The 120,334-nt window shown below is 42.3% G+C and overlaps 4 protein-coding genes across 7 annotated transcripts; 2 read left to right on the top strand and 2 right to left on the bottom strand.

The window, feature by feature from the left end:
* Nucleotides 1–4,473: 4,473 nt before the first annotated feature.
* Nucleotides 4,474–24,722, bottom strand: pnpt1 (polyribonucleotide nucleotidyltransferase 1). The gene is made up of 28 exons (XM_079472798.1): nucleotides 24,519–24,722; nucleotides 16,688–16,748; nucleotides 16,529–16,603; nucleotides 16,317–16,422; nucleotides 15,583–15,632; nucleotides 15,437–15,500; nucleotides 15,313–15,360; nucleotides 15,112–15,225; nucleotides 14,846–15,032; nucleotides 13,341–13,392; nucleotides 13,212–13,269; nucleotides 13,037–13,133; nucleotides 12,851–12,953; nucleotides 12,704–12,774; nucleotides 12,596–12,632; nucleotides 12,453–12,519; nucleotides 11,064–11,153; nucleotides 10,930–10,983; nucleotides 10,629–10,738; nucleotides 10,469–10,540; nucleotides 8,979–9,042; nucleotides 8,820–8,903; nucleotides 8,649–8,732; nucleotides 8,463–8,569; nucleotides 8,333–8,388; nucleotides 6,639–6,717; nucleotides 6,514–6,561; nucleotides 4,474–5,925 (listed from the first exon to the last, which is right to left on the bottom strand). The coding sequence occupies exons 1-28, from the start codon at nucleotides 24,596–24,598 to the stop codon at nucleotides 5,776–5,778; spliced, it is 2,268 nt and encodes a 755-aa protein (XP_079328924.1). The 5' UTR covers nucleotides 24,599–24,722; the 3' UTR covers nucleotides 4,474–5,775.
* Nucleotides 24,723–27,377: 2,655 nt separating this feature from the next.
* cfap36 (cilia and flagella associated protein 36) lies at nucleotides 27,378–53,568 on the top strand. 4 transcript variants are annotated; one of them, XM_079473848.1, is made up of 11 exons: nucleotides 27,422–27,664; nucleotides 29,705–29,769; nucleotides 41,561–41,659; nucleotides 43,059–43,173; nucleotides 43,471–43,558; nucleotides 44,989–45,103; nucleotides 45,195–45,261; nucleotides 46,148–46,257; nucleotides 47,455–47,592; nucleotides 52,636–52,729; nucleotides 53,036–53,124. In XM_079473848.1, exons 1-10 carry the CDS (start codon nucleotides 27,562–27,564, stop codon nucleotides 52,687–52,689), a joined length of 954 nt encoding a protein of 317 aa, XP_079329974.1. In that variant the 5' UTR covers nucleotides 27,422–27,561; the 3' UTR covers nucleotides 52,690–52,729; nucleotides 53,036–53,124. The 4 variants fall into 4 exon arrangements, with proteins under 4 accessions (XP_079329973.1, XP_079329975.1, XP_079329974.1 ...); XM_079473847.1 differs by lacking the exon at nucleotides 52,636–52,729 and having other exon boundaries at nucleotides 27,378–27,664; nucleotides 53,036–53,568; XM_079473849.1 differs by lacking the exons at nucleotides 41,561–41,659; nucleotides 52,636–52,729 and having other exon boundaries at nucleotides 27,378–27,664; nucleotides 53,036–53,568.
* A 4,482-nt stretch (nucleotides 53,569–58,050) lies between these two features.
* LOC306904141 (inactive phospholipase D5) lies at nucleotides 58,051–101,210 on the bottom strand. Its single transcript, XM_079473851.1, has 10 exons — nucleotides 101,183–101,210; nucleotides 88,765–88,901; nucleotides 73,741–73,918; nucleotides 73,481–73,589; nucleotides 69,793–69,920; nucleotides 68,850–69,047; nucleotides 62,864–63,000; nucleotides 61,029–61,197; nucleotides 58,831–58,921; nucleotides 58,051–58,709 (listed from the first exon to the last, which is right to left on the bottom strand). The coding sequence occupies exons 1-10, from the start codon at nucleotides 101,186–101,188 to the stop codon at nucleotides 58,459–58,461; spliced, it is 1,404 nt and encodes a 467-aa protein (XP_079329977.1). The 5' UTR covers nucleotides 101,189–101,210; the 3' UTR covers nucleotides 58,051–58,458.
* Nucleotides 101,211–112,107: 10,897 nt separating this feature from the next.
* Nucleotides 112,108–113,043, top strand: foxg1d (forkhead box G1d; the record flags this gene model as incomplete). Its single annotated transcript, XM_079473465.1, has 1 exon — nucleotides 112,108–113,043. The coding sequence occupies one exon, from the start codon at nucleotides 112,108–112,110 to the stop codon at nucleotides 113,041–113,043; it is 936 nt and encodes a 311-aa protein (XP_079329591.1).
* Between the last annotated feature and the right edge of the window lie 7,291 nt (nucleotides 113,044–120,334).

The following is a 120,334-nucleotide window of genomic DNA, read 5'->3' as shown; positions in this document are numbered from 1 at the left end:
TCACTGTCCTGCAGAGTTCAGCGCCAATAAGAATGAAACGATCAGTGTCTTTAGGCTTATTATAGGAAGTTGCAGGTTTGTGAATTTAATCAAGAATGGAGTTAAAGGGGTTAGAGTTGAGACCCCTGATCCATATCATCAGCTACTTAAACCGGCTGTGATATAAAAGTGTTGGGCAAGGAATAGTTTAAAGGGATATTTCACAATCCATCTGGTTTACGTCTATTTGACGTCTGCATTTAGGCAAGCCAAGTTTATTTGTATAGCACATTTCATACACAATGGTAATTCAAAGTGCTTTACATAGAAGAAATTAAAAATATCCATTTGATAGAACATTAAACTAAAATTAACCACTTAAAAATAAAATACAGTTTAGAATATAAAATAAAGTACAGCACAAACAGTCAGACGGTCAGAGGCACAGTTCACATTCATTAAATGCAAAGTTAAACAGATGTGTTTTGAGTCTGGATTTGAATGTGGCTACTGTAGGAGCACATCTGATCTCTTCTGGAAGCTGGTTTCAGCTGCAGCTCGCATAATAGCTAAATGCAGACTCTACTTGCTTGGAGAGAACCCTTGGTATTTCTAGCTGATGCGGTCCTAATGACCTGAGTGTTCTTTTGGGTCTGTATTCAATGAGCATATCTGCAATGTATTGAGGTCCTAGGCCATTGAACGATTTATATACCAGTAATAAAACTTTAAAATCTATCCTATATGTAACTGGTAGTCAGTGTAAAGACCTGAGGACTGGTGTGATATGATCATATTTTCTGGTTCTGCCGCAGCGTTCTGTATGAGCTGCATCTGTCTTATGGTCTTTTTGGGGAGGCAAGTTAGGAGTCCATTACAATAATCCACCCTGCTGGTGATGAAAGCATGCACTAGTTTCTCTAAGTCTTGACTGGAAACAAAGCATCTAATTCTTGCAATATTTTTCAGATGATAGTATGCTGATTTAGTTATTGCTTTGACATGACTACTGAAGCTAAGGTCTGACTCTAGAGACACACCGAGATTCCTGACTTGATTTTTTGTTGTTTGACCTTTAGAGTGAAGGTACGCGTTCACCTTGAGAACTTCATCTTTATTTCCAAACGCAATGACTTCAGTCTTGTCTTTGTTTAACTGAAGAAAGTTTTGGCACATCCAACTATTTATTTCATCAATGCATTTGAGCAGGGAGTCAATGGGGCTGTAATCGTTAGGCGATAGGGCTAAGTATATCTGTGTGTCGTCTGCATAGCTGTGGTAAGCAATTGGTTATTTCTCATTATTTGGCTCATTGGGAGCATGTACAGGTTGAATAGGAGAGGCGCAAGAATTGAGCCTTGAGGGACTCCGCATGTCTTGGATGTCCAGTCAGACTTATGGTCACCTATACTCACATAATAACCTCTCGCTTCTAGGTATGACCTGAACCATTTTAGGACTATCCCAGAAAGCCCCACCCAGTTTTCCAGCCTGTCTATAAGTATGTTGTGATCGACCGTGTCAAATGCAGCACTGAGGTCGAGTAGGACCAGCACGGATAATTTGCCTGCATCAGTACTTAAGCGAATGTCGTTTACTATCTTAATGAGCGCTGTCTCTGTGCTGTGATGTAAAAGTATCCGTTGGAGCTTAAGAATTTGTTCAGCTGGTTGAAGACAACTTTTTCAATGATCTTACCTATGAAGGGAAGATTTGAGATCGGTCTATAGTTGTTTAATATGGTCTTATCCAGATTGCTCTTTTTCAAGAGGGGTTTGACAACAGCAGTTTTCAGGGAGTTTGCCATCAATTTCTTCCAAAAATCAGACATTGTAACTACTTTCTCAGGTTGTGGTGTGATCTGTCTGACCCCAGCGCTACTCAAGGATGTGCTGATCACCTTTCTAATATTATTGATTTTATCAGAGAAGAAAGAAGCAAACTCACTGCACTTGCTGTCTGAGAGCATTTCACTGGGAATCTGGCTTGGGGGGTTTGTCAGTCTGTCTACAGTAGCGAAAAAGATTCCGGGTGTTGTTTAAGTTGCTGTTTATAATATTTGAGAAGAAAGTCTGCCTAGCTTTGCCTAGTTCCATATTGAAAGCATGGATGGTGTCTTTGTAGATGTTATAATGGACTACAAGTTTTGTCTTCCGCCACAAGCGCTCTGCTTTTCTGCATTGTCTTTTCATATTTTGCACCGCTGTTGAGTTTCTTCAAGGTGCTTTTTGTCTGCCACTCTTCCTGACTTTCACAGGAGCAATATCACCAATTACACTTTTAACCTTCGAGTTAAAAGAATCAAGGAGAGAATCAACAGAGTCAGCAGATATGCTTGGTGTTAAAGATATGGCCTTCATAAATAGTACACTAGTGTTCTCATTTAAGCATCTCTTCTTGACAGACACAGATCTAACTTCAATGGCAGGAGAGATCAATATATCAAAGAAAATACAGAAATGATCAGATAGTGCTACATCCTTAATAACAATAACCCTTACTGATAAGTAAATCTAGAGTGTGTCCACGATTGTGTGTGGGTCCATGTACATGGTCTAATGGTTAGAGCGTTGGGCTTGTGATCAGAAGGTTGCCGGTTCTAATTGTTGATAACAGTTCTGTTAAGTCCTCAGCAAAGGACGAAGAGTATTTTGGAGGCCTGTAAATAGTGATTAGTTAAATGCGAGGAGCACCTTTTAACACAATACCCAGATATTCAAAAGACGTGTTATTTCCAAATGATATTTGCTTACATTGATAGACATCTTTAAAAAGAGCAGCTACTCCCCACCTCTCCTAACTGATCTGCAGACACTCATAAAAGTAAAGTTAGGAGGAGATGCTTCATTGAGGACTGTTGCACTGCAGCTGTCTTCTAGCCAGGTTTCATTTAGAAACATCCAATCCAGGTTGTATGTGGTTATTAAGTCGTTGACTAGAAGTGATTTGTTTTTAAGTGAGCAGATGTTTAAAAGTGCTAACTTAACAGTCTTGCTTTTTGCCCCCACAGCAATCTTGGTTTGACGTGCAATGGGCACCAGATTAGTCTGGTTTGATCTACGACTATTGAAGGCCTTAGACGTTCTGTCGTGTGATAGCACAGCAATAGAAAAAGAAACAGGCACACTGGATTCCCGCTTGTTCTGTAAACATTTGAGAAAGTTACTACCATAGCGGGGACCCGACACATATCACTTAGAGCTGGTATCAGTTGTTTTTGGTTGACCTCGAGCAGATGGAGGAGGGTGTTGGCCGCTGGCGTTGTGGCAGAGGCCGAAGAGCTCTCACAGGAGGAGGGCGAAGGTGAGCTGGGTCCGCAGGCTTTGGTTTGCCGTGGGGCTTGACGTTTTTTGGTTGATATCTGGGGGCTTCCAGCAAGTTTGGTTCCAGCATACACCAGTTTTTCCATTTTCATCTGCAATACATAGTTGGCTTGTCTGCAATACGTCTGAAGGTCTGTAATAAGTCTGCTAAAGATCTGGAAACATCTGCTGTGTAAAGAAATCTTAGAAAGAGCAGCTTAACATCCATTCTACATCATACAGAAATCTTCTAGAGGTCTATATGACACCAGGCTGACACCTCTGAGAGCAAATGTCTGTAAGATGAGCCAAAGATGTATTGTAGATGTATGTGTGCTATCAGGCAATATATAAACATGTATTTTGAGGGTGCTGGTAATAAAACAATGTTGGTCCTCATTGACATCCACAATAGGAAAAAACCGATGTCAACGAGGAAATCTCTGTATGTGAAATATCTAAGGCTATTTTCGAATATCAATTAGTGGCTCATGTTTATAATATCTTATTAAATGACTGTTGCTAGCTGTAAAGACAGACATATGATGAGATGTGTTCACTTACAATGTATAATGAGTTTTCTATTCTGTAATTTCTGTGTTATGTTTTATTTCGCAGTCGGGGATTAGAAACAAATCTGATAGTAGGTTGTTGCTTTCAGGTGTTTGATGAAGGTTGAAGTCAGGACAGTGGGCCTCCAGGAGAATAATGTTGTTCACGATGCAATAGAAGAAACGGTTTTGTCTAAGTGGTTCCATAAAGAACTTTTAACATCATAAGAACCTTTTCTGTTTCACAAAAGGTTCTTTTTGGCCAAAACGGTTCTTCAGATTATAAAAAGGCAAGAAAGAGATGCTGGAACCAAAATGATCTCCAAGCCTGCTGCTCACAAGAACCGTCCTGCAGACTGCACACATGTTTCAGAACACCTGTCTGTAATAGTCAAGCAACCCCGAACACCAAAGCTGCTCTGGGAGAGACCACACCTGGCACTGCAGTGTTTGTGTGACTCCGTCATGTGGACTGGTTCAGGTTTGAGCTTGAACATGCCCCTGATTTACCACATCGGCTCATTACAGAACTGTGTGCAGTACCAACCCCTGAAAGGATCAAAACTGAATCAGTAAAAGAAAGGTTTCACACTAAATCAGAAGGATGAAGTTCACAGAATGAATATGATTTGCTCTCTTGTAAAGACCCCAGAATTCCTATTTCCTTTATATATGCTTCATAAAGTACATACACATTTAGAAAATCCACAAGTGGAAAAGGATCTATCTATTACCGAACCCGCTTCAAACTTTGTGGATTATTTTATAAAACCAATGGTTGGCAAACTTTCTTCTTACAGTCAAGATACAACTTATGTATCGACTATTATCAGAAGGAAGAATAATGCAGAGACTTCTAATTTGGTGGTAATAATGGTGTCTGACAATACAGCATCTTGCAAGTTTTACAGGGATTCTGTCAATTCAAGTTTCAAAACCATGTTATGTTGCCACATAATAAAGAGAATGAATGGCTAAAATGTATAAAACAAAGACCAAGTGTATCTGTTGTCACATCTGTTAAAACGGTGTCAGTTAATACGATTTTGTTTTTGAATCTGTAGCCTACGTCTTTTGAAGTGTCTTCATTCTTTATTGTACTGTAAGCGTGTACGAGACCATAACCTCAATCTGCTTGTGTGGCTGTTTTGATCAAGTTCTTCTTGAAAAGGGAGAAAATGTGCGTTTCACTTTACAAGATACTCTGTCCCAATTCACCTGGACATTTGTATAGAATAAAAACCCTGCAGCCATACATTGATTTGTTTTAGCTGACGGCACCTTTGATCTGTTTTATAACTGTTATATATCCTGCTTGTTCTTAACTTAAAGGGTAACTCCACCAAAGACAGAAATTCTGTCATGAATAACTGACCCTCAAGTCATTCCAAAACCTCTGTTCATCTTCAGAACACAAATGAAGATTCCTCCCTTTCACATCAGTCTCCAACACGAGTCCATGAGAGCAGGTGACACATACGTGTTGTGCTAACGTCTCCTGCATCTGCCCCCCGCACACATGCATCATGTGACTTTCTGGACACACAAAGACTATAAATTGTTGTATTTCCTTGCGCAATGCTCTACCAATCGATGTCTTCATCGATCAACCATGTGTTTCTTGCGCTACAATGAGCCTCGGTATGAATCCAGTCCATTGCCTCTTAAATAGATTTAATGAATGAATCCATCTCGCCTACCAATGCATCAGACTTCTCTCTATCTTACATGGTGTAAGTATCGGGATGAATGTCTCAGAGCGCCGTTCTTCTTGTGTTGAACGGCCAATAATAAAAAGTGGTCTACACATTTTCAACATATTGTCAGACGCAGTATTGCTTGTGTTGTTGTTGTAGTTATGAACACATGAAATGCAACGGTTTGTCATTATAAGAGCATTTATGATGAAATCTGCAGTCATGAGGTTGTGTGTAAGCAGGGCTTTAAGAGTCTGTGATGTGTTCATGAGATGCTCCTATAGAGATGCTGTGTCTGTCGCCGAGAGTCTTCACTACAGTCGCTGCTGGAGACTGAAGAACCTTACGAGACAATCGCATTCTACCGTCTGTTGGGTCTCGACCAAAATACTTCACCTGTACACACAATGGCACAACGTTAGTAATAAACATTCAGACATTATAAATATATTCATGAGACTCCCATCAGCATCTGGATTATTGAGGAATAATGAAAAACTACTTTCAACATCAAGCCCTGTGTTGACATCATCTAGTCAAGTCCGTTTCATTTTTAATCCTTGTATTCCAAAGAATCCTCACACTAACATTTATAACTAACAGCACCTTTATTTGCAAAGAACATAGTTCAACTGTGGTTACTATAGTAACGACATGTTTACACCCTGAAGGAAATGAAGCATGTTATCAGCTGGTCACAAGTCAACACATGCACGTTCCCTTAACTCTGGTCAAATAAAAACCCCCTTGAAAAAGAGATGTTACATCTCAAGGGGCTATCCTTGCAATACACTCAAATTCAAAAACCTGACGTTTCCTTGTGTAGCTAAAGGTGTTTGTGATGCTTTTCCATCACTAGTCTTCTATGATCTTTGACTGATGGCAGCGCTCGGCACATCACACAGTTTTCTCTTTCTAATCTACACGGTGACCCCACGGATGATCACATCACACTATAACATGTGCCTGTTTCGTGTTTTATACCTGGATCTGCTGTCCAACATCAAGTCCAAGAGCGCTGGGATGTTTAATCTGGAGAAACATGCAGAAGATTCTTCATTTACAAAAGCACTTTGGTTTCTTTCAGACTGCTCAGATTGTTTACTCACTCTTTTGTGGTCCAGCTGTGAGTTGTGTAAGAGTACAGCGCTCATGTTAGGATACAGCTTCACCATCACACCAATGTCTCTGAAAAACATCACAGAAGTACGTCTGTTCACCAGCTGCACAGTTACAGACACAATACTTTACAGAACTAGACATGTTTTATCATGAAATTGTATTCTGAGTGTAAATAAAACATGTCGATATGCTTTGGTAGTACATGTTCCTATTGTGCCCGATTCATCATTGTATGATGAAAAAACCTCTGAAATAACATCGACTCTGTTCTGCATTTTTGAACATTTTCAGATTGTTTATGGCCCCCAGAATGTAAAGATACATCAACACGTAAGAACAGAGTCCCTGCCTTTGAACAAATGTTTTTATTTTTGTCTAAATTGGAACCAGAACAAAGATGAAAACATGGACAGATTATTTGGACCTGCAGATGCTAGACTTTTTCAGATGATGTGTAACAGCACCCGTACTGTATAACGGTGAACGATTGTCTGATGTTTCTGTCAATGGTGAGGAAAGAACTAAAGCCACAGTTCACCCAAAATGAGAATTCATCATACATTCACTCTAACGTCACGACAAACCCGTCTGAGTTTCTTTCTTCTGCAGAACACAAAAGAAGATATAGTAAGGAACGTTAGGAATCAAACAACACTGAACTCCATTGGCTTCCATTATATACACACAAAACCATTTATTTGCACTCTTTACTAGGGCTGGGTACAAATATTGATTCTTCAGTTTTACTTGATCTCCAATTTAAAGAAACAATACAGATTATCCCCATAAAAAGTCAATCAAAGCCTTAGTGTGGGCTCTGCTATTAACCTGAATGTGCATTTCATTCATTTAGCTGAGACGAGGGGTTTCAGTTACCAGTCTGTATATTTATATATGAATTCCATGTCTGCAATACTAATATTTTTTATGAAATACTGATAACTAATCTATATTGAATCGGAATCTAGTCAAATTGAAACCATATAAATAAGAAAAGAATCGCCCACCCAGCCCTACTGTTCAGTCTCTTATTAAACCCTTCAAATGTGTGATCCGCAGTGGCGTTTACTTGAAATGAACTTTGAGCGTCCTGTTCATCTGCTGGCGATCAGGCTCCGGGGACAGCTGATCAAACTCAATTCACTTTATCTTGGGGAATGCTGTGGAATCTTATGCATTTTGAATGATATAAACCGACTTTTGTTTACTTCTCAGATTCTGACACAGATTTAGTATTGATCACAGTTCAGAAACTTTCAGTTTAGTTTGAATCAAATGTATATTTGTAGTGATGAATGTGATTTGTTAAATGACATGCAAATGTGATTGTCGTTTCAACTCCTATCCGGTTTTCTACATAGATTAAAGCTAGTTCAATAGTTTTCGGGCAAACAACATCTGAGGAATGTCTGCCCAAAGGCTACCGGGGATTTACCCAGAAACTTGTACCTGCTGCTTTCCTCTTGTACGCACAATAATGTGCTACAATACATCTAGAGGCGCTCGAGAAGACCGCTCGGCCTAATTCCAGTGGATGGATCCCGTCATACAGCAAGATCAGTTCCTCTTCCGCTCTCAGTAATGTCATTGTGATCAGTGTGATTGGACTACAGACATCAAAATGTTTCATTTACCTTTTAAGCTCAATAATACTTGGATAGTGATGTGCAGCGTACGGTACCTGATCTCTGTTATAGTGGCTGTGTATACGGCCCCAAACTCCAGCTGTTCTTCCTGCTACAAGTAAAAAAACAGCAGAATTACACGAGAACACAAAGTTAACATACAGCTGATGTGATGCTGAATATTACATCATCTTTGCAGATTTCTCCCATGAACTCCTGGGCTTCATTCATGGCGCTGGGAGTGGGTGCAAACAAAGAGAACGTCTCCTCATCCACTTGACTTATTGTGACTCCTGTCAAACATCACATAAGAATCATTGATTTCTCATTCAAAGTCAACAACACGTCCTTCAATAAGGTACACAACATCACCTGTTTGGGCCTGTAATTTGCGGAGATTATAACCACCTGGACCTACAAAGCGAGCTCTTCTAGACAAAGGTACTTTAACATTCTCTGTGGAAATGAATTTAGATGGAGATCAGAAAAACAGATTATCAGTGAAAACAGTTCTCTCAGCGGAGATCACGTCAACATACGCACCAACCACAGGCCCGTTCTCCTTTCTGGAGCTCCTCGCCTTACAGATAGTTTTATTCATGATGCCTAAAATCTCTTTTTTGGCCACTGAAAACAAAAACAGCATGTGACATAATAATGTCTAAAGTTCATTTACAATACACCGCAGCAGATGAGACGCACCTGTGGCCTGCTGTATCGCCTCCATGACGATCTTTAATGGAAGTCCTGGGATTTTTACATCAGCCTATTAAGCACACGCACGTCAAATACATATAAAGTCAAATACACACACACACACCAGGAGTCATTCATATTAAACACAGACATCAGGAGCAGTGTCGGATGCAGAACGTGTCAGGTGGGTGGGCCTGGATTAAGTGGAGGTGGGCCTGAATGGGTGTTCAGAAATCAAAGCAGTTGTCCCGAATCCAGCAGAGCTGTGTTTCCCGAAACCTTCTTAACGCGACGTCGTTCTTATGTTACACTGTATCTTATCGTATATGTGCACGTCATGTGTACATCACTATTGAATAAGAAAGGATAACAAGTCTATAAAAACATCCTCATACATGCAATTTCAACTATTTCCATTAAAGAAAACGTATTTAGGTTCATATATATGTTCAGTATTATAATATTGTTTTTTGATGTATTTAATCTATTTTGGTTATGAAAAGTGAACACTGAACAGCATTATAAGAGGCGCAATATGACATGCCAGACATGATTATGACCACTTCATAGGTCGGTTTAGAAAGACTTTCTTTAAAGTGAATTTCGTTTTGTATAAATTGTATCTTAATTTTAATCAAACAATTTCCTCGATTGAATAAATAAGAAGCAAACCAAGACTGTCGGGTGTGGATTGAAGTGCGTTGTCTTTCTGCCTTCTGTCTCAGTTATATAGTAGGCTTATAGAAAGTTATGATGACAGTTTTATTGTGGCTTAAAAGCAATATGCTATATTGTTTAAACACAATAAACGTGACGTGACTTATAGAGCTGGTATAAACATATCAAACAACATCACTGTGATCAGACCAGACGCTTTCTTTCTTTCTTTTCTTTTTACCCCGCTGTCATTACTGTTGTGTGTTATTGTTCTTGAGAGGAAAGCGCTCAACACATATTGAGGTTATAATGTGGTGTTATTCAAAATAAGTTTTCTTCTTGTCTAGTTCAGGGTGCTTGCAGGTAAAGTTCTCAAAGTGATCTGAAAGTTCTCAGAGCCAGCGGATGCTCCATTACGATCCACAGATCGGTCCTCCAAATAATTATTCATCTCAACATGAGTTTTTCTTTGAATAAGTGAGAGTAACTTGTTTGGCCGTACTAAAGAAAAATCAAGATACCATGAACACTACTAGCGAACGTTAGCCGTTGGTTGATAATAGTGCTGCTACGTTGATGTTGCATTGACCAATGAAAACACATCACCAACACATTTACATTTGAAATAGTTATCAGGCTTACTTATCATTTTACTGTTTTTAACATAACATGTTAGAGATAAAATACACCACATAAAGTAGTATCCATGTTTAACTATACAGAGCAGTATTTTATTTTTTATTTCTGATTGGGCGAGTCAGCTGTCAATGTGGGCGGGCCCAGGCCTGTTCAGGCCCGCCCACAGCTCCGCGCCTGATCAGGAGATCATTTCCTCTAACCTGAAGAGCTGTGATGCCTTTACTTGTTCCTGCCATTTTAAAATCCATGTCTCCGTTATAATCTTCTATTCCCTTGAATAATAAAAACATGACATGAATCAGAGATCAGCTGAACATGAATCAGAGATCAGGTCATCATGACAGATGCTGTTATATATACCAGAATGTCAGTCAGTAATCTGTAGTCTGTCATTTCAGATGTTTTCTCTGGACTGGATTTGGATATCAGGCCGATGGCGACTCCTGCAACAGCGGAGGTGATGGGAACGCCTGAAAGAAAAACACATTCATCAAACACTTTCAGCTCTTAGAGCTGTCATCTATACACACTCAGGAGTAATGATTGAATATGAAACATTCATCTAAAGGTACAAGGCTTAAAGAATAACACTGTGTGATGTTTGTGCTCGGACAGCTCTAGTCACGATGTACACAACCTGTAATGAAAGAGTTGTCAGTACCTGAATCCATGAGCGCTAAACTTCCACCACACACTGAAGCCATTGAGGACGATCCTGTCAAACACACACAACAGTCAGTGAGAAGAACTCAGAAAGCACATCACACGAGAGCGTTTAGCAGTGAAGTGTGCTACCATTGGACTCCAGCACCTCAGATGTGACACGGATGGTGAAGGGAAAGTCAGTAGGAATGACGGGTCTCAACGCTTTCTCTGCCAGAGCTCCTACAACCAAACACATGAGACTCATCACACTTCTGAATGCTGTTTATTGCTAAGAGGTCAATCTCAGGTTATAGTTAGGCGTGACACGTGTGACACATGCTCTGACGGTGTTGGGCAGTAACACGTTACTCTAGTTTCATAGTAATTCAGGGTAATTGAACTCTGAAAATAGTCATTTGACTTTAGTTCCAAGCCCATATAACTATAAGTTACAGCTGTGTTACATCGTGACGTTTTATCATTTATATTGTAAAAAGAGAAAATAGCTTTTTCAAAGTCATCGAACTGAAACCTGTTAGCGCCTGCGCGTAAAGTACCACCAAAGACAATCCATGGCAAGCCTGCCACCTAAAGCTAAAAACTCATAACGGCCAATGCCATCACCACGGCTTTAGTGGATTGGGCAGAATGCAGGCAAGGAGACTAGACGCTGTTATATGATTGGCTGAGGTGCCTCACGTGATCCGCGTTAGCCTTTATGCTCCAATTGTAAGTTTAACAGACCCATACGTGTCCCTATCATAAGACAATCTACCAGCGAAAACAAACTCAGCATGGAGAGAGAGAAACAAATGCTGGATATACAATCATTATTTTGAGTTTATTTCTGTCAAAGAAATTGTGTTGTCGGTCATGTGAGCTAAAGCCTCTCGAACAACACGAAAGGGCAGAACAGCAGTTTAAACTTCTCCAGACGGTGACGTGACCGGCACAGAGAGCAATGAGTCAACATGTCAGGCTGGTATTAATAACTTGTTGTGTTTTACTGTCAGACTAGATTTTGCTGCTCTAACGCTGTTATATTGATTATATGATACGAAGAAATCATCATAGAAATATGCAGAAGCACTAGTGAATATACACAAGTTATAAGAAACTAAGGAGAGACTTTACATTATGGAGCATGCAGGTTTAGAAATACTGCAGTTAATGTTTCATTATTATTATCATTTACGACAGGCTTCATCATGGAATAAGCAGAAAGAATTGATTAAAATAAGAAATGAAGATTAATTTAGTTTGTTGGGAGAAGTTTAGTCATGAAGAGTCCTAAAGAGGTTATTTAGTGTTTTGAGGGATGGGGGGGAAGTAATGTAACTAGTAATGTAACAAATTACTTTTCAAATGAAGTAATCAGAACAGTAACTTTTCAAAGGAGAAATCAGTCATTCCCAGAGTAACTTGCCCAACACTGTAAGCGGATATCCAATCACTACAGATTGAGTCAGTGTACTGAAAGGAGGGGTAACATGGATTGATGAGCACACAAAAGACACAACATCCATGCGAGATACTCACCGTGTCCGAGTTGACGTCTGTTAATTCCACCAATTTTCCCGATCTCATTGGTCGCATATGGAGGAAACTGAGAGATGTACCAAATTAAAGTCAATTCATTAATGTTGGCTTTAAAGATAAGCTTCAAAAAGCCGTTCACTCACTTCATAATGCAGCATGAAGTTCTTGTCTTTGATCCCACTGGAGAAGAGAAACATTAAACTCACGATGATCCGTTTCATATCTGCTCATTTATTCATGAAGGATTTTACCTGAGCGCTGTGGTTATCAGGTCTGTTTTCACACTGGACTCCACAGAATCGAATGTTACTGTACACAGCACCTGTACAAACACACACGGTTACACACACCCATCCGCTGGACCACTGCAGGAGCAGGACTGGACACCCGTCATTTACCTGCGTTTGACCCCTCTGAAAAAGAGCCGATCCGTGTAGAGGTTTGAAGACGTCCACCTCACAGGAGATGTTCCGCAACGCCGTCAGATCGCGGCCGTCACAGCTGTCAGGATGAGACGCGTGACATCAGTTCAGTATAACACACGTTATATACAGAGAAATCTGCGTACCAATGGTGCCCAGTACCGTCTGTATTCATTCAGCACCAGATTCCTGAAGATGTCTTTAGAGACGCTGCTAAAGGCCTCCGTCACCTCATACGCCTCGCGGTGCGGAAACTTCTCTAAAGAGATCACAGACACACATCACACATGAGATTCAGTCACATCGCACGTGTAGAGTAGAGTCGCCTCACACACACCTCTGACGTGTTCTTCTGTATCCAAACGGACTTTATTAATGGCTTCATCTCGGGATATCTGTGAAGCACAAGCAGTTCTAACATCACATGAGACAGAAACACAAACAGCGGCCATCGTGTTACGCTCACCTTATCATGTGTGAAGTCTGTGAAGACCGCATAGATCTGATCAGACGCCAATCTGAGGGATCAAGATATCAAGAAGAAGCTGAGGTCTTCTGATTCAGTGCTCCAGAGGTCAATATCACATCTCTTACTCAAATCTAAGGTGACACTTCTATTCAAAGCGAATGGAACTTTCTCCGCCCCTCACATATGGTGTTAAAAGAGGAGAGGTTCTGGAGAATGATTGGTGAAATGCAGCGCTCGTCAATGTCACTTTTTAGCCAGTCCTCCAATCACAGTGGAGGAGGGGCGGGACAAGTATCACACTCGCAAACCGCCTCGTCCTACCTGTACAGCCGTTCCTGGTCTAAATGGACTCTCACATGAATGAGTTTTAATTAAACAAATGCTTGGCCTGTTATAATAATGTTTCCTGCTTTATAAGAGATTTATTAAGTATACGCAGAATCATGAACATGCAAATGAGCCCCGCCTCCACTCAATCGTACTGCTGCTAAACTGAGAGCTGAGAGTTACAAACACCACATACAATATAAACAACATTAAAAACTGGATTTTCGTTTACATTCACTGACCAACTGTCATTTTTTACGATTGAAGAAGCTTCAGTATATGATTTTTTTAATGATAAAAATAGATGCAATGAGCGTACAGTCTCAGTGTTTCCATACCATTACCTCCAACAGCACCATTCATATTAATAATCAGCATGTAATGAGCATTTCATAAGAAATCATGTTTTAATGAGAGATTATTGTAGTATGAATGGCATTAAGGCTTCTTGTAAGTACTTCTGCTCATGATAAATTCATTTCACTCGTGACATTTTGTTGTCAGTAGTTTTTTAAATATTAAAATATGTCACTAGGACTTCGCTTTAGCAGCAGAGCCTACAACACATTTCCTCAGTTACCAGGCCTTCTATTATTCACACATACTGTGGGTATAGAATATGAAATAAATGGTCTGATAAAACATAAGATATATTTTTTTATAAACAGATTGGACTGGGCTCAACCGATTAAATATCATTTATTCAGAAAGTGTTGTCTGGACCTCCGGCACAAATATAGAGACCCCCTCCCAAAGCTGTAGACCTAGGAGAAACACTGCCTTCTGTTATTACAACATCAATAAAAAATACAAATAGTTGGAAAAGTAATGAAATCTATTATAATTCAAACATGTGTGTTATGATGATAGGATTGATTGATAGTATAGTAGTAGCGTTTCTGCGGTTCATATTCCTGAACTTTAGGGAGTCTTGATGAGAAAACGTGAAAAGTTAATTTGTTGTGTTTTCATGTTTGTTTCAGTTAAAAGCAAGATTTGCCATTTAAATGTATGTAACATCTAACATATATCATACGTTGTGTTATTTAAAAGAATGATATTTTTCGTTATAAAGCACTTCCAGTATATGCAATGACAGGAAACTCGCTGAAATGCCAAGCTCCGTCTGTGGCGACACGTTTCTGTTTGTAGATGTTTGAAATGAAGAGTCTTACTGTCGTGTGTATTCCAGCACGTCAGCTGAAGCAGTGAAGAGTTTGGCTGGTGTGCGTTTGGTCACTTTCAGTTCTTTTGCCATCTGTTGGATGGTCTGAATGATCTGCTGCGTGTGTTTGACCCCTAATTTCACCGCGTGGCAGAAATCCTGCTGAAGGACGTTCTCCGCCGCCGCCTCCAGCATCACTGGACAAACATGAACACCGGAGCATTAGAGGAGACCACGAACACAGGACTCGTGTAAACGCTGTCCACTTCCACTTACCCACTTGACTGGAGGCGGCACCCACCACCACCAGATTCAAAGAGCTGCCGTTCATCTCCGAGCGCGTCGGGTTAATGATGAACTCTCCTCCCGAGAGACCGACACGGACCGCGCCTGAAACACACGGAGCGTTTCAACTGTCACCCACAGAACTGTGCTGACTGACACACCTGTATGAACACACGCTGGCTGGGGACTCACCGATTGGTCCATTCCAGGGAATATCAGACAGAGCCAGAGCGGCAGATGCTGAGGGAGAATGAACAACCGTCAGAGGTGAACACAACAAGTGTGGTCTATAAAACACATGTCGTGTTGTCTGTACCTCCATTAACGGCCAGAACGTCAGGATCATTCACTCCATCAGCAGCTAATATATTACACAGCACCTTCATCACAAACACACACACAAAGACTGAATCCTGTTGCTCGATTATACATGACAGTAACAGTGTCATTTGACTTTCACACCTGTGTGTCATAGAAGTATCCGGCAGGAAACAGCGGCCTGATGGAGCGATCTGCACACAAACACACAATATAGTTGTTTTTATAAACCTTTCATTGCTGTATTACACATAAGAGAACTCAGACCAGAAATATCCCCACAATAACAGACCGATGCGCAACTAGTAAGTCATAAATTCACGATCGTCTCCAAATTTACTGCAACAACGGCACTCCAGTCTCACCTAAGAAGTCGGTAAGACACCTATGTAGACTTTGTTAAGAGCTAATAAACAGATTATTTCGTGGACACGACTCTCTTGACAAAGCTGAATTTACGGTAGTGTTGGAGGAGTTTTTGGCAATATACACAACTTTTATTCTAGTTTATTGATGAGGTACAGCAGCATTTCAAAAGAAATTCAAACCGAAATTTAGAGAAACTGTGTGCACCATCAACGCCTACACAAGAACCGAAGAAGCAACTTACAGTTTCCGAATGCAGCAGCCCTGCATGAACCTCGCATACTTTTAAAAAAGCAGCGTTTAGTCGGTTTTGATGACCGCTCATTGTCACTGATGTAAGCTTTTTAATTCGATCGGAGCATTTTGTTTTGTTTCCCATCAGACCGTTAAAGAACGCGACAAGCGCGTCTCCCGGAAATCCTCTGGAATTTAACCAATCAGACAACGACTTCGAACTCACTGAATTGTTTCCAGAATAGTGTACAATATGCTGAGAATAAGAGACCACTGACCGATGAGTCTGCTGGTGAGGATCTCAAAGTCTGTGGTGCCCAGCTCTCGTCTCAGGTAGTTGGTTGGGATTCGACCTGCGGCAGCAGCTTTCTGTCTGTAATCTACCTGATGATGTCACAAAGGTCAAAAACGCTCAGATAATGTCTGGAAACTGCAGTTTTATTAACAGTAGTATGATCGAAGTAGTGGTATATCTAGTGGCGTCACTCACCACAAGAGGCATGAAGTGAGAGACAGATGGTTTGGTTTTACTGACAGCTGTCACCATCACAGATGTTTCACCCAGCTACACATCACAGCCAAATTCAGTTAGCAACACAACAACAGTACAAGACAAAAGACATAATGAAAGCAGCAAAGAAGTATTCACCTTAACTACAGAACATCCATCAGCAAACCTGGCCAGCTTCCCTGTGGATATCTCCAGCCTCCTGCAAACAACACAGTGTGAGAAACAGAGTGAAAGAACACTGTATGAAACAGAGCGAGACACAGAGGGGGAAACAGAGTGGAAAAAAGGGTGAGAAACAGAGCAATAAAGTAAGCGACAGTGTGAGAAACAGAGCAACAAGGTAAGCGACAGTGTGAGAAACAGACCAAGAAGGTAAGCGACAGTGTGAGAAACAGAGCAACAAGGTAAGCGACAGTGTGAGAAACAGAGCAAGAAGGTAAGCGACAGTGTGAGAAACAGAGCAAGAAGGTAAGCGACAGTGTGAGAAACAGAGCAATAACAGTGTGAGAAAAAGAGCAAGAAAGCAAAAGTATGAGAAACAGAGCAAGAAAGTAACAGTATGAGAAACAGAGCAAGAAAGTAACAGTATGAGAAACAGAGCAATGACAGTGTGAGAAACAGAGCAAGAAGGTAAGCGACAGTGTGAGAAACAGAGCAAGAAGGTAAGCGACAGTGTGAGAAACAGAGCAATAACAGTGTGAGAAAAAGAGCAAGAAAGCAAAAGTATGAGAAACAGAGCAAGAAAGTAACAGTATGAGAAACAGAGCAAGAAAGTAACAGTGTGAGAAACAGAGCAATGACAGTGTGAGAAACAGAGCAAGAAGGTAAGCGACAGTGTGAGAAACAGAGCAACAAGGTAAGCGACAGTGTGAGAAACAGAGCAAGAAAGTAACAGTATGAGAAACAGAGCAATAACAGTGTGAGAAACAGAGCAATAACAGTGTGAGAAACAGAGCAAGAAGGTAAGCGACAGCGTGAGAAACAGAGCAAGAAGGTAAGCGGCAGCGTGAGAAACAGAGCAAGAAGGTAAGCGACAGTGTGAGAAACAGAGCAACAAGGTAAGCGACAGTGTGAGAAACAGAGCAAGAAGGTAAGCGACAGTGTGAGAAACAGAGCAAGAAAGCAACAGTGTGAGAAACAGAGCAATAACAGTGTGAGAAACAGAGCAATAACAGTGTGAGAAACAGAGCAAGAAAGCAACAGTGTGAGAAACAGAGCAATAACAGTGTGAGAAACAGAGCAAGAAAGTAACAGTGTGAGAAACAGAGCAAGAAAGTAACAGTGTGAGAAACAGAGCAAGAAGGTAACAGTGTGAGAAACAGAGCAAGAAAGTAACAGTATGAGAAACAGAGCAAGAAAGTAACAGTATGAGAAACAGAGCAATAACAGTGTGAGAAACAGAGCAATAACAGTGTGAGAAACAGAGCAATAACAGTGTGAGAAACAGAGCAATAACAGTGTGAGAAACAGAGCAATAACAGTGTGAGAAACAGAGCAAGAAAGCAACAGTGTGAGAAACAGAGCAATAACAGTGTGAGAAACAGAGCAAGAAAGTAACAGTGTGAGAAACAGAGCAAGAAAGTAACAGTGTGAGAAACAGAGCAAGAAGGTAACAGTGTGAGAAACAGAGCAAGAAAGCAACAGTATGAGAAACAGAGCAAGAAAGTAACAGTATGAGAAACAGAGCAATAACAGTGTGAGAAACAGAGCAATAACAGTGTGAGAAACAGAGCAAGAAAGTAAGCGACAGTGTGAGAAACAGAGCAAGAAAGTAAGCGACAGTGTGAGAAACAGAGCAATAACAGTGTGAGAAACAGAGCAATAACAGTGTGAGAAACAGAGCAATAACAGTGTGAGAAACAGAGCAATAACAGTGTGAGAAACAGAGCAATAACAGTGTGAGAAACAGAGCAAGAAAGTAAGCGACAGTGTGAGAAACAGAGCAAGAAAGTAAGCGACAGTATGAGAAACAGAGCAATAACAGTGTGAGAAACAGAGCAAGAAAGCAACAGTATGAGAAACAGAGCAAGAAAGTAACAGTATGAGAAACAGAGCAATAACAGTGTGAGAAACAGAGCAAGAAAGTAAGCGACAGTGTGAGAAACAGAGCAAGAAAGTAAGCGACAGTGTGAGAAACAGAGCAAGAAGGTAAGCGACAGTGTGAGAAACAGAGCAAGAAAGTAAGCGACAGTGTGAGAAACAGAGCAAGAAGGTAAGCGACAGTGTGAGAAACAGAGCAAGAAAGTAAGCGACAGTGTGAGAAACAGAGCAAGAAGGTAAACGACAGTGTGAGAAACAGAGCAATAACAGTGTGAGTAACAGAGCAAGAATCAAGTAACAGTGTGAGAAACAGAGCAAGAAAGTAACAGTGTGAGAAACAGAGCAAGAAAGCAACAGTGTGAGAAACAGAGCAAGAAGGTAAGCGACAGTGTGAGAAACAGAGCAAGAAAGCAAGCGACAGTGTGAGAAACAGAGCAACAAGGTAAGCAACAGTGTGAGAAACAGAGCAAGAAGGTAAGCGACAGTGTGAGAAACAGAGCAATAACAGTGTGAGAAACAGAGCAAGAAAGCAACAGTGTGAGAAACAGAGCAATAACAGTGTGAGAAACAGAGCAAGAAAGTAACAGTGTGAGAAACAGAGCAAGAAAGTAACAGTGTGAGAAACAGAGCAAGAAAGTAACAGTGTGAGAAACAGAGCAAGAAGGTAACAGTGTGAGAAACAGAGCAAGAAAGTAACAGTATGAGAAACAGAGCAATAACAGTGTGAGAAACAGAGCAATAACAGTGTGAGAAACAGAGCAAGAAAGCAACAGTGTGAGAAACAGAGCAATAACAGTGTGAGAAACAGAGCAAGAAAGTAACAGTGTGAGAAACAGAGCAAGAAAGTAACAGTGTGAGAAACAGAGCAAGAAAGTAACAGTGTGAGAAACAGAGCAAGAAGGTAACAGTGTGAGAAACAGAGCAAGAAAGTAACAGTATGAGAAACAGAGCATTAACAGTGTGAGAAACAGAGCAAGAAAGTAACAGTGTGAGAAACAGAGCAAGAAGGTAACAGTATGAGAAACAGAGCAAGAAAGTAACAGTGTGAGAAACAGAGCAAGAAAGCAACAGTGTGAGAAACAGAGCAAGAAAGTAACAGTGTGAGAAACAGAGCAAGCAAGTAACAGTGTGAGAAACAGAGCAAGAAAGTAACAGTGTGAGAAACAGAGCAAGAAAGTAACAGTATGAGAAACAGAGCATTAACAGTGTGAGAAACAGAGCAAGAAAGTAACAGTGTGAGAAAAAGAGCAAGAAAGTAACAGTGTGAGAAACAGAGCAAGAAAGTAACAGTGTGAGAAACAGAGCAAGAAAGTAACAGTGTGAGAAACAGAGCAATAACAGTGTGAGAAACAGAGCAAGAAAGTAACAGTGTGAGAAACAGAGCAAGAAAGCAACAGTGTGAGAAACAGAGCAAGAAAGCAACAGTGTGAGAAACAGAGCAAGAAAGTAACAGTGTGAGAAACAGAGCAATAACAGTGTGAGAAACAGAGCAAGAAAGCAACAGTATGAGAAACAGAGCAAGAAAGCAACAGTGTGAGAAAAAGAGCAATAACAGTGTGAGAAACAGAGCAAGAAAGCAACAGTGTGAGAAAAAGAGCAATAACAGTGTGAGAAACAGAGCAATAACAGTGTGAGAAACAGAGCAATAACAGTGTGGGAAACAGAGCAAGAAAGTAACAGTGTGAGAAACAGAGCAAGAAAGTAACAGTGTGAGAAACAGAGCAAGAAAGTAACAGTGTGAGAAACAGAGCAAGAATCAAGTAACAGTGTGAGAAACAGAGCAAGAATCAAGTAACAGTGTGAGAAACAGAGCAAGAATCAAGTAACAGTGTGAGAAACAGAGCAAGAAAGTAACAGTGTGAGAAACAGAGCAAGAAAATAACAGTGTGAGAAACAGAGCAATAACAGTGTGAGAAACAGAGCAAGAAAGTAACAGTGTGAGAAACAGAGCAAGAAAGCAACAGTATGAGAAACAGAGCAATAACAGTGTGAGAAACAGAGCAAGAAAGTAACAGTGTGAGAAACAGAGCAAGAAAGTAACAGTGTGAGAAACAGAGCAATAACAGTGTGAGAAACAGAGCAAGAATCAAGTAACAGTGTGAGAAACAGAGCAAGAATCAAGTAACAGTGTGAGAAACAGAGCAAGAAAGTAACAGTGTGAGAAACAGAGCAAGAAAATAACAGTGTGAGAAACAGAGCAATAACAGTGTGAGAAACAGAGCAAGAAAGTAACAGTGTGAGAAACAGAGCAAGAAAGCAACAGTATGAGAAACAGAGCAATAACAGTGTGAGAAACAGAGCAAGAAAGTAACAGTGTGAGAAACAGAGCAAGAAAGTAACAGTGTGAGAAACAGAGCAATAACAGTGTGAGAAACAGAGCAAGAAAGTAACAGTGTGAGAAACAGAGCAAGAAAGCAACAGTGTGAGAAACAGAGCAAGAAAGCAACAGTGTGAGAAACAGAGCAAGAAAGTAACAGTGTGAGAAACAGAGCAATAACAGTGTGAGAAACAGAGCAAGAAAGCAACAGTATGAGAAACAGAGCAAGAAAGCAACAGTGTGAGAAAAAGAGCAATAACAGTGTGAGAAACAGAGCAAGAAAGCAACAGTGTGAGAAAAAGAGCAATAACAGTGTGAGAAACAGAGCAATAACAGTGTGAGAAACAGAGCAATAACAGTGTGGGAAACAGAGCAAGAAAGTAACAGTGTGAGAAACAGAGCAAGAAAGTAACAGTGTGAGAAACAGAGCAAGAAAGTAACAGTGTGAGAAACAGAGCAAGAATCAAGTAACAGTGTGAGAAACAGAGCAAGAATCAAGTAACAGTGTGAGAAACAGAGCAAGAATCAAGTAACAGTGTGAGAAACAGAGCAAGAAAGTAACAGTGTGAGAAACAGAGCAAGAATCAAGTAAAAGTGTGAGAAACAGAGCAAGAAGGTAAGCGACAGTGTGAGAAACAGAGCAAGAAGGTAAGCGACAGTGTGAGAAACAGAGCAAGAAGGTAAGCGACAGTGTGAGAAACAGAGCAATAACAGTGTGAGAAACAGAGCAAGAAGGTAACAGTGTGAGAAACAGAGCAAGAATCAAGTAACAGTGTGAGAAACAGAGCAAGAAGGTAACAGTGTGAGAAACAGAGCAAGAAAGCAACAGTGTGAGAAACAGAGCAATAACAGTGTGAGAAACAGAGCAAGAATCAAGTAACAGTGTGAGAAACAGAGCAAGAAAGTAACAGTGTGAGAAACAGAGCAAGAATCAAGTAACAGTGTGAGTAACAGAGCAAGAAGGTAAGCGACAGTGTGAGAAACAGAGCAATAACAGTGTGAGAAACAGAGCAATAACAGTGTGAGAAACAGAGCAATAACAGTGTGAGAAACAGAGCAATAACAGTGTGAGAAACAGAGCAATAACAGTGTGAGAAACAGAGCAATAACAGTGTGAGAAACAGAGCAATAACAGTGTGAGAAACAGAGCAATAACAGTGTGAGAAACAGAGCAATAACAGTGTGAAAAACAGAGCAATAACAGTGTGAGAAACAGAGCAAGAAAGCGACAGTGTGAGAAACAGAGCAAGAATCAAGTAACAGTGTGAGAAACAGAGCAAGAAAGCAACAGTATGAGAAACAGAGCAAGAAAGCAACAGTGTGAGAAACAGAGCAATAACAGTGTGAGAAACAGAGCAATAACAGTGTGAGAAACAGAGCAATAACAGTGTGAGAAACAGAGCAATAACAGTGTGAGAAACAGAGCAATAACAGTGTGAGAAACAGAGCAATAACAGTGTGAGAAACAGAGCAATAACAGTGTGAGAAACAGAGCAATAACAGTGTGAGAAACAGAGCAATAACAGTGTGAGAAACAGAGCAATAACAGTGTGGGAAACAGAGCAAGAAAGTAACAGTGTGAGAAACAGAGCAATAACAGTGTGAGAAACAGAGCAATAACAGTGTGAGAAACAGAGCAATAACAGTGTGAGAAACAGAGCAATAACAGTGTGAGAAACAGAGCAAGAAAGTAACAGTGTGAGAAACAGAGCAATAACAGTGTGAGAAACAGAGCAATAACAGTGTGAGAAACAGAGCAAGAAAGTAACAGTGTGAGAAACAGAGCAAGAATCAAGTAACAGTGTGAGAAACAGAGCAAGAAGGTAAGCGACAGTGTGAGAAACAGAGCAAGAAGGTAAGCGACAGTGTGAGAAACAGAGCAATAACAGTGTGGGAAACAGAGCAAGAAAGTAACAGTGTGAGAAACAGAGCAAGAAAGTAACAGTGTGAGAAACAGAGCAATAACAGTGTGAGAAACAGAGCAAGAAGGTAACAGTGTGAGAAACAGAGCAAGAAAGTAACAGTGTGAGAAACAGAGCAAGAAAGTAACAGTGTGAGAAACAGAGCAAGAATCAAGTAACAGTGTGAGAAACAGAGCAAGAAAGCAACAGTGTGAGAAACAGAGCAAGAAAGCAACAGTGTGAGAAACAGAGCAAGAAAGTAACAGTGTGAGAAACAGAGCAAGAAAGTAACAGTGTGAGAAACAGAGCAAGAAGGTAACAGTGTGAGAAACAGAGCAAGAAAGTAACAGTGTGAGAAACAGAGCAAGAAAGTAACAGTGTGAGAAACAGAGCAAGAAGGTAACAGTGTGAGAAACAGAGCAAGAATCAAGTAACAGTGTGAGAAACAGAGCAAGAATCAAGTAACAGTGTGAGAAACAGAGCAAGAAAGTAACAGTGTGAGAAACAGAGCAAGAATCAAGTAAAAGTGTGAGAAACAGAGCAAGAAGGTAAGCGACAGTGTGAGAAACAGAGCAAGAAGGTAAGCGACAGTGTGAGAAACAGAGCAAGAAAGTAACAGTGTGAGAAACAGAGCAAGAATCAAGTAACAGTGTGAGAAACAGAGCAAGAATCAAGTAACAGTGTGAGAAACAGAGCAAGAAAGTAACAGTGTGAGAAACAGAGCAAGAATCAAGTAACAGTGTGAGAAACAGAGCAAGAAGGTAAGCGGCAGTGTGAGAAACAGAGCAAGAAGGTAAGCGACAGTGTGAGAAACAGAGCAAGAAGGTAAGCGACAGTGTGAGAAACAGAGCAAGAAAGCAACAGTGTGAGAAACAGAGCAAGAATCAAGTAACAGTGTGAGAAACAGAGCAATAACAGTGTGAGAAACAGAGCAAGAAAGTAACAGTGTGAGAAACAGAGCAAGAATCAAGTAACAGTGTGAGAAACAGAGCAAGAAGGTAACAGTGTGAGAAACAGAGCAAGAAAGCGACAGTGTGAGAAACAGAGCAAGAATCAAGTAACAGTGTGAGAAACAGAGCAAGAAGGTAAGCGGCAGTGTGAGAAACAGAGCAAGAAAGTAACAGTGTGAGAAACAGAGCAAGAATCAAGTAACAGTGTGAGAAACAGAGCAAGAAGGTAAGCGGCAGTGTGAGAAACAGAGCAAGAAGGTAAGCGGCAGTGTGAGAAACAGAGCAAGAAGGTAAGCGACAGTGTGAGAAACAGAGCAAGAAAGCAACAGTGTGAGAAACAGAGCAAGAAAGTAACAGTGTGAGAAACAGAGCAAGAATCAAGTAAAAGTGTGAGAAACAGAGCAAGAAGGTAACAGTGTGAGAAACAGAGCAAGAAGGTAAGCGACAGTGTGAGAAACAGAGCAAGAAGGTAAGCGACAGTGTGAGAAACAGAGCAAGAATCAAGTAACAGTGTGAGAAACAGAGCAAGAAGGTAACAGTGTGAGAAACAGAGCAAGAATCAAGTAACAGTGTGAGAAACAAGAATAGTAAAGCGAGAGGGAAACTTTTGAACTTTTTTAACAGTGTCATCTGCCAGAAGATGAAGCACACGTGATTGCATGGTTTCATTTTAAATTAATATCAACACTAGTGTTTTCAGTTGGTAATGACTGTTATCGTCGTTGTTATTATTATGGTATAAACTGTCGTGATCATCTCACCGGTCGCCCAATGTGACCGCCGCACTCTTCTGATGAAACCTCCTGTAGCTGAAGCGAACCCACCCGAGCCCGAATCTCATCGTGACAAGCTAACACACCACGCGCACACAAACCTCCGCGGTGACACGTGTGTGAAAGCAGCTACAGTGACGAACACTCACAGGAAGACAGGGCGGCGCTTACATTCAAAATAAAAGTCACCACACATGCATGCTCATTCTGAGGGGTAGAATGAAGAAAGACAGGACAGCGGGATGAGTGATGACAGCTAAATTAAAAAAGAAATAAAAAAGGTCTCGTCCTTCCTTTTTCATGAATGTACAGTACATTTAATGTGTTTGAAGTGAAGTGGAACTAGAATTTGGGAAGATAACCACACTGTGTGTGCTACAAATGCCAAATAAATAGCATGTACACTAGAGGTCTTCACGGGTCCACTTAGATCCGAAAACCCGAGGTCCGGCCCGAGACCTGAGCGGGTTCTGGTCTAAAAGATTCACGGGAGCTTCGGACACGGGTCGGTTATATTATTAGTGTCTTCGGGTCTCGGGTAATATAAAGTAAAATTGTTTTGCTTAATTGACCCGAGGAAGACCCGAACTATCCTGTACAATAACAGCGCGTCGCTTGTGTGTGTGCGTGTAGTTACCAACTCTCCTCCAACCCTCAGCCGATCGGTTGAAAGCCACGCAAATCTTTAGAAAGTCGCGGTGATCTGAAATCACCTTAGAATTGAAATCCCGAAGTTTCCAACGCTGCAGGGGTTTGCACTCGATGTAGTTACCATCGTATTCAGGAAAAACATACTTCCACCAGGCGACCAGAAGTAGATATTAAAAGACGCGCACATTTCAGTACTACGCGGTTTGGGACACATTGTTGAGACAGAATGTTCGCGCGAGTGGTTGCCATGTCGTCACTTATTTAGATTTGATTCACAACCCATTTAGCCTTAGTTTGCGCAATTTGCCAGAGCAAAACAAGAGGATCAACGTGTTCATTGCCATGTCAATTTCATTAATACACGTCGGTTTACATTCAGGTCTAGTCGGGTTTAAAAAACATATACGATGGGTCGGACTCGGGTCTAACGTTATCGGGTCTGTCTCGGGTCGGGGCTTTAAAATAAAAACGTTATCGGGTCTGTCTCGGGTTCGGGTAAAAAGTGATTCGGGTCATTTCGGGTCGGGTAAAGATATTTGGACCCGAGAAGACCTCTAATGTACACATGAAAGAGTGACATACATTATCCTCCATCAATATCTAAAGCAACTCTGTGAGCGCTTTGTTTTCATTGACAAGAATTGGGTGGTTTACTTAGAGAGTCTCTGTAAAGATTCTACTGGCCCGAAAGACTCGGTTATGGACCGAGCCAGGCCACTTTTCCTCTAAATGTATGATCAGGCAGTCAGCATCACAGATCATCTGTATCTGTAATCTTACCTGAACATTGATACTGTGGAAGGACTTTGTGTCAGCTGTGGTCTAGTGGTTAGAGCGTTGGGCTTGTGATCAGAAGATTAGAATCTCAGTGCCAGCAGGTCATGACTGAAGTGCCCTTGAGTTACCCCTGATGCCCACATCATAACCTGTCAGTGTCTTTGTCATAACAGCTTGACATTACTAAGACAACACAACCTGTCACAAATATGTCATAAACATGACATAGCAGATTAAGTATCAAACTTAAGAAACCACTTAGCTTTATGGGTTAACATTACATTAAAAACTGTCAGCTGGTTGGTTTTGACATTGGCTGTCGTAAGGCCATTATAACATTTTAATGACAAATTAAATTTGTACCACTGTAGTTGAGGTCAAGAAAAATATTCATGTCACAGTTATAATTGCCTCATGTCAAAACCAACCACATGACAATTTACAATTTATGTTGTCTTAGTAATGTCAAGTGGTTATGACATATACACTGACAGGTTATGATGTATTGGTTTATGTCAAGTTGTCATAACAAAGACATCTCACACAATGTCACCTGTATTTACACGGTATGTTATATGTGATGTATGTAATAATTTGAATAACAAATATTGTAAAAAAAGAAAAACTTACCATCGGATCGTTATATCCCGCCATCGCGATGACAACCAAAGTGTCGCGAATGCGAGGCTGCGGGTGTCGTGACGTCATTGCGTAGAAAAGAAACCCGATTTCATTGGCTAGGTGCCAACCAATAAAACGACTCCATTGCAGCCACCCGCCCCGCCCCTCGCTGCTACTGAGTTGCAAGTGCACAAATCAGTTTTGCAACTGATATATCGCGATAAGAGTAGCAAAAGTCGAAGCGCGAAATTTGAACTTGCAGTGACAGACTTGAGAAGTTGCAAGTGCCTATTTGAGGATGTACTGCGAATGTGAATGTAAGAAGAAATGCAAATATGTATTTCAAGTTTGTGTCTGTCATTGTACACATTTGTGACTACTTGTCTGCAGCTTTAAATTCAGAATACAGGTTTGTGACTATTGTCTGCGAGTGCAAATCTCAGCGTTCAGCTTCAGATTTTTAATTTACAGGTTTTCACATCGAAGCTGTGAGTGTAAATTGTAGCATACAAGTGCAAATATTTATTGTACAAGGTCTCAAATTCACATCTACGTGCTCTCGAGTTTTGCTACTATTCTACCTTCATAGTATCTAGTCAAGATAAGTCAGTTATTGGGTTTTTGTCAAGTATTGTTTGATTTAGTCTAGTCAGCAGATAAGATGTTATTGTTGATTGTTTGTTTACCCCCTCGTGGGTTTGTGTTGTGTGTTAAGTAATGGGTTTCCACCACCTTCCTGTCTGGTCTGGGTTCTGCCTCGTTACAGAATAAAGGAACACGCCGGGGGTGACGTCGCCCGTTGCTATGGTTGCAGATTTTGTTGAACACTTCCGGGTTTGAACACTTCCGGGTTGCCCTGTTTGTTTATCACCGTTCTGTCTCCAGGCTCGGAAAGCGAAATAGATCCCCACATCACGCAATCGATACACTTTGAGCTTGAGCACAGTTATGTGATGTTTGTGTAATACTGTGAGGGGACATCATGGCGGATGATCGCGAGTGGGTGCTTGAAAGCATCGCAGGGTATCTGAGCAGCCCGGACTGGAACATTCCCATCACGGACTTCATGGAGAACCAATGCTCAGGTAATAGAAGAGTCTTTAAAGATAAGCGAGAATCAAAGAAACATCCGAGCAGACATTACAGTCGGCATCATAACAGCATGGCGCCTGTGTAACGACACGTTTCTTACTATAGATCTGTCCACCGCTCAGGTAAAAAACAATACTTTTAACAAATACATATTATAACAAAAACGACAGTAAAACGTACATGACTTCTCAATGCTGTTGATTTCGCTCTTTTGATCTGCAAAACTAAAGTAGTTTCATGTTTTTGAGCCTCCAGTTTGCATGTATAATGTTCATTTGCAAGTGATATTTTTGCCATGATGCGGCGCTGGCAACTTAAGAAATGTACACATTATGACTTTTATGTGACGTAATGATGTAAACTTGATCGTTCTTAAATGTCACAGAAGAATATTTACTTTACACACTATTTTGAAGATGATGTCATGAGGCCAAAAGATGACAATAAAGCCGTCTGAGATGATCTTCAAGTAGAATCTGTTGACTTCAGCGAGCCTTATTGTATCCCTGACAGCACATCTGGCACATCTGCAAGACATTATTCTGGACATTCATTTCTTTTCATCTTTTATGCCACAGTAACCGATTTAGTCAAGTCAGCTATATAGATCAAGACTTGGCAGGTCTGCTCCGCAACCATTTATTCCTGTAACAATAACAATAAGAGGGCAGGTCAGACCAGACTGTGTTCAAATGTCTCTGTAGCTTTGATGGTTAAGCGCATCGTTCAACAACATTTCTCCACATAAAACACATTGTGTCTCAGTACCCGCCATCATAAATCCAAACTGTGAGACAGAGGAACCAAGTGCAGACAGCGGGTAAGGGGTTAACAAAAGAATTGAGTAAAAATACAAAACAAGAACCCAAGAGGGGTAAATTACAGGAAAAGGGTACAGGAACACCACTTGCTACACTAAACTTAACAGCACTAAATGCAAACAAACAGATGTCTATCAGCAACTGTGACAAAACCTCTGTGTGCTCTCCAACACCAGGCCAGCAGGTCATAGCTGTTCATTTCACAACAAGATCCACTGCAGAACCCGCAGAGTAACCGGGTTTAGGCATGAAGGCTACGAAACGAATGCCAATCCTTTCTGTGTTAATGTCAAATATTTGAAATGAAACGATGTACAACTGAAAGGCTACAGAAAGCAATGCTGACCGCAACTATCATTTATATTTGTCACAGTGACTTGCACTAGCGCCCTCATGGCTCTTTACCACCGTGTGACCAGGCCTACTGTTGTCACGGCCACCGTCACAGCCTTAATTCTCACCACACACTTCAACACTTTTGTTTCCACAGGACTGTCAACGACATCTGATTTTCTTTTCAGAAAAAGAGCCATTTTACAGTTACTTCATGTACTGTAACCTCATTTATATTCCATCTGACGTTTGGTCTTGTGACATTAAAATACAAATTGACTTTTAGTGTTTATTTAACATGTAAATTCATAAGAATTATTAAATCATTATAAAATACAGATTAATTTGGCGGTAGTCTACCACTGCCTATACGGTCCACCAGATGGCGCTCCAAGGCCCACCGGTTCAGAATACCTGGTCTAGAAGATGTCTGTCAAATGTATATGTTTAGAATGGATGTAAAACATATCTTTCTGAGATGTTTATCAGATGGTTTTACACAACAGATGTTTTCCAGATCTTTAGCAGACATATTCCAGGCCAACCTGTCGCAGCTGGGTATGCCAATGCGGTGACAGTTCGAAAATACTTTCTGTGTTCTTTTTTCTTAAGTCTGCATGTCTGTTACTCAAGATGTATTGAAGTCAAAATTGTATCGTTTTAGATAAGTGTGTGTTTTCGCTTCTTTATTTATAAGGCCCAAACTCTGAGACAAGAAGGGATACAGACCTCTTCTCACACTGATTGATTGCATTACCTGAACATTCGTTTCTGTTTCTTTTCTTCCTCTTAGTTGATTTTTTAATCTGGAGCCTTGTTCATAAATACAGGAATAGAATGTTAGAGCAAGATGTATATTAACCTGTCATTTTGTTTCAGTGTTTGATGATGAAGATGAGAATAAACTGACTTACACAGAGATCCATCAGCAATATAAACAACTGGTAAGAGATCTAGTGTCCACTTCCATATTAGCCAGTGAACAAATTTTATAAGAAAATGCTTTCGCCTTTGACAGAAATTTTGGGCAACATACAGTCGATTGTCAACCAGAATGCCTACTACCGCCACGTTGAGTGCCGAAGATAAGAAGTGGCGCAGTTAAAAAAACATTTACATGTGAAACTAGTTTGCGAAATATCTGCCATGAGGCGCAAAGGGATAGTTTGAGGTAAATTCCTTATTACATGACAAACATCAAATTAAAAATCAAGTTATTCACGTTTATAATATAATGTCCCGTTGTCGAGAATAAGCATGGTTATTATTATAGTGTCTTTGTTTAAGGCTGTTGTTGACGAGCTATACACGGAAGTAGACCCTTGTTAAGACCACGGAGCCGTGTTGAGCAGTTCTTTGATCGATGGATGCACTTTTTTGACCTTCAAAAAATTCTACCGCTTGGAAGTAACGATACATGGTATTATAACTCCAACTGGTGTAAAACATGCATACATTTAGTTTTGCCTCTGAAATATCCCTTTATCATGACATCTGAAACTAAGGTCTAACTCCAGAATCACACCAAGATTATTTTTTTTCTTTCTATTTTGTTGTTGTTTGACCCCTAGAGTCAATGTATGCCTTCACCTTGGGGACTTCATCTTTGTTTCCAAATGCAATGACTTCAGTTTTCTCTTTGTTTCACTGAAGACTGTTTATTTCATCAATGCATTGGCAGATGGAGTCAATGGGGCTGTAGTCATTTGGCGATAAGGCTAGGTAAATCTGGGTGTCATCTGCATAGCTGCGATATGCAATTTGTTTTTTTTTCGTCATTTGACTCAGTGGGAGCATATACTGTACAGGCTGAACAAGAGTGGCACAAGAATTGAGCCAAGTGGGACTCCGCATGTCACTGATGTCCACTTAGACTTAGGCTCTCCTATACTCGCATAATAACCTCTCCCATCTAGTATGACCTGAACCATTTGAGGACTGTCCCATAAATATTGACCCAGTTTTATGGTCTCTCTAGAAGTATGTTATTAACGACAGTTTTGACATCTAGCAGAACCAGCACTGATATTTCAGAATTTTAGTGAATATCACTAAAATATCACATTATGAGCGCTGTCGCTGTGATGCGTAGGTAAACCAGATTGAAACTTGTCCAGGTATCCATTTGAGTTGAAGTAGTTGTTCAGCTGATAAAAACTACTTTTTTTTATAATTTCAAAAGGAATATTTGTTTATCGGTCAATATGGTGTTATAAGGATTGCTACTTATCAACTTCTGTTCCCTTTCTGTCGGTCTCTCGACGTTGTGTCGAAGCCGACAGATGGGGTTCGCCCTTGAGAACCAATCGTCTCTGACTATTTTGAAAAGGCCAATGAAATTGGCGAATGAAATTTGCATGCCGGGCTCCGCCCCCGGATATCCGGGTATAAAAGGGGAGCCGGCGTGCTCATTCATTCACCTTTTGTTCTTCGGAGCCTTCGCATCTGATGACATTCTTCGAATTGCCGATTTCTACGACGCGGTGCAGCGGAGATTCCCCTGGGCGTCCTGGCAGTTCCTGAGGTATTTTTCTAAAAGAGCAATTTCCTCAGCGTGGCATTGCCCGCTGATCTCTTGGGTGCAGTACACTCATCGAGGACGGGGACGGACACGGTGGTTGCCGCAAGTGTTCGGGGGTCCGACCACTGTGGCAGCCTCGTGGATTCGTCCTACCCGCAAGGCGCGCGGATGGCTATTCAGACGTTGCGTCACTGCGCGCGGATGGCTAGTCAGACGTTGCGTCACTGCGGGCGGACGGCTATTCGGACGTTGCGTCACGTTGGCTATGTTCTGTCAAGAGCAAGCCACCACCTCGTTTGCTTCCCGTTCTGTGACCGCAGCGGCTACGGCCCTACCGTCAGCGGCGGCGAGCAGCGAGGGTGATGTGGGGATTATCATGAGCGTTAATCCGTCAGCCGGTCGGCTCGCGGACCGCTCGCGACCCGTCTCGCTTGTTTAGCAGTTCCCCAAGGATGGTCCTAAGCCATCTTATTCCTCAGCCATGTGCTCGGACACGAGCCGTGGAGATGAGGTGTCTCTTGCAACATCGGAGCGCGACCTGCTGGCATCAGACTCTGGCGATTCCCTGAAGCTCCCTCCTTCGGGAGGTCGAGCACAGGTGAGAGCAGACGTCAAGATGTCAGCCATGCTCGCTCGGACCGCCGTGAGCGTCGGGTTGCGGTGCAGCCCTGGTGCTCGCGGCGGGGTACTTCGCACGTTGGGCCCGGCTCAAGTGGCAAGTTTTACCGAGCTGCATAAGGAGTTCAGTAGGACCTGGAGCGCCCCCTTCGGCGCGCTTCCGTCTAGCTGACTCTATCGCCCTCTCTTCCCTCGGGGCGGGGAGGCAGCTAGGGACTATGTCAATGCACCCTGGGTGGAGCATGCAGTCGCGGGTATCCGCAGACGGCGGCCACCTGGGGAGCTTGACCTAGACTCACCGTCCAGGGCTTGTAAGGTCTCGACATCTCTGGTGTTGAGGCTGGCAGTGCCGTGGACCAAGCTGCCTCCACTCTTACGCCATGGCCATCCTGCAGGCCAGGGCGCTAAAGAGAGCCCCACGGGGTAAGACCGACCCAAGTAGTGCCGCCGCCGACTGGCCCTCCGGGGACCGCGGTGGCAGCGCAGGCTGGGTCGGACGATGTCCACATCAGTGGCCCGGAAAGATACCTCGGACCCAATCTTGCGCAGGGGGGGCGATGTCGAGAAAGGCCACTTTCCCGACTCCCCTCTCGCAAGGTCGGCTGATTGGTGGCGCTGTCAAGGACTGCTCCAGCAGCCTTTTGACAGTGTAGAAACAGACCGGCCTGCTGTGACCCGGCCGCCTTTCGGCCATCGAGGTCTCGCACGTGGTCTGCCCCCAGCAGCCCTGGCCTTCTCCAGCGTCGACTCCGGTTCTGGTGCCCCCGCAGGTGGCCCCCCGGAGGAAGACGTCGAGAGAAGGACCACCTAGAGAGATTGAACCATCGGGCCCGACCCAGCCTTGGTTGCTGGATGGTCGGAATGGGGCGGTCCCTGCAGTGTCCCAAACACCTTCTGGGCCCCTTCGGGGGCCTAGTGCCCGCCTTCTCACAAGGAGAGGTCTCTCTCTGGGTCCCACTTGCAGCCGCTCTCACCCTCTGAAAGATGGTGTTCGGCAACTCGACGTTGCGTCGAGCTGCGCCATCGCCTGGCAGGTGATTTAGCGGAGCCGTTCCCCCCAGGGGGAACAGCACTGCTAGTCATTGAACCAACCCCCGCGGGTTGATGAAGCAGATCGCAGCCCCCCCTGTGAGGTCCCTGGATGCTTGGTTAGCATTTCAAACCATCATGGTGGCTGGGAGTGTGGTCCGTCTCGGCATTCGATCCAGCTCGCCAGACCTCCGCCGGACTTCGGGCATCCTCTTACCTCAGCAGAGGCAGGGATGTTCCCGTGCTCCAGGCCGGGGCTGCCACCCCTCTGGCGAAGGCGAACCGTCCCCTCGGCCGAGATGTCCAGTGGCTTCGACAGCCGCACTTCATCATCCCCAAAACCAGGGGTCGCTGCATACCTTGAGCAGCACCTTGCAAGGGTGCCGTTCGGGAGGCGCAGAAGCGCGTCCTGGTGTCTGTCAGACGCCAGGAGTGGTTCATGACAACTGACCGCATACTCTCATGTACAGTTTCCCTCGGCACTGTCGAGGGGCTGGCATGTCAGTAACGGGTCAGCCGGGAAAAAGAGAGCAGCTCTCCCTGGCGCGGAGCTCCCCTTTTTCCTGGTAGAGAACTCAACACTGTCTCCATGACAGTCAGTGCTGAGCTGCTTGAACTTTCAGGCAGCAGCCAGCGGTCCCCTGAAATCAGTTTCAGAGGCTCCTGGGCATGGTGTCCTCGGGGGTGGCCTGTCCCCCTCGGGTTGACGCACATGGGACCGCGACAGCACTGACTACAGTGATGAGTTCCCTGGAGCGTGGCGCACTGGCAGTAGGCGTATCGTCATTACGCCTGCTGCCGTCGCATCCTAACCCCGAGCAGGTCTTGAGGCCGGTCGTGGTAACGACAGACGCCTCCCTACGGGGTGCGGGTGCGGTGTGCAACGGCGCCCAGTGTCGGGTCGCTGGACGGGCCCCCGCCTGCGTTGGCAGATCACTGCCTTCAAGTTGCTAGCTGTCCTGCTTGCACTGATGAGGCTCCGGCCTCTCGTGCAGAGCCAGCATACTGGCCCGGACAGCACGACCGGCGTAGCGTACAAAACCTCAGGGTGGCATTCGCTCGCTGCAGTCATCGCAACTCGCCCAAAAACGCCTCCTCCCATGGAGACAGCAGGTGGCAAAGCCCCTGCAGGTCACATGCCCACCGGGTGTCCTGAACCAGACAGCCAAGCGCTCTCTCGTCAGTTGACACCCCGTGGGAAGTGATGACTCCACCCCTGCGGGCTGGCTTGGGTGTGGTTTGGGCGGGCACAGGTGGACCTGTTGCCTGCCTGAACACCACCCAGTACCGCTGGGCATTCCTTGGACGAGGACCCCCTCGACACGGAGGCCCTAGCGCACAGCCTCCCGTGGAGACAGCAGGTGGCAAAGCCCCTGCAGGTCACACGCCCACCGGGTGTCCTGAACCAGACAGCCAAGCGCTCTCTCGTCAGTTGACACCTCGTGGGAAGTGACGGCTCCACCCCTGCGGGCCGGCTTGGGTGTAGTTTGGGCGGGCACAGGTGGACCTGTTGCCTCCCTGAACACCACCTAGTACCGCTGGGCACTCCCTGGACGAGGTCCCCCCTCGACACGGAGGCCCTAGGGCGCAGCTGGCCGTGGGACAAGCGGAAGTACGCTTCCCCCCAGTGAGCTTCATTGCGCTGGGAAGGGAGTATCAAGTGCTGCTAGTTGCGCCTACGGGCCCAACTACACTTGGTCCTCGGAGCTAATACTCCTGACGACAACTCCCCCTGGCCAAATCCCCTGGCGAAGAGCCTACTCGCAGGGGATGGACACGTTGTGGCATTCGAGCCGGACCTCTGGGTCTGGCTCCTGGATGGGACGAGGAGTTCCTGGATGATCTACCCCCCACAGTGGTGGAGACTGTCACTCAGGCAAGGGTCATGCCCACAAGGCTGGATGCCTTTAAGTGGCGCCCCTTCTCGTCCTGGTGCTCTTCTCGAGGAGAAGACCCGCGGAATTGCTCGCTCAGGAACGTGCTGTCCTATTGCAGGAGAGGCTGGGGAGTAATCTCCCCTTCCACATTGGAGCGTGGGTACCCGCTGTCGCGGTTATCACGTACCAGTTGCTGGTGAGCCTCTGGGGCGGCATGACCTGAGTATTAGGTTCCTCTAGGGCGCGAGGGGCTAAGGCCTCGTCCGCGCCCCGTACCCTCTGGGGACCTTAAGGTGGACCTTTGGGTCCCCTTTTTTTTCGGGCCCTGCGGAGAGCCCCCTTCCTCGTTCTGCGAGGGGGGTTGGCTCTCCTGCTGGGGCTCGAGTCCATCCAGAGGGTGAGGCACCTGCAAGCATTCCGTGTCCACCGATTGCAAAAATTCAGGCCCGGTGACTCTCACGTGATCCTGAGACCCCGGCCGACTTACGTGCCCAAAGTTCCGCCGCCCCCCTTTGGGAACTAGGTGGTGAACTTGCAGGCGCTCCCACACCGGGAGAAAGACCCAACCTGTACGTGGGGTGTCCAGTAAGCGCATTGCGCCTCTACTCGAACCACACAGAGGGCTTCAAGGCCCTGAGCAGCTCTTGTCTGTTATGGAGGTCAGCAACGGGAGTGCTGTCTCCGAGGAGAGTTGTCGCGCTGGATCGCACACGCCGTCACTACGGCGTGCCGATCCTAGCCCGTGCCCATTTGAGTGACGGTACACTCCGCTCGGGATGTGGCCTCCTTGTGGGCATCGGCTTAGTGTGCCTCTCTGGCAGACATCTGTAGAGTTGCGGGTTGGGCTACGCTGAGGCTTGCAACCTCCGTGGGGAGTCGGCAGCTCGAGTCTTGCCAACAGGTGAGACCAGCAGTCGTAGGGCGTACGCCTGCGCATAGCGCCATTCCCCTTCTTAGGTGGATCAGTGCGCTATGGGCTGCCTCCCTTCTTTCCCCAAGGGTAAAGAATAGGCAGTCCGTCCATCCATCAATAAGCACTCAGGGCGGCGGGCTCAGCGGAGCAGCCCTGTCCCCTATGGCCGGGTATCAAGCTGAGTATTACATATAGCTCTAACCGGACCTAGTGCCCCACACGTAGGGTGGTTCCGTCTGAGATGTCGTCATGAGATGGTTCCCCGCGTGGCAACCCATGACCTCCCCAGGTGGACATCCACCTTGCGGCATTCCGCACATACCTCCTATGAGTTCTCCCCTATTTGGTGAGACCATGTTGGTGTTTCCACTGTATTCCCCCCTAGGGTGGGAAGTGGTCTCCGTAGCGCACGTCCACATTGAGGGAACAGCGCTTACCCAGTGGTCCTACGGCTGGATGACTCTCGCCAATGGGGCCGTCTGAGTTGGCAGAGGGCAGGGGCTACCCATCTTTTCTAAAAGCTCTGGGTCCCCCTGTCTACCTACTGGAAGGTTACAAATTTCGCGATAGCGCTCACGTGTGGCTCGCCCAGGCCGGTCAACGTCGCTTCGCTGGAGATTGTGACGCGGCTAGTGCCGTGGCGTTTTCAATAGGAACCCCATCTGTCGGCTTCGACACAACGTCGAGAGACCGACAGAAAGGGAACGTCTCGGTTACGTATGTAACCTCTGTTCCCTGATGGAGGGAACAAGACGTTGTGTCCTTCATGCCACGACAATAGCCGTCCGCTGCAGCAGTCACGAGATGCTCTCAGGCTCCTCAGCACAAAAGGTGAATGAATGAGCACGCCGGCTCCCCTTTTATACCCGGATATCCGGGGGCGGAGCCCGGCATGCAAATTTCATTCGCCAATTTCATTGGCCTTTTCAAAATAGTCAGAGACGATTGGTTCTCAAGGGCGAACCCCATCTGTCGGCTTCGACACAACGTCTTGTTCCCTCCATCAGGGAACAGAGGTTACATACGTAACCGAGACGTTTTCAGGCAGCTTGGAAATGTCCCAGAAAGAAGTGAAGCATTTGGTAATGTAGGAAGTGTGTCAAGGTAGCAGGTGGACGATTTGGGGTGCTGTACTATCTCTTTTAAAATGTTGCTATCAATTGCTTCAAAAGCAGACATAGCAACTTGAGTGCAAGTTTTTTTCAAGCAGAGGTGGGTAGTAACACGCTACATTTATTTTGTTACATTTACTTGAGTAACATTTAGGAAAATATCAACTTTTAAAGTCAAATTAAAGTGGGTACTTTTTCTCTTACTCAAGTGTATTTCTAATAGAAAATCTGTACTTTTACTGGGTGAAATCTGTATGTTACACTGCTTGACGTTCCTTTATTTTAAAATGTGCATTATAAAATGCATCGATTTATTTCAAGTTTGTCGTCTCTTTTTAAATGCATTCCCGAGTGATTGATTCTTTTGAGTCGATTCTTTTGAAAGCATTAATTGAAAAAGGGGCAAACCCGTCTGAATAGGTTAACGAATCAGTTGAAATGATTTGTTTAATTCGCAGCACAATCTGAAGCGGCAGGTTAATCACTTCTCGTAGCGGGAAACTTAAGAACATGCGATAGCGGGCCAGAATATAGTCAAAGGATAATTAAAGAAATTAATTGATGAAAAATGCAACTAGAATAGCCTACCTAATTACATAATAGTTATATCTTTATGCATTCATCCTACGTATTAGTCTTATTTGCAACGAAGTTGTCGCTGTTTGCAAAGAATATAATATTAGACGACATCACAAGATGAAGTATGGCACCTTAAAAAAAAACTGAATTTGCTTTGTTGTTGTTCACGTGTTGGTGCTGAGGCCCCGCAATATAAGCAAACGTTTCAATGCTTCACGATTAGTTTTTTCATACCCCCTATTTCATGACTGCTATTTTAGAAGTGTGTCTAGCGATCGACAGACTCCTTTGAATATCTTTCAGAACTTTACAAATTAAAAGCTCAAAATAAAACATTGATGTAAAAATGTTCACATACTTTTATTTTGAAGGCAAATTCACTGAAGACGCGAGTGTGACGGATCTATTTCAGAACCAGCTGCGGGCAAAATAACCCAAATAATGTTGCTGGCGGCGTCAGATTTTATTGCTAGCGGGCCGGATTTGGCCGGCGGGCCGCCTGTCGCCGACCCCTGTTCTAGATCATCTTAGAAACGCTCTGAGTTTAGTTAAGTGCAAAACTCTGAAGGTTCACTTTAGTTTGCCGTAGTTTATTATTTTAGATGATGTTTTATTAACAAAGATCGGGAGGAGCACGTCCAGATTACTAACCCGGCTGGCTACCTATAACCAATCTTACCAATCATCTTTTAGACCGGGAGAAAACCCCTACAAATAGACAAGATGCCTTACCTCCTTTCTCTCAGAATTTTCGCAGCATCTCTCCTCCATGCCAAATACGCATAATATCCCTCTCCATTAATGGTAGTTGTGTAGACTACAATGGGACTAGATGAAATTGACAGAAATACTTGTTTCTTCTGTGTTTGTCTATTCTTTAGTCTCTGTGTTTTTATTGCAAAGATATCGGCTTATGATATTAATAATTATTTAAATCAATGTTTTTAAATGCATTCATATTTATTTTATGAATTGTATATCACTTTGTTTATTGCATGCTTTTTTACTTTTACTTGAGTAATTATTAAAACACTGACTTTTACTTAAAGATTTTGGCTACTCTACCCACCTCTGTGTTCATGAAACTGTTTATAAGGTTTGAGAAGAAGGTCTGTCTAGCTCTGCCTAGTTGAAAGCACAAAGGAGGTCTTAATAGATGCTATAGTGAATGTTAAGTTTCGTCTTGTGCCACATCCGTTCAGTCTTTCTGCATTGTCTTTTCATACTCTGTACTACTGTTGATTTTCTCAGAGGTGCTTTTTGTCTGCCAGTCTTCTTACTGACTTTCACAGGAGCAATACCATCAAAAACATTCTTAACTTTTGAGTTAAAGGAATCAAGGAGAAGATCAACACAGTCTGCAGTGAGGCGTTGATAATAAAGCCTTCATAAATAGCACACTAGTATTCTCATTGATGCATCTCTTCCTGACAGAGACAGATCTCGATTCAGTGGAAGATCAATCCATTTGATGCCATTACTTTTTGTCCCTACATCAATCTTAGTTTGACGCATAATAGGTTGCAGATTAGATGGGTGAGCCGTACGTATTGTAAAGGCCTTATACAGTATATCACATGATAAAACAGAAATAGAGAAAACTACAGGCACACTGAGACCCGACACATATCACTGAGAGCTCTTATCAGTTGTTTTGGTTCACCAGCAGATGGAGGATGGTTTGGGCGCTTGCATTGACTATGTCGCTGGAGAGCTCGGCGAGCTGGGCCCACAGGCTTTGGTGTTTGTGGGGCCCGCCGATTTATGGTTGATGTCTTGGGGTGTCATGGCTCTGGGTCTGTTCCCGTTTTCTGCCGCTAGGGCTTTGTTTTGTTTCATGTTGAACACGTGGGGAATTGTTTTGACAGTTGCCACGTGTTCAGTGTCCGCGTCACTAGCCCCGCCCTCGTGTCTCCCGCATTGGGTTTCCCTCACTTACCTCTGATCACCCTTACACCTGTAGAGAGTTTTCGTCAGCGATTTTCACCAGCGCATCCCGCTCGCGGGTCACGCTGTGCAGCTGTGGCTCATTATGAGCTTGATAGGTTTCCTCATTTATTTCCCTCGTGTGCTCTTGTTTTTTGTCAGTCCGTTGTGTGTATGTGTACTACAGTAACCTGACTCCCTGTCTAGTCTAGTCTTGTCCTGTGCAGCTAGCGATTAGCATTTAGCAATTAGCATCTTGCATCTTGCTCTTGTTTTTCTTTTTAGTTACTTAGTCTAGTTTTCTCAGTTCTCTAGTTTAGAGTTTATTTTCCCCGATTATTCCCTTGATCTCCTCTGCCCTCTAGTTTCCCGCCGGCGCTCCAGTTTCCCTATAGATACTCTCACTGTGGCTTCACCAGTCCCCGGGAGCTTGTCCAGACACGCCGTCTGGGACCCCTACGGATCCACTCCGCCAACTGCCGGATCCTGTCTCGCGTTCGGTGCTCTGCAGCTGCCGTCTAGATCCCGGGCTCTCCGGGTGTGACATCCTCCATAGCTGCAGGCGCTGTCGCTCGGGGTCATCAGGGGTCTCTCCCTGCGAGGATCTGCAATCCATCTTGTGGTCCCGTGGACTGTACTCAATAAAATTGTATTTACACCGCACTTGGGCCTCCGTCTGTTTTTGGATCATGACATGGGGCTTGGTCCAAGCGTACATCAGTTTTCTGTGAGATGCTTGGAAGTGGAGATGCTGGAGAGAGGGATGATGTGTCTGGTGAGAGCGGCTGTGGCTCTGGTATTTCTGGTGGCTAAAGTGTGTTTTCCTGGCTGTTTTACAGAAGGTCAGCCGTAGTTGCGGAGTCTTGGAGCTGTTCTAGTCACAGCCAGTCTGTAATGAGCTCTGTGGGTAAGGATCAGTCAGGATGGTGTCTGTGAGCAGTGCTTGTTGTTTCTGTGTGGTGTTATCATGTGAAGGATGCTGAAGGGAGAAGTTGATATTGTCCTTTAGCAGTCTTGCACAAAGTTTGTTTGGGTGGAGGCCATCTGGATTGAACATTTGTCAATGGCCCCAGAAAAAGATTCCAGTTGACTCCTTTTATACTGCAGGTTCTTTGTAGCCATGTATTAAGCCCAAACAATCATGAAAACTTCTAGGAGTGGTCCACTGATGAACAACTGAACTTTACATTTTTGAAGTGTTTCAATGAGTTCACTGAAATCTTAAAGGAGTTCTGACTGCGCTTTCCAAATATCCTTCCTTCGATTTGCATCGATTTACAGTCTTGTGCTTTATCGTCTGTTTGAATGTGGGCGGCTGTGTTTTCCTGTAGCCGGAATGTATGAATGTAGTGGGAGGCAAAAGTCCCCCACAGTATTATTCCAGTCCTGAAGAGTCTTTTATTTTATTGTTTGTGTCAAAAATGTGTTGTTTGAATGTACCACTTAAATTATTTAAACTTTGACATTGTAGATATGCTCTCAGACAAGGAGTAATGTGATTTTTAGAGTTTTGTCACTTTCATGCCACTGGCTGCAGAACATTTTATTCTTCTCATCAAAAGAAATAACTACTTAATCTTATGGCGTTATTTAGGCAAAGCATCTATTATTCACAGTCAGCACACACAGGGGTGAGATGTGTCACTATATTTAGCGACTTTGTTTTAGTGCACCGCATCAAACGTAGTGACTTTTTGGATAAATCTTAGCTTTCATTCAGTGGTTTAAATGTTGCCAATACTACCCCACGAGAGCATGGTGAAGCGGGACATTGAATCATGGATGAATGAGTACAAAAAACTGCGTGTCCAAGAACCTGTAACTGTTACTGACTGTTTGCAAATATAGACATGTACACATTTGTAAATATACACCTTGTTGCCCAGACATAGACTATCGAAGTTCAGTTTATTTTTTGTGTATAATGTTATGAGTATGGTGATTCTGTCAAACGGTGTTGCGGTTATAAATCAGAACTGTCAACTGAAACAAAAAAGAAATGAGAACAGCTAAGTTGGCCAAGAAGCTGTGTTACAATACAGAATGTTCAGAGAGTAGAAGCGAGACACGATTCAGAAGTGGCATGCAAACACTAGTATGTTTAGTAGCGTGTGGGAAACATGAACACTGTTCAGTAACCCTGTGTGTTGTGATATTGAGGTGGAGAGGTTACTGGAGAACTACATGCAGGAGGTGGGGATTACCGAGGAGCAGTTTCTAGAAGCTTCATCCGCTCTTACAGCTAATAAAACCTTACAGGTAACATCATGTTTTATTCCCCAAACAGCCATTTCAAGCCATCTGAGAATAGTTACATGGAATCGTTATCTATTTCATTCAGTTCTTTGGAGCACATTTATTCCTCAATCCTGTGCTCATGATGTGCTAACAAGTGAACACAGTCAAAGTAACTCATCTGTTTGTTTCTTGATCTAACCTCATGTGTTCTGCCTGCTTTACTATGGATTGAGATCTTTAGTTGTAAATGAAATAGATTTAGTGGTTCAAGCACTGCTAGAATGATTCCATCTCACAGTTAAAGCAAATCCATATGTGTGTGTGTCAAATCACAGATTGTGTCTAAGAATGATATTGCGTTCATCAAGAGATGCTTCACCTCAGCAAGAGCATCAGCTGATGTAAATCCTATGTGAATTAATGCTGCTAAAGATAGCGTGCGAGTTAAAAGCGCATTAGCGAACTGGGTTAGTGAGACGATAGGCATACAGTACCTCTGGTGCTCACAGATGTACAATCTGCAGGTCTGAAACCAGAGAGAAATCTCAGCCGTGTGTTAAAGCCAGTCCTTCATCCTGTGATCCTGAGCTTATCCAACATTACGTTTCAATGCACGGCTGTCAGGATGCTGTGATATATTCTGTAGCTGTGAGGATAAGTGGGATAATGTATAGATCTTTCCTCATGTTGGTTATTCTCTCTTTTTACATGGAGACTGACAGAAGGAGCCGTTCCACAACTGTAAGACCGTTGCTTTTCTTCAGAACACAAATGAAGATGTCATGCGTCATGAGTGCTGGTTTCTGCATCTGCTCCACGCATGCTCTCGTGGATGCGTATTCTAAGCTGATACCCTGATAGCACACAAACATCTGGCAGATGTCTATTTGATGTCTTCATTTTACATCTGCAAGACATAGTTTGCTCATCTTCAATACATCTTTGAGACGTCTGCTGTCAGATGTCATATAGACATAGATGTTTATTATTTAGAATGGATGTAAAACTGCTCTTTCTAAGATATTAAGCAAATGTTTTTACACATTAGATGTTTTTCAGATCTTTAGCAGACGTATCTGTGCTGGCTGGGCATGGATCAATAAAATCCTTATTTTTCTTTTATTGCACACTTCATGGTATTCTCGTCACTTCATAAATTGAAGGTTAACCCACTGGAGTCACATGGAATATACTAAGGGTGTTTTTGCGATTAGCGTAGATTGCATTGCTGTCTATGAGGGGATAAGAAGGCCCCTAGGCCTCTTCAGAACTATCTTCATTTGTGTTCCGAAGTTAAACAAAGATCTTATGGCTGTGAAACGACTTGAGGGTAAGTCATTCATGACAGAATTTTCATTCTAATGTGACCCATCCCTTTAATTCTTTATTGGTTCTTAGACCATGAGCTATTGTTTTACAGGCTGTGTTCCAGCCGGTTCTTGCTACAGATGATTTTCAGATGTTTCGCTCTCTGATGGTTCAGAAGAACATGGAATTACAGCTGCAGGCTTTACACGTCATTGAAGAAAGAAATGGTACCCCTTTCTTAACATCTATAGTTCATAGTCTGTATCTGTGTGTGCGTGCATGCAGTGCTAAGTGCTAAGACATGTATGATTCAGTCAGTGTATTTAGACAGCAAACATGCATAATTAAAACATTTAAAAAAGACTTTGCATTGTTCTTTCAGAATTTGTTTGAGGAAGATTAAAATGCAGTTACCTTGAAAACAAAAAACATTTTAACACTGTAAAATCTAAGTGGTTTTATTTGTCTACTAAAAGGTTTGTAAAGAATCACTCATGGCTTACAGTGGTAATTGTGTGTTGAAGGTGGTCTGCCCGAGTGTCTGACAGATGGTGTGGATGTCATGAGTGAACTGGAAAAGCAGGAAATGAACATTCTTCAGGAGGTTCTTAGGTAATTTTAACCTTTTTATGATATCGGTCTACTGGTTTTTGAGACATAGACACAGGGCAACGTGACACGGACTGTAGCTCAACCACTGCAATCTCTACAAGTAACTACGAGAAGAAATGTTGCGCAAACTCACCTTTTTGAGATCAAAATAGGTCACCTATGAGACCACTACAGCGTTTTGGCACTAGTGTGTAATGCATTTCTCCCAAATGCGATGGCAGAAGAAGAAAACAGCATGAATTATGAACTTGCAAAGTTTGGGAAAATTTCACAAAACTTACAACCAGGAATGCTGTTGTGTGCAATACATGCAAGACGGAAGCCGGCTGCCGGTCTTACCTGTTGGCACCATGCTAGACGCGAGCAGACACCGGCTCTACACAAAGGTTGTAGAATATCGCAAAAGGGTTGGCCGTAGCCTAATCTGCAGCTGAGCCAGTGCCACTGGGCACGGAAGATCTTGGGACCGGTACGCCAGAGTGATGGCGTCCACGATCCAGTACTCCAATCTCTGTTTTGAGACAGCTCTCTCCTTCTGCTGTCCTCCAAATCAGACAAAGAGCTGCTCAGAGCTTCTGAAGCTCTGCGTGGAGTCCAAGTAAAGGCGCGTTGCGCATACTGCAAGTTCACCGTCTGGTCCCTGAAGGGAGTGGTGGGAACTTTGGGCACATATCCAGGCCGGGGTCTCAGAAACACATGGGAGTTGCCCGAACCGAGGCACTCGTTGGACACAGAGAGTGCATGCAGATACCCTACCCTCTTGATGGAGGCGAGCGCCACTAGGAGATCCGTCTTCATTGTGAGATGAGGTAGAGTGGCCTCTCATGGGGGCTCAAATTGGGCCCTTGCCAGGAATAAACTGGAAAGACATGTTGTTAGTATACAAGGAAAGTTGAAGCAAAGTGCCTTGCCGTTTTCTTTGCTCAGTGGAGTCATGCTGGTAGAGTCGCCGGTCTTTACACTTGTCGGTCTTCACACAAGGAGGGCTGACGCTACCGCTGACACAATTAGAGCGAACAGAATAGAGCTGAACTCGCATTCTCGATCAGCAAAACAAAGCCTGAATGACTTGAATGGGCCACGGACCAAACAGCGATCAACTAGCTCCGTGCTTTTAAGTGAAAAACTATAATGTCTCGCTGTAACAGGCGGCTAACGGCAACTTAATGTAACTTCAGTATCACAGTACCCAAACGGAAGAAAAACGGCAACACCTTAACACTCAGTCAACGAGTAATTAAATAAACAAGCTCAAATAATCTTCACTAACAACAGGCAACAGTTAAAACAAGGTCAACAGGGTTAATAGCAGACTTGGGCACTACTGCAGAGTTCTGCTGACTAATTGCTACTCCTGTAATCCCACTTATTATTTCATTGGTGATTTCAGTACGTTAGATGTAATGTGCTGGACGTGTGTTCTTCTGCAGGAGGTCAAAGCAGGAGTATGAGCTGGAGACAGCAGACAGGATAGAGGAGAAAGAGAAGACGGCCTCCACGTCCAGCAGTTTATCTGAAGCGCTGCTGGGAACAGCGTCTGATTCTGTGAGTGGTGTAAGAGAGCACTGAGCATGTGTGAGGTAACACTGATGATGCACTGACAGTGTGCTGATGAAACTCTGACTCGACTCTACAGATGAACGCCATTTCACAAGAGAACGAGCTGAAGGATTGTGGAGTCCTGAAGATTTCACCTCAATCATGTAAGAATCACAATCATCTATTGTTATTGTTCTTACACTGATTGATGTTGAGTGCTGAGTGATGACACTTACTATTACAATCACCACATTAACAAAAAACAACTCACGTTGTCGTAGTTGACAAACTGATTCTTGGCTTCCTGCTTCCTGTATACAATGCTGCTTAAAGTTTGTCAACCCCTTAAGCAGGTCAGAATTCTTGCTTGTTTTTCCGTTGTTTTCTTCTTTTATCGTCACAAGTGGTTCATATTAAATGTCAGAACCGAGCCTCGGGGTCCCTGGCTTAAAGTAGCAGTCAATAATATCTAGCGGCAAGGTAGTGAATTGCAACCAACCGTTCACTCCACCCTCCCCCTCCCGTTCGAAACACTACGACGGCTGACAGAACCTGGCGAATTACATGCAAGAAACAGCTCATTCTAAGGAAATAAAAACATAAGGCTTCACTGTATAAGCTTTTTATACACCTCTGAAGACTCATGTATATTATATTGCATTTCTATCAATAGATCATCCCTAAAATTACACACTGGACCTTTAAAAGGCAGATGTGAGAAACCAGTCAGTAGTTAGACGTGTGGTTGAAATAATGGCTGCAAAAGCTACAGAATAAAAGGATTTAAATACTTTTGCACAAGTAAAAGTTTCCGCTTTTGTTTGTATCCATCAATTGGAAAGTCTGCTTTACAAATTTGGTTGTACATTTGATAAGGTTATTTAAGACAATCATGTATGTAGGTTTATCAAAATTTCAAGCTTGTCTTTTTTCAAACAGAAATTTCCAAGCTTTCTGTCTCTGACGTTTGTTTATCAATGCTGTGGTAATAAAGACAAGTTCTGCACTTAACTCTTGATCAATTATTGTGTGTGTGTGTGTGTTGTACAGGTGAGAGAAAGACACTACCTGCTGTAAGGCCGCCTGTGAAGGGTTCTGTATCTGCCAACCATATGACTGCAGAGATCATGAGCGACGGTGACAGCTCCAGACGTCTCACTGTGAGAATCACACCCAGTACCCTCATTCACTGTGTGTCTCTTCATAACCACACTACCTGTCAAAGGTTTAGGGTCACCTAATAATACACTATCATATGAAGAGTTTGGTTCCAAAATGAGATGAAATCTAAAATCATGTTTTTATTGTGTTAGTTAGTTTTATTGTTTTTTTATTTTATGGCTCAAATAAAAAACAAATTGATTTATATTAATTGGACCGCACAATAAAAAAACATTATTTTCTCATTTTGGAACCAAACTCTTCATATGTTCCTCAGAAATGTCACTTTATGAGTTGTGTTGTAATTCAATATAAATCGAGTTATGTGGCATTTTTCACTATTTTGTTTTGTTCCATACAAAGTTAATGGTTATTTACATGATGCCCTACTTCTAATACTGAGAATGGGGAGAATACAAAGCTCATCGACAAAAGTCCCCATAAAAAAAGCCAATCATTAAATTGGAAATCATTCATGGAACGGTGCTGTTTTCATGTCAGCAGATACTTGTAATGTTTTAATGTTACTAAATCCAGATGAATGATCACATTTCCGGGAGCACGTGAAGGCAGCATAATGAGCCAATAACCTGAAACAGAAGTGTTTGATTCGAGAGAGATGGAAATGTGCCGTGCTCAGGGTACTACGGGACCTGGACACAGAAATTAAAGCTGCTCAATTTGGTCATTTGAATCGTAGTCAGCGTTTGCATAGAATGTGTGAAAATAACTCTTTGAAGAAATCCTACATTAAATGACCTTCACCCTTGAAAACCAAATAGAATCAAAGTAAAAAAAACTCCCTGAATTCATAACATTTCTAAAAGCAAAATGAATCATTTATAAAAAATGGAAAACATATGCGTTGATGATGGCTTACATTTACATTTACATTTATTCATTTGGCAGACGCTTTTATCCAAAGTGACTTACAAGTAGTTTTATACAGTGTCACATTACTGCAGAGCAATCAGGGGTAAGGTGACTTGCTCAAGGGCACTTCAGTCATGACCTGCTTGCATTGAGATTCGAACCGGCAACCTTCTGATCACATGTGGTTTAGTATAAATTTAAATAAAATGATCAGTTCTCTGCTCTCAAACGCTGGGGTGTGTCCACTCCCACCCTTTGTATTAAAAGATTGTTAAATAACCACCTGTTGTACACTTGAGCCTTTAGCTTATGATTGTGTGCAGGACGAGGAGGGTTTACAGCGGCGCACTGAGTATCTGAAGCAACAGAGAGATAAATTGCATGCTCTGAAGAGAGATCAGACACTAAAGACCCCCACAAAAAGTGCTCCTGTGGCCCCGGACCCCAGACACAGCACACAGGTACTTGCCTTCATTCACTCTGTGTCCGCAGATTCATTTACATTTAGCCATTCAGAAGACGCTTTTATCCAAAGCGACTTACAAAGAGTTCAGGGAGAAATAAGCGATATGTCATAAATAAGCAATAATACAATAGGTGCTAATACAAAGATACTAGTTTCAACAAAAGCTTGACCACTACCTGTTGAGAGAAGAGGGTTAGTGTACGTTTTTTATTTTTTTTTCATTTGTCTGTCAAGTTTTCACAGAAGAGATGAGTTTGAAGTCGTTTTTTGAAGGTTGTGAGAGATGTGGTTGACCGGACCAAGTTAAGAAGAAGAAGAGTTGAGGAGAATGAGCTGGAAAGGGATTTAATGCCCTTATGAGAAGACATTACAAGACACCGCTCGTTTGCTGAACGCAGGGTTCTTGATGGGGCGTTGGAGTGTAGGAGGGTGTGAAGATTCTTGATGGGGTGTAGGAGTGTAGTAGGGAGTGAAGGTTCTTGATGGGGTGTAGGAGTGTAGTAGGGAGTGAAGGTTATTGATGGGGTGTAGGAGTGTAGTAGGGAGTGAAGGTTCTTGATGGGGTGTAGGAGTGTAGTAGGGTGTGAAGGTTCTTGATGGGGTGTAGGAGTGTAGTAGGGTGTGAAGGTTCTTGATGGGGTGTAGTAGGGAGTGAAGGTTCTTGATGGGGTGTAGGAGTGTAGTAGGGTAAGAAGGTTCTTGATGGGGTGTAGGAGTGAAGGAGGGTGTGAAGGCTCTTGATGGGGTGTTGGAGTGAAGGAGGGTGTGAAGGTCCTTGATGGGGTGTAGGAGTCTAGGAGGGTGTGAAGGTTCCTGATGGGGTGTAGGAGTGTAGGAGGGTGTGAAGGTTCTTGATGGGGTGTAGGAGTGTAGTAGGGTAAGAAGGTTCTTGATGGGGTGTAGGAGTGTAGGAGGGTGTGAAGGTTATTGATGGGGTGTAGGAGTGTAGTAGGGTAAGAAGGTTCTTGATGGGGTGGAGGAGTGTAGTAGGGTAAGAAGGTTCTTGATGGGGTGTAGGAGTGAAGGAGGGTGTGAAGGCTCTTGATGTGGTGTTGGAGTGAAGGAGGGTGTGAAGGTCCTTGATGGGGTGTAGGAGTGTAGTAGGGTGTGAAGGTTCTTGATGGGGTGTAGGAGTGTAGGAGGGTGTGAAGGTTCTTGATGGGGTGTAGGAGTGTAGTAGGGAGTGAGAAGTTTCATGATGGGGTGTAGGAGGGTGTGAAGGTTCTTGATGGGGTGTAGGAGTGTAGTAGGGAGTGAAGGTTCTTGATGGGGTGTAGGAGTGTAGTAGGGAGTGAAGGTTCTTGATGGGGTGTAGGAGGGTGTGAAGGTTCTTGATGGGCTGTAGGAGTGTAGTAGGGAGTGAGAAGTTTCATGATGGGGTGTAGGAGGGTGTGAAGGTTCTTGATGGGGTGTAGGAGTGTAGTAGGGAGTGAAGGTTCTTGATGGGGTGTAGGAGTGTAGTAGGGAGTGAAGGTTCTTGATGGGGTGTAGGAGTGTAGGAGGGTGTGAAGGTTCTTGATGGGGTGTAGGAGTGTAGTAGGGAGTGAGAAGTTTCATGATGGGGTGTAGGAGTGTAGGAGGGTGTAAAGGTTCTTGATGGAGTGTAGGAGTGTAGTAGGGTAAGAAGGTCCTTGATGGGGTGTAGGAGTGAAGGAGGGTGTGAAGGCTCTTGATGGGGTGTTGGAGTGAAGGAGGGTGTGAAGGTCCTTGATGGGGTGTAGTAGGGTGTGAAGGTTCTTGATGGGATGAAGGAGGGTGTGAAGGTTCTTGATGGGGTGTAGGAGTGTGTGAAGGTTCTTGATGGGGTGTAGGAGTGTAGTAGGGTGTGAAGGTTCTTGATGGGGTGTAGGAGTGTAGTAGGGAGTGAGATGGTTCTTGATGGGGTGTAGGAGTGTAGTAGGGTGTGAAGGTTCTTGATGGGGTGTAGGAGTGTAGTAGGGTGTGAAGGTTCTTGATGGGGTGTAGGAGTGTAGTAGGGAGTGAGATGGTTCTTGATGGGGTGTAGGAGTGTAGTAGGGTGTGAAGGTTCTTGATGGGGTGTAGGAGTGTAGTAGGGTGTGAAGGTTCTTGATGGGGTGTAGGAGTGTAGGAGGGTGTGAAGGTTCTTGATGGGGTGTAGGATTGTAGTAGGGAGTGAGAAGTTTCATGATGGGGTGTAGGAGTGTAGGAGGGTGTGAAGGTTCTTGATGGGGTGTGGAAGGGTGTGAAGGTTCTTGATGGGGTGTAGGAGTGTAGGAGGGTGTGAAGGTTCTTGATGGGGTGTAGGATTGTAGTAGGGAGTGAGAAGTTTCATGATGGGGTGTAGGAGTGTAGGAGGGTGTGAAGGTTCTTGATGGGGTGTAGGAAGGTGTGAAGGTTCTTGATGGGGAGTAGGAGTGTAGTAGGGTGTGAAGTTTCTTGATGGGGTGTAGGAGGGTGTGAAGGTTCTTGATGGGGTGTAGGAGTGTAGTAGGGAGTGACATGGTTCTTGATGGGGTGTAGGAGTGTAGTAGGGTGTGAAGGTTCTTGATGGGGTGTAGGAGTGTAGTAGGGAGTGAGAAGGTTCTTGATGGGGTGTAGGAGTGTGTGAAGGTTCTTGATGGGGTGTAGGAGTGTAGTAGGGTGTGAAGGTTCTTGATGGGGTGTAGGAGTGTAGTAGGGTGTGAAGGTTCTTGATGGGGTGTAGGAGTGTAGTAGGGTGTGAAGGTTCTTGATGGGATGAAGGAGGGTGTGAAGGTTCTTGATGGGGTGTAGGAGTGTAGTAGGGTCTGAAGGTTCTTGATGGGGTGTAGGAGTGTAGTAGGGTGTGAAGGTTCTTGATGGGGTGTAGGAGTGTAGTAGGGTGTGAAGGTTCTTGATGGGGTGTAGGAGTGTAGTAGGGTGTGAAGGTTCTTGATGGGGTGTAGGAGTGTAGTAGGGTGTGAAGGTTCTTGATGGGGTGTAGGAGTGTAGTAGGGTGTGAAGGTTCTTGATGGGGTGTAGGAGTGTAGGAGGGTGTGAAGGTTCTTGATGGGGTGTAGGATTGTAGTAGGGAGTGAGAAGTTTCATGATGGGGTGTAGGAGTGTAGGAGGGTGTGAAGGTTCTTGATGGGGTGTGGAAGGGTGTGAAGGTTCTTGATGGGGTGTAGGAGTGTAGGAGGGTGTGAAGGTTCTTGATGGGGTGTAGGATTGTAGTAGGGAGTGAGAAGTTTCATGATGGGGTGTAGGAGTGTAGGAGGGTGTGAAGGTTCTTGATGGGGTGTAGGAAGGTGTGAAGGTTCTTGATGGGGAGTAGGAGTGTAGTAGGGTGTGAAGTTTCTTGATGGGGTGTAGGAGGGTGTGAAGGTTCTTGATGGGGTGTAGGAGTGTAGTAGGGAGTGAGATGGTTCTTGATGGGGTGTAGGAGTGTAGTAGGGTGTGAAGGTTCTTGATGGGGTGTAGGAGTGTAGTAGGGTGTGAAGGTTCTTGATGGGGTGTAGGAGTGTAGTAGGGAGTGAGATGGTTCTTGATGGGGTGTAGGAGTGTAGTAGGGTGTGAAGGTTCTTGATGGGGTGTAGGAGTGTAGTAGGGTGTGAAGGTTCTTGATGGGGTGTAGGAGTGTAGTAGGGAATGAGATGGTTCTTGATGGGGTGTAGGAGTGTAGTAGGGAGTGAGAAGGTTCTTGATGGGGTGTAAGAGTGTAGGAGGGTGTAAAGGTTCTTGATGGGATGTAGGAGGGTGTGAAGGTTCTTGATGGGGTGTAGGAGTGTAGTAGGGTGTGAAGTTTCTTGATGGGGTGTAGGAGGGTGTGAAGGTTCTTGATGGGGTGTAGGAGTGTAGTAGGGAGTGAGAAGGTTCTTGATGGGGTGTAGGAGTGTAGTAGGGTGTGAAGGTTCTTGATGGGGTGTAGGAGTGTAGGAGTGTAGTAGGGTGTGAAGGTTCTTGATGGGGTGTGGGAGGGTGTGAAGGTTCTTGATGGGGTGTAGGAGTGTAGTAGTGTGTGAAGGTTCTTGATGGGGTGTAGGAGTGTAGTAGGGTGTGAAGGTTCTTGATGGGGTGTAGGAGTGTAGTAGGGTGTGAAGGTTCTTAATGGGGTGTAGGAGTGTAGTAGGGTGTGAAGGTTCTTGATGGGGTGTAGGAGTGTAGTAGGGTGTGAAGGTTCTTGATGGGGTGTAGGAGTGTAGTAGGGTGTGAAGGTTCTTCATGGGGTGTAGGAGTGTAGTAGGGTGTGAAGGTTCTTGATGGGGTGTAGGAGTGTAGTAGGGAGTGAGAAGTTTCATGATGGAGTGTAGGAGGGTGTGAAGGTTCTTGATGGGGTGTAGGAGTGTAGTAGGGAGTGAGAAGGTTCTTGATGGGGTGTAGGAATGTAGGAGGGTGTAAAGGTTCTTGATGGGATGTAGGAGGGTGTGAAGGTTCTTGATGGGGTGTTGGAGTGTAGTAGGGTGTGAAGTTTCTTGATGGGGTGTAGGAGGGTGTGAAGGTTCTTGGTGGAGTGTAGGAGTGTAGTAGGGAGTGAGAAGGTTCTTGATGGGGTGTAGGAGTGTAGGAGGGTGTGAAGGTTCTTGATGGGGTGTAGGAGTGTAGGAGGGTGTGAAGGTTCTTGATGGGGTGTAGGAGTTTAGGAGGGTGTAAAGGTTCTTGATGGGGTGTAGGAGGTTGTGAAGGTTCTTGATGGGGTGTAGGAGTGTAGTAGGGTGTGAAGGTTCTTGATGGGGTGTAGGAGTGTAGTAGGGTCTGAAGGATGTTGATGGGGTGTAGGAGTGTAGTAGGGTGTGAAGGTTCTTGATGGGGTGTAGGAGTGTAGTAGGGTGTGAAGGTTCTTGATGGGGTGTAGGAGTGTAGTAGGGTGTGAAGGTTCTTGATGGAGTGTAGTAGGGTGTGAAGGTTCTTGATGGGGTGTAGGAGTATAGTAGGGTGTGAAAGTATGCCGGCGCAGATCCAGTGATAGTCCTGTAGGCAAACATCAGTGACTTGAATCTGATCCGGGCTTCAACCGGTAGCCAGTGGAGAGAGATGAAAAGGGGTGTCCCATGATTTCTTTTGGGCTGTTGGAAGATGAGGCGTGCTGCTGTGTTTTGAACCAGCTGAAGTGGTTTGATAGCCTTTGCAGGAAGACCAGCAAGGAGAACATTGCAGTAGTCCAACCTTGAGATGATCAGAGCCTGGACAAGGAGTTGTGCCGCATGCTCAGTGAGGTAGGGTCTAACCTTTCGGATGAATAAGGCATATCGGCATGATCGCGTTGTCTTTGCAATGTGATCATTGAAGAACAGATTGTGGTATTGACTCCGAGGTTCCTGGCTGTTTTGGAAGGAGTGATTGTGGTATTGCCGATTGTATTTCAAGTGTCATATGCTACTTGTTCCGATTCAGCTGTTTTTTTGTTTATTGTATTGAGTTATGGTTTATTGAAAACTTTGAAACATGAACATTTTGGTTAGATTGAAACATGCTGTATAATGCTGATGTACACAAAACTAATTGTTTTCTTTGTCTCGAAGGAAATCTCTATTGAAGAGAAGAAGAAGCTGCAGAAAAGAAAACACCTGGCAGAGAAACTCAAAGAGGAAGTCATCAAGAAATGATCATGCTGTGTTTTTTGTATATGATTTCATTTGTATTTGTATTTTTTTATTAGACAGTGGTGACATTATCTTCTATGAACACCTGAAAATAATTTACAGTCATAGAGGGGTGTCAAACTCAGTTCCTCGTATTAAGCTCCAACCAACTACAACTGCCGTTAAGTTAGTTTTGTGGTAATCCTGAAGACTTTGCTGAGCTTGTTTGGTGTGTTTATTTTGGAGTTTGAGCTAAACTCTGCAATAACATCTTTGAGTTCGGCTTGCACCAGAGCTGTTGAATATTATGTTCACCAAAGCATGATCTGTTGTGTTTGTGCATCTTCACTGATGTTGTTTGGCAGGGCAAAAGTTTTCCACTTTTCTTATTCAATATATTCATATTTTGTCATTTCAAGAATCGTTGACAGATGTTTTGTGGAAAATTTCAATAAATTATAATTTTTTTGTCATGGGGTGTTGGTTCTTTATCCCAGATATATTCAGAACTGTGTTACAATTTTGGATATTGTGTAAGAAAACACTAGAACTTCAAAGGGCCTGTCTTTTTTTCTAAATGTACAATCTAATTTGAGAAATGTGAGTTTGTGTTCATACAGATTTGGAACGATATGAGGGCACCGGTGAATTATACCTTTTAACATTTAAGGAATATATGCAAATGCTGTTGTTATTTTTTGTTATTGTTTCTCGGAGGTCAGGATACAGGATATTGTGCCGCACCCTCCACATGAGTTACCTACACCAGGAAATTCTTGCGAAGAACCACTCAGAGAATGTATGGGATATGTTTCTTGGATGTCAGACATAAATGACAAAAATCTATCATGTTTTGTTTTTTAAAATCATTTCTTACTAACATTATTTGTTTTTTTCTGGAAATTCAAAGCACTTTGAATCTTTAACCCTCATATGGTCCTCGTTTCCTGTTGACACTAATATGACCCCAACAATTTATGAAGTAATTGTTAAAAATATATTCATTTTTAATCATACAAATAATACACAAATAATAAAGGGTTATTAGGAACACCTGTTCAATTTCTAATTAATGCAATTATCTAATCAACCAATCACATGGCAGTTGCTTTAATGCATTTAGGGGTGTGGTCCTGGTCAAGACAATCTCCTGAACTCCAAACTGAATGTCAGAATGGGAAACAAAGGTGATTTAAGCAATTTTGAGCGTGGCATGGTTGTTGGTGCCAGACGGGCCGTCTGAGTATTTCACAATCTGCTCAGTTACTGGGATTTTCACGCACAACCATTTCTAGGGTTTACAAAGAATGGTGTGAAAAGGGAAAAACATCCAGTATGCGGCAGTCCTGTGGGTGAAAATGCCTTGTTGATGCTAGAGGTCAGAGGAGAATGGGCCGACTGATTCAAGCTGATAGAAGAGCAACTTTGAATGAAATATCCACTCGTCACAACCAAGGTATGCAGCAAAGCATTTGTGAAGCCACAACACGCACAACCTTGAGGCGGATGAGCAGAAGACCCCACCGGGTACCACTCATCTCTACTACAAATAGGACAAAGAGGCTACAATTTCCACAAGCTCACCAAAATTGGACAGTTGAAGACTGGAAAAACGTTGCCTGGTCTGATAAGTCTCGATTTCTGTTGAGACATTCAGATGGTAGAGTCAGAATTTGGTGTAAACAGAATGAGAACATGGATCCATCATGCCTTGGTGGTGTAATGGTGTGGGGGGTGTTTTCTTGGCACACTTTAGGCCCCTTAGTGCCAATTGGGCATTGTTTAAATGCCACGGCCTACCTGAGCATTGTTTCTGACCATGTCCATCCCTTTATGACCACCATGTACCCATCCTCTGATGGCAACTTCCAGCAGGATAATGCTGTCATGATTCTTCTGCATCATGTCATGTTTCTCTTGGTTTAGTGGCAGGATCATGACAGAACCTCATGTTTAATGTGGAGAGAGGCAATTATTGTTCTTATGGCCTTCCATACACTCTCCCCGCTCTCGTCTCTGTTCCCATCCTCTCGTTACCTCGTTATTGATTCATGCCCTACACCTGTTTCCCTCTTGATTTGCTCCCTTATTTAATGCCCTTGTGTCTTCTGTCTTGTGCTGGTTCATTGTGGTTTGTGTGGTGAGTTCACGTGTCTTGTTAGTCTAGTGTAGTTTTGATGTTCATGTTTATAGTTTATTTTAGTCTTGTTTAAGTGTAGGTAGTTTTAGTCCTGTCTTGTTGTTTTACCCATGTCATGTTTTGTTCTGTTACCCCCACGTGGGTCTTTGTTTTATTATTTATTAAATATATGTTAACCCCTTACCCGCTGTCTGCACCTGGGTCCTCTGTCCTTGTCTCACCACCCGAGTTCATGACAAATGCACCATGTCACAAAGCTTGAATCATTTCAAATTGGTTTCTTGAACATGACAATGAGTTCACTGTACTAAAATGACCCCCACAGTCACCAGATCTCAACCCAACAGAGCATCTTTGGGATGTGGTGGAACATGAGCTTCGAGCCCTGGATGTGCATCCCACAAATCTCCATCAACTGCAAGATGCTATCCTATCGATATGGGCCAACATTTCTAAAGAATGCTTTCAGCACCTTGTTGAATCGATGCCATGTAGAATTAAGTCAGTTCTGAAGGCGAAAGGGGGTCAAACGCAGTATTAGTATGGTGTTCCTAATAATCCTTTAGGTGAGTGTATATAGTTGTTCTGTTTTATGTCTGATCTTTATATTAATGCTGTGTTCTGGGAGATCTGGAAGTACTTTTCTACCTATTTACCACAAAATACCTCAACTATACCATAAGCTTGAATGTGAAATATGACATATTTATGAAAAAATTATTCTCCAAATTTAATTGAAATTGTTTTCTGGCTATTGATCTAGGTCTTAGGTGTAGAATACTGCCACCCGCTGGTCAGAGATAAACCTAAAAGATAAATTGATAAAAATAAATTGGTTTACCCTTTCTGAGGAAAATACCACTGGAAGCCAGGTGTTAGTTCGGGGTTTTCACATAACGTGTGACGTTTTGAGCACTAGAATCATATGTACATGTGCATTTCCACTGCTGCTATGGTCCCGAGAGCAATTGTTTCCGGTGCCCCCATAGCGTTGGTCTGGTTTCACCAACTTGAGTCTATGGAGCCTGATTATGTCATCACAACCATGTGCAGCACATGACAAGACATGAAGACAGAACTGCTCAAACAACTGGATGAATTTGCTTTCACCCCAGTTTAGATTAGTTTGTCAGTGACCAACCTGCAAATGTCTTGATGGTTGCACAAAAACTATGTAGCACTGAAGCAGACTTTCAAAAGTCTAAGGAAGGTGATAATGAACACGCAGGATTACTCTGCAATACTCTTGATTATAAAGTCGACACAAGCCGTCTTTGAAACAAGTATGTGAAACAAGATGGAATGCCATCGACCAGGCTTTTTTAGCCCACCGAATACCTTTGGCCAAAGTGAGGCAGCTGGACTGGTTAAGGTCAAAAGGTGGAGATTATCTGAGTCAGAGGAAAGACGCATGTTTCACTTTTTAAAGACGAGCAAATAACTGCATATTAAACACAAAGTACAAAAAAACTTACAAATTTTCACATAAACTTTACCATTTTGGGGTGTTTCTGCCTGATTTTGCCATACCTACTTTTAAATGCATACACACCATATCCACATACAGTGGTGTATACAAATTGTTTTGTAATTTCACAAAACTCTCAAAACACAGCTGAAAGTGCATGCAACCAGCCAAACTAGTTGTTGAGTTCCATGAGTTGCTCTTGGTGTTGTGGTCAGCCCCCCTGTTGTGCGTTGCCATATCTCAGCCTCTGATTGGTCTACGAGAGTCTGAGCTTCTATTTAATATGCATCTGATTTGGCTAGATAGAGGTTCAGATATTTTACTGAATTTTTATTTATCTGAGTGTTCATGTCACATTGCTGACGCAGCACGTTGATGCGCATATTTACAAAAAGAGGTAGGAATGAACGTATTTTGTAGAAAACAACCTAACGGAAGATATTATGTAGCATGTGTGGCTAAGTGTAATGATGGGATGCCGTTATTACCTTAGATATTCGATGGATTTGTTGTTTGTTTACAAATATAAATGTCATACATCACAGTTAATTGGACTTGCATTCGATCTGTGGTAAAATATGAATAAATCCAACTGTAGATCCATATTCTGTAGAATAAGAGCTTTCATTTGAGATATAACTTGAACATGTTGGACATATTTGTGTGTTGTGAAAAATCTCCATGATCATAAACACACATGATTTTAAAGGGTTTATTACATGGGGTGTTACCAACAGGAGAGGAATATCGCAATACAATTCTATTCAATGTTATTTATATAGCTCTTTCACAATGTCCATTGCTTCAAAGCAGCTTAACAGGAGAAAATAAGAAAAACTGAAAAACACACTATATGATGTGTGTGTTCTGGGCTCGAGCCAGTTCGGATAGATTTAGTTATTCTAGGTGTTATCAAAAGTCCTGAGTTTTGAGATCTTAGAGAGCGTGATGGGTTGTAGTGAAGCTCTGTTTTGAAGGTAGGGGCTAAACCCTTTAAGGCTTTAAAGTTCTTTTAATCACTTATAAAGTCAATATGATGTTGTGTTTTTACTTGTATAGTCATATATGTTTTGCTTATAGTCAATATGTTTTCTTGTACAGCTGAAAATGGTAAAAACATCTAAAATGCATTTTTTTATTGCTAAAAATTGTGTGTATATATATATATATATATATATATATCTTACGTATTTATCTTACATCACCTTATATCTACAGAAGAACTGAGCAGTGTGTCTGCATTAATGTTTCAGATTGCATGCACTATTTAACGACATCGAAAAAGAAAATGGCGGCCTCCCTAGGTTACAATGAGTATTGCCTTTAAATATTTGATGTTTTGTTTTTATGACAAATTACATTCACATTACAGTTAGATAGGAGGCAATAATACAATAAGTGCTTATACCAGGATTCTACTTTACAAAGCTTTTTTTATGCTAGTAGTGTAAGGATATTACTACGTATTAAGGAATACAGGTTTTCCAAGTTGGGGATCTCTTTAAGGAATACTTAAAAGGTCAGAAGACCTAAGTTTGGTTATTTTCTGCATAAATGTCAAAAAGCACAATTAGTGGTTTTGATAAAACCATACAGAATCATTTGAGCTTTTGACAAACTCTGCAGCGAATTATATATTGTTGTACAAAGCAGTTATTATAAAGGAAGGAAATACCTTTGCTTATTCAACACATGTATAAAGTGCAAGCTTCTTAGCCTGTGATTTAAAGGAAAAAGCAGAAGTACAAATCTTTGTCATTTCCAATCCTTGGAGTTTTGGAGAAGTGCTGGAGTTGACATGTTGTCCGTGTGCTCTTTGATCGTATGCTTGCTGCATGCTGGGATGTTGTTGGCTTGTAGGGTTTTACTGTACTGGGAATTCCAGTCTCGTTCAAACACAGCTTTCATCATCTCCACTACAGTAGAGTTGATCTTATTCTGCTGACTGATCACGATCCCAACACCAGCGTTGAAGACAAACTCATTGGCCACCCAGTTAAAGTTCCCTGTAAATGTGTAGTAGAAGAAAGAGGCTTTCTTTCTAGTCCATCATTTTCTAATGTGTAGACATGGTCAGAATAGTGTCTGAGAGAAATAAAAATGAGCAGATGTGTCTGTTTTACTCACCGAGATAAACTGAGTTATCTGTCACCATGTATCTGTTAGCATTAATGCCTGTCAGATGTCCGTCACTCTGCTCATGCTGGATGAAGAATTTCTACATGAGGAATAAAATATTCACGGCATTATCAGTAAAAATCATTTCAGTGGATTTACTCACTTTTGAGTGTTAGTAAAGCAAAACCAATTCACCTCCAACACTCACTTATTAAATTAATTTATTTAATAATTATATTGAATGAAGTCATTTAGAAGACGGTATTATCCAAAGCCACTTACAGAGAGTTCAGGGAGCAATAAAAACTGTAATATATTTAATGATATTTTATTAAATATTCAAATTTAAACATGTATTATAAAGGAGTCTACCCCATTCATAAAATGTGTTTATACAGAACTAATTTCCTTGCTGTGATCTTTGTCAACAGCTATCAACAAATCTTTTTCACAGATATTTCCACAGTAACACTTCATACATTTTGTATCCTTAAAGAATGCGTACATTACTGTTTTAATAGAATAGAAGCATGACACTAAAACTGACACCAGGTCCTTTTCAATGAATGAGTCCTCCATTCAAACAATCTAGTTGAATTCAACCCACTTGATTCACTACCACTAAAGAAACACCACTATCTGTTACTCAAAGACGTGCAACCGTTCAGCTGCTGGCTTTAGTTGGCAAAAAGACAACAAGATAACCCACAGAGTTAATAACTTGTTGTTGTATGTAATAAATATGACTTTGAGGGTCTTTTAATGTGATTTTGGCTTGACCCCCTCTAACCCTGGTGTGTGCAAAGGCCACTATTGACAAAAGTGACTTAACCAAATCCACAGAGGTGTAAAGCATTCGTGAAAACCATACTTGAGTAAAAGTACAGAAAACATTTTGTATGAACACAAAAATACAACGTATAGTCCTCAGAGATGAGAAGGAGTCTGATGTAGTCCAGTTTATTGTCCAAAGAGTGTACCTTAGCCAGTACGATGATGATAACTGGCTTGTGTGGGTTAGCCGCTGGCTTAGCCCGGATACCTCTAGGCTTATCCCTCTTCTGCTTCCTCTCAGGCCATCTGTGGCATCTCCACTGTGGGCAAGATGCAGTAGTGGGGGTCAGTGATGGTATAGTCCTCCGGAGCAGACAGACGTCCTGCAGCTCTTTGGCTTGCGTGAAGTTTAGCTTTAAGATTGTGGTTCTGCCGACATCGAGAAGATACTGACCACTGTGCACTTAAAGACAGATCGAAGTGACAAAGACATACAAAACACTGCGACTTACAAGACAGAAAACATGAGAACACCGTTCTTTCGGGAGAGAGAGAAGGCACATGCCGCCTTCTTTCCAACAAAAAAAATGTCAATATTGCTTCTTCTGTATCAGAAATAAACTGCTGCAGCAAAAGTTAGTGTAATTGCATTAGTCATTATAAATGTAGTGGAGAAAAAGTACATGTCCTTATTGAAAAATGTAGTCAAGTAGAGAGTAAAATATCTTAATATCTTTTATACTCAGTATAACTACAAAGTAGCCAAAAAGCTACTTAAGTACAGTAAGTCATTTCATTTATATAAGTATACGATATAAGTATAAACCCAACATTTCTACTAAGGATGCTATTTATTCATATTTCATATTCAATAAAAACGGGTTAGGGCAAGTTTGTGAGCAAGTTTGAATGACTCTGATGACTTAAACAAGAAGATCTTTGCATTAATAGAGAGAATAAATATGAATGAAAGATTAATGGCTCAAAGTCCCTGCAAAGTCTTCACAGGATTGAAATCAACAACTATTCAAAATCAGAATGTTTTTCAATATTTACAAGTGCACTATATATAGATGTAGATGACTTTTAGAAGTTGATGAAATTGTAAAAGCAAGATTTGAAGGTTGTAAAATGTTATGACAATGTTAAATTGTTAACGACAACATTGTGTCTTTACACAGTCAAGTCAGAGAGACAAACTACATATTTCCTATCCAAACACGATTCCCTTTCCTTTGAATTACACTTTTGAATGATTGTAATCAAACGGTACTTACGTGGATAAAGTGTCATTTTATTACAGACTGTTACTCAGAGAAAGCTTTAAGTCTGCAACAGCCTTCTCTTAATAGCTGACAGGTCAAGACTGAATGAATGTGTACAGGACAGATGAGAAGCAAAAAAGTTTATGATTTGGACGGATACACACTTACCGCTTCCAGTGAACAATTGATGGACCCCATGCACAGAGATTTCAGAGACCATAGAAAGTTAAAGGTCAGAGGGTCTGTCTGCTCCCAACAGCTCACTAACAAACGCACTTTCAAGTTCTTTTTCAGAATCAAGGCTTCCCGGAGCATGTTGTCAATCTGTGACCAGTACCTGTTAGATGACACATTAAAGAAATAACTGTTGGGTTAAATTACAGTAGGACAACTACAGCTTAATATATTTTCTCTATCTGTTGTGTGCAGGGGTAGAGGTGAAACACCTTAAAGTCATGGACACAGCAGTGACGTGCGTGCGGTGAGGTTCATGGCTGGTGAGTCAGATCGACAAATAAAAAGCCCAAAACAGGAGCTTATTCACTATTGAATTGGCAGCATGAACATTTCATATCTCATCTGAATTCTTTAGTTTTCACACCCATATGTTAGATAAGAATGAACGTGACATTTTTACAGCAGCAAGATTTGCTTTGCTCCCTCCATGTGTTTAAATTTGCCATTGCAATTCCACAATTTATATTCATTTTACATTCATCCACAATTTATATGATTTTCCATCCCGTTGTGACCGGGCCCGGACATTTGTTAAGTTTGTATTGATGTTCTTGTGTCTTTTACTTCAGTGTTATTGTTTGTTTATTTTGATTCAAGTTTGTTGTACGTTCGCTGGTTCCCGCCTCCTTTCTTCCATTTTATGGATCTTCATTACACAAGTTTATCTCAAAAACAGATGAAAACAGTCCGTTATGTTTTGACTTTATGGGATCAGTGAATTGATATGACTGTTGTTATTGCGGAAAAAAAACCTTCATACAGGAAAACCGTCAGCTACACGTCATGTCCTCATCACACTGTCAGAGCTTATTTTCTGGGTGCATTATTTTATTCCTTAAATATAGTCTAAACACCTGCTGCTATTTTTGTCGTCAATGTTAATGAGAACAACAACATACAAAATCGTGAACTGCTCTTGACTAAAGAAGTTTTGTTTCTTTATATTTTAAGTGTTTTCATTTAATTCATACAGCGAAGAAGCCGTGTTTCATTTCTACATTATTCAGTTTCTTTGTTATAATGCTACTGGACTATAATAACCCACAGTACCTGATAATAAGATTTTGTCAATCCCCACATTGGCCTAAATAGTTTGTCATTCTTTCTTTCTTTTGAAATGGAACACACCTACAGTATCCCTAAACACTTGTCCACCAAATAATACAGGCAGCAAAAAAATAAGTTATAATCCATCGGTCCAGTCTCTGAATCTAGACTATAAAGAGAATAAACACTTTCCTGCAGCTGACTGATTTTAAGTCATTTATTTATGATGGTGCTTTTTCCCATTTTAAACAGTCCTGTATACAGTAGGCTAAACTCGTCCAAAAGAGTGGAAAGTGATGGTTGCAAAATTGTTGCAAAAATGACAAAAAAATAAATATCCTGGCTGCCCTAAAATTCTATTATGAAACAATTTCAAATTGAAACAGACTTTTTAATTATATCATTAACTTGTTAAAATTCTTACATTTTTATAGTGTAATAACATACTTTATTTATTCTAAAAGCTGGAGGGGATGGGGGTGCTGTGAGGGGCCTCCAAAATAAATTTTGCCTTGGACCTCCAATGTTTAGAACCGTCCCTGCTCCGCTGACAGCACGTCCCTGGGACACAGTACCCGTAAACAGACAAATGTGAAACTGCACAAACAACTCAAATACCTCATCTGTCCGTCTCTATTGTAATAAAACCTGCACACACTTGAATCACAAAAACACTGTGAAGAAATTTAGAGTATGCTGCATAGTTTAACAGTACTTACTTGGGCTGAGTGCTCTTAAGTATTGGTAAATAGTTGGGTACAGAGATGTAGATGAACGTCTTGGCCTCTTGAATTACTCTGAAAATGGCCTCAATGTCCTTCATACGATCTTTGGGACATAAAACATCTGGGGATCCCTATCACAACCAACAAAGATATAAAAAAATAATTTCATGTTTTGTTATGCACAGTACTCAGCTTAAGTGAATGAAATGAGTTAATACTACCTAATCTGGGACGTTTGTTTATGTAGGGGGTTGGGCTCAGTCTTTGTATATTTGGGTTATGTCACTGTAAAGCGTGTCCTGTTGTAATGGGATAAATGTCGGACTGCATGGGGTGATATGAAGTGCGCACATGGATGTTACGCACGATACTCTCGCGTAGCTCTCTACACAGAGTTATACACTTTTCTTTACTTTTTGTTAGATTCTTCTGTCGGTCTCTCGACATTGTGACAGAATGGGGTTTGACTTGAGAACCTATCATCTCCGATTCTACTTTGAAAAGGCCAATGAACTTGGCAAATGGGACGGCACGGCAGACTCTGCACGTTCATACGGGTATAAAAGGGAAGATGGTGGCCCATTGATTCACCCTTTTGTTCTTTGGAACCTGCGAGGCTTATGCTGAGAGATCTTCGATTCTTCCTACTGGATCTTTCTACGATTCCCCTGGGTGTTTAAGTAGCTGGTCGGAGGTATCTTCAAAGAGCATATTTCTAAAAGAGCAAATTCTACTGCAGCGTGCACATGTCACTGTGGTGTGCAATGGGTACGCAGTGTTGGGGCGCTGGACGGGCCCCCACCTGCAGTGGCAATTCAATTGCCTGGAGTTGCTGACAGCTTGCCTTGCGATGTAGACGCCCCTGCCTCTCATTTGGCACCACCACATGCTGCAGACAGCATAGCTGCCCTAGCGTACGTCAACCATCAGGTGGCGTTCGAACCTACAAGCGCTCCCCCTGGGAAGAAGTCCCAACCCTTTCCCTGTCGTGTCCAGTACGCGCCCTGCGCCTCTACTCGGTTCGAACACAGAGCTCTCGCTCTGAGCAGCTCTGTGTCTGTGTCAGGGGATAGCAGAGAGGCTGTCTCCAAACAGAGACCGGCGCACTGGATCGTGGACGCCATCCCTCGGCTTACCGATCTCAGGCCCCTCCCCACTGTAGTGATGCTCACTCCGTGCAGGGTGCAGCCTACTCGTGGGCTCAGGCTCAGAGCGCCTCTCTGGCAGACATCAGCAGAGCTGCGATTGGGCTGCTTCCAGACTTTTTCACATGGGCGTCGAACCTGTGTCGGACCGGGTCTTGAGTGAGATCGATGGCGGCTGGGCGTACGCTTGCGAAGCACCCTCTTCAGAATTTTGAGCTTTACCTCATTCATGAACCGTTCATAAATATATGTGTACATTTTTCCAGTGGGCCTTCCTGAAATCTTTCTTTCAGATTCACAAATACTTCATAAACATCAGATTTGATAATGAAATGTGTGTATGTTAATGAATTCCAATCACTCGTAAACAGGGCGCGCGTGCAAACTCTTTAATAATTAGCATAATCTCCTCCTCCTCCTCTGCACTACAGCTACGCAAATTACATATCTAGGAATGCTGGAATCCTCTAGACTTCATTCTCTGATGTGATTTGGAATATCCATGAGAGTTACATGTTACTAGTGTATTATTTTAAAGAATATGAGTAGAACTGATTAGACTGTTATAAAAATGCAATAACCAGCAATATTAACTTCTTCATTGTTGTGTATGATGGCAAATCAATTTAGACCTGCCTCTCAGCCACTGTTGTACAGCTGTGCAAAAAAGGACAGTTGACGAGCTCTGTATTTTACCCAAATTTAAAGCCTAAAAAATTTGAAAAGACAGGGCAAAAGAACTCGTGAAATACATTATGATACACAGTGCATAAAAATTGCTCCTTGTGCTTCCGTCTCCTTTTCTCTCGTCTCGGCTGTCCCTACCTCCAGCCTGCGAGGGGTGAAGGGGTATGTGGCGAGCGCCGTGGGGGAACGGCGCAAGGCGGGTAATGTGAATGATAACGAGACCCGGTATTGCATCTCTCATAAGAGAGGAGCGACAACAGGGAAGTGCGAGAGAGGACCAGGCTTGGACTTTATGTTGTGTTTTAGTGTGTTTTATTGCAGGTGCACACAACCAAGGCGAGGCAATATAAGACAGTCAAAAATGGCTTTCCTGTAGCTCAGTGGTAAGAGCATGGCTCTAACAACGCCAAGGTCATGGGTTCGATCCCAGGGGATTGCACATACTTAGGAACAAATGTATAGGACAATACTATGAAAGTCTCTTTGGATAGTCTCTTTACGTAAATCATCTGCCGCATGCCGAAGGCGACGCAATGCTAATAACCTTCACAATGTATCACTGCTAGCAACTGCCCCTTCTACTTTCCCAATAGGATTGTGGAACTGCCAATCTGCTGTGAACAAAGCTGATTTCATTACAGCTTTTGTTAAACATTCTGGTCTTTCCATTGTAGCACTTACAGAAACATGGATCAAACCAGAGGACTCTGCCACTCCCGCTGCCCTCTCCCATAACCACACTTTCTCCCATAGCCCTCGCATCACAGGAAGGGGTGGAGGCACCGGTCTACTCATCCCCAAAGACTGGAAATTCAATCAGCTAACACCCTTGTGTGACAACAGCTCCTTCGAGTTTCATGCTGTTACTATCACCCACCCTGTTAAAAGTAATTTTGTAGTTATATATCGTCCCCCAGGTCAGCTTGGACATTTCTTGGAGGAGCTGGATGTGCTTCTTTCATCCTTCCCTGAGGATGGTACTCCCCTGGTGGTACTAGGTGACTTCAACATCCACATTGGAAAACCACAGGCTGCTGACTTCATCAACCTGACCGCAGTCATTTCTCCTCGAGCAGGTTTCCACATCAGCAACCCACAAGTCTGGAAACCATATAGATCTGATCTTCACAAGGTACTGCTCCACTCATCAGTCTCAGGTCACCCCGCTGCACATGTCTGATCACTCTTCGTCACCCTCGACCTCGACCTCACTGCTCCGGATATCGCAGATGTCTTACCGATGGTCACCTTCCGACGCAACCTGCGGTCTCTCCCTCCCTCCTGTTTTTCCTCTGCTGTCTTCTCTGCACTCCCCCCCTCTGATGAGCTCTCTCTTTTAGATACAGACAATGCCACAGACACCCTGTGTTCCACGCTTTCATCCTGCTTGGACAACCTATGCCCCCTTGCATCTGGACCAGCCCGTCCATCCCCGTCGGCTCCCTGGTTATCGGATGTCCTGCGTGAGCATCGCGCCAGCCTCCGGTCAGCTGAGAGAAAATGGCGCAAGTCAAAAGACCCTGCAGACCTCTCTCTCTACCAATCTCTTCTCTCTTCTTTCTCTGTAGATGTCACCTCTGCAAAAACAGATTACTACCACTCGAGGATCTGCAACTCTCCGGACTCTCGAACGCTCTTCAAAACCTTCTCTGCTCTCCTCTGTCCGCCTGCTCCTGCACCTTCATCGGAGTTAACAGCTGCTGATTTTGCATCGTTCTTCGTAAAGAAAACTACTGTCATCAGCAGCCAGTTCTCTACGCCACCATCTGTCGAACCCGCCCACATCCCTGACACGTGTGTGCTCCCCGCCTTTTCTACTCTGTCTGAATACATTTCGTTGCACTGTACTTGTATGTGTGTAATGACAATAAATTGAATCAAATCAAATAAAGCTGATGTCTCAAAGGTCATTGGCTCCAACCACCCTACCACCTGCACACTGGATCCCATCCCCACCCATCTCCTCCAGGCCATCTCTCCAACGGTTGTGCCTGCTCTGACCCACATCATCAACTCTTCGCTCACCACTGGGACATTTCCCACAGCGTTCAAAGAGGCCCGCATCACACCGCTTCTAAAGAAACCCACCCTGGACCCTACACTGCTAGAAAACTACAGGCCTGTCTCCCTTCTTCCCTTCATCGCCAAAGCCCTGGAGCGAGTTGTGTTCAATCAGCTCTCCTACTTTCTCATGCAAAACAACCTCCTGGACAGCAATCAGTCTGGGTTCAAGACCGGTCATTCCACAGAGACTGCACTGCTCTCAGTCATCGAAGCCCTGAGACTGGCAAAAGCAGCATCCATGTCATCTGTGCTCATCCTACTGGATCTGTCTGCTGCCTTTGACACTGTCAATCATCACATCCTCCTGGCTTCTCTCAGTGCTATGGGTGTCTCTGGAATGGCGTTGCAATGGTTTGAGTCCTACCTCTCGGGTAGGTCATTCAGAGTATCCTGGAGAGATGAGGTCTCCGCGTCTCAACAGCTCAACACGGGGGTGCCACAGGGCTCAGTGCTTGGACCGCTACTCTTCTCCATTTACATGACATCCCTCGGCTCGGTCATTCAGAAGCATGGCTTCTCCTATCACTGCTATGCCGACGACACACAACTCTACTTGTCATTTCAACCGGACGATCCGACGGTCGCTGCTCGCATCGCGGCATGCCTGAGTGACATCTCGCTTTGGATGAAGGATCATCACCTGCAGCTTAACCTTGCAAAAACAGAACTGCTTGTGATCCCAGCCAACCCAAAGATTCACCTCAACCTTGCCATTCAACTAGGCTCATCAACGATTACACCGTCCAGCACAGCCAGAAACCTGGGAGTGGTAATCGATGATCGGCTTAACCTCACAAGTCATGTTGCCAGCACCACCCGGTCCTGTAGATTCATCCTCTACAACATTAGGAAAATTAGACCTTTCCTATCGGAGCACTCTACGCAAGTCCTAGTCCAGGCTCTTGTCCTGTCCAAACTGGATTATTGCAATACGCTTCTGGCTGGACTTCCTGCTTGCACAATCAAACCTCTCCAGATGATCCAGAATGCGGCGGCAAGAGTGGTCTTCAATGAACTGAAGAGAGCGCATGTAACTCCGCTCTTCATCAGGTTACACTGGCTCCCTGTTGCCGCCCGCATAGAGTTCAAAGCTTTGCTCCTGGCCTACAAGACCAACACCGGATCTGCACCATCGTATCTCCACTCGCTAATGCAGATCTATGTTCCTGCCAGATCACTGCGGTCTGCAAAGGAACAACGACTAGTGGTACCATCCCAAAAAGGAAAAAAGTCACTCTCCTGTACCTTCTCTGGATCTGTTCCACATTGGTGGAATGATCTACCAGCTGCTACAAGATCAGCAGACTCGGTTGCCATCTTTAAAAAACGCCTAAAAACGCATCTCTTCCGTCAACACGTCGCTGATTGATTTTTCCTAATTTTCTTCCCTTTCCTTCTTTAAAAAAAATAAAAATAAAAAATCACTTACTAACCTCACTATTCTGAGCTTTGTATACTGTGCTAGGCTTTAATGGACTAGTTTGATGCACTTATGTATTTTGTTGCCTATGTTGTTATAATTGCTTCCAATGTTTCCTCATCTGTAAGTAAATGGATAAAAGTATCTGCCAAATGCATAAATGTAAATGTGACACAGACAGGTATCGCGACACATACAAATACAGTTTATATAGTGTTTTTTTATTTCTGTAAGACTGGTCTTCTGTTTTGACAATAGATTTTTGAAGGATTGATTTATGTAATTTGTCGCTTTGTGTACGTTTTCGTGAAATGCCCAGGATGCTAAATAATTTAACAAATTTAATCGTTCCTATTCACAAAAGTGAATAAATGCAATTAAAAGTGAAAAGGGTATCACTGTTTATTTCTTCTTTTAAAGCTTATTGGACTATAAAGATTTAAATATGTACATATAAAACCCCACATTATTGGACCCTCTGTTTTAATTGTGGTGCCACTTGTGACCCCCGTGGAAGAAATCATAGAATCGCCTCTGAAAACACTCAGTAAACCATCAGTACAATAAACCAATTAAAGAAGGATTTCTTCTACTAACATATCTTTCCTCTTCTATTGGAATCAAAGCTTTTTGTTTATGTTGATTTAATAAAAAAGTCACTCACAGAAATGTATGCTTTTGATTTGGTGTCATTTAGGAACAGCTGGAGACTCTTGTCTTTGTTATACAGTGCAGTCAGTTTCTTGGACCATATCGATGGCACAAACTCCTTGTATTGCAGTTGTCTGTAGAGGCTGAATATTCTGTGCAGATCCATCACCAGACAGCTACAGTTATAAATGATGAGCCCAAACTCCTTCATCTGTTAAAAAAGGGAAATCTCACTTCCAGCCCAATGATGAAATTAGGAATGGAATGACGCGTGGCGTAATCGATTGTGTTAATGGATGCGATTTGATGTGGCAACACATTAAAAAAGGAATATTTTCTTTATATTTAGAGTTTCCTAACCAACTGTGACAGCGATATGTGGATTCTTTATTAAATCTTTTCACACAATACCAGAATACAGGCCGTATTATGTGATTTATAGGGTTGCAGTTGTACAGCATTCTGATTTATGTGCTGCCACGTGTACCACACCTGACACGAAGCATCGCAGCAACATAAAAAAAGTAGTATATTGTAGAATCCATTGTAGCTTTCCACGTATCGCCATCATGGCTGGAGTGGACAAAAACGAAATAGTCCTTTAATGTGTCAACTTAATAAATCACGACAAAGTGTCGACAAGTTGTCCCAGCTAAACACGGAAGGACTTTGTTCATCTTTCACTTACTTTGTATGTTTCTTTTGCCATATATTATTCTAAGTATAAGTGTTTTTGTTATACCTCTTGTGAATGTAAGCCCTTGCCCTTGTTTTGTTATCAGAGGTCTTTGTGCTAATTTCAGTTTTCCTGTGTTCTAACCACATGTACTGTATACAAATATCTATTAAATATATGACATGCTTTTGTGTAAGCTAATCATAAAACTGCGGATTGTGACATGCGGCTTGAAAGGGGACACAACAGTCAAACTATTGCTGTCTCTATAAATATGTACCGTAGAGAATGATCTCCAGTCCATGCCAGCACTTCCAATGTACATGTGCTTTCTGTCCACTACCCAGAATGAAGAGTTCATCTGACCTTTTGTGAGCACTGTCATATTCACAAAGTGCACTTCAGCACCTGAAAGAACACACAGTCAGGCTCAGGGTTAGCTCAACAAAACGACTTGGAATCACAGTATACATTGTACATCGAGGGAGAAACGGTGGACAAAATTGTCAATAATTGTATTGTTTACAACATTCGGTTGCCTGTGTTTTAATATATATATATTTATGTGCTAAAGAGAGAGCTAAAATTCTGCTGTACAGTTCTGCTACAAGAAAGAGCTAAGCGATAAAACTCATAGCTCTATAGATCATCAAGGCTTAAAAAAGTACACTACACAGCTTGTCTAACATTCTTTCTGCATGTTTATATCTTGTGTGAGAGGTTCAATGCCATGACCACCTTGAGGTCTGGGAGTGAGGTTTACCTGCACAGTTCTCACACTTGCAGGTCGCCGTTACACTCACACCCCCACTGCTCACTCCCATCCAGGTCACTGCACCACTGTAACAGGTCTTACTCGCACCCTCTCCAAATATGGCGCTCTAATGAGGAGACTAAAGGCTACATCCCCTAGCATCTGTTGCTCGGGCACCTCTCGGTGGAGAGAGAGGTTTACCTGTACAGCTCTCACACTAGCTGGCCTCTGTTACAAATCTATACTCATGAACGGAAAACATCAGAATGACCATTTCAAAACATTTTGAAATATTTTAAAATTAAAATTAAGGACAATGTCAGACAAGACACTGTTAAACAAACAGAAACCACCTGCTCTTTTAGGATCTTTTTCATTATAATATGTCATTTAAATCACTGTTATTTTATTGATGGTGCAGCACTTAAATGTGCAGTTCTGTTCTACATGCACGTACTATGTGGCTACTGTGTAACTACACAAGGAATGGTGGCTAAAGTCTAATAAAACACAGAGAGGGACTAGTTTGACACTTGATACACCCAACAATAATTACAATGTGATACCTTTACAATGAAATGATAATGCAAGATATGGGAGAATTTCTTATATTTTATATATGGCTTTTCTACTTACAAGCAAGCAATACACGTACACTGAGTTACACTGAGCCGATTGTTTACTTCACAATATGTATGTAGTTTAAAGGACTTTTTAAGCGTAAAGTACATTCCTTCCTTTCCCAGTTCGGCTAGTAAAATAAGGTGACATCGTGGTAAAACCTGATGTGATGAAGTAAACGGCTTGTAAGTTTTGTATAAACATTGGTGTCAGATGTGCATTTGTCAGACGATCTTTGGACATCACACTTTGTTGGCTCGAGTGAATACAGTTTGACCTTTTGGCACTTTTGGAATCTTTGGGCCCTATCATACACCCAGCACAATGAAGTGCCAAGCAAGTGCTTTTTTCTAGTTTCAGCCCTCGTCTTTTTCACGTCATGCGCCATGTTGTGTGAAAAGCAAATGTATTGGCAGCCATGTGTACGCCCATGGGCATGCTGGTCTGAAAATGAGGCATGTTCATGAACATTGTTGATGCGTTGCTATTTTAAGGCTGCTGAAATAGTCTGCACCACTGACCAGCTGAAACCTGGTCTAAAGTCAATGGTGCACTATTTTTGGGTTATTTATAGAGCGCATTAGTAATATGCACAAAAGACGGGGTTACAACGCAAGTACACTGCTTATTACACACAGAGGGACACGCAGCAGGACATAAACATCCCAAATATTACAAATGAAAACGACAAATTTTTCCCATCTTTAAACTAGCAAAAGTGAATGCAGACATGCCTTAAGTGCATTTGCACCCTGTGCTTTAGACCATGGGCTTAAATTGTTAAAATAGGTCCCATTTTATTCCTGCACTGAGAAGATTGATTCTCTACAACAAATGTAACTCTTATGTGTGTGTTGATGAAGATATGTGTAAGGAGTAAACACATGGATGTGAATGGAAAGATTCTGCAATTTCAGCTGAAATGGGCTGAACCTGTTTTGTTCCATTAGGGTTTAATAATAATTCATTATGTTTTGGATTACTGCCATTTTGTCAGCCATACCAAACACAAACTTCAGAAATGCACATTTAAATGGTGTCTTCATTGTTCATTCAAATGATAACATTTTTTTTTGTAAATTGGTAATTTGATGCTTATATCTTTGGGGACATTATCAGAAAACATGGAATGTTTTGTAGTCCTAAACTGATGATACCTTACTTTATAACTCAGAATGTGGTGAGCTGGAATGCTTGAGCTACAGGCAAATGAAGTGAAAATGAAGATTTTAGTCGAATTTGAGGTTTTCATAAAAAAAGTGAGCCCACCTCTTGCAAACCCAATGCAAACAACAATTAAACATATAATATTATCTTTAAATCTTGTACGTTTTCTGAAAGGTGGACCTTCCTAATACGAAGGATATGTGTTTACTGAAAGCTCCCTCACAGAGGACGAAAGCTCCCTCACAGAGGAGACTGTATCCTATTGGATCAAAATGAAAACTGCTGCGTCCGTCACAGGAACAAGCCTTTGGTTCATGCGCAGGGATAATGCAAGTTAGACATTATCGTTAATAGCATTGTCAATATGGATATTTCTCTTAAACAAAGCTGCGTCGAGCCCTCGATGGGTGCACTTCTTGGAGCTTCCAAAAATTGTCCCCCATTTTACCGCTTGGAAGTAAAAGGTGGTATTATAACATCAACTGCATTATTCTTCAAGAAAAAAGTCATATTCATTCAGGATGCTAAACCATATTGAAATTTAGTTTCATGGCTGAAGTATCCCTTTAAGAGAGATAAAGTGCGGGAGCTCACTCCTATTCATGCTTACAGACACATCCAAAGCGTGTGCACAAAGGTCTCAGACAGAGTGCAACATCATATCCACAGAATAACAGCGTTACTGTTATGTCCTTAATTGAATGTTTGGTTAAATCTGATCCTTGCATTACAGTAGATCTGTATGTCTCAATGTCAATCAATAAAAGAAAGAAAGAAGTTGAACATGTATATGTTACAAGGTCCTTTGAAAATTGTTTCCCCTTTAAGGGGTCCCTGGCCCCCTACATTTTGAGACCCCTGGTCCAACAGGAGCTTTGGCTGAGATGCTCATGGCATCGGAGGGGTAGACCCTGCCAACAGTCGAGCAAGAGCACTCCTGCGAACTGCAACATGAGCGAGTTTAGTCGTTCTACAGGGAGAGTCACAGCAAGTGATGGGAGCTTCAGCTGAGATGGTCACAGCATTGAACAGGTAGACCCCGCCAAAGAGGGGGGATGGGGGGCAAAACCATCATTTTGGAGAGAGCGAGTCTAGGAAATAAGTAAATGATGAATTTGCACTGCCTCTTGCAGGAAGCCCATACTGTGATTGTTGAAAGACATTTCCCGATCTCCTGATCAGTGACCATTCCTGTTTTGATTTTAAACCGGCATTCCCCTGACTGATAATGTTTAGACTGTCTAATATCTTTAGTGTTTAGTGTTGTGTTTCCTGTAGATTTCGAAATGTGTTTGTAAATGCATTTGTTAACAAACTGTTTTTCAATTTCTGTGCCTTTCTGATTTTGGCTATAGACCAAAGACATGAGTTCAAACAACGTCTCATTTATGACAAAGAAATTAAACAAACACTGTCACATACTAACCGTGCTCTTCGAGAATGTTTAGTTCTGAGGAATCTGATATTCCACTGACCACCCGTAATCTGACTGATCGGGACTTCAATAGTGTCAGTCGATGAAATAAGATCTCACCCTGAGGATCACAGAAAGAGCAGTTTCAGTTAAATGCAGTGACAGTAAATTGGGAACAATATGCTCTCTTTGTTTTATTAAGTGTTTAATGTGCAGATTTTCTACAATTATGTAAATGGCATAAATAAATATGTTTCTGCGTTTGCCATTACCTGTTTGGCTTGAGGAAGGAGAAACTCATTCTTGCTTGAGTTAAGAGCCCACCTTGGTGACACAATCTCGACGAATCGACGTGCTTGGTCTAAAAGTTCATGAAGACCAGCATTCAGTGGAATTGTGCCTTTATAGGGAATGGAAACATCTTCTGGAATATTCTCCACGAGCACTAATCTGTGATAGCAAGAGAATCTACATTAATAGTTCATTGACCTTTTCAAAAGCATAATGAGAGATGATAGATTCTCAAGTCAAACCCCATTCTGTCAGTGTCAACACAATGTTGGGAGACCGACAGAAAGGGAACTGAGATATTAGTGTATCAGGCTACTGGTCCGCAAGATTTCAGACATGAAAGAGTGGAGAGAGGCATTGATTCTTAAAATATATTCTATACATGTTATGGAAACCACATGGACGGACCAGAATCAGTGCCCGCCTATATCTACCGACGCGATAGGTAAAACATAGTAAAAACCCCCCTAGCATTTATAAAATGCACTTGTAAGCCACTTTTTCGCGGGGCTTAATTGCTTTTATAAAATGGTTATTCTATATGCGTAGTAGGGCTGCACAATAACAGGAAAATGATAATCATGATTATTTTGCTCAAAAATGTAATCTCAATTAATAATGACGATTATTCTTTTAGTTAAGAACCTTTTTATTGCACTTAACAGCCATAAAACATTAGGGTTTAAACAGAACTTAAACTTATGTCAGAACATAAATACTTTTAGTTACTATATTGAGGCTTCTGACAATGTTTTTTTTAACTCTGCTTCTTTTACATGGTTTAAATGGTAACAACAAAGTCAAATTACAATAAAACGGTAATTTGAAAAACAAACCATTCTTGTTATTACTCTGCTATGATATGCCTACAAGAATGCAATTCATTTTTGATGACAAACACAAGCCTGTCAACTTGATCAGGCTTCAGGGAAGACCGCAAGCATCTCCAACTGTCCTAAAAGCCCTCTCTGAAGGAGAACTTGTGGCTGGTATGCACGAGTATTTCTTTGCCACTTTTTTCATGTTTGTTGCATCATTTTAGTGGGTCCCCTCACTCTCCAGATTGCATGACTGTAAGTAAGGCTGCAGCTCACAGGCTACACTGGAAGTAGCTTCCTAATGTCATCTCTTTCTTTAGAGTGCATCCAGCTTCAGCATCCTCCTCAGTTTTTTCTTGCAGTGGTTCTCGGGGTGGGACCTAAACACATAAAAAGGCAATAAAAACAAATTCTTGTGGTAAGACAAGAATGTTTATTCATCTCTGTCAATAAATATTTGCGTTAAATCTACTATATTGTGTAAGTCTTTATGTAATTTACTTCAGCATCAAAATAAAATATCTGCTTGTGATGTACAGTGAGGTTTATTAATCGTTTGCTGTGCTTTATACATATTTGAATAGAAAATGACTAAATCAAATTGAATCTTTAATGCACAGATTAAATCACAAATTAATTTAATCACAGATAAGATTATTAAGAGCTATTTAGTAAGTACTGACTAATTCCTCTGGGACTGAGTCCACATACATTTAATTGTAATAACATTTGACCGGTCAAATTCTGCTTGTTTTTCTTTAGCTTAAAAAACTCTGTAATTTTGGCAGAATAAATAACATGATTGTACTGTATGGCCCTGGGTGTCACTGTAATCAGAAAAAGTGCATTTTTAAATAGTCAAATAGTTACACGATTTAAGGAAAAATTTTAACACAACTTACGGCAACAACGATAGCTTAATGCAGTCTATAATGAAAGCAGTGTAACGTCGTCTTGTTATTCACAGATGCTGTCCTAATCAGATTTGCTGTGTTGTTCGTTGAAATAAATATAAATGTGTCCTCCAGCAAACCCCATGCAGCGATCGCTTCTTTGAGGAACTAACGAACGTCCTTCTGCACCTTCCTCTTGTTGCTCCTCCACCATGTTCGTTCAAGATGAATGTCTGTCTGTAAATCCCATGAAGCCAACTTCTACAATATGAGAGGACACGCTCGCAAACTAAACGCTGTCACGACGAGTCTATCAGCTTTATACTCCACCAATGAAAATAACGAACAGTTTGCTTGATTTTACACTGTTTGATTTGTGCTTGGTTCATTGATATCACAACGCTTTCTATAAATCATTCATGGGGCCCATTCAATTCAATTCAATTATATTTATATAGTGCTTTTCACAATGTGCATTGTTCCAAAGCAGCTTTACAGGAGAAAATAGAAACCGAAAAACACAAAAAGGTAAAACACACTATGTGGTGTTAATAACACGTTAAATTATTCTAGTAAATTGTCATGATCGCGGGTGGTGAGAGGACCCAGGACACAGACAGCGGGTAAGGGGTTAACAGACTTTAATAAACAATAAAACAAAGACCCACGTGGGGGTAACAGAACAAAACATGACAATGACACAGGTACATGGAATGACTAAGCTAAACTTGACAGGACCAGGAGACACTTAAATACAATACAAAATAACTTGACTAGACTCGACTCAACTCGACTTAGGCATGAATCAATAACGAGGTAACGAGAGGATGGGAACAGAGACAAGACCGGAGAGAGTGTATGAAAGGCCATAAGGGCCATAACTGCCTCTCTCCACATAAAACATGAGATTCTGTCATGATCCTGCCACTAAACCAAGAGAAACATGACATGATGCAGCAGAATCATGACTGAAGCCCCTCCTTAAGGAGCAGCAACCTGATGCTCCTCAAGGCACAAACAAGACAAGACAGACTGTGACAACGGCAACAACAAGGCAACATACAATACAATAAACCAAACGTGGAAGTCCAAGGGAAGGGGCACACAAGAGTCCAAACAGGGGAAGTCCAAACAGAGGCAGACATGGACTGGGTAGCACCGGCAGACACGAACTGGGTAGCACCGGCAGACACGAACTGGGTAGCGTCGGCAGACACGAACTGGGTAGACCGGGCTGGAATGGCCGGCTGCACCGGGCGGGATACCCAGCTCCACCGGGCGAAAATACCCGGCTCCACCGGGCGGGAATTCCCGGCTGCACCGACCTGGATAACCGGCTGACACAAACTGGATAGCCGGCAGACATGGACAGGCATGCACGGGGCTGTAATGGCCGCATGCACCGGGCTGGAATGGCTGGCTCCACCAGGCGGGAATGCCCAGCTCCTCCGGGCGGGAATGCACAGCTCCTCCGGGCGGGAATGCCCAACTCCACTGGGCAGAAAAGCCCGGCTGGGGATATTTTGCGGCCACAGGATTCCAGCGGCTGGAGGGAAAACCGGCGGCCTCGACCGCTGCCGCAACGACCCCTCTGTCTGCTGGGTCCTAGTTTTGGCTGGTTCATTCTGTCTTGATCGCGGATGGTGAGACACGGAGAGAGGACCCAGGCACAGACAGCGGGTAAGGGGTTAACCGACTTTAATAAACAATAAAACAAAGACCCACGTGGGGGTAACAGAACAAAACATGACAATGACACAGGAACATGGAATGACTAAACTAAACTTGACAGGACAAGGAGACACTTAAATACAATACAAAATAACTTGACTAGACTCAACTAAACTAACAAGACACATGGACCCACCACACAACCACTATGAACCAGCACAAGACAGAAGACACAAGGGCGAGACGCTCAGTCTATGTGATGGGGGTTTCTCCCGAACGGTCCAGGCACAATTTAACACCCATTCACAACCTTGCAGAAAGTTTCCTGAAAGTTATTTAAGGTGACAACAATCCAGAATTTTTTCAGAACAATAGGGACATTCCTCATATGTCATATTTTGTTTATGTGCAGTTCAAGGTTGCTTATATGATTTTCGGGGACATTCCACTAAATGTCACGTATAAATGTTACAAAAAAGCAAATTTAGGATGTAACAGGATGTTCTCACATCGTCCATAGTTGATCATATGTGAGCCTTTATCTGAGTATTTTTGTGATTACTGTTTTCTACATAAAATCCTATGGCATGTAAAGAACATTCTGTCCATTCTGTTCCGGAGGCTGCCCACATTAGCAGCGTCCCACCAAGACTCCTGGTGCTCCAGACATAATTTCACAAGTTCACCTAAGCAAATAAATTGGGTGGGAGAATAGTTGGGGAATTTGGCATGCTGTCCGAGGAGAGGGCTTAGAGATCTGTATTTTTGCCCGAACTCCTAGTACTCCCCCCTGAATGGGGAGATTGCTCTGAGCTTGGTATTAAACTAACGCGGGACAGCAGAGCTGAGCATTGATGACCTCCCAAAATAGCATAGTTTAGGCGATAAGGTGGTAGCCATTGTCGGAGTGGGGTCACTGCTGAGGTGCCTGAAAATAAGTTTTGCCTCCCGCGAAACCAGCCTTAGAAAATTCTGAAATTAAGGAAGATAGAGACTTTAGTGTGGCAGTGAAGACATTTTAAAATAGGCTTACAGGAGTGGGTATTACAGTAGCATCTGGAATAGAGCATGGTTCCCGCGGTTGCGGCTACGGCATCTGAAAAGAGATATGCGGTAAAGACACTGCTGCGGCTCATGCGAGAGCGGGCACTGATGCAGTAACGGGAAATAGACAAAAAGGCTCCTCTGGGAGATGGCACTGCTGCAGCAGTGGGAAAATGAAGATGAAGGCTCCTGCGGGAGTGGGTACGGCTGGAGCGTACTGGCGTGAACGGGTTCGACCGATGGGGGTTTGGTGAGCTTCCTTAATATGAGAGCAGTCTGACCAAATGTAGTTTTTAAAGGCTTCTAATGACCAGTGGCTGAGTGCTTGAATTGGCTGTTAGGAGAGGCCTTTTTTGTGGCTCTGGTTGCTGCTCCTATTCGAATGGAATGACTGGAGAAATTTTTCGCTGGGATACTAGATTGGAGCAGAACAGACTTGAGGTGTTTCTGAATCCAGAAACGAGTGTCAGGTAGATGTCGTCTACAAAACGTGGGTGAGATCAGGGCCGGTTCTAAACATTGGAGGCCCCAGGCAAAATGTATTCTGTAAGCCCCTCACAGCACCCCCATCCCCTCCACATTGTAAAATAAATCGGGGTCGGACAATGTCCACTCTGGTGGTCCAGGAAAGACACCTATGGCTGAACATTGTGCAGATGCACGACACAGAGAAAGTTCGCTTGGCCTGGCGCCCAAGTTCTCAGTAAAAGAGCTTTCTTCCTCCCTGGGCTATCACAGCATGACACAGGCTCGGATTTTGGTTACAGCTCCCCAGCCCGTCCAGGTGGCTAGTGAGGACGATCCGTTTCGGCTACGCGATCCAGTTCGCCAGGCACCCGCCCAGGTTTCAGCGGCATTTTGTTCACCTCAGTTTGACACACTGGGTTCTCGTATAATGGAAGCCATCCGTGTCTCCAGTGGGGACAGCTTAGGCATGTCCTGACCCCTCCAGTTGCAGACACACTCTGACAGTGACAGGCAAGCCTTTTTTTGGCCCCAACCGCTAGATCGGACGACTTCTTTTTTATTTCGGGAACCGTCCTGTTGTTTGAGCTTAAGGGATCCACTGCAGCCTTGATGTTGCCACTCCACACATTATTTTGTGAACTATGCCACTGCTGTGTAGCCACAAACAACATACATTTTCTTCAGTCTACCTAACTCACAAATACCACTGTTTCTGTGTCTGTGAAATTTCTTTCCTTGGTCTGGGTTTCCTTTGCTGTCATTTTAAGCATAAAGAACTAATTGCCAGCTCAATTTAATATGCATGGACGTTCATTAGGTGATTTAAATATGCCTTAAATCAGTGGTCACCAATGCTGCTCCTGGAGATCGACTCTCCTGAAGATTTCAGCTCTAACCCCAATTAAACACACCTGAATTATCTAATCAAGGTGTTCAGGTTTGCTTGATAATTATAGACATTTGTGCTGTAACAGGTGTGGAGCTACAGTCTGAAGGACGGTCGATCTCAAGGAGCAGGGTTGGTGACCACTGTCTTAAAAGATGTAATGTGGGGGTGTAAAAGCAGTCGGTGAGATTTTTTCATGTGCGCACATTATCAGGAAGGCTGTAAAATAATAAAGGTAAAATGGCGTGCAGGTGTGCATGCACAAGGTTTTATAAATCTCAATCTTTGATCTCAATCGGCAATTTCAGCTATTTCAGGCGTACGTTTATTTTTAGTTAGAATTCTACGCACTCTTTTATATATGAGACCCCAGATCTGAAGTAACATTGGGCTGTTGTAGAGATCCACCTGCTGTTCTTTTACTGCATAGCCCCATTACCACCGACAATTTTCGGACAACATTTTTTTAAGTTTAGTTCTTGTTGCTCTTATGCAATAGATGAAATACTTTATTTGAATACTATAACTTTAAAAGGTATTTTGCGGGAGTTCTGCCATCCTCCCACAGCCCGCACACAAGTATCTTACTGCCCACAACCACAACATCTCGTTGCAAACAATTTCCTAGCTCTTATTTTATTTATTAATGACGTCCTCGACTAGTCGACATCCACGCAACTTTTTACATAATAGTCGTCAGTCAACCGCTAGTTGGGATAGAATCAGGAGGCGAGACTATTAAAAAGACTCTAGTAAGTGGATGATGTAGGGGATTGAATAGTTATTGGAAATAATTCAGCAGATAGATTCAGATAGCAGGTCGAAGATTTTTGTATTGCTCCTGCATCCGGAAGTTAGTTTTTGTTCCAACACATGCCAAATAAATGCCAAAAATCAGGACGGATGTAATGTAGACTTTGGCCAGCTAAGCGCAGCGACCTGCTTTTTTAATCAGGGTTATGCCTTGATCAATCTCATGGTAATGAAGAGAAAATTCTTCAAGTGGAATAAATGCTTGCAGAGATAAGAGATCCATTATTACACTTTTTTACCAGAAAATGCTGAAAACTACCGTGATTGGACCGATGTGAAAAATGATTGAAAGAAGGATTAGAAAAGGGGCAGGTCATGAAGCCTGAATCACCATAGTTTTTAATTAAACGATAAACTTTGTTGGGTTCAGCGAGAGTGGACTGGAGATTAGTGCAAATGAAGCTCTGTGAAGAAAGACATTCGACACTGGGATTAAAGCTGGGTGTGAGACCAGATAATAAAAATTCTGTAAAGGTAGAGTCTGGGTGTTGAGACAATTCAAAAGACAAAAAACAGATATTTACTGGAGTCGAAAAATCAACGCTTACATTCGCCTACCTACTCAATGATTAAATTAAGGTAAACTTTAGTATATGACCTCTTTGGACCATAAACTGAATGGTCAATATGTGCTTTTTATATTTTGTCTTGATTTTCAATATAATACAATATAACTTAAAATAAAATTGAGAAAAACAAGTAGGCTAAAATTCAAACAAAAATAGAGCCCTCTCCCTTCTTGAATAGCCTATATTAGGCCTATAACTGACTTCTGAAAGAATGTACTGTACAACAAATGTCCTTCAACATTATAAACTAAAACTATGAATAAACGAAAACTGTTGGATTATTATTGGCAACACTGCAAAATAATTTAAAGGAAAAAAAACATCCATGCAAGCAATTCTGACGGTAGTTCCATCCCACTAGTCCCACCTCTAGCAGCTCGTGTTTTTTCGGAAATAATCGTTTTCTGATCAAACTATAGTCTTTGAAGATACGACGTATGCAATACTACTGAGTAGGCACTCAAGATTAATATGACATTGACAGAAACTGCCTGTGATACGCAATCTTTAATGGCCAGTACATTTTGTCACCAGGTGTGACTAAAAGGTGTGTCAGATCAAATAGTGTTGCTAACTGAAACAATATTATTTTGAAGCCTCCTCAATGTTTTTAGATCTACAAAATGTTGTTCAGTTGGGTGTTCATTTATCATCCTCATGGGAGATCAGCACCAGAACTCTTTATCTAGCTGTAACAGAGAGAATCAGGTTACAGAGACATTGAATATCCAGATCAATAAGATAAAAATAAACATCCTGATGATGAGCAGTGAATGCAATATGTTTTACCAGCGGTGGCTAGTGCAAAATGTTGCAGAGTTGGAGGGCAGGAGGCACACCTAAAATGACACTTTCGGTAATGCTGGACTGGGAGAATTATTACGGTAAATAGCCATTTGACAGGTGATATTACCCTGTACCATCATCTCTTAGCTAAAAATGTGTGTTATTCAAATGAGTTGTCACTGCAGACTTAAATTGGTGTGGTATATTTCCAGTTATTATTGGCTGGGAGAGTAAGAGGAGTTGTTTGAACAGAGCACATCGGGTGTGGCTGAGTCCTCTGGACAGATACATGTCTCAGTAAGACCTAGAATGTTAATTACAGACTGGGTAGCAAAGGCATGGATCTAGTCAGTTTTGTCCACAGCTGACTGGCAGTTTCAGAGACCCCCAGGGAGAAAGACAGGGGTGTAGAGGGGGGAAGGTGTGAATGGGTTTGCCAGGGGCGATTCTAGGTTTTCAATGTTAGGGGGGCTCAGTCTCCAATGAGGATATATATAAATAGATAATACTGTACATAGCCACTCTCCTGGCACCACATACTGTTTATATTACTAAAACACACAATTCAGAAAGAATATGCAGATTAAAGTCAAGTTATTTAAATTAATATCACATTAATCGATTGATCTGCAACATTTATAATTCATAGTGACAACAACTGTCACAAATCCACATGATAAATGTCTTGTTAACTGTAGTTAACCGTGTGACGAGGGGTGAACGCAGACCAAACGTTTTACAGTCTTGTATTGCTCCCGCATCATATTATGTAAGCTGTATTTACAACAAATCATGGCAAAGATGCAGATATCACCTTGTGCTCTGCTTATGGCGTTAAATCCACTCTGTGCTGCTATGAACTGAAGAATGTGCTAAATAACGTAGCATATTACACATATTGTTAGTTGCTAAGGAAAGTAAAAGTAGAAGTAGATGTGAGTGTACTATACTTAAGTAGTTGCATTTCTTTATACTTGTCAGACTTCACACGAGGACTGATGCTACTGCTATCGTAACTCAGGCGCGTAACTACAGGACAGGCAGCTCAAACACAGAGCAGATAGACACGCGTGAGTCTCTCACTTTCTCTCTCTCTTTCGATGAGCTGCGTGTAAATTAAGCTTCTTGTGAATTTATGCACTTGAACCGCTGTTTAAAGCTGTTGTTATTACTGTATAGCACTAATTCAACACGCATCTGCATCTACTCTAAGTTAAATCAATGAAGTGTGCGTTACAATTTAGTTTTTATGCGCCACTTTGTTTGACAAGAGCCGCTGCAGTAATAGAAAGTAAAAGGAGACAGACTTACTTAAAGGAACAACATGTAATAATTTAAATAAATAAATGAAATATAAAAAAACACTTGCACAGTGTGATATATTTCATGGAGTTATGTAGTTACATTATCCAAAATGTTCCCAAGAATGTGCAAATCCAGAGAAGTTACTATTCTAATATCAGTGACTTAATATCCGCACTATACTCGGTTGCCTTTCTGTCGATCTCTAGACGTTGTGTCGAGACTGACAGAATGGGGTTTGACAGCGGCTAACAAGACACAGACACAGGTGCTCCTGTTCGCCTCCCTGCACACCTCGCCCGCTTACTCCCTGACTGAAGCCTCCTCGGTACTGCACTGTCCAGGAGGCAGACACACCCTGTCAGTTTAAATCTAGACTAAAGACGCATCTTTTTAATCTTGCATACACTACACTATCATAATATATATATATTTCAAAGATCTAGGCTGCACTAGTTAGATCAACCGGAACCAGGGACACTTCCAATAACAACTGATGCATTTGTTGCATCAAAGAGTGCAGAACAGTACTCTACTCTCAGCCAGTCTTGTCTCATTGCGGGCAGGGCGCAATCCATTCCCAGACCTGACAAATGCTGGACGAAGGACGTGACGACGCTACAAAACTTCAGTCGCTATTAGATTATTAATGATAATTTTAAATGTAACTTTTTTTATTTGGCCTTGTTATGCAAGCACTGTCGAGTTTGTGCAGAGGCAGCAGTTTTTGCCAGAGAGGAACTGGAATCCCCTGGTTAGGCCTGGTTTCCCTCTGAGGTTTTTTTCTCCTCCAATGGAGTTTTGGGTTCCTCGCCACCGTTTTCATACTGTTTTGCACTGTTTGCCTGGCCGGGGGGCTGCTAGAATTTTATAGTTTTATTTCATTAACACTGCATATAGGAATTTATTGTGTGTCTGATATTTGACCTGTGTTTTGACTTCCATAACCTTTTATGTTTTACTTATAGTCAATGTTTTCTTGTACAGCTGCTTTGTAACAATAAAAATTGTAAAAAGCGCTATATAAATAAAGCTGACTTGACTTGACTTGACTTGACTACTGATGCCTTTGCTCACAGACTTGTAGAAAGGCTGAACGTAGTGGAAAAAGGACAGATTGCAGGTTACTTATGAAGCCCTGAAAAAATCCTACAACATGTTCCAGAAAGCCTCAAAGATTCCAAAATGTAATTACCTGTCCGATCTTATTACAAACAATTGTCACAAACCTACTATTAATTCTGTTTCAAATCCCACTTTGTGGGAACCCTCTACTTCAGAACCCTCTACTTCTCTTTGCAATAACTTTTTGTTGAGAAGATTACTACATTACGCTCACAGCTGTCTAATTCAGTTGATGTTTTGCACGATATTCCATTATGCTCTGCTTCCTGGTCTGAATTTGAGCCTTTGGATCTGATCTAATGTAATGGTATTATAGGCCATCTAAGACCAACTACGTGCCCTCAGGACATTATTCCACCTCGTTTCCTTGGACAAATAATAAACACAGTTGGTCCTGGTCTGTTATCGGTTATTAATAAAGGGCTGTCTACTGGTTCCGTCCCAAACAGTCTCAAATGTGCTGTAATGACGCCATATCTCAAAAAACAAATCTGGATCCCTATTTTCTTTCCAATTTCCTATCTACCATTTATTTAAAAGATTCTTGAGAATGCTGTTTTGACCCAATTACAATCATATTTGGCTGAGAACTCTATTTAAAAAAGCTCTATTAAAAAATAGAGCTTTACACAGCACTGATTCCGCCCTTTTAAGAGTTTTAAGTGATTTTTTACAGATTTTTTTTGACGGATTCGGGGAAATGGATGGCCCTAGTTTTATTAGATTTGAGTAATGCCTGCGATTTGGTCGACAATAATGTACTGTTGGCATGTTTGGAGTCAACTGTGGGCCTTTGGAGCACAGTCTTACAGTGTTGCCACTCCTATCTGGATAACAGATGTTTTAGTGTTCGTATTGGACATCACACCTCCTCTAGTTTACCTCTTTCTATATATCTAATTCAGGAGTTCCACAATTAAGGCACTAATTATGGCACTAAAACTTAAGCTTTGGCTCTCTAGAAACTTTCTAAGTTTAAATGAAAATGTAAAAAGATCCATAAAATGGAAGGAAGGAGACGGGAACCGGCGAACATAAAATAACTTTGAATTAAATAAACAAACAATAAAACACAACATAAAGTCAAGGCCTGGTCCTCTCTCACTCATACGAGATCACGGAGGAGATTGGGAGCATAAGAGGACAAGCGACCGGACTGCCAGTGAGAGAGTACCAGACCTGGCCTCGAATCCCGGCTCTCGTTCCACCTACCTCACTTCAGAAAATAAAACAGATCTTTGATGTGCAGACAAAATCAAAATTCAGTCTTTAATAGAGATAGATGTATAAAAAAAAATTCTCTGCTGAAAAATGAAAATATTATGTCATGAATTACGCACCCTCAAGTGGTTCAACAACCCTTGGACCTCAGAACACAAAATAAGAAAGAAAAGTCTTGTTGAGGTCTGGTTGGGGGTGTGCGATATTGGCAAAAAGAACGATGTCTAGATATTTTCTGGGATTTCCCGATAACGATAAGCAGGCGATAACTTATGTTGAACTAGCTCCATCTTACATGTTACCAGGATATTCATTGTTGATGTTATTCAGGGATCCAGACAAAAAAATCAGTTAAGGAACCATTGGTTCCTTTAGGAAAGAAAATATTTTTTAAGAGTCACATAAAATGAACATACATTTTTAAATCACATTTTTTAGCCATCTTGTTGTTTTTTCAAGTTGTTTTCCCTCATAAGCAGGGCCATATGGAATCTGACTTTTTGTTAATTCCGCCTTAAAATGTATCAACTTTTTTTACATATGTAGACAAATATAAATATGTGTAAATAGTCTTAAAGGGGTCATATGGCATGTATATGTATTTTTCAGTGTCTTTGGTGTGTTGTATGTATGCATGTATTAGACTCGTAGAATTGCTAAAATGAAAGTGTCGGAACAAAATATGCATTCTATCTAAAAGTGCATGCTCACCCAGACCTGCCTGAAATGCCTTGTGTAACCACACCCCCACAAATCTATGTCAGTACGTGGTATCACACAAACTCTGTATGATGAATATGGTTGTTTGTTTATAGTCTTTATAACGTTGTATATAAAAGCTAAACCAGTTAGCTATAGTTCCCTTTCTGTCGGTCTCTCGATGTTGTGTCGAACCGACAGATGGGGTTTGACTTGAGAACCTGACTATTTTGAAAAGGCCAATGAAATTATCCCCCGGATATCCGGGTATAAAAGGGAGACGGTGTGCTGCATTCATTCACCTTTTGTTCTTCGGAGCCTTCGCATCTGATGACAATCCTTCTAAGAGAGCTGATTTCTCGACGTGGTACAGCGGACTGTCCCTTATTCAGTGACTTCCCCTGGCGTCTCAGCGGTTCCAGAGGTGTTTTTCTCTCTAAAAGAGCAAATTTCTACAGCGCAGCATGTCTCGCTGTTCTCACGGGTGCAACACACGATGTCTGCCTCGCGTGCTTGGGGGTCCAACACGCTGAGGCAGCCGTTGTGGATAAGTCCGGGCGGATGGCTATTCAGACGTTGCAGTCACGGGTGGCCGTGTTCTTTTAAGAGCCTGCCACCACCTTGTTTGCTTCCCGTCCTGTGACCGCGGTAGCTCCGGCCACGCCCTAAGCAACGGCGAGCAGCATGGGTGACATGGGGATTTCTGTGAGCGTTAATCCGTCAGCCACCGGTTCGCGGACCGTTCATGCCCCGTCTCGCTCGTCTGGCCACTCCCTGACAGACGGCACCTCGCCGTCTTGCTCCTTCCCCACTTACTCGGACACGATGCGTGACGAAAATGAGATTTCCCTTGCAGCATCGGAGGGTGACGTACTGGCTTCCGACCCGGGCCGCCGGGCCGCCACGAGCATTCGGAGGCGATGCACAGCCCCGGTGCCTTTTTGTCCCCGAGGTGCATGAGGAGCTCGGTAAGACTGGGAACGCCCCCTTTTCGGCACGTTTTCCGTAAGACTGACTCTGTCACTTTCTCTTCCCTCGATGGGGGGGCAGCTAGGGGCTGTGTCGACGTACCCCGGGTGGGGCGTGCCGTCGCGGTGCACTTGTGCTGCAGACGCCGGCCACCTGGGGGGGCCGATCTAGACTCCTGTCCACGGCTTGTGGGTTCTCGGCACCCAGGCTGCCCCCGCTCTTCACACCATGGCCGCCCTGCAGGTCCATCAGTGAAAGAGTCACATGAGGGGAGACCGACCCAAAGGTAATGCAGGAACTCTGCCCCACCACCGACCTCGCCCTCCGGGCGACTAAGGTGGTGGCACGGGCCCTGGGTTGGACGATTTCCACAATTGTGGTCCAGGAGAGGTACCTCTGGCTCAACCTTGCCCAGATGCGGGACGCCGAGAAGGTCCACTTTCTAGATGCTCCCATCTCGGAGGGTGGGCTGTTTGGTGAGCCCCGCCACGGGCTGGCCGCCTTCCGGCTGTCGGGGTCCCGTTCGGGGTCTGCTCCTAAACAGGGGAAGACGTCAAGGATAGGTCCGCCATCTCATCAGCAGCCACCGCGGAAGCACAAGCGCTCCTGATGAGGTGAACCCAAGGAGAACAAGATTGGGCATTGCATCGCTGCCGGGTCGGACTGGGATGGTTCCTGCCCCGTCCCAACATCGAGACGTTGTGTCCCTCAAGCCACAACACTTGCCTTCCGCTGCAGCAGTCAAGAGATGCTCTCAGGCTCCTCAGCACATAAGATGAATGAATGCAGCACGCTGTCTCCCTTTTATACCCGGATATCCGGGGGCGGAGTCCGGCATGCAAATTTCATTCGCCAATTTCATTGGCCTTTTCAAAATAGTCAGAAGATGATAGGTTCTGAAGTCAAACCCCATCTGTCGGTTCCATCAGGGAACGGAGGTTACATACGTAACCGAGACATTTTTAACTATTTAATATGTTTTTAATAAAACCTTACCAATCCTTTACATCCTGCTCAAGTTGCGGTGGCAAAGTTGATATATCGGCATGATCATCTTCATTTTCCAGATCAGATTCAGGTTCGAATTCAAAGGAAGTACCGATTACATTTTATCTCCTGTCAGTACAATTGCTTTGGAACATGATGTTCAGACTATGGTAAGAGGCGTTACATTTCCATCACACACTTGTAGTATTCGACCAATCACTACACAATTGTTAACTGGCCAATCATAGCACACTTTGAAGCTTTGTACAAATCAGCGGGTTTTTGAGGCAAAGAGGAGGTACAAACATGCACGGTATGTTGAAAATACAGCATTTCTGCACCTTAGATCGTGTAAACACATTGCATTACATCTAAAACAAACGATAATTTTCGTTTTGGCCGTGTCATATGACTCATTTAAAAGGCCGCCTGTCTGTGCAGATTGGATTCTGCCTATTTAAAAAATTGTGAATATAAAAAAAAATCTTTCTAACTTTGAACCGGCCCTCTCTCTTTCTTTGATAGATGTTTCAGTCGTCAGTCATTATAACTGTGTTCTAGGGGTGTCCTCGACTAAAGATTTACATAGTCAGGGATATCCTGACTATTTTGATGATTCATTGGGGCTCTACATGGCTGCTAACATGGCTTATTGGTTAAGTCCACCCCTGACTTTTGGAGGCCCCTGGTAGCAAGGCGATTGCCTACCTTTGCCTAATGGCTAAGTCCACCCCTGTATTTGAGTTTCACTTACCGGCATGTCCTGCTACAGTTGTCTTCAGTGATACCGTCCTCATCTTCCCCCCACACATCTACAGCAGAGAATATTAATGCTACAAGGACAGCACAGCAACCCACCAGAGCAAAGATCACAATGCATTTCTGTTGAGACTGCAAGAAAGCAGAAAAAGAAATGCAAACATTAAATCCAACCTTATTGCAAACAATCAAAAATAATTTTCAATGAGTAAATTAAAGGAACAATACAGGGTTTTTAGGAGGATCTGTTATAAGATATGTTATTTAGGGTGTCTCGTTCATCCTGAGTAAGAGAGGAAAGATTAAATTTATTTAGAAACTCATTCATATCTTGTAAGTCAGTGTATACGTCTGAAGAGTATGAAGTTGAATAAAATTCTTTAAAGCAATTGTTTATGTCCTTTGACAATGTAGATGGTGTTCAAAGCTTTGTCTTGATATTTTGCTTTGTCTTATCATTTTCAAATTTTCGTAATTGTCTAGCAAGTAATTTGTCTGCTTTATCCCCGAATTCGAAATATTTCTGTTTCATGAAAAGGTGTAAGGATCTACCACGCGATCGCTCCTTACCTCCGGACCAGCAGGGGGCGATCTACTCTGGATCCATCCTCAACGCCACCCTAGACAAACCTGATGGGTTGCACCTGGGACCCGTTTCAATAAGGAGGTTCAAGCAACCCTGAGTTAAAATGTGAACTCTGAGTTGATTTACTCAGATAATCGCTACTCTGAGTTTTCTGTTTCGGAACAGCTGGTTTCAATGAGTTCAATCCACTCTGAGTAAGTTCACCCGAGGTTACGCGGCTTTAAAAAGCCATCATCAATTGAGTGAAGATAACACGATTCACCATGGCAACGCCACGTGACAAAAAACGCTCCGTTTATTTCTCGCCAGTCGAATTGGAGGCACTATATATATAGATATATACATATCTATATCTATATATATGTTTATATATACCTACGATTTTTGTCATGTAGGTGCAATCCTTCTGCAATAAAAAGAACATGGCAGCAGCTGAAAATGAAATCTAAAAACATCCTTCAGTCCTGTGAGTTTAAATGCTCTTGCTAGTAGGATGCCTGACTGGGAAATGTTTGATATATTTAATAAACTGGCCTTGAAAGTTTTGAGTATATGAGAACCGAGAACCTGGCCATAGAAGACAGAAAACTGGCCGTGCTTGCCCCTGCTCCAGCTATGTGTAACGGAGGCCAGCTAGTGAAGAGCTGTGCAGTGTGTAAGCCTCACTCCCCGACCAACAGAGACGCTCTACTGACAGACGCTATAGGGACTGCGGTCTTTAGGCTCCTCGTTAGAGTGCCCGTCTCTCATTCTGACCGATGACGGTTCGAAGCCCGCGCAGAGCGGAGCGAGAAGGACCGGTTACATGTGAACCCAATCACATTGGGAAATCCTAAAGGGTATTTGAATTATTATCTACTTCCAGAGGTGTCAGCAAGACCAGATGTATTTGACAGGCTCTCACAGGAAACTTAACAAAAGTGTATAAAAAGTGCTTGAGAGCGATGCACACTTTTCTTACTGCTCTGCATACAGTTGCCTTGCTAACGTGTTCTGCATCCCCGGTGATATATAGAAAGCTTCCTTTAGCAAAGAAACGTAAGCCATACAGAGAATCTGCTCAGATGTAAGAGCGCGACCCCGACGAGTGAGGTTTGTGATGTAAGGATGAAGCAGAGTGTGGATATATTTAATGGACTGTACAGAAAAACTGTATCGCTCAAATCCAAACGGGCTTCACCATATATGGTATATATATATATATATTCTCTCCCAATGTAAATGTAACTCTCTCTGAATGAATGCAGCTTCCTCATCTACGGGTTCCTGAATAAACGGACATGCCATTTTAATGTCTGTGTTATGAACTTGTGCGATTAAGGAAAATGATTGAAAAAACAAACAGCGAAGGCAATTTCAACACCGCTCGCGCTTCTAAAAGGGGCGGAGATTGTAACAAACCTCGGGTAAGTGGAATAAAACCTGCTCCCGACCAGGTTAGGTTCACAGAGTAGGTTACTATGGTTACTCACTCTAAGTATAAGATACCTTGATTTCTGAAACGGGCTTGACTTACCCCGCGGTCACGGGTTTGATATACCTCGCGTTCTGAAACTGAAAACCCAGAGTGTCCCGTTTTCTGGGGTTAACTTACACTGAGTTTGCACTTACCCTGCTTTCTGAAACGGTTCCCTGAACTTAAGCCCTATTTAAAGGGACTCATGTTATTACTCGCTGTCTGCACCTAGTTATATTGTAACAGTCTATTGTTTTGGAAATATTGGTTTTGTTTTTTTGAGTAAACTCTATTTTTCTAAAAGACTCTTGACCTGTTTTGCTGTCTCCGCTCTTGGATTCATTAAAATATCTATCATCTAGAGTTGAACCCTTACAAAAGGAAAGATTTAATTAATTTATCTGAAACAATTTTATTACATTTATCTTAACTGCAACATTTTTTTGTGTGTTCCTGATGAGGGGTTTTGCGAATTTGCATTATCCAATTGGTGAATTTGTTTCCCTAACTCCAAAAGTTTAGCTTTATGCAGTTTATTCCTGGACCCTTGATAGTAGATAACACACCCTCTTATAAAAGCTTTCTGTGTTTCCCAGATTAATCCTGATGAAACTTCGGGGGAACCATTCTTCTTATTTCAAATTACGTATGCAAGTAATCATTAATTTTGGGATAATTAACAAGGTGAGGATCCATTTTCCACAACGGACGTATGGGCGTTAGATTATTAACAGCAATCCAAATGTGACTGGAGAATGATCTGAGATTATTATAACATGGATCTTATTATTCATAACATGCGGTTTTAATTTAATTTATTTTCAACCAGAAAGAAGTCTATGCGAGGGTATATATTATGAACTTGAGAAAGTCTCATTTACAAATGTAACCTCGGTTCCCTGATGGAGGGAACGAGACGTTTACTACCGGCCGTACAGGTGGTGGCCTTGCTACTCTAAAGGCGAGTAGGCGGCCTGACACTGTAAGGCCGCTGAAGCACTACCACCTTGCCTGCGGGGGGGATGCTACGGAGACCACATCTACCAAAGGGATATCATATGTGGAATACCTACACGGTCTCACCAGTGGGGAGAACTCATGGGAGTAGTAGTGCAGGGCCCAAACCAGGATTGAACATAAGCGGTGGAGACCACCGAGGGGAGGTCACAGGTTCGCTGACAGGGGAACCAAGAGTGAGAAAGCATCAGACGGGACTACCCAAGGAGGGGAGTCACTACATGTGGAGCACTAGCCCAGTTACAAGGGTTCACATCGTGAGGGAAACTCACATATACTGGGTGTGAATACGAGCTCCTCCGCCAGGCTCGTACACTGCAAGTGCTTAGTGATGGATGGAATGCCTATACTTCGTCCAATGGAGGAAATTGGGAGGCTGGAATAGCGCCTGAGGAGGGGAAAGGGGGCTTTGCAGGCGTACGTCCACCACCCATCAGTCTCACTCAAGACCTGGTCCGACACAGGTTCGACAACCATGCAGAAAAAGGCTGGACGCAGCCCAACCCGCAGCTCTGTAGATGTCTGCCAGAGAGGCGCTCTGAGACCGTGCCACTACAGTGGGCAGGGGCCTGAGATTGTTAAACAAAGTGGTGGCGTCCACGATCCAGTGTGCCTGTCAAGTTACTTCTTCGGATTTTACACATCAGTTCTGCCTCTAACTTGAAAAAGGGCTTAGTCAACCACGGACACAGGAATCATCTCAAAAATGGCTTTTACTTTCAATAAAGGTGTTACAATCTTGATTTGCAGTCTTTTTACTTTCATTCACAGCACAATAGATTGGACCAGATGCATTTAGCTTCACAGTTAGATTACTCCCTTGAAAGTCCTTACTTTATCAGAAAAGTTCAAGCTCAAATTAGGTTGATAACCTTTAAAGAACAAAAAGAGGAGTACAATTACTAATAATAATAAAACATTTAACACCCTATGCATTAACATAATATCAATTTTTTATACATTTATAATATACATCTTCAGTTCATATATGAATCGTGTGCACTCTAATGCAGCTTTTTCACATTCAACATAAATGTCTCAAGCATGTAAACGTTACAAATAACACTCAAGATGTAATTTATCTGAATATAAATTAGAGGAGCTTGAAACAGTCATCCTACCAGCAGCGTCTTGGGTTGATTTATCACAGATGTACATCCACTTTCTGTCGTCCTTCCTCACTCATAACTTAAAGTATCAGTTTTTTCCATCTCACTCCTCAAAGAAGATAACTGGTCAAACTGCAGGATAAGCGCAGTTTATCTCTCACTGACCATTGTTTCTGCCTGTGTTTGGCGTTTGACGTGTACTAATTACAAACGCACCTGATAGTGATTCATCACCAGTTGAGTCCGTCTTTTTCCGATGATGCTCTTCTTGGATTTCCGTATCACCTTCTATGACGGTTAGTTCAGCATACCATTTTTCGCTTTTCTTCTTCAAATCACCAATAGTGTTTAAACCAATATAAATACCTGCGTTTAGCTTTACACCTCCCACTTGACATTCTTGATTCTTGAATCCAAGAGGTCACACTCACCTCCTTTCTTCAGGATTCTTGGATTGCTCTTCCACCGGGATCAACACAACTAACCGCCGAACATCCCTATGAATAACAGTTGATGGAATTTTAGTGCTTTCCCGTTTGGTGACTTTTCTTGTGTCTGGCTTCTCGAGACCTGAACAAAAGACGGGGTGACTTGAAGAAACTCTGATGTTCACATCTCTCACAATACCTTTAGGATCAGCATTGGCCTTGATGACTCTTCCTAACTTGTATTGACTCCTCAGAGCATTCTGGTCTGCAACCCAGACAGTGTCTCCTTCGGCAACATTCCTTTCCCTAGTGTGCCTTATGAACAGGTTTGGTCCTGCCAGCTGGCTCCACTTTTCCCAGAATTTGTTAACTTCTCCTTGGATAACCCTTAATCTCTTGTATGGATAACCTGGGTCTCCTCTTGGACTTGTTCTTCCCAACAACAGGGAGTTCTGTGTAACATACTCCAAACAATACTCACGACTTTGAGTTCATGCATCTATGGGCCTTTCATTTGCTAGATTGGCTCCCATATACAGAAAAGTCTGGAATTCTCCCCACGTGAAGGTACCATTACCGAATACCAGCTTCAGCCACTTCATTCCTGTGGGGTGAGTTAGCTGAATGAAACATCCAAGACCACAAGGTTCCATGTTTCCCGGCTTCCTCTTCAAGTTCCGGGTCCTTTACTCACTCCAGAAACGATGTTTGGATTCCCTGGAATCCACCACCATTCGCCAATTGCTCCTGTCTTTTGAATTTCTCCGACCCTATTCGCAAAGAAAGTTTGAAACCCGCGCTGGATGGCTCCAAGTACCATCTGACTATCCACAAGATGGAACCATTTCTCCACTTTAATTTGCCCATTTTGTTCAAAGTATTTCCTTAGACATTGCAAAAACTGTGCCACAGACTTCAGCTTTTACTGGATCCCCCTTCAATTATAGTGGTGTCAGTTTGGCTTTAGACTCAACTAAGCGAAAATCCACTCCTTGGCTTGTGTCCCACCTAAGATATAATACTGCACCATAGGTTTTCTCACTCCCATCCGAGAACGTGATTCCCCATGGCTTCCCTTTCCACTTTGCAGGTGTAAGACTTCTGTGGAACACTTTCTGCAGTCGTACATACTCCTCAAACAAATCAATAGCTTCTCCCCGGATTCCTTCAGAAAGAGCAGTGTCCCATGTATGTCTTGTCAGACATCCATTTCCAGCTTCCTGGAATGCTTTTCTAACGAGAATTGCGCCCTTCTGTTTAGCTGGCGTGACAAGACCAAGTGGGTCATAGAGTCCTGCCACCTGACTCAATAAATGTCTTCTCGTCAATGGATTTGGTGTCTTCAACCTAATTTCCTCTTCAAGGAGATCCTGCTCAGTCTTCACCTTCTTTTTCCTTTTGGAAAAATTTACAGAAGTCATTATATAAATCCCAGCGTTTAGCTTCACAGTGCCAGTCTCTTTTTGGAGACAGCCTCCCTTCTGTCCTCTGACACAGACAAAGAGCTGCTCAGAGCTCTGTGGTCGGTCCGAGTAGAGGCGCAGGGCGTACTGGGCACGACAGGGAAAGGGTTGGGACTTCCTCCCAGGGGGAGCGCCTGCAGGTTCCCCACCACCTAGTCCGCGGCGGGGGTGGTGGGGACTCTGGGCATGTGGCCAGGTTGGGGTCAAGCTCACTTGGGGTACCCCAACTCTAGGCACCCACTAGACACAGAGAGTGCGTGCTGATCACCTACCCTCCTGATGGAGCGCTGCCCGGAGAAGCGTCTTCATCATTAGAGAAAGATCGGGTTCTCCAGGGGCTCCAATGGGGCGTTACGGAAGCCCACCAGGACCATTTTAAGGCCCAGGAGGGTACGGATTTCCAGACACTATAATGTACCTTCCATCTTTATCTGTTATCAAAGCTATTAGTTTAAATGGCACACCTTTTAGTTTTAGGAAAAGCTTAAGCAGAACAATTTGACTGATATATATTTCCTATCCACCTGAAATTTCAACTTGCTGTAAAAAATTACATCGGCAGAAAGTGTTTTCAAGTGCACTAGTACCTTACTTCTTTTAACAGGGGGATTTAAACCATTCACATTCCATGATGCAAAAAGCCCTTGTCTGTTACCTGATGTTTTTGCAATTCTCTGCATCATAAAGAACTAAACATAATGTACTCACACATTATACCATTTGAAGTGTCTCAAACAGGCCACCACCCCACCCATCCTCTAACTCAAATAACAACCCTGTCATCTAGCTGACAACCAGAACCAGCAGCACGAGATGAGGTAAAAAAATTACAAATTAGTACCCGAACTGTAATATAAAAAACTAATAGACAAATAATTATATTGGTGAAAAAAATATCAGGAAGTGCAGAAAATGATAGGCTAAGGATAAGTAAATGGAAAGGTACCATTCAAATGGATCGAAGAATATCCAAAATGGAAACAATTCAGCCTATGATCAGCTCCAGGGTGATCGATGAATGTCTCATGTTACCCGTGAGGACTGTAACAATTAGAAGACGCCTATGTGAAGCCAAGCTATCGGTATGATGGTTTTTCTATTACATTTACATTACATTTACATTTATTCATTTGGCAGACGCTTTTATCCAAAGCGACTTACAAGTAGTTTTTTATACAGTGGCACATTACTGCAGAGCAATCAGGGGTAAGGTGCCTTGCTCAAGGGCCCTTCAGCCATGACCTGCTGGCACTGAGATTAGAACCGGCAACCTTCTGATCACAAACCATTAGGCCACAGCTGACCTCCTATTACAGTATAGATTTTTCTATTTCAGTATTTATTTGTCTATTATAGTATTGGGTTTTCTATATAAAATGATACATTTAGTTTGTTATAGGTCTCATGTATTTTTCTGATATAATATGTGCTATGAGTGCTATACGTTGAGCACTTGAACACCTGCACAATATCTTATCACACAAAGACAGGAACTGCACGTACACCACACACACTTTTGTAGACAAGTTTAATTTATCACATGCAGCCAAGGACGCCGGGTTGCTCAATATTAGGCCAAACCATGAGCTAATTTTTAATAAAATCAATGCTAAATCAATCCTAAAGCCCGGAAAGGTGTCTAGATAAAGGGCACATGACATGTGTATTTTTGAGAGGCGCGCGCTACGATTAAATCCTAATATGGTAGGCCATAGCTGATTAAATCCTAATAAGGTTGCCTGGAAATATGGCTGTTGCGAGCGCAGGCTGATTGAAATATAATAGTAGCAAACAGGAAAAGGGACAGGTTAATGAAAAGGTGATGTCACGTGAAACCTGATTGGCAGACACTGTGAAAAACAACATGAGATTTCTGTATAAAGTATGGAGTCAGATGTTTGGTCAGATGAATGTCACACTTTTACTTTTTCAAACAAATAAAAGATTGAAACCTCTGGAAACCTGGTTCTTTGGTCTTCGTGATTTCTTCCACATCGAGGCGGTCGGCTTTCCACGACATCGGCAAGAAGCCCCCACAAAGTACCATTGTTTAAAAAAACAACACGTGCTGAAGAGGTTACAATCTACAAAGAACACATTGAATTGTGTAATATTTTGTGGATTGATGAAAGCAAGAGTGATCTTTTTGGGTCTAGGGGTTGCAGACCGATTGTCAAACGACCCCCAAACACTGAACTCAAGCCACAGTACACTGTCAAGACAGTGAAGCATGGTGGCGCAAGCATCATTATATGGGGATGTTTCTCATACTATGGTGTTGGGCCTATTTATCGGATTCCAGGGATCATGGATCAGTTTGAGTACATTCAAATACTTAAAGAGGTCATGTTGCCTTATGCCCTTGAAAATGCCCTTGAAATGGTTGATTCAACAAGACAACGACCCCAAACACCCTTGTAAGCGAGCAGCATCTTTGGGTTGCTTTTTGCTAATGTGTAAGGTTTTGAGCATGCAATAATACTTATACCCAAACAGATCTCACCCCCTTTGACTCCCATAGTAGGAAAAAATACAATGGAAGTCAAAAGTGCCCCAGAACTGTTTGTTGTCCTACATTCTTTAAAATGTCTTCTATCAAGTATTTTTCCTACTATGGTAGTCAATGGGTGTTGAGATCTGTTTGGTTATAAGCATTCTTACAAATATCTTTCTCTGTGTTCATCAGAACAAAGACTCGTATACACATTTGGAACAACTGGAAGGTGAGGAAATGATGACAGAATTTTCATTTTTGGGTGAACTATCACTTTAAGGTTTAAGGTTAAGTCTCTCTTGGCATCTCCTGATTCCAGTGGAGGAGCTTATTTAGTAAGCTCTTATATTGGTCATAATTGATGAAAATGACAAATGATCTGTACTGTCAAATGGATTTTTGTAAATAATAATTTCACACAAACAGAAGACCATTTGCTTCAAAAAACAAACGACTTGGTACTAGAGGAGACAGACTGTTATTGATTGTAAACTGGAACCGTCCGATACAAAAATCAATGAAAGTTGCATTAGACATGAGAGGCGGTGTTCTTCACTGGGGATCACACAGAATCACAGCATTTATATTCACTTCTATCCTCCTTCACTGCTCTGTAGCAGCTGATGTTGCTTAAACCAGGAAATGTACACCTTTCAATCAGATCCAATCGTCCAAACCTACAAATATATAAGATAATGGGCCTGCTGAAGCAATAAAACAAGCAGCATTTTCCCTTTTTAATTGGATTTACTTATTATATATGACAGTAAAATAAATGTCTTAAAGAAAAAACGGTCAAACATTTACAGCTGTAAAGGCAAACCCATTGCAGCATCTACGGCTATATTCATGGTAAGAGCGAATCAACTATACACAAGTTGATCCATACACAAGTTGATCCATACACAAGTTGATCCATACACAAGTTGATCCATACAAAAGTTGATCCATACACAAGTTGATCCATACACAAGTTGATCCATACACAAGTTGGAGGGACTATTTGGAATCCTCAATAAACCTAACCTGCATGTCTCTGAGCGGTGGGAGGAAACCAGAGCAGCCGGAGTAAAGCCACACTGACACCGAGAGAACACGCAAACTTCACACAGAAAGGCCAAAGTATTTATGGCCAGGACGTGTCCGGGAAATATGGCACGTATGGTTGGTCACCATTCATTTCTTTCTAATCCTTGATAGACTGAAGAACCACTACTGATAAACTTTTGTGCGAAAGAAAAGGTCTGTAGCTGTTACAATCATACTGCCTGAAAAAGAACCATTATCAAGAGTTTACACAAGACAACACGTGTCCGGACGCTGTAACTTACATTATGCTGGAGACAGGCTCAGCTATGGAGAGGAATTACAATGACTTTATCGTCTGCTATCTACACTGAACTTCGCACACACATGACATTTTTCACACAGCACAATCCTGACACTGTGCAGGTCAAGCAGATTTATAGCCACTGATCATCTGTCCTGGACAAAGTACTTTCTGGAGGTTCTGCAGGCCAAACATACAATTTCACTCCATATCATGCATTAGATGTTTCTTTGCTTGGACTGATTAGTAATTGTTTCATAAACACCTTCTTGTAAAATGCAACTCAAATCTTTAATCAAAATGTAATCTAAATATTTCATCAGTGCTGTCTCGCCATCACATTGTCCACCACGGGACCATGTGTACGCATTCTTCTTCTCACTGGTGTGAGTGACCCCTAATAATACAGGCAGAATCATTTGAAACTCTCTTTTCTCTTTTAAACACACTTCATGGATCACGTTGCCAGAACCACCCGGTCCTGTAGATTCATCCTCTTCAACAGTGGTTCTCAACCTTTTCTGAGGCAGCGCCCCCTATCCATCTTCCAGGTCCCTTACTGACCCCCACAAAAATAATGGCTAAATACCTTCATAATAATAATAATAATAATAAAGATAACAATAAATTATTTGTTATTATAATGTCATTTAAAAAGCATGTCACTGAATTGGGAAAATCGGTAATCTCAATAAATGTATATTTGTTGTGTCTCTGTTTTGTTTTGAAATACCAATAAAATAAATAAAAAGTCAAATAACAGATTTGATTGGCCAGTTGGAATATTGCCATACTTTCCTAAAGAGCAAAAATGATGTGAAGTAGAATGTTTGAACTTATTTTCAATGCTCTCCTAATAAAAACCTAAAAAGCTTTAGATAAGATGATAATTAATATTCTACCCAAAGAGGATTACCATATATTAGACTGAGTTTAGGCCTAAAATAAACATAAATAGAGTTAAATGTAATTCATTTTAAATGCTGTTATTAGAGTGGAAGTGAATGTAATGTATTGAAAATATTATAAATAATTATTTCATGCAAAATTCCGTTCATGCAAACTCAACTGTCATATAATGTGCAATGAAAGGTGCAGATGTTACCCACAGCAAATGGAGAAATTTGTAGATAGCCTATTTGTTTCTCACTTCATAAGTCTGCCATCGGTGTTTGTATCAGGAATAAATAAATGATGCTTTAAAAACAACGTTAGATTGGATGTGTGTGCGCAAATGAAACACATTCAATCTAATAAGACATACACTTAAAGAACAAATGTATAATATAATGCAATTTAAGTTGCTCTGGATAAAAGCTTCCACCAAAAGCGTGAATGTTAATGGTTTGAATAACTCCAGGTTGGTTGTCCAAACCATTGCAGTCTATATGTCTCTCCGGTTTTCTTCCCATCTGTGCCTCGTTTTCCATTTCAGAATTGCAGCGGCGTGAAATCTGTCTATTGTGTGCAGGGTCTGGCCTGGTTCTAGCATGGCTTTATCAAATCTGAAAACGTTTGTGCGCGAGCTTAATCTTCCTCTTGTGTGTGCACACTCAGGATGTTTTATAAATGACACCACTGCATGCAATATAGCAATCGGGATCCTGCAGGAAAAGTCGCAGCCATTCTGTTGTGCACATCACCATAGCGGTGTTTTGGGTCACTTATGTTTATGCTTGTTGAGTTGCATCGAGTGTCGGGATGACGTCGTCGGCTTTCACCTCTCTGATGTCCCTCACCAAAGCGAGAATGCATATTTTGAGACATTGGTGTTGTCTAGTGCTTAAAGTACACAGACGGTCACTGAAGGGTGGCTGGTTAACCTCAGCACTCAACCTTTACTTACCGCAGGCTCATTTCAACCTGTGTGGATAGACGCTGATGTTCCCATCGCTCAACGTGTTTCTCACTGGCTGCTTGCTTTTGGTTTACACACACTAAGATGTAGGGATTGATCACGCAAATATAACAAATGGGCTGAATATCCAGCAGCATCAGAGGAGAAAAACTTCAAGATCTTAATGTGTGACTGAAACAATCATAAACACAATCACACATCCGTTCTAATGTAAACAATAAGAGATACAAGAACATTTAAGCAGAGAAACTGCCAACCGGTGAAATACACCTGCAAATATTCAGTCCCAGTATGAGTAAACGAACTTTGACAAAACGTCTCAAAGTGACTGACAGTGATGTGCATTAAATCCACAGGATTCTGTTATGTTACAGCATCACATACTTGACTGCAAGAAAACATTTCGACTCACCGATATAAGAGACTGTTTAGGTTTATTGTGTTGTCTACGCGATGAAGAAACAACTGTTAAACATTCAGAAGCAGTAAACAATCTCAAAGAAGCAACCTACTCCAACATTACAGCAAGAGACTGAAACTGAACACCACATCCGAACGCATCTCCCTTCATTTACAACAGTAAGTGGCACAGCCAAAGTATCAAAGCATTTCCAAAGAGCTTTATCTCCCGCTGTCTATTTGTTGGTTGAGTAATATACTGTAAATACTCACCTTCATGATGGGCTGGGAATATCCTCCACTGCTGTGTGTCTGCAGTTATGATGGAATAAAGAGCTGCTTCGCTCTCCGAACGTTCACTCCACCCCATTACTCCATCTATTCTAAGACACAGCCTCCCGACCCAATCCAACCAATGAGAAACAAGCTGGACCTTAAGTCATCCTTCAAGACAAGAGTTTGAGATCAGACCCACACAGATGCAAAAGCTCACATCAGCTACACACACACACACACACACACACACTGTGATATGTTTCCAGAATAGTCCACGGATGCACAGTAATGATTCTCACACTGAACACTGTATATTCTGTTCACTAAACCCAACTGCCTCAGAAAACCTTTTTCATTTCTATTAAAAAAAGGACATTGCACACATCCATGTCCTCTTAAACCTCACATACACACAAATACACACGCAGACTCTTCATAATCAAAAGAGCACACGACTTACAGATAAACACTGAAAATAAACATAACTAGTGCATTGTGAAAAAAGAATATTTCTACAATAACCAATCGTTTCAATAGTAATGTCAATAATAGTGTATTTAAATGTTATTTTTAAATAGTAATGGTTGTAAAGATCATTTTCTTTTGTTTTACTACATTCGTAAATCATTTATCAAAGCTTGAAAGCTGGCAGTAAAGCAAAAGTAAATTTTTTCGAGCAATTCTGCAAAGCTGCAAGCACATCATCTGCTTTACGCTTGGTTAGAAATAGATAAATAAACATTTTCTACATTACACACATGACTCAGAGATAACATTTGGGAAACATTCATACACTAATTTACAGACATAAAGACCACCCTTCTCAAAAAGAAATATACTTGAAGCTCATTTTTGAAGTTAAAGTATATTATATGCTAGTATACTCATCAATGGACTTCTAGTATACTTGAGAGTGTACTATTGAATACCACTTAATTATCTGTTAATCGGTTAAATCAGTTCACTTATTGAAGTTTACTTTAAGTGTAACAGTAGTGAACTTTTGAGTACACAACGATTCATTTGTACTTCAACTATACTCCAAGTTATGGTGTTGGTATACTGATAGTTTACTAGTTCAATACGTTTAGCACATGTTTAGTCTATAAAAGACACTTGTACACAGAAAGCTATTAGTTAAGTCATTTCTATACTGCAAGTTTACTTGTAAGTGTTCTTAATGTGTACTTGTAGTTTAAAAGTACACTTTAACAGTACTTTTACATTTATTTTAAGTATGCTTGTAAGCTTTCTTTAAGTGAACTGATAGTTAACTAGCTCAATACTTGTACATTTGTAAGTACACTCAGAGGTGTATTCTTAAGCTGCGTGCAAATACCTCACTTGCACTTGACTACTTTCATGATGTATTTCCCAAGTGTTCTAGTGGGCGTGAAGATCCCCTGTGAACGTGTAGTATTTCTAACCCGATGGGACACACTTAGCATAAAGTTAAATAATGTGGTGTGTCTAATGTGTTTAAAGCAGTTTTTACAAATAAAGTGTGCAAGACTACATTTTACAATGAAATTATATTATGATATCTAATCAGTCAAGTGGAGTCAGATTTATTTTTATAGTGCTTTATTTGTATTGTATCAATACAATTGTAAAGAAAAACGCATGTTAGCCAAACACAGAATAAATAAAGATATAACCTTAAAAAGTAGTTGTATAACTGACACTGGACAGTTTTCCGCAACATCTCACGAGACCCGAGCAAAAAGTTGGGAAGCGGTGTTCAAGATAGTGTGTTAAGGGCACTTGACTTACGGTCTTACTTCCTGCTGCGTGCACGCGTTCTCACGTGGCCAAGACCGCAAGTATGGGGATGCAGCCTGAGTAAACATCTAGTTGTATTTACTGATATACTATTAAGTATTCTTTTATTATTCTGCACTTGAAATACTTGTAATGTACATCTTACTGTACGTGGACAGGTGACTGAAAAGCATTCATTACATTAGCATATAAGTGTTCACCTCACTAGGAAAATATTAGGAAACACATAACAGATTTTGATGTAAGCTAAAGCAACACAATATGTAAATTCAATTCTCTTGTATTTTTATAGCATACGGCTTTACAAATACATATTAATATAATAAGTAGTGACAGAAAGTATAAAACAGGATTTTTTACAGTCAAATTTGGAATCCTCAATAAACCTGACCTGCATGTATCTGGGCAGTGGGAGGAAACCAGAGACAACAAAAAAAGTAAAATAAACCATTCAACAAAATACAGTTTATGTAAAGAAGACTTCACAAAGCAGTGTTTGTGAGTCTTTCAACATTTGATTCCAGAATAGAAACATTTTTCTTCTGATCTTAGAATCTGACTTGCTGAGCTTCATTTCAAAAGAGCTGCTATACAGACTAGGAGTGGCCTTTTTTAAATACACATTTAATCCATTTTATGACTCAAATGAAATAAACTGACACTGAATTGAGTGGTTCTAGATTTATGCCAGTACGCAGCAACACACAGTACTTATTATGTTTATTTCCACTTCTGCAAATGAAAGAGAAAATAAGTCTACAAAATCCAAAGCTATTTGTTAATCAAACCTTTACAAAACAGACCTAATTTACCTTACCAAATCACTAGTTGTGAAATTCATGTTTTAATTTCCAGATTAGTCACAGAGAACCTTCCACAAATGTGTACACTGATCCACAAATGTGCAGAAAGCGATCTTCAAATAAATGGCATTAAAATAAATGTGTAAATATTTTTTGGTATTTATTTGTGAATGCCACTTCGAGGGGAATTATCATGGACAACATCCCCTAGAGACTAAGGATTGATTTTGAACGAGATGTATGATATGTTGCATGTTTTTCTGTGGTTTTAAGAGTTTTAATTTAAAAACATATATTACATGTGATGCATTGTTCATTTCAGAAGAGGGCGCTCTTTAGCCTGTGTTGTTCTGAGAGTGAAATAAAAAAGCATTCACTATAAAAAACAACTTATGTGACATACAAAGTAAAGGAAGAGAAGAGATCACCACATGGCCAGATGAAATTTATATATGTACCTATATCCTTCATGAAATGTGTAAAAGAAAAAACTGAGATGCTGCAGTATTGAAGTGATCTTCGCACACCTGGGGTCTGTACCATGAAGCATGTTTAGGTGGCTAGCCAGGTAAATTTAGGATGACTTTTAGGTACCACGAAAGAAGCTCAGATTAATCGGTGTTCATTGCCATGGTGACTTACGCTGCAAGGCTAACCTGCTCCGGGGCAGGTAATGATCTGGATTCGAGATCTCAGACTGAACTTTTGTCTGCTGCAATTGCTTCACATTTTCTAAGAATTCCAGTGGACATGTCCACGCAAATTGTTCAGAGGGCCCTTCGCAGAGAAAGAGTTTTAAGGACAGACAAAATCCCCTCGCTTTCCCTGTTAATTAATTGGATGATTTATACAGATTTTCAGCTGAAGGCATCTTGTATCTTTGTGAACTTCTAGTGGTGCACATAACAAATATGACACTTCAAATCCATGCCCTGCGTCTGTTTGTCGAAACATCCGCAAGGTAGTCCTCGCACTGAAGGGGTACTTAAACAGCTTCATTGTGTTCCCTGGGCATTTATCGATTGTGTCCATAAAAAGAAGACTTTTATTAAATTGCCAGTGAGATATATCAATAGGGTCTCATCACATGAACTAATTGAAGCTTTTTACATTCTCTTACAGCACTTAAAAGTCTTGTATATTACAGTACATAAGAAGAATGAGACTTTTTTATTCTAATAGGATTTCCAAGAGTCATAGGATCAATGGACTGCACACATGTAAACTGCACACATTAAAACCAGGGTCAAGATACCTTTGGCATCCTAAAGGCACGCTTCAACTGCCTTTGGCACTTAAGTGTGTCACCATCACTGATGGTGGCTGCATTTGCTATTCTGCACACCACAGACACTATCAGAAAGGAGCGAGAACCAGCACAGAACCAGCTTCTCCCCCATGAAATTGACCCCATCACACTGTCCAGTTTCATGGAATGCAATGCATCACCTAATGCTATAACCATCCATTACCAAATTTGCATAGCTATATCTGAACTCTGTGCACTATATGGTTGATCCTCTATACATACACGTTCATGAGTACACCTGCATATTTAAATTATGTTTTATTAACACAATTCGGGAGGAGCATGTGCGGATAACTAACCCGGCTGGCTTTCCATGACCAACCTCACCAATCAGATAATCAACCCGGATGGCTTTCTATAATCTAATCTCGCCAGTCATCCAACCGGCTCGAGAGAAAACCCTTACAAATAGACCAGATGCCTTACCTGCCTTTTCCCTACATTTTCACGGCATCCCTCCTCCACACCATCAGCCCGTTTTTACAGCAGCATAGCCCGGGGAACAAACCGAGTCCATGCACGTGAACGGCCTGGGGCCCTCTCCCGGGACAAGGGGCGGGTGCTTCGAGTTCGGGAGTAATTACCGAGCTCGGAGCTCCCTCCCTGGGACAGCACACCAAATACATGTACTAACCTTCCCACCTTATTATCTGCAATTTGAATGTGTATATTCAACGTCATATGAGTATATCTTGCTTTCTTGTAGCTCAGTGGTTAGAACAGTTGCATTCTTCAACTGTGCGCGTGGAAACACGCTGTGTTTACATCGGTTGCAATATGAATTTATCACGATCGAGTAAACGCTAAATTCTTAAAGGTATGTGAGATTAACAGCATAAACGTTGTTGCTGTTTACTTTTGACACGTTCGTAAAAGTTCACCGGTCTGTAATTGTGAGGACATTTCCATGCTTCTGAACACACAAAACCTGGTTGGTTGCGTTACCTGTCAGTCAATGGCAAAGGTGGGCCTAGACCTTCAGTATGACTTCGTATGGCTATACGAGACTACATGGGCCCTGAGGCAACTGCAAGTGGCAGGCCAGTCAGGATCTCCTTGTTCCATCCAGGAGCCAGACGTGGAGGGTCCCGAGGTCTGGCCTCGAGTGCCACACAGTGCCCTTCTCCTGAAAATGAGGGTCCCTTGTCAGGGGAATTGGGCAGGGCAGAGTTGTTGTCAGAGCAAGATGTCTGGATTCTGTCTGGATGTGTTTTGCTTTTGCTGCCAGATCATGGTCTTGGGATATGTCTGTGTTTAGCTGGCATACATGCATAATGTAAACAACACAAACTTATAGTGAATCAATAGTTATGCAGGGATAATGCGATGATGTATTGTGTGCTCGTGAGTTAGTTCCTCCATCCACCCGATCAAACCAAATACTGTTGTTATGTTGTTACACTGGGTTGAAATATGCTTGCTGTCCCTAGGCTGCCTGTAACAGCAGCACCACTTTTGTATTATTTTACCGCATCCCCACTCATTTTTTTATTTCACTGCAGCCCCACTCTTTTTGTTTATTATTTTCTCGCAGTCCCATTCGTAGAGGGTAGCCTATTATTGTCATGATTCTGCCGCATCATGTCATGTTTCTCTTGGTTTAGTGCCAGGATCCTGACAGAATCTCATGTTTTGTGTGGAGAGAGGTATTTATGGCCCTTTTGGCCTTCCATGCGCTCTCTCCGGTCTCGTCTCTGTTCCCATCCTCTCATTACCTCGTTATTGATTCATGCCATTCACCTGTTCCCCTCTTGATTTGGTCCCTTATTTAATGCCCTTGTGTCTTCTGTCTTGTGCTGGTTCATTATGGTTGTGTGGTGAGTCCATGTGTCTTGTTAGTTTAGTTTAGTCTAGTCAAGTTATTTTGTATTGTATTTAAGTGTATCCTGGTCCTGTCAAGTGTAGTTTAGTCATTCCATGTTCCTGTGTCATGTTTTGTTCTGTTACCCCACGTTAGTCTTTGTTTTCTTGTTTATTAAAGTCTGTTAACCCCTTACCTGTGTCCTGGGTCCTCTCTCCGTGTCTCACCACCTGCGATCATGACAATTATAGGTTAATGATAATGATGACGTAATTATCTTTTGACTACCCGTCAACGACACCTTGCTAAAAAAAATTCAGCTGTAGGAGTTATGCCATGCGAAGCTTGCGAGCACAAGTGGTGGGAAAACGTCCTGTTTTCTGTTAGTCTTGACACAACGTCTCGTTCCCTCCATCAGGGAACCGAGGTTACATACCTTACCAAGATGTTCCCTTTCTGTCGGTCTCTCGAAGTTGTGTCGAGACTGACAGAATGGGGTTCCTATCGAAAACGCCACCATCACGAGTTCCAGCGGAACAGCACTGAGTGGCCTAGATGCGTCAAAAGTTACCGTCCCCACGAATCGTAACCATGCAGTGGGGTAGTAAGGCATCAATTTGTGTGATCACGCCGAGAGGCTCTTACTATCGGCCGTACAGGTGGTGGCCTTGTTACTCTAGAGGCGAGATGGCCGCCCAACACCGTAAGGAGCACTTGGAAGCTCTATTTGCTCACTGAGGAAAAGCGCTACGGAGACCACTTCCTACTGTAGGGAGGAGTTTTAGTCGAAAGACTCGCCAGCTGGGGAGAACTCATGGGAAACATTTCCGGACTGTAAGGAAGTGCCGCGAGAGGTGGAGGCCGGTTAGAGCTATACACTCGGTGCTCAGGTAACACCCAGCCTAAAAGGGCAGGGCTGTTCCACTCAGCCCGCCACCAAGAGGTGCTTAGTGATGGATGGAATGCCTATACTTTGTTGAGTGGTGGAACCAGGCTGGAGTAGCTCACCTGAAGGAGTAGCTCAAGACTCAGCCCGATATCGGTTCTACACCAGTGCGTAAATGCCCGTCGCCCAACCCGCAGCTCTGCAGATGTCTGCCAAAGAGGCGCACTGAGGCAGTGCCCACGAGGAGGTTACACCCCAGTGGAGTGAGTCGTTACTGACAGCTGCCAGGGCCTCGGAGTGGTGTGCCAAAGCGATGGCGTCCCGCTGTCCTCCAACACAGACAAAGAGCCACTCAGAGCATCTGAGCTTTACGTTCAGTCTAACAGAGGCACATGGCGCGTGCTGGACACGATACGTTAGGGTTAGGTCTTCCTCCACAGGGGGGAGCACCTGCAATATGGGGTTTAACCCACGTGGGGGTTGCCTGCAAACTATGCACTTGCTGGACACAGAGAGTGCATGCAGATCCCCTACCTTCATAGGAGTTGAGTGCCATCAGGAGAACTGTCTTTATCGTGAAAGAGAAAGGTCGGGTTCTCCGAGGGGCTAAAATGGGGTCCTAAGGCACGAGGGTGCAGGGAGGATGGGGGGATTAGCCCCTGGTGCATCCCTTTGGAATCTGCTGATCAGGTCATGCCCATATTCCCATACCTTCGAAGATTTAGGGCGAGATTTTTTCTTTCATCTGGGCTTTGTTCAATATTATGTGAGGAGGTTGCTGTTCCGTCCTCCATTCTGCAATGTTTTGGTCTCCCACGTGTGTGTGGCGAGCTGTGGCGACGTGTCGACGCTAAAATATGACGTTGACGTAATTCGATCGGCGCATTGCTACAGGCCTTGCGAACAGGACCACCTGCTGAGAGAGCATGTCAGCTGTCTGATTGAGATCGCTCTGATTGAGGTCGTCTGTCGTACTATGACGCACCTCACCACCCTAATGGGACTCTAGCCCGGGCAAACAGGCCGAGGGGCAAGGGTGCCACAGCGGAGATACGTGTAGGAACACGCCTTGCGTCGATGTGCTCTCCCGGGAATCCAGCTCTGAAGTCAGTGCTGAAGCGTTCCATACCAGGAAAAAAGGTGCTCTGTACAGGGGAGAGCATGCTCTTGTCACAGTAGACCCCTAGGAACAATTGGTGAAGGTGCTGGCACACAAGGTCCCTGTCCGTACACAACAGATCTCGCAAGTGAGCCGATACGCCAGTCGTCAAGATGGCGGGGGGAGCGGGAGCAGGGGGGAGTGAGAGCAGCCTCTGCGACTTTCGTTAAGGCGCAGGGAGATAAGGCCAGACCAAAGGGCAGAACTGAGACATGAAATAAGTGTCCTTCGGGTCAATAACCATGAACCAACTCTGGTGTCGGACTCCAGGATGGGCTTCTGCAATCACTGCAGATAGGATGGGGTGCAGCCTACCATCTTCCTTGGGGATGTCGAAGTGCTGTAACCACTAAGGCATCTCGACCAGAGGGACGGGCTCGATCACCCCCTTCTGCAGAAGCACAGGAGCGTTCTTGCCTCTGACTGAGGTAAGAGAATGCGCTGAAACTTGGGCGGGGTGCCTGGCGAACTGGATCGCATAACTGAGACGGATCGTCCCCACCAGCCATCATGACGTGCTGGGGAGCTGTGACCAGGCCCCTAGACATCGTGAAGAAGTAACTAGCAAGGGGATCTGCTTCATCGCCCCCATGGGAGGAGGTTCTGTGGTGGGCAGTACGGTTGTCTCACCAGGGACGGACCTATGAGAAGGCAAGCTGGTCTTCTAACTTAAGTACCTGCTTTAAGTCTTCGCTGTAAGACGCACCATCGAAGGGAAGGGCCCAGCCTGAGGTGGGAGGTGGAGAGGACCGTCCCTGTTCGGCTCTAGGGCGATGACATGGCTGGAGCTGCGCCCAATGTCCTGAGTATCCCCGGGTGGTCCCCGTCCAGGCCACTACCTGGGAGCCGCTGACGGGCAGTTGATGCGGGTTACTGAGGTGCAGATGCTGTCCGGGACCTTGAAGCCCTGGCGGGGGGCGGGGGAGGATGTGCGTACGTCAGCAGTCCGACTATCGAAAACTGTTGTCTTCAACGGTGTCACCAGCAGCCCACGCTGCACGATGGGCGCATCAAGAAAGCGGGCTGTCTCTGGGTCACGCATCCACCCAAGGTTGGGCCAAAGGTGTCTCTCTCGGGCCACCAGAGTGGCATGCGTCACCTTGGTCGCCCAGAGAATGCAGCCAGTGACAGGGCGCTGTTCCTGCATAACCACTGGGTCGTGCTTTCCCGTGACTAACTGCTCCAATGCCTTAGCCTGGTGCAGTGTGAGGGACCGAACAGTCAAGGTAAGAAAGGCAATGAAACATTTTTCCCCAAAATTGATTTAATAGAACTTCAGGCTTCTACACAACAGATTCAAAAAGGAAACTAAATTCCAGATAAACAAATCAAATGTTTAGGCCTATAACTGAGGTCAACAGAACAACACAATCCTCAAAATAACTCAACACATGTGAGAACCAACCTGAACTGCCCTACACAGAGAAACATTTATACAAACGGACTAGTCCACATTAACACACAAGAGTAGACAAAAACACAAATTTCTAAATACAATCAAATCAATACTAACAAGATCAGTTCAATGATTAGAGAATACAAATAAATACATAACTCAAGTCAATAAAGGAACAAAGCAAACAAGCAAGAAATTAGCATATGAAATCCAGATCCCAATATTAGATCCCCCCCACAGTCAATCTGCTGATTGGCAGCTGCAGGCGGAACCAAAAACGGCCCTTAGCAGAAGCGCACTGCACATCGGAAGTCGCTACTCAGCATTCAACAACTCAGACCATCCACAGCACCCCCACGGTAACTTAAACTCAAGAAATCAATATTACTCTGAGTGTATAATACAACATAAACTAGATTGTGTGCCAATGAGGTACAAGTTCACAAACTGTAAATAGGAACCAGGTAATCCAATAACAGGGGATAACACCGTGCACACAAGACATCAGTGTTGGGCATATGGGCATATGGGCATATGGGCATATGGGCATATGGGCATATGGGCATATGGGCATATGGGCATATGGGCATATGGGCATATGGGCATATGGGCATATGGGCATATGGGCATATGGGCATATGGGCATAGATATAGATAATGCACCGACAGAGCGAAACTAAGACTATATAAAGGGAGACACTAACGAGGAGTGATTACATGGGGAGAGTGGTGACAGCTGATGGGAATAAAACCCTAACGAGGTGAATTACAAAACAGACAATGGGAATGAAACCCTAATGAAATTACAGGAGATAGGAGGGTGGGGCTGAGAGACATAACAGGAAGACACGTGGCATCAAGTTACCACATAAAGCCACATGTCTTCACACATAACACAACAGAAACCCGAAAGACGTGGCAATGTCATGACTCTGCCCAGGGAGCTTGAAAGCTCGAGACAGGAAGGACAGAGTCCTAACAGGTACTGCCACTCAAAATAAATATGTAACTGATGAATAAGTGTGTGAGTCTTATTACTGAATAAATATGATGTCAATGCAGAAATCATTAAGTGGGAAAATAAAAATACTAATAAACATATACCATGTAAGGTGTGTGTGTGTATGTGTGTGCAACATTACTGCTCGCTAATGTGTGGCTGTATCGCGGGCCATCACATGCAGGATGTCCATGGCGTGAAGCGCGGAGGCAGCTTGATCCGGTGCAGTGCAAGCCCTCGGCATCAGCGATGACGAGGGCTTACAAGCTTTGGAAGGGAGCCTGAAATAATTCAGCACTACATTAATGAAACAGAGTCTTGACTTGATCAGAACGCTATGCAAAAGCTGAGATTTGTGGTGAGAAATATATCATTTTAAAGATTTAATTTAGTGTCCGAATCAGAGCCAGGAATGAGTTTCACACAAGAGACTGATGCTATCCCTCGCTCGACTTCCTGTGAAAGTACATTTTGATTATATTCATAATATTATCTAAGAAGCATCACATACTGACATAATGTAATGAGATTCAGTTACATTGTTCCAGAAAACCAGTTTCAATGTGTGTTTAGAGGACAGGAAACATCTTTAGTGCACAATAACAACAGAGTTTAGGAAAGATGAGACTCCACCCTCTCTCTGTGATGTCAATATACACGTGAAACCTCCTTAATCAATAAGTTCCTTTTTCTACCTCCTGCTCCTCTGAACTTTGCGAGTTTTTGTTAATACACACCATGTCCTGACAACACCTCTGTCGTTTTTCTACGGGTTTAATAAGCGAGATGGATCCCAGAGAATCGAGGACGCTGCACAGGTCGAGTTCATTCACGATCAAGAGTTTACTGCTTCCATCCCAAACTGACAGACAGCAAATCAAACCTCCAGAGAGAAGCCAGCTGCCCCCCGACACCGACTCCAAACGATCTCCGGAGCCCACCGACATGGAGTCCTCAGGGAAGGAGAAAAAGCTCGACAAACCTCCGTTTAGCTACAACGCGTTAATCATGATGGCCATTCGACAAAGTCCTGACAAGAGACTGACGCTTAACGGAATTTACGAATTCATCACGACGAACTTTCCGTTTTACCGGGAGCACAAGCAGGGCTGGCAGAACTCCATCCGACACAATTTAAGTCTGAATAAATGTTTTGTTAAAGTGCCGAGACATTACGACGACCCGGGCAAAGGCAACTACTGGATGTTGGACCCGTCCAGCGATGATGTGTTTATTGGCGGTACGACGGGCAAACTGCGCAGACGCTCGGCCACGTCCAGGGGGAAACTCGCGATCAAACGAGGACTCCGGTTTTCCCCGTTGGGGCTGACAGTCAGCGAGTCGGCGAATACTCCTCTCTACTGGCCCATATTATCCTTACACCATCCACATTACGGTGGGACTTCGCACGGATTCCTGAATCAAGGTCATTCTTACGGTTCTTTCGTCCCCGGAGTGGAGCATTTGGGCAACAGGGATGTGAGCCGGCCGATTCTGGGGGGTTCTGGCGCTCCTCTTGGTTTGACGAACGCTTACGGGATGAGTTCGTCTCCCGTCGGGTTACTATCTGTCCAGTCGGGATATATACACCCGCCGGCCCTGCATCCGAACACGGTCGGCTCTCAGCAGACGTTACTGACCGTCAGTCACAGGACAACTTTAGCATCTTTCTCGCCTGCTGGATCCCGTTGTTTGCCCGCGGTCGGACCAGATTCGTTTTAAGCACCGAGGCTCAGCGGTTAGAGCACAGCGCGAGCAACACCAAGGGTTCGATCCCAGGAGTTTGCACATAGTCGAAAACAAATGTACAGTATAATGCAATGCAAGTCGCTTTGGATTAAAGGGTCTGCCAAATGCATAAATGTAAAAAAAATTGTGACTATCCTACACCAAACCCCCGGGGCGGGGAGTGGAATCATCGATGTGCTGTTTTACAACCAATGATGGATGGATCGCAGGTACTGTTGTTTTAGCAACACCAACTCAACTCGTCATATTATATTATATTATATTTAAAGGCATTGTGTCTGTTTCACATTCTGTAGCCAGATAGGCTACAGTACAGCCTGCAGCTGCCATTGAAAACACATCTTTTGATGATTTGCTGTTTTAATCGTATAGTACGTCATGAAAAACCTTTATAAACTAGATATCTTTAATAAAGACTGAGTAAGGCTATGTCAAAGATAGAAATCATACTGAACTTGATCTCAAAAAGATATTCTGGGACTTTAGCCTGTTTTCACAGTTAATGTTAATGTCACACATCACAGTTAAAACCCGAACACGACTAACACCAAAGATACGAATTCTTCTTTTTTTTGTTTAGTTCAGTCATTTCGTTGCTCTTTTCGAAAAAAAAACGAGAAAGATTTTGATAACGAAAACGGTTCGCTTGGAGACACAATTTTTTGTGATGTTTTGAGATATAAAACAGCAGTATTTTTATATCAAAATACTAATGAAATACCCATTGACTGTTTGTTGACGATACATCTCTAATGACACTTCTGAGGATCTTCTATTTTACAAATACAATAACATAAAAACTACTGAGATCAGTTATTTTCACTCTCTCTACTTACATAACAAAAATATGGGGAATACAAACATAATACAATATATCAAACAAACACACGCACACACAATTCCTATCACATGTGTCTGTCAGTCTTTCACATTGCTGTTCGATGACTTTGTCACTTCTGAGGTTTGATTTGATAGAAATTCGTTTGATTTGATAGAAGTTTGTTGCCAAAATGAGAGATGTGTCATCATGTTTTTATTTTTTTAGTTAGCATTATTTTTTTATTATTATGGCTGAATTTAAAACAAACCAACTGCAGTTTGATGGATATTAATTGGAGTTACGCAAATAAAATATAACGTTGTAACACCATCTGTACACTTGATATATAATTATACAAACACGTTTTGATGTTCTTAAAAATAACGTCCTGTTTTACATCCCACGTTTGACTATTATTCCTATATATTTGTGTTCGGCATACACGCTGTGAGGAAGGATACTTCAGAGGAACCTTCAAGAACACTTCACTTCATCCCACAGAGAGGGATGAAGGACCCCTGCTCTCTACAAATAGAATGTACCGAACTTGATGGTGTTTGACTGTATTATTTGATAATATTAAATAACATTGACTTTCCGTTATTGTTACATTATGTTAAAAAACAAAATAGCTAATAGTCAATGTGTCTGTTTGATGAATGGTCAATTCTGTTTTATTCAACGTGGCTTTAAAGCTTACAATTTATCAGAAGGGATGTAGATATTTTCCTCAATATTTAGAAAACTATCCAAAAGATGTATTTAGATCGGACCACTTAAATCAACATTATGCGACATTTAACTGCAGATTTAACATCTTTAAGACTCGTTGAAAGAAAAAAAAGACACTTTATATACTTACTTGTGTTCATACATTTCAACCCTAACGCATTTTGTAAAAAAGCCTATAAATAAAATGTGTTGGTTTACATTATTTGTGGGTACGTAACGAATGGTATGAAAGATATATAAATTAGAATGAATTTATGATTAATTGAATTGAATAAGATTAATAATGGGTTTTATATCAGATAGCACGCATTATTCTACAAATGTAGTTTTATTGAAAAAAACGAATGATTTATGAATGCACACAGAAATGCCCGTCTCACACTCGGTTTGCACTTCCTCGATTGAGGAATATATACATAAATATATATCAACAAAATTAAAACATATACAGCCGCAGAAAAATAAGAGACTATTGAAAATGTGTATTTAATCAGCATCTCTATATGTATTGTGTCATTCCAGTCGAATTTCAGCTAAATCAAACCTCAGACGCGACAAAGTCAACTAACAACACTGACAAAGACATGTGACACATGACAAACAATCCAGATTATCGCATTATACTTTTCATAAATAAAAATAGAAATATGTTACATTTTTATCGCGCTTTTCACAATGTGCATTGTTTCAAAGCAGCTTTACAGAATAAAATAAGAAAAACTTAAAATATATTATATAATAAATCCAATTATTCTAGTAAATAATATCTAATGTCGGCTTCTCCTGGTGGTTTATTTAGCATATTTTGCATGAAGTGAATGTTTGTCTGTAAAGATGTGTCTTTAATCTAGATTTAAATTGGGCGAGTGTGTCTGATCCTGGAATAATATCAGGAAGGTTATTCCAGAGTTTAGGTGCTACGTATGAGAAAGCTCGACACCCTTTGGTGGATTTAGTTATTCTAGGTGTTATCAAAAGAGTTTTGAGATCTTAGAGAGCGTGATGGGTTGTAGTGTGAGAGAAGCTCTGTTAGGTAGGTAGGGGCTAAACCCTTTAAGGCTTTATAAGTGATTAAAAGAACTTTGAAGTCAATACGATACTTAATGTGTAGCCAGTGAAGTTTAAGTGAATCTGAACTTGTTTTCTTTGCAGTATTTGAGCCCTACAATACAGAGCATATTTTCTGTTATTTTCACCTGTTTCTCAAGTTTTCATTTTCTGCAAATAAATGCAAATAGAAAGATTTTTTATTTCTTTAGTAGAAATATTGTTAGTAGTTCTTTTGACCTGTGTTTTGACTTCCATAACCTTTTATGTTTTACTTATAGTCAATGTTTTCTTGTACAGCTGCTTTGTAACAATGAAAATTGTAAACAGCGCTATATAAATAAAGCTGACTTGACTTGACTAGTTCCCAGGATGAAATAAAAACGATAATTTGACCTAATACACATAATAGTAGGCTACTACATTCTAAAATGAGAAAAACGGTCTCTGACATGGCCTCTTAATTCTTTCCGTCCCTGTATAACAAATGAAAATCATTTTAAAATGGTCCCCTCCTTATTGTTTGGTTCTATAGAAAATATGTGGAGACCATTTCAATATTATCCTTCACTTTTCTGAATTAATTATTTATGCGTAATGTGTTTAGGGAAAATAATCATTTTTGTTTCATCACGTGATTTACTAACAATATTTAAATAAAATAAAATGATTTGCATTTATTTGCATAGAATTAATACTAGAAACAGGTGAAAATAACAGATAAATGCAATGGGCTTTTTAGATCTCAAATAGTACTGGAAAGAAAACATGCTCAGATTCACTTGTAAGCAATACAACAGTAATATTTGTATATTTATTTATTTTGTATGTGAAAACCTGGATTTCGATCACATGTCACGCTGTCAGTATTTCACATTGTTGTTGGATGACAGACACCGGACCAGAAGGGCCACGTGCATGTAGATATGATGGAAGCTCTGTTCATCTTTCTGTTCACTCACAAAAATCAAGTTTGAATAGTGAGAAAATATCTCAAAGGAACATGATCTTTACATAATATCCTAATGATTCTTTGCATATAAAACAAATCTGTCATTTTTCACATACAATGTTTGCCACAAATATTCCTGTTTTATACTTCACACTGGTTTCGTGGTTCATGGGTCACATATAGCCTTTTAATTTATTCTTATAATTTTACAATGTGGCTTAACACTGTAAAAACAAAAACACTACATATCAATACATACATGCACATTTAATCAAGCAGTGAAATGACTTACTGAAGCAAACCACACTGACCAAACATGAATCCAGTTACTTCAACATGCAACAGGAATCACATTCCAAGTATAAAGCTGACATCAATGTGTTGTGGTCTCCTTCTTAAAGCATCTCCACATTTAATCATTCAGCTCAAACCTTACAGCCAAGCAACTATAAGAAAGCAAAGAGGCGATGTAATGCTGAGGTCAGGTGTGCTGTCCTGCTGTCCTCAGACGGGTTATTCCACAGAGATGACGCTCCCACGAGCAGTCAATCAAACATTACGCATGCGCAGTAGCATCTGCAGTATGTCGCAGACCACCCGCACGAATCACCGGAGGATCACTGCAGTTCTGCCCATCATCACAGAATCATGTTATTTACAGATTGCTTATTTTTAGCACAGAATTCAAACAAAAAAGTGTAATAACAGAAAATATAGAGAAAAATAAACCCAAGATCGTTTTCAACTCAATCATATTATTTTTAAAGCAGCAGTCTTACACCTTTCACATTATGCATCGTTATCGATACTGGAAACAGAAGTGAAGAGAAGTGATACTATTTTCTCAATACAACGTATACATACAAGCTTTGAAGAACAAGGTTTGCAGGTCTGCTGAACATTAACTGTGGCTTGATGAGTCTCATTGGAGGAGATACTGAAGGCTGGTGAAGGGTTTCTCCTCGGCTGACGAAATATGGTTGGAAAAGGGTTGAATGATGAGGCAGAATCTACACTTATTATTAGTATAAACCTTGATCTAACTTAGGTTCAGGTCACTCTTGATGCAACCCACACAATGAAATGAAAGGACTGGACATTTGAGCAGTGATATCCTGAACGGCGGTGGTCAGCTGGAGATTCAGCGTCCGGAGCCGAGAACATGTCGGGTGTTCCTGATGAATCACACACGGACGCCGGTAATGACAGAGGTTGAAGATGTTTAACAAACAGACAATAATCTGTCAATCATCCTGTGGACTTCAACCCTCACTGATTTGTTTCCTTGCTCTCATTCAGCTCATTGTTTATGGACAATACTTTACTGTAGGCCTACTATTAAAAATATATCAACATTGCCATGTAATGTTGATGATGAATAATATATTGTAACAACAGTAACTCTATGCGTTTAACCTACCAAAGTAAACTTCACATTTTTCAGATTGTTGGCAGGTGTAGGGATGAATTAAAGCTGATTTGTGTCAGTGTTCAGTTCGTTTGAATGTTCATTGCTGTCTTAAAGTGAAATGCTTCACCTCCTATGACAACATTGTCAATTTCATCACGTATGATTCACCCTTTGGTGGAATTATTTGAAAGAAAAACAGTTCTCTTTGGAGGGAAGTGGTCTTGAAAACTAGCTTAAAGCAAGAGAGCTTGGAGTTCAATACGAGCAGCGACCGGAAGCCAATGCAGACTAATGAAGAGAGCCGTTCTGGATCGTCTGTCAGTGCTGGAACTAGAACTAGAGCTCGGACAAAGATTTGTGTAGCATGGTCCAATTTCCCTGATGTTGTAGACAGTTTTGATCTTAACACGTGTGTTCAAGGGCACATGGGAATGATTATTCACTAAAGTAAGACCATTTGTTTATTTTGTTCCCCAATGCATCATAAAGGATTTGACATCTTCATATTCTTCTTTCGAAACTGCTATTGCCGAAAATGAACCTAAAACAATAAATACATTTTAAATGTGTATAACCAATAAAGCTAACAGTTAAAAGTTGGGTTAAGCATATAGCCTACACTAAATGTTCTTAACGTGGACAAATCAGCAGAACATAAGTTGTTGATTTGTAACATCAAGAAAGTGACTGCTAACTTCTGCACATTATTAAAACTCACAAATAACAGAGGTGAGTAAAATAACAAAACTGTGCAATGTTAGTTTAGGTTAGTTAACATATATTTCGTTTGACTGAAGAAACTGAAGAGCGAAGAGATAAGGTTTGAATGATAACAAACAGAACCAGATCCTGGTGTTATTCCGTCCGAATGGGTGCAAATATTTGACTCCATTAAAAAGTCTTCATGTAGCAATGCTTGCTTTAGACCATCACATGTCCCGCAAATGATCCTCGAGTCTTTAATCATTTCACCGTCTTCCTGTCTTTAGTCAAACCATCATCCTGAACATTTACCTTTGCCTTCACTGTGATGGTCTGCTTGAGAATTCTCAGACGTCACATGATCAAGCCATTAGCATTTCTCTAACCTCTTCCATCTGCATCAGCTCTAACCTCCGCAGTCTTTACGCTCAATACTTCAACACTGATGTGGGGATAGATTTCCTTTGCACCGAACTGTAGATAGCGTGGTGTGATGTCAAGCTTAACAGATACATGTATATTTCTACTGTCCACGATGTCCAGTATCAGAGTGGGAATATGGTCTAAATCGTTCCTTTTAAATGGGTTTTTCACAGTCACCAGCAGATAACCTAGTTTATGTGTAATTATGTAATCGAACCAAAGGCAAATATGCTATGAAAATCATTTATATATTTGAGTGTATTTGAATGTTTAATAATTTATGATTGAGGATATTTTCATGATTAAATACAATGTTAATGTTTACAAAACTGAACAAAATAGCCAGCCCCTGACAGTCACTGGTTATGTGAAAACTAAAAGCGCTCTGCAACATCAAAAATGTATTTAGATGGCCAATCAGATCAAAGAAGGCGTGAGATACTGGCAAATCAAATGAAAGAATCTGTTGAGGTGTCTACACAAGTGTTCAGAGGATTTTACGTCTGCTTCTGCTTGATCTTGTTTACACACCAGCTATAAAGTACAGTGCCCGGACTAAACAATTAGAAATCCACAATAAAATGAAAAACTATTGAAAAAACACTTCAAAATGTAAATGTGCCGTGCACAAACTCCCTCAAGTCAGCGCCACATTTGCTAAATTAAAGAGTTTCATTTTATATATCTTATTTGCTTATGTTTGTGTTGAGCAAATACTTTAGACACTGATCTATTCCATAATGCAAACAAAAAACTGTGTCACTGGCAGATGTTTTCCATACCGCTGTTCTTCCATCACAACTATAATCATCTTTGTTTCTGAAGGATAAGTGTACAGTATTAACATACTCTATCTAAACTCCACCTCCAGACCTGTTCATACAGTCAACCCTCACTCAACCTTTTCCAGCTTTTTTGTCCCTAAATAAAGAACAAAAATGAAATTTGGCCAAAGACTGTTTTTTCCCTTATACTTCCATAGGACTCCAGACTGCAGACCCCCATTGAAATAGTTGAAAACGTTTTCAAAACAATCCTCATCTCTGTAGAGCCCCAGTGCTGAAGACACATCTGTGGGGGCACGAGACAACACCAGTAAGCTTGTGGGATGCCACCGTGGGCAGCTTCAGGTTATGGATAACCTTTCCTGTAGCTCAGTGGTAAGAGCATTGTGTTA

Source organism: Barbatula barbatula (assembly GCF_947034865.1).
Source record: "Barbatula barbatula genome assembly, chromosome: 14".
NCBI classification, from domain to species: domain Eukaryota; kingdom Metazoa; phylum Chordata; class Actinopteri; order Cypriniformes; family Nemacheilidae; genus Barbatula; species Barbatula barbatula.
This window is presented reverse-complemented; position numbering and strand designations above follow the sequence as displayed.

Excerpts from the sequence above, each read along its gene's own strand:
- LOC306904141 (XM_079473851.1), bottom strand. Across the intron at positions 73,590-73,740 it reads TCCTTCCTCAAGCCAAACAG|GGTGAGATCTTATTTCATCG; the intron begins GTAATGGCAAAC and ends TGTGATCCTCAG. Across the intron at positions 58,922-61,028 it reads TCAATTGTTCACTGGAAGCG|AAATTCTTCATCCAGCATGA; the intron begins GTAAGTGTGTAT and ends TTCCTCATGTAG.
- pnpt1 (XM_079472798.1), bottom strand. The coding sequence starts at position 24,598 with ATGAGATTCGGGCTCGGGTGGGTTCGCTTCAGCTACAGGAGGTTTCAT. Across the intron at positions 15,361-15,436 it reads CGTTCTGGCCGTTAATGGAG|CATCTGCCGCTCTGGCTCTG; the intron begins GTACAGACAACA and ends ATTCTCCCTCAG. Across the intron at positions 13,270-13,340 it reads CAGACTTCACACATGATAAG|ATATCCCGAGATGAAGCCAT; the intron begins GTGAGCGTAACA and ends TGTGCTTCACAG.
- cfap36 (XM_079473847.1), top strand. The coding sequence starts at position 27,562 with ATGGCGGATGATCGCGAGTGGGTGCTTGAAAGCATCGCAGGGTATCTG. Across the intron at positions 27,665-29,704 it reads CATGGAGAACCAATGCTCAG|TGTTTGATGATGAAGATGAG; the intron begins GTAATAGAAGAG and ends ATTTTGTTTCAG. Across the intron at positions 43,559-44,988 it reads ATTCTTCAGGAGGTTCTTAG|GAGGTCAAAGCAGGAGTATG; the intron begins GTAATTTTAACC and ends GTTCTTCTGCAG.